The sequence below is a fragment of the Canis lupus genome, chromosome 23 (genome assembly GCF_048164855.1).
Source record: "Canis lupus baileyi chromosome 23, mCanLup2.hap1, whole genome shotgun sequence".
Classification (NCBI taxonomy): Eukaryota; Metazoa; Chordata; class Mammalia; order Carnivora; family Canidae; genus Canis; species Canis lupus.
Window position 1 is genome coordinate 21071641 of NC_132860.1, and position 102365 is coordinate 21174005.

The 102365-nt window shown below is 44.2% G+C and overlaps 1 protein-coding gene across 1 annotated transcript; it reads right to left on the reverse strand.

The window, feature by feature from the left end:
• Positions 1-20134: 20134 nt before the first annotated feature.
• On the reverse strand, positions 20135-100271 carry DNHD1 (dynein heavy chain domain 1). The gene is given in 44 exon segments (XM_072794249.1): positions 20135-20518; positions 20688-21496; positions 21654-21803; positions 21972-22063; positions 22850-23051; positions 23137-23259; positions 23467-23653; positions 23853-24809; positions 24940-25118; positions 25296-25448; positions 25670-25969; positions 30716-31187; positions 31365-31796; positions 31924-32106; positions 32362-32511; positions 36145-36247; positions 36325-36529; positions 36725-36933; positions 37125-38724; positions 45635-45923; positions 46164-46356; positions 46527-46704; positions 46916-49787; positions 49890-49987; positions 50309-50434; positions 52019-52226; positions 52747-52841; positions 53243-53435; positions 53534-53661; positions 59328-59654; positions 59657-59816; positions 60260-60417; positions 66930-67173; positions 67245-67606; positions 76151-76202; positions 76333-76470; positions 76579-76833; positions 85540-85696; positions 87771-87881; positions 87961-88164; positions 94678-94851; positions 98018-98852; positions 99126-99392; positions 99687-100271. Coding segments are annotated over 43 exon segments (14478 nt in total). The 5' UTR covers positions 99190-99392; positions 99687-100271; the 3' UTR covers positions 20135-20167.
• Positions 100272-102365: the final 2094 nt, after the last annotated feature.

Genomic DNA, 102365 nt, shown 5'->3' on the forward strand with positions numbered 1-102365 from the left:
AGGCTAGGCTGTGTCCCCCAGTGTCTTCGCATGTGCTCTTCTGTCTGCTGAATACTGACTGATAGAGTCTTATTCATCCTTCCACATAGCTTAGTTGTTCCCTGCTGCACCCCTCCCAAAGCAGAATTAACTTCTTCATCTGCTTTCTTCAAATTGCATTGTGATTGCTTTGTGCATTAGGCTGCGGTCTTTTCTTTTCTTTTTTTTTTTTTAAAGATTTTATTCATTTATTCATGAGAGAGAGAGAGAGAGAAGCAGAGACACAGGCAGAGGGAGAAGCAGTCTTCATATAGGGAGCCCGATGTGGGAATCAATCCCAGCACTCCAGGATCATGCCCTGGGCCGAAGGCAAGCACTACACCACTGAACCACCCAGGGATCCCTAGGCTGCGGTCTTTTCAACTCGTATTTATCTTCATATTCTCAGAGCTTGTCGCTGAGGTGGTGGAAAAACAGGGTCTAGTTGAATGGGACTGATGAGAGGAGGGTGTTGCAGGAATCCAGGTTCACAGTTCAAGATGTGAGCACCAAGGACAAGGGACAATGCAAGAAGTAAGCAGATGGGAGAAGTTGAGCAGGTGGGATATTGAAGGTTGGTGAGAGGAAGGAATCTGAAGTAAGTGGCTTCTTGCTTGAGCAACAGGTTGGGCTGGTGCTGTCGTTGAGAATGTTGGGTTTTAGGTACCTGTTTGATGTTCATTTGGAAGAGGGATGTAAAAATGCCAGGAGAGATCTGTGCTGGGATTTGGGAATAAGCCATCTAGAGGTGGTAATTCAAGTCATGGGAACAGAGAAGGTATCCAGAATAATATATTTAGAGAAAACAGCTCAATAAAATTCTGAGGAGCATGTAATGGATAAGGAAAAGCAAATGGACCCATCAGGGTGACGATATGAGAAGGTTGGGCAAGAAATGGAGGAGTAAAACCAAGAGAATGAGTACTTTCAATATGGAAGGAAGGGATGGGGAAGTCGTCAGCTGTCAAATGCTGTTGCAAGGTCTGTTAAATTTTAGAGTGAAGTCAGATTGCAGTAAGGTAAAAATTGCTAAATAACGTTGAGGGCTTCTTTGAATTTATATTGGTATCACTCATGACTTTATGGTTACACCAGCCAGCCCAGTGGTGTGGTTATCTCTGCCTATTCAGGAATCTAGGTGTAGCTGTGGGGAAAATAAATAGTAAAGGATCATCCAGAGCTGAAATCTTGCCATGCGATGGAAATGAAAGGAAAGCAAACAAAGGCATTTCACACCATTTAGAAGTAACATCACCATGTGGGATTGGGCAATGTTGTAGAAGTGGTAGGAGAGTGAAGACGAGGAATGGGTTGTTGCACTGGGAATCATTAAACAAGCAACCTGGACAGATGAGAACTGGTGGTCAGAAATTAGAGTGCCTGAATTCTTAGCGTTGGAAGCATAGCAGCTCCAGGCAATGGCTGAGCCTAGAGTGAAGCCACAGGGGTCAGTCCCTGAGAGGCGTGTGAGGGAGGTGCCCGTACACTGGATAATGGACTGAGGGCTCTGGTATTATGGGGAGGTCTTGTCTGACTGGATTTTGAAGTTCTACAGGATGATGATAGAAGTTGGCACAGAACAGGTGCCAACCTCTTGAGGGAGGAGGCTGATCCAGGAGATATGCAGACAAAGTGACAGGGAAGCTAGATGGCACGAATTTCAGAAGTGCAAGGGGTCTGGGCTGCCTACTAGAGAGACTGCCATTTTGGGAGCAATGTGAGGCTGATGAGTGGAGCTGGCTACTGGGATAAAACACCCTCACAGTCCTCTCCAGCTTGTCAGGATTCGCTGGGGAAATTATTATGGCAGTTGCATGGGACAGGAGCCTCCAGGAGTAAGGGGAGGCAGGCCACAAAGTCCAAGGGAGGTGTTGGAGTAGCAGGCATCTCATTGTGGGACACACTTTACCTTTGATAGGTTCCTGTTTCTGTTCTTTCACAGATGTTTATATTCCTAGATCTTGGTTAATTTTCCCCTTTTTTTTTTTTTTTTTAAATTTTCAGCAGGACAGCTAGGATCTGCCTTTCTTTTTTTTTTTTTTCTCCTTACTTACCATTTGGATTTTTCCTTTACCTGTTCTGGCTCAGTCCACCTAAATAAATATTTCTCTGGCTTGGACTCAGCTCAGGCCCACTGGTGTCTCCATCAGTTGCTCTGATTCTGAAAGCAGGACTCCTCTGAGCCTGATCTGGGGCCTCCCGGCTCCAGATAAACTCTTGGGCAAGCCGAAGTTCCTAGACCTCCGTGTTTAATGTTGAGAGCCTAGGTTGGAGAGAGAACAGTATATTTCCTTAAGAAATAACAGCATGACAGCTAAGCAAACTAGTTTGAAGAACAATTTGAGAACAGGTTGAAGGAAGGGCAAGAGTAGTAAAAGGTAAGTGGGAGGGGGTTGCTCTACTGTGCAAGGCAGTGCATTAGAATCACCTGGTGATTACCAAGCCCTCCCCCAGTTTCTGATTCAGGAGATCAGGATAGGGTTTGAGAAGTTTTATTCTGGTTGCTTTGGTTTTTCACAGTGAAGTAGGAAGCAGGGTTGAGAGAGTAGCAGAGAAGGGGTTGGAGTTTTAAGGCAAGGAGAACGTGAATATCCTCAAGAGAGTAAGACGGAATGAATAAATAAGGAAAATTGAGTATGATTGCTGGTGGTATTAATAGCATGCTTGAGGTTCAAGGTCAGAAAGAGGATGCATGGGAAGAGGCTGTGCAGGATGGCTTTGTAGAGAGCCTGCTGTTGTGAGACGGCACAGCTGGACTGTGGGGACCCACCCCCTTCACCTCAAACCTAACTGCGGACTCCACTGGGACCATTCAGGAAGCTTGAAGTATTTATTCCTACAGCTGAGGAATGATGAGGCTGGAGTCTGACTCCTGCCCTGGGAATGTAGAGGGCAAGCAGAGGCTCACTAACTGTTTCAGTGGTGGAGCTGGGGGAGTGCTGCTGCTTTTGCATAGACCTGCATTCACAGAATTGGCTGTGGCAAGTGATGCAGGTGTCACGTATCCTGTGCATCTTGCAGGAGAGAGGGAAGCATGAGGTGGTCTTGGGTCCTGTCCAGTAGGACCATTTGAGGAAGCAAGGAGACCTTAGCACAAAGAAGCTAGGAATGTGCCATGTGGGCTGAGGAGGGAGTTGCAAGAGACCACACACTAATGCTGCCTCTACCAGGGTCAAGGGGACAGCAGGGATATCCCCTTTAAGTATCTGCCAGGCCCATAGGGCACAAAACCATCCAGTCTAGCAAGAACCTTCTGTCCACTCTTACCCCCTTACTCCTATGCAGCTGGGCCCAGAGCAGTCAGCAGCTGTTAGGTAGTTTGGAGGTAAGAAGAACAAAGAGCACTCAGATTATTCTTCCCCTCCCCAGCTCAGGCTCCTGGAGACTAGACTTAAGTGGGGCAGGGCTGGGAGGGGAAGTAATTAGAGCTACAGTAAGTACAGATTATTTACTGTTACGTAGGGTTATTCTAATTGCTTGTGGTTGCTTAGGACTATTAACTAAGAATGAGCTGAAACGTCCCAGGCTTGCTGCAGTTTCTCTCCACAGCAGGGGAAGAGTGCCCCCAAATGAAAAAAGCCTGCAGGGTTAGTGAGAGACAAGAATCCGGTTGGGTTTGGATGGCAGCCTGTGCCTTGTGCTTATTCAGCGTGCTTTGAGAGGTCTCTTGCTGCTGCAGTGTTTGGTGTGCTCCAGCCTTTGTTCCTGTAACACAGCCGTATGGGAACATAGTTCCAAAGGAAACAACATGGTCTTGGCAGAGACACAGCTCAGCTCCAAACACTCAGCCATTTACATATTTGCACAAAGCCCTTTACAGCTTTTCACAGGCGGAGACCTGCAATTAGAGCTTTGTATCCACAGGTCATCCTCCTTCCCAGGTGATTTCTCAGACCAGCCACCTTGTTCTAGGATGGCCACCTGGTTCTAGGACGGTCAACCACTGTAGCAACTGCCTTACTGGTTTAACTATTTCCACTTCTACCCCCAAAGCGATTCATTTCTACACAGCCAAGTGATGTTTTTAAAATGTAAATCAGATATGTCATTTCTCTTTTTAAAATCTTTCAATGGGTTCTCAGTGCTTTGAGACAAAAGACAGACCCGTTCCCAGGCCCTCTGTGATCTTGCCCCAGGCCTCGCTCTCCCAAATGCATCTTAACACACTCCTTCTTCATGAGGCTCCAGCCACATGGGCTTTCTTGTCATTCCTTACACATCCCAACCTGTTCTGCTGGGTTTTCAGACATGCTGGTTCATCTTCCTACAATACTTTTTTTATGATGAGCTCATTTTCATCTTCCAGGTCTTCACATCAATATCCCTGTTTCTTCTGTAGAAGAAACTGGCTAGATGCTTACCAAAATGTTCATTTCAGGCAGCCCCGGTGGCTCAGCGGTTTGGCGCCGCCTTTGGCCCGAGGTGTGATCCTGGAGACCCAGGATCAAGTCCTGCGTCGGGCTCCCTGCATGGAGCCTGCTTCTCGCTTGCCTGTGTCTCTGCCTCTCTCTCTCTGTGTGTGTCTCTCATGAATAAATAAATAAAATCTTAAAAAAAAAATGTCCATCTCATGGACACACAGTTAAATTCCATTTCCCAGCTCCTATGTGAATAGGCCTCACCACTGGAAAGTAAGTAGAAATGATGTTTTACTACCAGACCAAGACAATTAAAGAGTGGATCAGCCTTCTCCACATTCTTCCACCTACTCTTGCCTTCCTCAGTAACCTTGAAGCACATGTTTTGAAGACCTAGAACATAGAGTCTGAGTCACTGCTTAGAGGAAAGCTCTTTGACCAAGAACATCCACACCGGACTTTAAACAAAAATAAACATCTATTACATTAAGTTCCTGAGCTTTAGGAAGGTTACAGAAACTAGCATTACAGGGCAGCCCGGGTGGCGCAGTGGTTTAGCGCCGCCTACAGCCCAGGGCGTGATCCTGGAGATCCGGGATCGAGTTCCACATCAGGCTCCCTGCATGGAGCCTGCTTCTCCCTCTGCCTGTGTCTCTGCCTCTCTCTCCTGCTCTGTATCTCTCATGATTAAATAAAATAAAATCTAAAAAAAAAAAAAAAGAAAAGAAAAGAAAGAAAGAAACCAGCATTATATACCTGGTTAATATATCTTTTCTGGGCATCCTGTTGACCTCACTCTAGATCACAAAACCCTTTCTGTTTCCTTCAGGGTGCTTCAAACGTAGATTTTTACCAGGTGCCAGTCAACACTCCTGCCTGTTCTATAACTTTTAATGGAGAGAAAAACAATCACATGAGGAAGTTGAAATACTCATTTTATCAGTTGTGTTTTGATTGTGATCAGAAGAAAATACTCATTGAAGAATGTCCTAAACACATTAGATTTTTTTTCTAGTGTAATTAGAAACCTGAAGGTAGGGGCTGTTCGTGTTGGTTTAGGAACTCAAGGATGTTAACCGTTAGGCTGTTTGTTATTCCTTGGTCTCTTGATTCTGATGGTCGCAAGATGATGGATGTGTTCTTGATTAAGCAGGGATGCCCTACTTAACTGTTTTTCTTTTTGGAGTCTTGCTGATTACCACAGCCCCTACCTTTTTGGCCTTACTTCAAGGGTCCTTCTGCATTGTTAATACCCTGCTGTAAATATGTTCCATTATTTTTTTTTTAAGATTTTATTTATTCATGAGAGACATAGGCAGAGGGAGAAGCAGACTCCCTGTGGGGAGCCCAATGTGGGACTCGATCCCAGGACCCCAGGATCATGCCCTGACCCGAAGGCATTTGCTCAACTGCTGAGCCACCCAGGCATCCCTCTTCCATTATTCCCTACAACATAACTGAGGCCAATCTAAAATATTAACATTTTAAATATGTTTGTCTCCCCTACCCTTTCCCATACCTCAGTGACCTGTCAGCAACCTATCAAATTCAAAGCTATTCTTCCTCCAGCTCAGTGGGATGGGGGACACATTGTTTCTTTCATTCCTTCTTTACCTTCTCTGTTACTTAGGATTGGGGTGAGGAGGGCACATTGGAGGAGAAAAAGCTAAACTCCATCAGTGTGCTCTACCAAGACATTTAAATATTGGCTCTCATGTGGGGTATTGGCTCTCTCTGGAGGCCCCATGGGGACTTGTGCACTGACTGGCTTTGCTTCTCTCTTTATGATACACAGCCTGCACTTCCCCTGGGCAGCCCTTCTGGGAGAGGTCCCAACAAACACCTCAAGACTGGTTCCCTTTTATGAAGCCCACCAGAAACCCATGCATGTTTTTGTCCCACCAAACACTGAAAGTGCAGGACAGCCAGCAGCTGATTCCTCTCCCCTTGCTTGCCCCAGCAAACCCAATGGACTTCTCCATGTGAGAAATAAGCACCAACTTGTATATCACATGACTCCAAACCCTCATAAGTAATTCAGGTTCTATTCTCCTAAGAAGCCTCTGCACCAGGCTCCACCTCAGTGGTCGTATGGAGATGGCTCTCTTACCATTCCTGAGTGTGGCAAGCCTCTAGCTAGAGAATGTAATCTGAGTGAATATAAAGCCTGTCCCTTGTGGGAACACAAAAGGACTATAAATGGTTCTGTTGGAGCCTTCCTTACTTGGTTTAGGATGGAGGGAACAGCACTGCTCCTTTGCCTTGCAAGGAGGAAAAGTTCTCTTCTTAAAAATTTCCATCAATGCATCTTTCATTTCCCCCTTCTTATATAGTAGAAAGTTGAGTTGAGAGTCTCTGGATCAGCTTTATTATCTTAGAGTAAATTCTCTTTGGATATATCCAGCATCTTTATTTAGAATGTGTCAGTACCTGTTACCTATTGTGTTCAGTTTTGGTGTATTTTCCAAAGATCTTCTACAACTGAAAAACTCATTTAACATCCTCTTTCTTTTTTTTTTTTTTTTTTTTTTTTTTTTTTTTTATCTATGATAGTCACACACACACAGAGAGAGAGAGAGGCAGAGACACAGGCAGAGGGAAAAGCAGGCTCCATGTACCGGGAGCCCGACGTGGGATTCGATCCCGGGTCTCCAGGATCGTGCCCTGGGCCAAAGGCAGGCGCCAAACCGCTGCGCCACCCAGGGATCCCTAACATCCTCTTTCTTATGTTCATATTCTTAGAGAATGTGAGCTGTTTGTGTGCATGTGCTTTTATATAGAGTGTTACTGACAATTTATTTTTACTTTGCCATCCCTCTCCCTCACTCAGCTGTGTTTTTAATATCCATTCACATATCAGGGCCCTGTCAGGAAAATGCAAACCACACTAAGTACTTAAGTGACAGCATTTAACTCAGAGAATTAATTGCATATGTTAGAAGGCTGGAAGAATAGGAAGAAGTTGCTGATGTAATTCAAAAATTAGTAACTGGAGAAATCAGAACATCCCAAGTCCTGGGAAAACAAACAGGAAGAAGTGATATAATCACCGGAAACTAGTTGCTCAGAGAATGAGCCCCTTTTGACTGGTTCTTGGAGCTCTGTAGGGGAAGCTTCTTCCTCGTACCTAGGGCTTAGACTTCTGAGCAAGGGCATGACTGCCTGTCTACTGCTAAAATCTCTATAACAAGGGAGGCAAAGGTGCTGCTAAATGCAGAAGCAGCTAGTAGCTGGAGACAGTTGCCTGCAGCTGAAGTAGTGTGACAGCAGCTGGAGAACAGGAATGAAGGGCCTTCCTGCTGTCTTTCATTTTGAGTTTCCCTTTAGGAAGTCCCATTGATAGGAAGGATCTGATGGAACCAGCTGGCAGTAGATTCTGGGAAATAGAGTTTGCAGAATCTCTGCTGCAGCAAGACAACCGGAGTGTGTGTAAGGGGGTGGGGAGTAGGGTGGAGTGGGAGGTTGTGCTGCAGAGGGAGATAGTCTGGTGGCTAGGAGCCCAAATAGGTAAATAAGGGATATCATCTGTGTAGCTACTTATACAGGTACTTTGTTGCTTCTGTCAGCCATGCAGTGTTCCAGGGTATACATCCACCATAGTAAATATATCCATTTACCTGGTTGCTTCAAATTCTTTGCCACCTGGAGAAATTAAAATCCTTGGAGCTAGGATCCTCAGTAAAAACTGTTACATCAATTAGATTCAGTCATGAGATTTGGGAGGCAAGGGTCCTCTTCCTGTGCTTGGCTGTTGCTACTGGAAAGCAGGTTTACCTAGATGTTTGGCTTTCTGCAGCTGCATTCCCACTAACACCAAGGATGAAGTAAGGATGCCTACTGTAATGGCTGGAGCTCCACATGGGATGGAGGTTCAACAGGTAAAATACCATCTACTCTGTGACACTTTGAGTTTTGCTATAACAAAGTGTGGTTAAGAAGTGAAGGTACTGGAAAGATGTCAATAAGTAATTCACAAAACTTATGAGAAGTCCAAGCAGTGAGGCTTAGAAAACACCTGGACCAAGAGAGGATGGATAGCTATAAAAACTAAGGTCACACGTCAGAGTCAGTCTCGTTAGCATGGCTGCTGGACTTTTTCTTTATTGCTGCATAGATTGATGTTAAGAATTGAGTTAAGCCTCCTACATTTATGGCCCTGTTTTAGGATTGGCCCACGAAAGCTCCCTCTTGTTCTTTGTTTCCTTTATTCCTGATTCTTGCTCTTCTGTTCATCACCCCCACAACATGTTGTTGTGTGTCCCTAGATATATATGAATCTTTGGCCACACGTATGGTTTGGGTATATATATATGTTGTGGAAGAGACTCACCAGCTGCTCCTCACACCCATTTTCTCCTTCCTGGGAAATCAGCTGGACTCTTTCCCAGCTTCCCTGACCCCTTAGTATGGCCACAGGATTGAACCTAGCCAGTTAGATGGTAGCGGTTGTATCCACAATGGCCAACTTAATGCATTTGCACACATGACCTTGAAAGCTCAGCCACTGAGCCACCCAGGTGGCTGCTTTGAACACCCGGCCAGATCTTTGTGTTCAAGAGAAGTGATGTTGGTGAAAGTCCTTGTCTCATTCTCAAGCTTGAAAAAATAGTGCTTAGTATTTCATCATTGGGTATGATATTTGCAGCAAGGCTCTGATTAATGGTCGTCAGATTAATGAGGTACCTTTCTGTTTGCTATTACTTTTATCGTGAATTGGATTTCAAATTTTGTCAAATGCTTTGAATTGAGATGATCATATATATTTTTAAGAGTTCTGTCAGTGTAGGCATGTCTGGGTGGTGCAGTCTCTTGAGCATCTGACTCTTGGTTTTGGCTCAGGTTGCGATCTCAGGGTTGTGAGATTGAGCCCTGCATCTTGAGACTCTCCCTCTCTCTCTCTCCCTTTCCTGCGCTTGTGCGTACATGCTCTCTCTCTCTCTCTCTCAAATAAAAATATTTTTTAAAAAGTTCTGTTGGGACACCTGGGTGGCTCAGTGGTTGAGCGTCTGCCTTTGACTCAGGGAGTGATCCCAGAGTTCCAAGATCAAGTCCCACATCAGGCATCCTGCATGGAGCCTGCTTCTCCGTCTGCCTGTGTTTCTGCCTCTCTCTTTCTGTGTCTCTCATGAATAAATAACATCTTGAAAAAAAAAAGTTCTGTCAGTGTAGCAAGTAATAGATTCACTTCCATATGTATAATCAACCTTGAATTTTTAGAATATAATCACTTTAGTTGATTATTATCCTTTTTCATATATTGCTGAAATCAATTTGGTAATATTTTGCATAGGACTTTTGCAGCTGTGCTCACGAATGAACATAAATATTTTCCTACAAATCTTCCTTTTCTCAACACAGTGCTTTTGAGTGCTATACCTGTTGCTATGTGTACTTTTAACTCATGTTTCTTTTTCTTCAAATGCTCTATTGGCCTCCCATCTCTCTCATAGCATAATCTAGATTTCTTACAGTGACCTAAAAGGTTCTGTATTTTCTGGATTCCAGTTATCTAACATTCACTCCTTTTACTCATGTTTTTTTCAGCTACATGGTCCATGCTATTTATTGAAAAGTCTAGGCATACCCCTGCTGCAGCTCACTGTACTTATTATTCCATCTATGTAGATTGTTATTTCCATGATATCTACATGACTCACTTATGCACTTCATTCAGGTCTCTTTTCACGTCAATTTTTGTAGTCCCCTCCTCTCTACTGCCATCCATGCTTAATTTTTCTTCAAGGAACTTATCACCTTTCCAATTGCATTTTTGTTTATATGATTATTGTGTATTTCTCCACACCAAAATATAAATTCCAAGACAACAGGGACTTGATCTATTTTATTCAATACTGTACCCCTAGGATCTAAGACTTACTTGCCTCCAATGTCTTTAGTTTTCTAGAGTTTCCATTTATTTATTTATTTGAGACAGAATAAGAAAGCATCAGCAGAGGGGAGAGGCAGAGGAAAATGTAGGTTCCCCAATGAGCAGGGAGTCTGATGTGGGGCTCCATCCCAGAACCCCAGGATCGTGACATGTGCTGAAGACTCTTAACTGATCGAGCCACCCAGAGTGCCTATTTAGAACATTGAACATATCCATTCTCCTAGTTAAGGAATTTAGATTATATAAATCTTTGTCACCACAAAAAACTAAGTAAAGAATTTTCTTATAAATGTTCTCTTAGGGCAGCCCCAGTGGTGCGGTGGTTTAGTGCCGCCCGCAGCCCAGGGCGTGATCCTGGAGACCCTGGATCGCGTCCCACGTCGGGCTCTCTGCATGGAGCCTGCTTCTACCTCTGCCTGTGTCTCTGCCTCTCATTCTCTCTGTTTCTATGAATAAATAAATAAGAAATCTTTAAAAAAATAAATAAATATAAATAAATAAATAAATAAATAAATAAATAAATAAATATTCTCTTAAAAATATATGTGAGGGTGTTGTTTCCAGATTTTAAGTCAATTTGTGAGGCCATTTATTCCCCTATAAAATATAACAAAATTAACAATAAAAATCTAACTAAAATGTAAACCAAAAGGCAATTATTTGAAGACACCTAAAAGTAAACAAAAGCAGGCAAAAACTAGAGGAGAATTTACCTTTAAAAGACTTCAACTGCAATGGATAAAAATTATGATTTTGTGGTCTTTGCCTGAAGGTCCTTCCCAGCCCCACCCTATCCACCAGTTCTAAAGGCAGAAAACCACAGCCTCACTGGCCCAGAATAGCAGAAGACATAGTTCAGGATGGTAAAGCAGCTGGAAATTTAAGAGCAGAAATCCTGGAAGTGGCATGAGGTGTGAAACCAAAATACTAACACGAACTGCCCAAATCTTTGCATGACTGCTAAAGTATACTCATGCACAGAGGAGACTCGGTGGGCCTAGCAAATAAAGCTGACAGTCCAGTGAAGAATCTGCCTTTGAATGACAGAAGTGCACTGGCTGAGATGTGCAAATTTGCTGCTTTTTTTTTTTTTTAAGATTTTATTTATTTATTTATGAGAGAGGCAGAGACATAGGCAGAGGGAGAAGCAGGCTCCATGCAGGAAGCCCGATATGGGACTCGATCCCAGGACTCCAGGATCATGCTCTGAGCCAAAGGCAGACGTTCAGCCACTGAGCCACCCAGGTGTCCCATTTTGCTGCTTTTTTGACAGTGCCTTCCTCAATTCATGTCCAGCTTAGGTGGCAACTGAAGGAAGTGTCAGGGGACGGGTTTGGTAATGGAAAGCAGCTGGAAATTTAAAAAGAAAACCCCAGAAGCAAAAGCACTGTAGAAGAGGTGAGCCCCAAAATCTGAGCCAAAATCTGCTCAGATCCTTGGCCAGTGACTAAACTCTGTAAAATGCAGAGATGCCCTGAGACCAGGCTCTTAAAAAAAAAAAAAAAAAAAAAAAGGCAAGCTGTTGCTAGAAGCTGGAAGAAATAAACAAATATCTGCTGTTGCATAACACAGGAAATAAAATATTTGCAATTTAAGCCCACCCTCACCCCAAAATGCCTGCTAGAACACCAACAACACATCTTCAGAATATGACAGAAGGAAAACTTACTACAACATATTATCCACAACAACCAGCTTTCAACCAAAATTACCAGGCATACAAATAAACAAGAAATTATAACCCTGTTATAAAAGCATGAAATTATAAACAGTAATTTATACTCAGAGTAAAAGACACTTGATAGAAATTGACTCTAGGGAGCTCAGATACTGGATTTAGCTGTCAAATACTTCAAAGTAGCTGTTATTAGTGTGTTCAAACAATGACAGGAAAATACGTATAAGAAACTAAAGGAAAGTATGGCCTCAGTAAATATACAGATGGGGAACCTTGCCAGAGACAGAAACTACGAAAAGGAACCAAATGGAAATTCTAGAACTGAAAAGTATAAATAACTAAAAGAGAGGAAGGAAAAGATAATACAAATAACTCAGTTTGAGTAACACAGAAAATAGACTGAAAGAAATGGACAGGGCCTCAGGAAATTGTGGGATGATAACAAAAGATCCAACATTGTGTCATCAAAATCCTAGAAGGAGCTAAGAAAGTACTTGATGAAAAATAGCTGAAAACTCCCCAAAAATTGGCGAGACAGAGTGAACCCCAAACAGGATAAACATGAAAAAAAAACCAGTTATCAAACATATCATAATTAAACTTCTGAAAACTAAATTTAAAAAAATCAAGATATTGCAAGTGACATCTAAAGGGGGAAAACAGTTTGAATAACAGTAGATTTCTCATTAACCATGGAAGCTATAGGGAGTAGTATATTTTTCAGGTTGAAAGAAAAGAACCATTAACTCAATATACCCAGTAAAAATATTCTTACGGAATGAAGGAGAAATATGGACATTCTCAGAGGAAGGAAAATGAGAATTTGTCACCAGCAGACCTACCCTAAAAGAATGGTTAAAAGAAGTTACTTGAACAGAAAGGAAATGATAAAAGAAGAAATCTGGGAACATCGAGAAAGATGAAAGATCATGGTAAATATGTGCCAGTTGAACTAGCTTTCCTTCTCTTGAGTTCTCTGAATTTTTTTGTAATGGTAGAAGCAAAAATTATGATGCTGTCTGGTGCTGTAATGTGGGAGAACTAATGTTCATATGTGGGAGAAATATTTAAGATAATTATAAACAGGAAAGTATAAAGGGAGGTAAAGTTTCAATACTTCACTTGAACTGGTAAAATCACAACACCAGTAGACCATGTCAAGTAACACATTTAAATTGCAATACGTACAGCAACAACTGAGAAGTTATACAAAGATACAAGCTCAAAATCCCTATAGATCGCGCAAAATGGAACTCTAAAAAGTACCCAGTGAACCCATGGAAGCCATATAAAAGAAAACAGGCAAAAAAAAACAAAAACAAAAACAGAAGCAATCTGAAAAAAAAGTGGCAACTTTACTCCGTAACATCAATAATTACGTTATATATTAATGAACTGAATACACCAATTAAACAGCAGAGATGGGCAGTGTGGTAAAAAAAAAAAAAAAAAAATGACTCAACTATACTTTGTGACAAACTCACTTTAAATATAACAGTACAGGCAAATTAAAAGAGGATGAAAACGATTTATCTTGCAAAAATTAAAGCAGGAGTGGTGATACTAATATCAAATAAGGTAGACTTCAAAGGGGAATTTGACAAAGACAGAGAGGGACATTATATATTGATAAAAGAATGCAGGGATCCCTGGGTGGCTCAGCGGTTTAGCACCAGCCTTCGGCCCAGGTGTGCTCCTGAAGTCCCAGGATCAAGTCTTGCATCGGGCTCCCTGCATGAAGCCTGCTTCTCTCTTTCTGTGACTCTCATGAATAAATAAATAAAATCTTAAAAAAAAAAATGCAGCAAGAAGACATAACAGTCTTACATGTGTATATAACAACCTTGTGCAAAATATGTGAAGTAAAACTGATGTAACAGAAAGGAGAAATAAAACCAAACCTCAATTGCAGTTGGAGACTTCAACACCCCTCTCAAACAACTAAGACAGAAAATCAACAAGTCTACAGAGCACTGGGTGTTATTCTGTATGTTGGCAAATTGAACACCAATAAAAAATAAATTTATTATAAAAAAAAAAAGGACTCAACAACATCTTCAACCAATAGGGTCTAATTGACATTTATAGAATATCCAAGGAAATTAGAATACCCAAGGAAATTATCTTCAAGTACTCATGGAACATATATGAAGAAAAGTTCTATCTTGGGCCATAAAATAAATTTTGAAAAATTTAGAAGAACTGAAATCATATAGAGTGTGTTTTCTAGCCATAACAAAGTCAAACTAGAAATCAGTAGCAGAAAAATCTCCAAACATTCAGAAGCTAAACAGTAAACTTAAAGTAGGAGGAATGAACCTACCCAGTTTCAAGACTTACTATATAACTACAATAATCAAGACTGTAGTATTGGGCAGCCCGGGTGGCTCAGCGGTTTAGCGCCGCCTTCAGCCCAGGGCGTGATCCTGGAGACCCGGGATCTAGTCCCACGTTGGGCTCCCTGCATGGAGCCTGCTTCTGTCTCTGCCTCTCTCTCTCTGTGTGTGTGTGTGTGTGTGTCTCATGAATAAATAAATAAAATCGTTTTAAAAAAAAAAAGTGTGGTATTGGTGGAAGGTGGGCTAGGTATATAAATCAGTAGAACAGAATAGAAAACTCAGAAATAGACTAACACAACTATGCCAAGCTGATTTTTGACAAAGGCGCAAAAGCAATTGGGTGTGAGAAAGCCTGAAAAACAAATGGAGCTGGAGAATTGGACATCCTTACGCAAAAAATAAACCTTGACCTAGTTTCACACCTTAGATAAAAATTAACTCAAAATAGATCATTGGCTTAAATGTAAAGTACAAGACCATAAAAGAACTTTAGAAAAGAAACACAGGAGAAAAATCTTTACTATTTATAGTGAGACAAAGTTTTAAACATGACATCAAAGCATGATCCATGAAAGAAAACTGATAAATTGGACTTCATCCAAGCTAAGAACTTTTGCTCTGAAAGATCTGATTAAGAGAATGCTTTAGACTAGGAGGCCATATTTGCAAACTACATATCTGACAAAGGATTAGTAGCTAGAATATATAAAGAACTCTCAAAATTCAGGAGTAAAAAACCTACTAGCCTTCAATCTATTAAATAAATTGAATTTGTAATTTAAGACTTCCCCTACAAAAACAAAACTAAAAATTCCAGGCCCAGATGGTTTTACTGGCAAATTCTGTCAATCATTTAAGGAAGAGAGAAATGTTAATCCAACACAAATTCTTTTAGAAAGTAGAGTAGGAGAGCACATGCCAACTCATTTTGTATGTGACCCACTAATACATAAACCTGGGAGCAGAACATAGGATATTTAATTAATTTCACCAAGTGCTGCCAGATTGCTCCCCAGAATAACTACACCAGGATAGCCATCTACCAACAGTGCATGAGAATGCTTGTTTTCCACTATATCCTCAACATTTGGTATGGAAGAGGAAAGAGAAAGCTGTAAGGAGAATAGATTCTGGGGACAAATGTCTGGATTCAAAAACTGGCTCCACCATTTTCTGATTTCATGACCTTGGCTAATTTACTGAATCTGTAAAACAATAGTAACAGTCCCTATCTTTTAGATACCAGAGCTTCTTAGGCATTAATGGGTGAAACTAGCAACTATTCTTTCTATTTCAGACATTTCCCCCTATATATCCTATTTCTGAATGAGGATTTTATTTTTTAAGATTTTATTTATTCATGAAAGACACACACACAGAGGCAGAGACACAGGCAGAGGGAGAAGCAGGCTCCATTTAGGGAGCCCTATGTGGGACTCGATCCGGGGTCTCCAGGATCAGGCCCTGGGCTGAAGGTGGTGCTAAACCACTGAGCCACCTGGGCTGCCCTGAATGAGGATTTTAAATTAGACTGAAAAGCTACAAAAGTAAATGAGTTACAGAAATCAAGGAGATTTTTGGCCTTTGGGTTATTAGTGCATACAGTAATACAGAGCAGGATCACAGATTTCCTTACGCAAATACAATTTAGCTCCTTTCTCAATTACTGTTCTGATTTTCCTCCCAAGTCTCACTCCCCCCTCCACTCCACCGGATAGTAGAGTCTAGAAATAAATTCAGTCTCTTCAGGTTTCATTTACTCTTTTTGAAATAGACGCTCAGAAAATTCTGAGCATTCTACCTTTGCTCCTCTCCAGAGTGGCCTCTGGGTATAGATGGGAGGATGTATATGGCATTTCGATATCAGAAGGAAGGGATCCCCTGGCTTAATACTGGTTCTTGGGTGTGCCCGAGCTGGAATCTTCTGGGTATGGCTGGCCCTAGGGATTCTGCCAACATTTGCTTCTAAAGCTGATGAATTGGTGGTCTTGTCTCTCTCTGCTGTCAGACCCTTGTGCCCTTCCCTGTCAACTTGGCCTCTCGGCAACCATTTGGTTCTGCAGCCTCCAGTGATTCTCTGCTGAGTAGTCCATGGAGCCAAAAGGGTCTCTGTTCAGTAGCCATACCATATAAGGGATCAAGGGACACTTCCTCCTGACTATGCCATTCTGTCCTCTTAATGCTTTGGGGACCACAGGAGGTCCATGCTGCAGAGCAGTTTCCTTTTATTTTTTTTTTTTAATTTTTATTTATTTATGATAGTCACACAGAGAGAGAGAGAGGCAGAGACATAGGCAGAGGGAGAAGCAGACTCCATGCACTGGGGGCCCGACGTGGGATTGGATCCCGGGTCTCCAGGATCGCGCCCTGGGCCAAAGGCAGGCGCTAAACCGCTGCGCCACCCAGGGATCCCAGCAGTTTCCTTTTAAAGTCTTAGTAGGGGAAAGGGGAAAAGCTGCTTTGCCCACAGTACCTCAGTTTACTGCTTCATCCCAAAGCCCCAGATGAGGTTGATATTGTCATACAGGTCCCTCTTATCTCTACTTCATTTACCCCCATCCATCAGGACTGGATGTGACTTGTTCATCCCTTTTTTTAAAAGATTTTATTTATTCATGAGAAACTCAGAGGCAGAGACACAGGCAGAATGAGAAGCAGGCCTCATGCAGGGAGCCCGACATGGGACTTGATCCCCGGACTGCAGGATCACACCCTGGGCCAAAGGCAGGCACTAAACCGCTGAGCCACCCAGGAATCCCTGTTCTCCCTTTTGTCATGTGTCTTACTTCTTTCCTTTCATTGTTTGGGACTCTGATTTCCCTGTTGGGATTTTAATTTATCTGATAGACAGTAGTGAAATTGTCTGGTCTGGAACATTTTTATGTGTCAGTCATTGTAGTTGAGCTATGGAGTCATGTGGTTCTTATCATCTCTAATTGATTAAGTTTAATAACAGCTGGACATAATTCAAGAATGAATTTTGGTCAGTTATACCTTAAAAAGGCTGAAATTACAACAATAAAAAAGAAGAAAATCCTACATAAAAGAGAAAAAGAAGGGGATCCTCGGGTGGCTCAGTGGTTTAGTGCCTGCCTTCGGCCCAGGGCGTGATCCTGGAGTCTCAAGATCAAGTCCCACATCATGCTCCCTGCATGGAGCCTGCTTCTCCCTCTGCCTGTGTCTCTGCCTCTCTCTCTCTCACTGTGTCTCTCATGAATAAATAAATAAAATCTTTAAAAAAAGAGAGAGAAAAAGAATGAATTTTGCTCCAAAAAGTGGTGTGCATGGATTTGTAGAAAATGTTCTGTTCTAGCCAGTTTTAGGTGGTTTTACTGCGGGTACCGCACTGTTCCTCCCTGCTTCCACCACTGGAGGTTAGAAAGCAGTGATGGTGTATGCGGATAGAGGGTAGAGCTCCTTTATCCAAAAGGACTTCTTTAATACTCTGCTAATCTCCTCTCCTAAAGAAACAGCCATGTCACTGATTGACCGTGGCAAAGAGAAGGAAAGGGCTTCTGAGAAAGTGGAGTTTTGCACCTCCTCTCAGCCTTCTGTTAAAGGACATCTATGCCACAGTCACTGGTGAGGGGGTGACTGAAGAGGTCATTTGCCAGCATTCAGTATACCCTGCCACTTGCGTTACCAATCTCACCACAGAGCTTACACCTGGCTGTACAGTGAAGGAAGTAGGTTATACATAGTAGGTGTTGGTGGTTCAGGGCAAGGAGAAGAGCCTGTGTAGGCCTTGAGCTCAGCTACACACGAACCCAGCACTTATCAGAGAGGTTTGTCATGGCATAGCATGCAGTTCATTTAATAACAACAACATATCAAGGCAGAACTCTTGATTCCCCTTCCCCAGCTTGTCTCTCCCTCAAATTTCCCATCTTGGTTAATGACACCATGATGACTCAGTTGTTCAAGCGTAAAATCTTGGAGTCATCTTAGATTTGTTCTCTTCCTTCGCACTTGACATGCAACCCATCAGCTAGTCCTGTTGGCTTTGCCTCCAAAATATTTCCTAAATCCATCAATTCTCCATGCCCGCTGTTAGGACCCTCATCTGAACTCCATCATCTCCCTCTAGAATTACTTCAAGGCCCCAAACAAATGTACCTTCTGTTACTCTGGATTTTCTTCCACCTGTCCACCATAGAACAGCCAGAGTGATCTTTGCAAAATGCAAATTAGATCATGTCCTCTCATACCTAATACTCTGCACTAGATTCCTCCTTTTGCTTTTAAAAATAAAATACAAGATCATTATCATGAAAAGGCTCTATGCAATCTACCCCTGTCTATACCCTTAAATCATTTTGTATCATCCTACCTCTTATTCACCATACTCTCACTACATTTTCTTTCTTTTTTATTTTTTTAAGATTTTATTTATTCATGAGAGACAGAGAAAGAGAGAGAGGCAGAGACATAGGCAGAGGGAGAGGCTGGCTCCATGCAGGAAGCCTGATGTGGGACTCGATCCCGGGTCTCCAGGATCACGCCCTGGGCTGAAGGCAGATGCCCAACTGCTGAGCCACCCAGGTGTCCCTCCCGCTACATTTTCTGTCCTGCCTCAAGAACTTTGAGCCTACTGAGGGCTCCACCCAGAAACACTCCTCCTAGATCTTCAAATAGCTCTCTTTCTAATAATATTCAGGAAGCATCACCTGACCACCTAAAAGATAGTAACTGCTCCCTTCTGGTCATGCTCTAACACATCAGCCTCTTTATTTTCTTTATAGCACATAAAATCAAATTTAACTTACCCATATGTTGACCTTTTCTTGTCTGTCTCCCTGCTCTGGAACAACGTCATCGGTGCCAGGAAAAGCACCTGGTTCAAAGGAGTGCTCAATAAATAATTGCTGAGGGGCTCAGTCAGTTTAAGTGTCTAACTCATGATTTTGGCTCAAGTCATGATCTCAGGGTGGTGAGTTTGTCAAGCCCAGTGTGGGGCTCCCACTCAGTGGGGAGTCTGCTTGAGATTCTCTCTCCCAGGTGCCTGGGTGGCTGAGTCCGTTAAGCATCTGCCTTTGGCTCAGTTCATGATCCTGGGGTCCTGGGATCCAGCCCCACATTGGACTCCATGCTCAGCGGAGAGTCTGCTTCTCCATCTCCCTCTGCCCCTTCCTCCACTTGCACGTGCACTCTCTCTCTCTCTCTCAAAAAAAAAAAAAATCTTTAAAATAATAATTGTTGAATGCACATAAAACCTTGTATCTTATTTGGCTTTTGTTTTTCATGTATATGACTCACTTGGAGAATCCATCAGAGGGGAAAGGATGACTGGTAGGGAAAGACTGAGGCATTCTTTTTTTTTTCTTAAAGATTTTTTTTATCCATTCATGATAGACAGAGAGAGAGAGAGAGAGAGAGGCAGAGACATAGGCAGAGGGAGAAGCAGGCTCCATGCAGGGAGCCCGACGCGGGACTCGATCCCGGGACCCCAGGACTGCGCCCCCGGCCAAAGGCAGGCGCTAAACCGCTGAGCCACCCAGGGATCCCCGACTGAGGCATTCTTGATATACAATTAAGGCTTTGAAAAATCATTTTCAGTTCTAATACTCTCTCTTTAAAAATATCCGTTGTGAAAAAAAATATATATGTATGTATATTTTGTGGATTTAACGCAAGTACTGAGAACACAGTAGAAAGCTGGGCACAGCTTTCAGGATCCAGTGTATTCACCATCCCCATCTGCCAAGCCCCTTGGATGCATGACCAACACCAGGCCCATCTCCCCACAGGATACAACATTCCCCTCTCGGTTGGTACACACCGGGTTTTCCCCTCAGCATGTCAGTTCTCCATGTGCAGACACCCTGCACTACTAAATCTCAGAAATCCTTCATCGAATCACCCCAACTTTATTTTGCTTGAGGGCTCACAGCAAGGGTGGGCTACACACATGGACTCTCCGTTGGTCACAAGTGGCGGGGCTGAGCTTTGTGGGCAGGGGCAGGTGCATCAGGATGTTTCTGCTGTGCAGCCTGGTGATACCTAGGGCCCCTTCCATATACACAGGACAGGAATACACAGCCAGGCCGGCTGGGGGTGCCAAGTCACTGGGGCCCCGGACCTGGGCGCTGACGCTGACGGGAGGCAGAGGGCTGGGCTGGCTGGAGGTGCTGTCCTGCAGGGCCCCTGTTAAGGGGTCCCACTCTGCGTTGCGAAGCTGGAGCCCAATCAGCAGCAGCCCCATCTCTGGAACAGTAGGATTTGGACCGTTCACCACCTGGGGGCGCCAGAAGCTGATCAGGCAAGGCTAGGACGGTGGAGGGGGATCAGAGGAGATGGGGTTCCTGAGGGGGCCAGATCACGAAGAGGCAAGATGGGGGTAACTGTAAGGTGTAATCAGGGATTTGAGGGGGCGAAGTGTAGACGGAGGGACGGCATGAAGATACCTGGAGGTGCAAAGGGCTGCTGTTCAGCTCCGGACGTTTTGCGGGGAGCTCATTGGAGCTAGACCCTTGGCAAGCAGGGACATTCGAACTAGGCGCACGCTGGTTTCGGGCGGCCGTGGCAAGGGTGGCCTCCCAGCGCAGTGACAGCAGCAGGCGGCGTGGGTGGCCAAAGGCCGATAGGTGAAAGATGCGCTCTGGTACTCTGGCGTCCACGCCCAGGTAGCGAACCAACAGCTGCCCACGGCGCGACAGCTGTCGCAGCCAGTGCCAGGGCGGCTGCGGGCCGGCAGGCGCGTGGGGACGCCACGGCGGGGGTAGGCGGCCAGTCCCGAGAGCGTGGGCCACCGCGGCACAGCGCGGGGAGGCGCAGGGGGGCGCGCCCTTCAGCTGCCGAGCCAGGCAGCCGAGGTCCCGCAGCAGCGCGCCCGCCAGCCGGCTCAGCCCCAGCACCTCGGCCTGGAGGAAGGCCTGCACCGGCAGCCGCGAGCTCAGCCCCAGCACCGCCCGCCCCGCCGCCGACTCTTTCCGGCGGGCGGTCTCCGTCAGCACAGCCTGCAGGGCCTCCAGCCGCCGCTTGGCCTGCGCTAGGCGCTGCCGCAGCCGCCTGTCCGCGCGTCGGGCGCCTCCGCGAGGCGCAGGAACCCAGGCCGGTGAAGTCCGCTGCAGCGCGCTCCAGAGAGCGTGACTCCGGCGTCGCAACAGCCAGGCCTCGGGGCCGGCGCTCAGTCCGCAGCTCTGGGGCTCCGGAGGGGTGGGCAGCAGGTGCATCTGGGCCTTGCACTCTGCCAAAGCATCCAGCTCCCCTAGCTCTGGGAGGCGGAGGGGAGGGTGACACTTGAAGCCCCCACCCACAACTGTGAATACTGCCCCCTGCTACACCTTAGTACCGGTGTTCTCATTCCTGAGGGGGGTGCTTACTCAGACTGCCCCTCCCCACCCCCACACAGTGACCTGGCTGCAACTTACCTGGGCTGGGCAACAGAGTAGACAGCAGATACTGTGGTGTGTGTGGATGAGCCCGGCTCCTGTTGCTGGGGTCCAGGCAAGCTCGTGTGAGGCTAATCAAGGCCTCCCTGTCCTTCTTGTCTCCCACAGGACCCCCATAGAAAACTGAAGCTGAGAACAAGGTCAGAGGCCCCTCAATTCTTGCTGCTCCAGTTCCCACCACCTCCCAAACCAAACCCAAAGCTGGGAATTACGTCCCTGTCCCAAGTACTCCCACTCTCACCCCTTTCAGGGCTCCCTTGGGGGCTGATGACTACATGGGGACAGGAAGGGTCTCACCAGCCAGCTCCTGCATGGCAACACTGGGATTGCTAAGGCTGGCCCACAGCTGGTCTTGAATCTGAAGGACCTGGGTCAGGGTCACTTGACTCCTGGAGGGAGGGAACAGGAAGTAGGGTTTCAGAACCTCTGTATGCTGAGGACTCTGATCTTTCTGGCCCAAGCTCCCAAGCTCCTGACTCATGAGGGCTCACTAGTCATCGCCACTTAGCACTTCAAATTCAACTTGCTTTCAATGGAAATCATCGTTTCCTTCCATATAACCACCCAGTTGTCCTAGGCGAAAACCTGGGAGCCACCCTGGACTCCTTCTTCCTCACTCCATATGTACATTCTATCCCTACTGGGACTACCCTAGTCCCTTCCACACATGCCATGGTCTTGTCCCCTGAGACTGCCAGAGCCTTCTAAAATGGCTCTGCTTGCCTCCAGCCCTGTCCCATCTAATCCATTCTCTACGTTGCAGCCAGAGTGATCTTTCCAACAAATCAGGATCACATTTCTTCTACCTAAAACCTTCCAGTGGCTTCCCACTGTCCTCTGGATAAAATCAGGCCCCTTGCCATGGTCTTAAAAGTACCTTACCTCCTCTCCCCACTCACCTCCCAGCATGTCCACCTCAGCTACACTGAAATCTCCTCCTGCTGAGTTTAGTTCCCTCTACCCAGAAAAGCTGCATCTCCACCTGATCTGCCTCTGCTTCCAAGACTCAATTCAAGGCAAGATCTCAAAGTCCTTGGAGGAGCCTTTCTTGACTTCCCCTTCCCCTCACACTTTGGTGCTGCCCAAACAAGAATTAGCCCTATTCCTCCAGGATGTGGAAAATGCTCAGTGTTTGCTGAGCAACTGACTGAGCAAGATGGTTATGGGTCCCCTACCAGCGCCCCCTGTGTGCCTGCAGCTTCATTCCGTAGAGCTGCCTGTGTAGCAGGAGGCCGTGTAAGAGGAGCAGAGGCAGGGTCCTGGTGGGGGGTTGCACAGAGAGTCCTTGCTGGGCTAGCTCCAGACTGTCAATCAAGACGTGGCCCAGCTCCAGGGACTGATCCCAGAACACAGGCATGGAGTGGTGAGTCAGCACAGCTGGAGCAGAAGGAGAGCTCTGGGTCAACAAAGCACAGTTGCCCGCCTCCCCCAATCTAAGAGCCTATAGTGTGAAGCTCCTTACCTGGTATGGAACCAACAGCCTCTGCAGATAAGATAAGCCAAAGACGGAAGTCTCTGTGGACGGTCATCACACTCCTGCTTGCCAGCTGGGCTGGAAGCAGTTCTAACTCCAGGTCCGAGACCACTAGGGGTGGGGTTAGATATGGGCCTAAGATCAATCACTGGGTAAAGGGTCAGACACCAGTTCAGGGATCAGACTTGAGACTCAGGGGTCAGGAGTGAGATACAAGGGACAGACTTGGAGTGAGGAGATCAGCCATGAGGCCTGAGAGTTCAAGCTCAGGCCCAGTACCAGACAGTCATAGAAGCCGTCTTTGGATAGCAAACGCACCCCTGGCTCCATCCAACAGCCCCAGCAAGGGCTGTAGCAGCTCCTTCGGCCAGTGAGGCATCAGATGACAGTTCTCCAGCACCAGCCAGTGCCCTTTATGCATGGCCTGGCAGAGAGTGCTGACCACTACTGAGACCGGGTCCCAGGCTTCAGAGCCCAGGGCAATCACCTCCAGATGCTTCTGCCCCTGAAGACCAACAGAGAGGTAGCAGAGAACTTAGTGTGATCCTAGGGTGACCCAGAGGACCCAACATAATGGCACAAATGACCCCAGAAAGCCCTAAGTAAGCCAGAAAGATCTATGAGAATGCTGGGGGAAGGGCACCACACCCCATCTTAGCCCACAGGGATCTGGTATCTCCGTGGCCACGAGACTAGGCTCAAACCTGCTCATGCTTGGCAGCCAGCCTCTGGAGGACAGTGAGGGGATGCAAGGTGGCTGTGGGGTGGCCAGGTGGCGGCAACAAGATCAGCATGGGCTGAGTAGCCTGGCTGTGTTCGAAGGGTATGCTGGAGGCACCCAGGTTTCCATCCAGGGGCCGCCCCAGGAGGCTGGTGGTAAAGTCGGCCAGGGCCCTTGCCAGGCACTCAGGTCGTAGCACACGCCACAGAACCAGCTTCTGGAAGAGGCTGAGTGGATCAGGCCCAGGCCCAGGCGCAGGACCCAGCACTGTGGATGACAGTGACAGGTAGGTCTTCCAGACACTGGAGTGGCTTGCCAGCGATGCACACAGCCCAGCAAATGGGGGCAGCAGCTCCAGCATCCTGCATTCATGCCAGGCTCTCAGTCCTAGCCAGGCTGGCCGTGCCACACCTGGCTTGCTGCAGCCTGTGCTAGGAGAGGCTGCCAGGCCAGGCCAAAATGCCAGCCTCTCCAGCTCTGGTGCTTTCCTTGTCACTTGCAGCAGAGCCAAAGCACCCAAGGCACCCACCAGCGGTACTTGGGTCAGGCCCAGTGCAGCCACAGCACTGCCCAGTAGCTGGCGGGTCAGCTGTTTTCTCAGATGCAGCAGATGGCTGGGCAAGTCCTCCCCCTGATGAGTCTCATGCTGCTTCATGCTGTTCAGAGCCCGCTTGGTGGCTGCCAGCCAGTTGTCTGGGCTCATACGGAAAGGTGGCAGCAGGTTCTGCAGTGGGCTAAGGGCCTTTATAATGGCCATTCCATGCCAGACCACACGGCGATAGGGTACCCACAATGCCACCTCCTGCAGTCTCATGTCTTCTAGGTCCTCTGAGTGGGCACGTAACTGACACAGCTCTGCCTGGGCCCTCACCAAGCCCCGCAGGAATTTAGCTGGTTTCTGATGATTTGGGTTCTGGAGCAGCAGCAGCAGCAGCCGCTCCTACAAACAGTCACTTGTTCAATGGTCTGACCCTTTCCCACACAGCCCTCAACCATCCACACTCATCTCTGCCCCCAAACCCGGGCCCTCCAAAGCTCAGCCGCCCACCAGGGCCAGGACCCCCAGGCACCTCAGCAGCCTCCACAGCTTCACAGCTGTCTAGGATTCTGGTCTTTAGGTCCTGCCAGCGGTTCTTGAGCTCGGGACACTCTATGCACAAGATTTCATGCAGCATCTGTTCTTCTAGGATATCCATGTTCAGGCTCAGATCCAGCACATTCAGCCCCTTCAACACTTCGTAACCTAGCACTTGGGGGTCATATGGGAGACGCTTAATGCTTTCCCCTTGGCAAAGCCAGTGGGTGGGCCGCACAGGGTGTATGGCTCCCGACCACAGTCCTGAGCCTGCTCTGGGCCAGACTGAGTGAAGCGGGAGGCCTAGTGTGTCCACAAGGCTGTGGTGGCAACTTACCAACTGGGGCTCACCTTTTCCCAAGGCACTGAGGGGGAGAGTAGTGCTCAGATAGAGACAGAAGCCAGGCTGCACCTCAGGAGCACTCAGCTTCTCCCGCCGAAGTAGCCATTGCAGTTCCTGGCAGCCTAGGCCCAGCTCCACGTTGGTCAGTAGCACGGGCAGGCCTGCAAGGGGGAGACAAGGACACCCTACCCACCATGCCAGCACTCCACCCCTCCCCCGCACAAAATCTGGCTCTGACCAGCTCCACACTGGCCATTAGGAGATTTCCTCAGGGCTCTTCCACACAGTTAGTGCCTGGCTTAAGGATGGGAGCTGAAGTCAGGCTGGTGGTGAGAGGCCACAGAAGGGGGGCATGGTGGGGACCATGGGGACCAGTTCTCACCACTGGCAGCTGCCTCCTGAAGCTGAGGACCCAACTCTGGGTCAGTGCCCGAGAGCACATGAAGGCAGGGAAGAGGCAGAGACCCAGTCTCAGAGGCTGGCCTTGACTCCTCCCTCTCTGTCTCCTCCTCCTCCTTGTGCTCTTGCTCCTGTTCCTTTTTTCCCTCTTCGTCCTCATTTGCCTTGTCCTCAGTCTTCTGCTCTTTTGCCTTGTCCTCAGCCTCATTAGACTCTTCACTACTGTCATCATCATCTTCTTCCATAGCCTCTTCTTTTTCTTGATTTCTCACAAAGCTCTCCCCTGTGGCAGGAAGATGCAGAGGAGCTCCTCTCAGAGGATGAACCAGGCTCCTAGGGAGCACTATTCACCCAAGAGCTCCATCTCATGATGGAAGGCCCACAGGAAGACATCTTAGGAAAGTGACTTAAGTGCTTTCTGACTCAATTTCCTTATCTGCAACATGGGATTGATATTAGTGGGTACCACACAGGGTTACTGTTGAGGATGACATGAAATGATATATAGAAAGCATTCCACTGGCCCTCGTAAGCACTCACCAAATGTTAGCTGTCACTATTATTTCTCTAAACCTCCAGGGAGATGTTCTAGGTATCCCTGAAATCAGCTCCATTTCTGCTTCTCAGCAGATTGGTTAGAAGAGTCTGTGTATTTCTCTTTTTGCCTAAGCTAATTCTATCATAACAAAAAGAATTGTTACTAATATGGAAATCAGTGCCTGGAAGTAGCAACTTGTAAGTGAAAGGCCATCAACTAGAATTAGCCAAGCCACAGTGGTATGGTGGACACAGATGGCTGCCTCCCCAGGCCCTTTCTCCTTTGCCTCCTGTCCTGAAGCAACTGGGAAAGGTAAACATTTTTTTAAGTATTAAGAAATTCAAGAATTTTAAGAAGTTTTTAAAAAGTATTAAGCATTGGGGCACCAATGCAGTTAAGTGTCTGCCTCCGGCTCAGGTCGTGATCCTAGGGTCCTGGGATGGAGCCCCATGTTTGGCTCCCTGCTCAGCAGGGAGTCTGCTTCTCCCTCTCCCCCTGCCCTGCCCCCTTCTTAAAGCTTAATACTTAAAAAAAAAGATTTTATATATTTATTTGACAGGGAGAGAGCATTAAGAAGTAGGCAAGTGGAGGTTCCCAGGTCCACAGTTTGGTAGATTCGTTTCCTATTGCTTAACAAATTACCACTTAGCAGCTTAAAACAACATCCACTTATAATGTCTGAGTTCAGGTGGTTAAAAGCCCAGGACAGCAGGACTGGAAGCTCTGCTCAGAGTTACACGGAGCTAATCAAGGCATCAACTGGGGCTGTAGTTTTCATCTGGGACTCGGGTCTTCTTTCAGGTTTACTGGTTTTTGACAGAACTCATTTCCATCTCACACTTTCCCAGTAGTCCACTCCATCTTCAAAGCCAGCAACAGTTCCTTGAATTCTCATGATTGAAATCTTCCTGCCTCTTCTTTCCTTCTTGTGTCTTTGAAGGGCACATGTGATCACACTGGGCCCACCCAGATAATCCAGGACATCTCTCTATCTTAAGGTCAACAGTCTAGTAATATTAATTACCTCTGCAGAGTCTTTCATGTCATGGAACATAATTACAGGAGTAGCAACAGACGACAAAGGTAATGGGGGCCAAAACTCTGCCCACTGCATTTGACTATTCAGATTTCTGGAAGATCTTTTGTTTTCCTGATAAAAGGGACAGAAATGGCTAGCAGCAACTCTGACACGATGATAGGCATAGCAGCCAATATGGCAGCAAATTACCACAAATATGGTGGCTAGAAAAACCAGAAACTTATTTCTGCAGAGTTCTGGAGGCCAGAAGTCCAAAATCAAGGTGTTGGGAAAGCTGCACTCCCTCTGATGGCTTTATGGGAGACTCCTTCCTTGGCTTCTCCAGCTTCTGGTGGTTCCAGAAGTTTCTTGGTTTGTGGCCACATAACAGCACTATCTGTCTCCATCTTCATGAGGCCTTCCCTCTGTGTACCTGTGCCTTCTCTTTTTTTCTCTTATAAGGAAAATTGTCATTGGATTTAGGGCCAACCCAGATAATCTAGGGTGACCTCATTTCAAGGCTCTTAATTATACCTATTGAACTTATTACACCTACGAACTTATTTCCAAATAAGTTCATATTAATAAGTTCTGCGGGTTAGGAGTCAACCCACTACATTCAACCAACTATAATTTGATAAGCTAGCATGCTAAGGATCGTTGAGCAGAAAGAACAATCTGGGACCTGAAGTCAACACTGAAGCCTTGTGCCTGCTTATCTCAACGTGAGATAAATAAATCCTTCTTTCTTTTCTTCTTTGTCTTTTTTAAAAATAGGCTCCACACCCAGTGTGGAGCCCAGTGTGGGGCCTGAATTCACAACCCTGAGATCCAGACCTGAGCTGAGATCAAGAGTTGACCGCTTAACTAATTGAGCCACCGAGGTGCCCCAATAAATCTTTCTTTGTTTTAAAAAAAAGATTTTATTTATTTATTCATGAGACACAAAGAAAGAAGCAGGCTCCTCACAGGGAGCCCGATATGGGACTCGATCCCAGGACTCTAGGATCACACCCTGAGCCAAAGGCAGCTAGCTGCTCATCCACTGAGTCACCCAGGTGTCCCTAAACTCTTTATTTCTTAAGCCATGGTAAGTTGGGCTTTTGTTACTGATAGTGATAGCATTCCTAACTGATACAGTGAGTTAGTGGTGGCGAGGGACAATGAGGATTTTTCTTCTCCTCACTAGACTATGTGGTAGGTAAGAAGTTGGTTTATCTCATGGGATTTGGACCATATCCACTTCAGTGGATTTAGTAGAACGCATGCTGGCTACTTCTCCACTTAGATGAGAGGAACAATCTCCAGAAAAAAAAATACTTAAAGAAAATTCCTTTCTGATTATATCAAGCAATTTCAGACACCGATTATCAGATACTCATGAATCTTACTGATTTATAAAAATGATTTTCTACATTATATTGCATGGAATAGGAAATTATTGGCTATTGGAAGAGCCTGGAAAATCAGGGAAGCCTAATTCTCCAGGTCCATCCCAAGCACTTTTCTCTTTGCATTCCTTGCTTGACAAACATAATAGTATCCCTCTCCCTTTTGATTTGGATACAGCTCCTAGTAATAGGGGTTATATTCCATTGCCGATTAGCCTAAGCTCACTACTTAGACTATTTTATTACTACAGCTCTGAGGTGAAGGCCAAGGTTTAGATAGATGACAATTACATCAAGACTCAGTGGCATTCTTAGAGCCCCCAGAACCAGTGTTAAGAGAGAAGTCAAAAAAATGGGGCTTAAATTCAAGAATGCGAATATACCAAGATTTCTGGCATTGGTTAATAGCTAATAAAATCCTTATAAATGAAATCTGAAGGGAAAAGATAAGAGATTTAAAGAAATTAGCTAGAAAACCCACCATCTGGTAACAAGTGATCAACATTTGCTTAATTTTAAGGCAAATCCTAAGCCCCCATCTCATTCCAATAGGAAGTGGATATGTAAGGCAGAACAGCTACAAATAGGGGACTCTTGCCCAATATTCCTTTTGTAGATAGCCCTGGGGACAATGACAAGGAAAATTATGCTGTTCATCAGAACCCAGGACAAAGTGGCTGTCCAAGAACTTACTCTATAGCCAATGAAGTGATGCTAATCATTTACCTTACTATCGCTGTCTGGCATTACACAGTACAAGCTTAAAGCTAATATACAAGTATGGGTTTCTCACCCTTACCCAGTTTCTACACAGGAAGTTTACTGTAGTTATCTCCATTTGATTTTGCTTCACTTTGCATAGCAGGTGAGTTACTAGGATGAGATTTAGCATGTACTCTGTCTTAGGTTATAGAATCACAAAGAGCCACATGTAGATCTGATCAAGAACATGAACATCGTTCAAAGTTTGTAGACTCAGAATTGGATGTTGCAGCTGGATGTTTCTTCAGAGTGTCTCTTACTAGAGAGGGGGTAAATTCACTCATAGTTACACATGTGATAGTTGTATAGTGGGCATTTTTGTAATGGGGTATGCCAAAATGGAGAGTTTTGCTAGCCAAGGGATGGAATGGAATAATGGATGTAGTAATATATTAGTGATACTAACATTTTTGAGGAATTATTATTTTTAGGCACTCTGTGAACCCCTTGTACAGGAATTATCTTACTTAATACAATGTTTTATGAGATGAATATAATTAAGATGGCTCATTTTATTGGCAAATAAATTTAGGCTTAGAGAGATTAAGTACTTTGCCTCATTTTGCACAGCTAGTAAAGAACAGATATTTGACCCAAAGAGTCTGATTTAAGAGGCCATGTTATATACCTTCCATTGTAGATGTCTATTATTCTCCCCAGGGAAACTCTCAACCCCTCCTTCTGGGAAATAAACACCTGTTTCCCCCTCCCCTACACGCCACACTTGCTTCCTTCCCCTAAGAAACACCTCTTTCTGACACTCTACCCAAGTGGGTCTCTGCTCCAGGCAGAGCTAACAGAAATATTTCCCCTCGGGACACCTGGGTGGCTCAGCAGTTGAGCATCTGTCTTCAGCTCAGGGTGTGATCCCGGAGTACCGGGATGGAGTCCCACATCAGGCTCCCAGCAGAGTCTGCTTCTCCCTCTGCCTGTGTCTCTGCCTCTCTCTCTCCATGTCTCTCATGAATAAATAAATAAAATCTTAAAAAAAATTTCCTCAGAATTCTTGAACTGAGGATAAATTTGGATAGTAAGGAAGGCTCTGAGTTGTAGGCCAAGTTTCTAAGAGTGCTAGGCAGACCAGGGAAGTGGAAGATCGTGGACATCTACATCAGCCATGTAGATTCAGAATCATTGCAATATAGGCCCCAAGGTGTAAATGTGACCTAATTTATTAATATCACACAGGCCAATGAAGTCTAGGATACCCTGGCCACAAAAACTTAGTGTCTTCATTAGGAAAGAGAAGACCACATGCGGCTGAGAGTGCTTGCAGTTCAGATGCCCGAGAAATATTGTGTACGTTATCTCTGGCTTTACCTCTGCACTCAGTGGGACCTGGGGCCAAGCATCTGGTCTCCTGCAGAGGTAGTGGGTTCAGCCAGATGAGGGCCTGGTTGCTGGGGTCAAGCAGCAGAGGCCAACGACAACTGGAGTAGTGGGTGCGACTCCGCAGAAGCAGGCCTGCCAAGCGGGCGGACTTCGCCTGGGGCTTCAGGTCCCGGTCCCACTGGCACTGTTCAGATCCGGAGCTCAGCAAGGACAGAAGGCTGAAGGGAGAGCGTGTGGAGAGCAGGGGGTTCTTTGGTGGCATGACAACTGATCTCTGCTTCTGCTTCAGTACCTGGGCCACATCATCTGGGTTCAGGGGCTCCTGAGAGCCCCTACACAGAGCCAGCCACTTGTCTAGTAGCTCCTGGCGCCGCAGTGGCGGGAAAGGACCCAGGTAGACGATGGCAGCCGAACACAGAAGGGCGTCTCCAGACACAGTGGCACAGTGCCCCTTCAACTTCTAGCATGGAAAGGGAGAGCAGAGAGCATGGAGGCCAGCGAGGAGGATACAGGCAGAGAGGGAGCAAGGCAGGGCATGCAAGAAAGCATGGCAGGGAGGGCCCAGGGAGGATCAGAGGGTTTGAGGACAGTGGTACAGACATGGACTCTGGAGGGAAATCCAGAAGGGGCTCCTTACCTGGAGCTCTGTAGTCCAAGAATGCATGGGTGTGAGCAGGGCAGCCTTGATGGGCCACTTGCGATACTGGTCACACTGAGCCTGACTGAGCTTCTCCATCAAATGGTTGTGTGAAGTCTGGGTATCTTCTAGCTTTTTGGCCAGATCCAAATTGTGCTCTATGATCTCCTGGGCCTGGAACTGGTAGTGGCCCAGGCGGGTCTGCTCCCGAGCCAGGGTGGCCTCTATCTGCCGCAGCAGCAAGCCCGTGGGCAGTCCTCGGCGCTGTGCCAGCCCATAGCGCAGAACAGCCCAGAGCCAGGCTGCCAGCCTGGCCGCAGGTACGCTTACTGCCCGCAGAGCTGCATCAGTCATACCTGGAGCCTTCAGAGCTTGGGTTAACTTGATCATCTCTGAGTCCGTCATCTTCTCCTTGGGGAAGAATACCAGCTCCTGGAGAAGTGTTACGAGGGGTAAGGGCAGACACAGGTGTTATGGACCTTGCCCCAACAGCCTCCCTCTGCTGAGTCTCCCCTTTTGGCCTCCACTCTCCTCTTCCATTGTGCTCCACATTCCCTACCTGATAAAAATCCTCACTGCACAAGAGCTGCTTGGCGCTGGCCCAGCCTGTTTCACAGTGGAACAGGTCACACAGTGCATCTGTCACTTGGACCACAGATTCTGGTGGTGCTCGATAGCTCCGTATCTCCTCAAAGTCAGCCACCTGCAGCTGGCTCAGAGGCCCCAGGAATGCCTTGCCCATCTAAATGAGGAGATGTGCACTCTTGAAGTGAGTTCCCAGAGTGTCTTCTTCCTTCAAGGTGTTGCCAGGAGGGATCACTTCTTCCTAGGAGTTCCCATGAGGGACAATTCCCCAAACCATCTTACTACCTATGTCCCCTCCCCCAGGAGACGCCATGACAAGTCATCCCCTTCCCTCCTCTGGGTATCATCCTGTGAAAGGTGGTCCCCACCCAAAGGGAGGAGCAGTGCAGGGCAGGCAGCAGGAAGAGCCCACCTGCTCCAGGAAAGCCTCATACTGATCCCGGAGGGCATCCCGCTGCTTGGTCAGGTTCTCAATGAGGTTCTCCTGCTGCTGACACTCTGCCAGCTGCTGCCTGAATAGCAGCTTGCCTTTGTCTAGCTGCTGCTGAAGTATTCGGAGGTTCTGTAAATAGAGATCCAGGTTATGCAGCTCCAGTTCCTGGGCCAGGTGGAAATACCCCAAAGGGAGCCCTGAGGACTTGGGGCTCCAGCATACTCCTCATTTGATAGGCAGGATGACCAAGTTGAACTCCATATATGCCCCAGATAAAGACAGCCCTGGGACTATAAGTCCCTTACTGGTCTATAAGTTACATACCTGGCAATGCAGCTCCAAGGGGATGATTGCTTCTCCTGATCTGCCACACAGGCCCAGGCAGTCTGACTCCAAGGCCTATGTGCTCAACTATTTGGTATACTCTTACTTAACCCATTAGTGGCATTTGTCACAGAAGACAGTTCCCCACCTCCTGAAGCACTGTCTTCCTTTGACTTTCCTTCTTCTTTTTTAAAGATTTTATTTATTTATTCATGAGAGACACACAAAGAGAGAGAGAGACAGAGACAGAGACAGAGACAGAGAGGCAGAGACATACGCAGAGAAGCAGGGTCCCTCCAGGGATCCCGATGCAGGACTCGATTCCAGGACCCTGGGATCATGCCCTGAGCCGAAGGCAGACACTCAACCACTGAGACACCCAGGCGCCCCTTCCCTTGACTTTCATTACCCCATGTTATCCTTTGGCTTTCTCCAACTACTGTGGCTGCTCTTTCTTCCTCTACCATCCCTTAAATATTCCTCAGCAATGTTTCAGGGCCTCCTCATCTTCTCATTCTGCACATCTACATGCTCTCCCTAATCTCATGGCTTTGATTACTGCTTGTATTTTAACAACTCTCAAATTGCTATCTCAAGTCAGATTTTTTTTCCTGAGCTCCATGTCCATATATCCATCTACTTAGTGGCAATCTCCTCTTTGATGCCTCACAGACCTCTTGGACTTCACATGTCCACAAATGAACAGTGTCTTGGCTATGCCCCATCAGATCTCTTGCAATCTTCTTCACCTCCTCACCTGTTCGTCTCAGAGAACTGTGGCAAAACACACCTAAGTTTCCCAAAGAAGAAAACCTATTATTACCATGACTCCATCCCTTCTATTCCCCTGAACCCATCCCGTCTTCAAGGCCTTTCAGTTCTACTTCCAACATGTCTGTCCTGTCTGCTCCTCTGCCTGAGCCTGTGCTCCCTCATGGCTGTCTCAACTTCTGCCTGTAAGCCCCTTCCTCCACTCCGTTCTCCATGCCCCAGCCAAATACCATCATCATCATGTTCCTGAACACTCGCCATTCTCCCAGTTGCTTTATGAGGCCTTTGTGCCCAGGAGGCCTGGACTCCACTTTCCAACCTCATTTCTCTCCTCCCCCAACACCCTACTCTCCAGCCATTCCTGACTTCTAGCTCCTCCAATGTGGCACATGTTCCCATGCTTCTGGGCCTTTGTCCGTGCTTTTACTTCAGCCTGTGACACCCTCCCCAGACCCACCCCCCTTTTATGCCAAATCTTCGCTAACCTCCAGGTATCAACTTTGGTGCACTACATTTTGTTTCCATATTTAAGGAATGTTTTTTTAGTGCTTGCCATATTCTACACATTACTCATTGTGGCACTTTGCTTTCTCCAGAAAGTCTTGATAATTCAGAGTGCCCTGGACTTTCTCTGTCGTAACATACTGTTTTGTAATTGCCTGGATGAGGCTATATGTTCCAGTAAACTAGGTACCATGAAGGCAAGTACAGTGCCTTATCTTTCTTATTAGAAGGAACTATCATTATTGAGCTCTTACTATGTTCTAACACTTTTAAATGCTGTCCATGTAAGATTTCATTTAATCCTCATCCTAATCTCTCTGGATCTTAGTCTTCTCATCTGCAAAATGAGGAAAAGGAGAGCCACCTCAGAAAGTTGTAGCAAGGATTCTATCAACCTATCTATCTCTCTAGATGTAGGCATGGACATAAATACTAATGAGTGAGTAGACAAAAAGAGTGGAGTTCAATTAATTTTTGTAGAGTACAGTAATGAATAAATGAACCAGTTGAATATGAGAGAAACGAGAGATGGATGACTCCAGAACGACTCCTGGGATTTAGCTTAACTAAGTGGGTGGTGATGCCATTTCCTGGAGTGGGGGACACTGAAAGAAGTATACACTATTATGGCTGTTGAATGAACAGCCAAGGGATCTGACACTGAATGCCTCTGACACTATAAACATCTCTTTCTCATTTTTTTCTTAAGATTTTATTTTTAAGTTATCTCTAAAACCCAACACAGGGCTTGAACTCACAACCCCAAGGTCAAGAGTCACATGCTCTTCCTACTGAGCCAGCCAAGTGCCCCTACTATGAACATCTCTTATCTAGATTTTGGGCTTTTTATGTTGTCCTTTGATATAACTGACCATGGGATCAAATAATAATAGCATTTAAAAAAAATAATAGCATCTTTAAACCAGATAAATAATTCCTGTTATTAATTATCCTGGGAAATAGTAGGACCCAAGACAAGAAACTGGAATTTGGAAAACACGGGAGAGGGCAATCCTGTCCCTCTGTGAACTTTTTTTTTTAACCTCAAGTGAGTCTTGAGGTTCCGTCTAAGCTAATGATCCTTGGTGGTGAATGGTAGGAGGGCACCATTACTATGAGAACTCTAGGGAACAGCATTTACAGAGAACACGATGACAGCCATGCATGTAGATACAATGGAAGCCATGCTTCTAGAGTTGTGCAGTACTAGGTGATAGCCCTGACAGGCTAGGCATTGGGAGCTCTATGGCCTGAAAGCCCAGCAGAAGGGAAGCATTTGTCTGTGTATGAGTTGCCCACTAGTTCAGTTCTCTGAAGTTAGCCCTGAATCTTCATCAAAGCCTTATGTAGCAGGAAGAAAAAGAAGAGCTATTTCAGAATTCCTCTTATTAAAAACAAAATGGGACTTAGATTTAGACTAAAAAAATTCTCTCTTGTTACATGAGAACTGTATTGGAGGAGCTCTAAAGAAAAGGTGGGGTAGCTGAATAATACGGTGGAGTGGGCACAGGAAGAGGTGAGAAAAAGAGAACTGGCTGCTAGGGAATGCCCTGTAGAGGAGGGTGACTAATGAAGTTCAGGACATTGAGGTCTAGTGTACCATTCCAACATCTTTCTGGTTTTGGTCTAAAATAAAAATTGCCTGACTTCCATCACCCATCCACATTTCCCCAGTGCATATGTGGGCCTTGTATAGTTGTTGCTTTTGTGGTAGGAAGAGGTACAAGGATAAAGCTGTACGGGCGAAGAGGATGACTATAAGAGGTGTGCCAATGAGCCATGATAGAGAATCCAGGAGAAAAATGGGTAAGTGTAGAGGCAACCACCAGAGTGTAATCTCTGCCCTGTCCCTGATGGGAACCTGTGGAGATCTTGGGAAGTATATTGGACTTCCCATAGTCAAAGTACATACTAAGGACAGCAGAAGCAGACACTGGGATTTCATGTGTTTAGAAGAATCAGTCTGGTCTCAGCTGTGCCACGGGGAACTTTGAGCCTAAGCTCTAAAGGAAGAGGTAGCAGGGTTTAAAGAGATTCCCTGGGGAAAGGGGTACTCTCGGGAGATAAGAACTAAGGTTCAGGCTGGTTGGCTCCCCCGAAGTCCCCCGCTGGGCTCCTGCTTTGACCCTAGTGTGCATACCTCATAATCTTCTCCCCCTTTACCTTGTGGGAGCCTTTCAGCAACTGTTCCAAGTTGAAGACAAAGTTGGTGTAGGCATTGTGCTTTTCAATCAGCATTCTCAGATTGTCCAAGGCATTCTGGATCCTGGAGATACAATGTACCTACAATGTAAGTGGGCCCAAGGAAGCAGGAGGTACAGTGCAGGAAATGGAGCCACTCACCGCTGGGCCTTGTTCTTAATTTGCAGAGTCATCTGTTGCTGCAACAGCATGAAGGTGTCCAGAAAGTCTAGGAAGGTCTTGGGGGTGACGAGTGGCAACTCAGGGCATAGGTGTCCATGGTAGCTGGCAGCCGAGAGATGGATGAGAGCCATGGCTTTGGCCACACTGGGAACTGATGCCTGGAGGTCTGGGTACTTCAAGGAGTCTGAAATGGGCATGGTTTTAGGCTGTGAACTTGTGGGAGAATGGGAAAGAAAAGGGACCCTTTTTTGATTCAGGAAGGTGGGCAGAAAAGGTGAAGGGGATCACTAGGTTCTTGGAAGAGAGAGAGAGAGACTGACCTGAATCTTCAATAAAACCTGGTTGAGAGGAGTAGTGAGAACAGGTAAAAAGAGCTCACCACCATCAACGGATAGATTATGATCACTCTCCAGGTAGTGCTGGACCACACTGATCAGGGAGTCTTGGTCCCAGGGTTCATAGCGGTCAATGCTAGCAATGGCCAATTGAAGAAGCCTCAGGAAAAGGGTGGAGGGCAGCTGTTTATGGGCCTGGTCATCTCCAATCAGGATGAACATGTGCAGGTGGTTGCAGACTTGCTGATAGAACCTGTGGGCCAAGGGTTCAGATACTGTCCTCCCTTTTTATCCCGATTTGCCCATCTAGGCCCCAGTCCCAAACCTGACCCCTTTAGCCCTGATCTTCTGAGCCCTCACAGCAGCTCTTAGATTTCATCTTGGCCTTTTGGCCAGCATAGAGCAAGAGCAGAACAGCCCCTAGCATGGCGTTCTTGGCCTCACCTCTGCAACAGCATTTCCTTCTTGATGTTCTGCTTGACACTAAGGTTCTCCCTGGGGAGATGTTCTTCAATGCTGTCCAGATCTGCCTCTGTATACTGGTCAGGGAAACTGCCTGAGGTTGCCAGGGCCAGCAGACGATGAAGGGTAGTAATATCCACACCCTTGGGTACCAGCAGGGCCACTGGCTGGCCTAACATGCCAGCATGCCAGCTGGCATCCCGTAGACACTGGAGAATGGCCTCCTCTGAGCCAGACGGCAGATGGAAGAGGCGGGCCTGATAAATGCTAGCTGCCAGAGTGATGGCAGTATGGCGCCCAGTACCCAGAGCCCTTGAGAGCAATAGGCCATGCTGCCGGGGCCTGGCCAGCACCCGGACCAGGCGGGCCACGTGCTCGGCCATGGAGTGGCATCGGGCAAGGTGGGCGCTCAGCTTCAGCTGAGCTGCTGCAGTGGACAGCTGCTCCTCCAGGCTCTCCCACTGCCGTTCCAGGTACAAGCTGGGGCTCTCAGAGTTGGATCCTAGTATCAGCTCCTGACTGAAGACTAGGTCTGAGGGCTTTTCCTGGGGGCGTAGTAGCAGCACTGGTAGCAAAAGGGGTGAGGCCAGGTCTATCTGGGATGTTTTCTGCCACCAATTCTTGTTTCTGTTTAACTGTAGTTTGTAGCCAGAAGACTTTGTGTCTTCCTCCTGGTTTATACCTTCTGTGGTCTCTCTCTTTACTGGTGCTATGGAAGGTGCTAGACCTGGATCATTGGAGGGGGAGCCCGTGGTGACCTGAAGGCCATAAGGGTCCTCCTCCTCCTCTGTCTCACTGCCGCTGTTGCTTAAGTCTTCCCACTGGGCCAACTCCCCCTCAGATTCCACTTCAGGTACCTTCTCCTCCTCCTCTTCTTCATCCTCCTCCTCATAGCCTTTGCCCCTGTTCTGGGGTGCCGGCCTGCAGCAGAAGACACTCTGAGCTACTTCTAGGAGCAGGTTGGCACAGTAGGAGCGTTCCCTAGGGCTGTCCAGCCGGTCACAAAAAGTTCTCTGTGCCTCATGCAACCAAAGACGTACCATGTTGCGCATAGCCATCATAATTGTCAGGCGGGTGCCACGCAAGCCTGACACCCGGCGCAAGTGCTCCTGATGGTTGGGACAGTCCAGAAATCCCCGGGAACCCATCCTGGTTGGTAGCAGCTGCAAGCTGCCCAGTAGTTGGCTCACAGAGTGCAGGGAGAAGCGGTAATGTGGGTGGAGGGGGGAAGGCAGAAAGCAGTTGTGCACAGCCTCCCAGGCCTCCACGGAGGCCCGGACCAGAGCTTTTGCTAGAACCCCCTCCCGTTCCACAGACGGAAAGCGCTCAAGCCAGGCCTGGATGCTAGGTGTGTGCCTGCTCAGCAGCATGGCCTGGGTCATGCTACCCAGGGCCAGCACTGTGAAGAGTCTAAACAGACGTGGGCACAGCGGGCGCTCACAGAAGCCTGGCACTGTGGCAGTGGCAAGGAAGTTGACTGTGGGCTGCAGAGTCTGCAATTCCAGGGTGTGGTGGGCATAGACCGTGCCATCTATGGCCTGGCGCAGAGTCTCCAACACTGGCTGGCAGCTCTTCTGTGGGTCTGTGGGACACGAAGACCAACAGTAAGGACACACAGGGGTGCATGTGACAGTGTTACTCTGTTCCTCCTATCCCTGCTCCACTGGCTTTACTTCTGGCACACACAGGCTTCTACATGAATTCTGTACACCTGATGTATTGGGACGTGGTCATGTCTGAGTAAATTGATCTCTTTCCCCCACACTCTCCCTAAAAGTGAGTAATTTCTTCTTTCTTCTCCCCACAAATCCCACCTCTGTGACTAATTATTTATCAACAGAAGAAGGGTTTGGAAGCTGAGATGGATGGAAACCTGATCTGACCACAATAGGGGGAAAGTGAAGTCATCATAATCAGAGGGAGGAGTTATGACATGTGTACTTCTATAAAGTCGATGTTAAGATATGACTGATATAAAATAAAATGTACACATTTTAAATGTATTAGTTCAGTGAGTTTTTTTTTTTAAGATTTTACTTATTCATGAGAGACATAGAGACAGGGAGAGGCAGAGACACAGGCAGAGGAAGAAGCAGGCTCCATGCAGGGAGCCTGATGTGGGACTCGATCCTGGGACTCCAGGATCACGCCCTGGGCTGAAGGCGGCACTAAACTGCTGAGCCACCTAGGGATCTCCAGTTCAGTGAGTTTTGACAAATGTATACACCTATGTAACTGCTCCTCTCATGATACTTAGAACATTTTCATCATCTCAGAAAGTTTCCTCGTGACCCTTTGCGGTCAATCCCCCCACTACATTGTCTCAGGAACTTCTATCTGATCTGATGTCTATCACTATCAATTACCTTTGCCTGTTTTTTTAAGTTTTTATTTTATAAAAGGATTTATTTGACAGAGAGAGAGAGACACCACAAGCAAGGGGAGGGGCAAAGGGAGAGGGAGAAGCAGACTCTCTGCTGAGCAGGGAGCCCAATGCAAGGCAGGAGTTCAACCCCAGGACCTGGGATCATGACCTGAGCCAAAGGCAGATGTTTAACAGACTGAGCCACCCAGGTGCATCTTATTTTATTTATTTTAGAGAAAAAGCATGAGCAGGGGTTGGGGCAGAGGGAGAGGGAGAATCCCAAGCCAACTCCAAGCTGAGCTGAGCCCAGAGCTAGACAGCAGGGCTTGATCCAATGACCCCAAGACCGTGACCTGAGCTAAAACTAAGAGTTGGATGCTCAACCAACTGAGTCACCCAGGTGCCCCATAGCCTGTTCTAGAGCTTCACATAAAGGGCATTATATAGTATGTAGTTTACCACGTCTAGCTTCTCTTACTTGGCATGATTTTGAGATTCACCCATGTTTTGTGTGCATCAGTGTGTTTCATTTTATTGGAGTGATATTCCATTATAAAAATACCACAATTTGTAGATCCACTGACATACTGATGGGAATTTAGGTTGTTTCCAGGTTTTGACTATGCAGAATAATACTGTTCAACATATGCTATTGGCCACTCACAAATCTTTCTTTTGTGAAGTATCAATTCTTTTATCCATTTTTAAAAATGGAGTTTATTATTGAGTTAAGAGCTTTTTAATGCAATCTGGGTATAAGTCCTTTGTCAGATAGATATGTGTATCATATTTCTGTCTGTGGCTTATTTTTTCATTTCCTTAACAGTGTCTTTTGAAGGGCATAGGTTTTTAATTTTCCTAAAATCCAATTTTTGTGTCCTAAGAAATCATTGCTTTTAACTAAGGTCACACGGATTTTTCTGTAACATTTGTTGTTAAGTTTTATAATTTTAGATTTTACATTTAGGCCTTTAATTGATTTATAATTAATTTTTGTGTATATCATGGGGTAGAATTCAAGGTTCCCTTTTTTTCCCCATAGATAGGTAGTTGTTTCAACACCATTCACTGAAAGGACTATCCTTTCCCCCATTGAATTATCTTGACACAACTGTTGAAAACCAATTGACTATATATCATCATATATCATATATCAGGTTCTCTTTTCCATTAGTCTGTCTATATCTATGTCCTTATACCAATACCCCACTCTCTTGATTACTATAGCTGTATAATAAGCCTTTAAAATAACTACTGTAAGCCCTTCCACGTTGTTCTTCTTTTTCAAAGTTGTCTTGGCTCTTCTAGGCCTTTTGTGTTTCCATAAGTCTCATAATGAGTTTATCAATCCTGTCATTTTCTACAAAATAAACAAAAACCAACCTGCTCAGGTTTAGATTGACATTGCATTGAATCTATACATCAGTTGGGGAGAGTAAGCACCTTAATGATATTGACTCCTCTGATCCATGAACATGGTATATCTCTCCATTAATTTGAGTCTCCTTTATCTTAGCAAAATTTAGTAATTTTCAGTGTATATCTCTAATAAGTTTATTCCTAAATATTCTAAGCTTTCAGATGATATCTTAAACTGTATTTTAAAATTGTGTTACTAGGGAATGCCTGGGTGGCTCAGCAGTTGAGCATCCGCCTGTGACTCTGGAGATGATCCTGGGTCCTGGGATTGAGTCCCACATCAGGCTCTCTCCCTAAGTCTCTGCCTCTCTCCCTATGTGCCTCTCATGAATAAATAAATAAAATCTTTAAAAAATAAAAATAAAATGTTGTTACTAGGTTATAGAAATACTAATGATTTCATAGATTGACTTTGCATCCTATGACCCTGCTAAATTATTTTTTAAAGATTTTATTTATTTGAGAAAGAGAGAGAGCACATGAGGTGGGGAAGGGGCAGAGTGAGAGGGAGAAATAGACTCCCCACTGAGCAGCGAGCCCAATGCAGGGCTCAATTCCAGGACCCCAGGATCATGACCTGAGCCGAAAGCAGATGCTTAACTGACTGAGCTACCCAGATACCCTGACCCTGCTAAATTAAATTCACTTTTAGCAGTTTTGTAGGGTTGTTTTTTGTTATTGTTGTTACCTTAGGATTCTCTATGTAGAAAATCATTTGTACGCCAGTAGAGACAGTATTACTTTGTCTTTTCCAATTTTAAAGGCTTTTATTTCTTTTTCTTATTGCACTGATGTGGGTCTCTGCTGCAATATTGAATAGAAGCAGTGAAAGTGGACATTGTTGCCTTGTGACTGATCTTTGAAAATGTGTGATATTTCACCAATTAAGTAAGTAGCTGTAGGTTTATTAATTAATTAATTTATTTATTTATTTATTTTTTAGCTGTAGGTTTTAATAGATGTTCTTCATCAAACTGAAAGCTCCCTTCTATTCCTAGTTTGTTGAACGTTACCATGAATAGTGTTGAATTTTATCAAGTGCTTTCTCTTATCTACTTAGATGATCCTACACTTTTCCTCATTTATTCTGTTAATGTCATGAATTATAGTGATTTTTGAATGTTGAGTCAACTTTGCATTCTGGGGATATACTGCTTAAGCTACAGTCCACAGATTTTGATAACATTTTGTTTTCATTATTATTAAGCTCAAAATATTTTTAAATTTATCATGTAGTTTCTGGAATGGTTGAGTTATTTAGAAGTGTATTTTACTTTATTTTTTAGAGTGAGTGAGAGTGGGTGTAGGGCACAAAGGGAGAGGGAGAGAGAAAATCTTACGCGGTCTCCATGCCCAGCACAAAGCCTAATGAGGGCTCAATCTCAGGACCCTGAGATCATGACCTGAAATCAAGAGTTGGACGCTTAACTAAGGCATCCAGGCACCTCTAGAAGTGTGTTGATTTCAAAGAATTTGGGAATTTTCTAGGTTTATTGTCGTTGAGTTTTATTGTTGTCAGAGAAAATATTCTATAAATTTTAACCCTTTGCAATTTCTTGAGACTATTTTATAGCCCAGCATATCATCAGTCTTGGAGAATGTTCCATGTACACCTGAAAAGAAAGTGCATTTTGTAGTTGGTGACTATGATGTTCTGTAACAGTTGATAGTAGTATGTAGATCTATAGCCTTATTTCCTCTCTCCTATCAATTATTGAGAGGAATGTTCAATCTCCTACTATGATTTTTGGTCTTGCTATTTCTAATTTCTATCCATTTTTTTCTTTATATAGTTTTAAGTTGTTTCAGGTACATACACATTTAGGACTTTTGCAGGTTTTTTCAATTAAATCTTTTAATTAGGAGATGTCCAGTTCTCTATCTCTGGTAATACCCTTTGTCTTGAAGGACTTTTTGGAGTGCTTAGGACTTTCCATTTAATGTCATTATTCATATGGTTGGTTTAAAACTCATCATTCTGGGCACCTGGTTTGGCTGTCAGAAATGTCTGCCTTTGGCTTAGTCATGATCTCAGAGTCATGGGATGGAGCCTCAAATCAGGCTCCCTGCTCATTGGGGAGTTTGCTTCTCTCTCTGCCCCTCCCCCCACTTGTGCATGCTCTCTCTCTCAAATTAGCTCAAAAATCTTAAAAAAAAAATAAAGTCCATCATATTGCCGGGTTGTTTTGTTTTGTTTTGTTTTTAGATTTTATTTATTTATTCATGAGAGACACAGAGAGGCAGAGACGTAGGCAGAGGGAGAAGCAGTCTCCATGCAGGGAGCCTGATGTGGGACTCAATCTCGGGACTCCAGGATCACACCCTGAGCTGAAAGCAAACGCTCAACCGCTGAGCCACCCAGGTGTCCCCACATCATGTTGCCATTTGTCTTCTAATCGTCTTTTATTTTTAATTCCTCTATTGTTCATTTTCTGATTCCTTTTATATAACAAGTATTTTTACATTTAAAATATATTTTTAAAATTATACTTTAATATTATTTAGTGATTTTTCTAGGATTAGAATATGCCTCCTCAATATATTGATAATTATAAGTAATATTGTGCCACTTCACACTTAATACCTGACCTTTCCCACTTCCTATTTCACATTTCATGAGTGTAAGAACCTTATAATAGTATAATTTTTACTCACTGCTCCCCAAGGGTGGATCTGCCCTATTCTCTCTCCTTTTCTTTTGGAACTCCTGGTGTGTGTGTGTGTGTGTGTGTGTGTGTGTGTCTATGAAGCTCTATTCATATTCAGTATATTTCTGTTCTTCAGGATTCACTGACTCTTTTGTTATCTTCAATCTATTAAACCATGCAGTGAATTTTTCATTTCAGTTATTACATTTTCCAGTTCTAAAATTTCTGTTTAGTTATTTTTAATAGTTTTCATTTCTTTGCAGAGATTACTATGTGTTTATTCATTAAGATCATATTTTTCTTTAAGTAGCTTAGTACTTTTATAATTAGCTGTAATAGCTGCTGTAAATATTTGCTAGATTCTACTTCTAAAACATTTCAAAGTCAGTTTTTATTTGACTGTTTTCTCTAGATAGTGGGTCACAGTTTTTTGTTTTGTTGTATGTTTATTAATTTTTAATTTTATACTAGATGTTTTGGTGGCTGTCACCCTGGGATATCTTTTACACTGCCAGCTGTGTAACACTGCCATTTCACAACACTGCTTACAATGTTTGCAACCTTCCTGTTGAAATCTCTTCTCAGCTGCTATTCACAGATCTGAATTCACCCTTTCTATTTTCCACTGACAATCTGATTATTTGTGCAAATTCACTGAAAGGCCCAAATCATATAGTTGTAGAAAATTACATGTTTTGGTGCTAAGCAGACCTAAATTTTAATCTTGGTTCTGACACTTTACTGACTAAAGTGTCTTGGACAAGTTATAAAATATTTCATTTCTTCATCTCTGAAATGATCATAACAAATCTCCATCTTACTAGGCTTTTATGAACACTAAAGATGACCTAGATAAAGCATGTAGAACATAGTCCTCAATTAATTGTACCTACTATTATTAAGTACGTATATCCTGATTCAAGTTTTCTACATCCCATAAAAGACTTGTGTTTAACTGGACAATCCAGCTAATGCTTTAATCCACTGACTTCCTTGACTCCATTATCCTGTACCTATACTTCATTTCTGCCCATTCCCATGGCCATATTCAAACCTGTCATTATCTAGAAGCCCACCACTTGAGAAACTTTAAACTTCAATATCCCAAACTTTTATCACAACTTCTCCTTTCCTTTCTAATTTTTGCTTCTACAAACTCTTACTGAGCACTTACTTCCTGTTGAGTCAATCAAAATGAATAAGACAAATCTCTCTTCTCATGAAGCTCAGAGTATCATGGAAAGGATCAACAAATATATAATAGTAGAACCATGGTTGTCACAGATTTTTGTACAGAACACAAGATGAGTATCTAACCTAAGGCTCAGGTTTTCTGGAGAAGATACTAAGATTATTTGTAAAGAACAAAGACTTTGCCAGATTAGACAGAGAGGACAGCAATCCCAGAAGCTAGAGAGAGCTTGACTTACTGAATGCCTGTACATAGTTGAGTTCAGTTAGAGTACAGAGTGTAAGAGCCTAGAGAAGAAAGCCTCACTGCAAGGAACCTTGCAAGAGAATTCACTGATGTTCCAGTTAATGACTGTCTGAACCAGGGAAGATGGAATGGAAATAAGTGGAAAGATTTGAGAGAGATTTGGAATGCCAAATTGAGAGACATGGTGAAAGGACTTTGGTAAGAAATGGGGAGATGTCAACAAGATTTCTGGCTTAAGTGACTGGATAGATGGTTGTACTAGTGACTCAGAGGACAGGAGCAGGGTTTAGGGGTAAGATGATGAGTTCACAGTTGAATCTGAAGTGCCAATGGGACAACAAGGTAGAGATATACAGTAAGGAGTTGGATAAGCAGGTCTAGTGCTTAGAAGAAAAGCTTGACCTGGGGATAAAGATTTAGCAGTCAAAGCACAGAGATGGTGGATAAGGCCATGAGAGGAGTAGGATTGTTCAGGAGCATATGTACAATAAAAAGATATTAAGAATGGGATGCTGAGATTTGGTCTGTAGGTGTCTAATTGGGAGTCAGTAAATATTGCTTGAGATTTTACAGTCTCAAGAGATCACAATGACTCTGTCTTTCCCTCTATTCAGCTCCTTACCAGAAGCGGCCAGGTGCAGATCCTCCAGCAGGAAGAGGAGGGAGCCTTTAGAATCTGGGTGCTGCCCAGGCCGTGGGGCAGCTTGTGGTTGGCCCTGGACCCCTTGACTCAGCAGCAGGCGAAGGTGGAGGGGAGTGAAGGCAGAGTGGATGGGGCTGCACGTGTAAGAATGGTGTGGCTCCACTAGCATCTCCACAAAGGTGGACTTCCCTGTTGCTGCCTCTCCAGCCAGCATCACTGGATGTCCCTCTGACAGAAGCAGGTCCACCACATATAAGAGCCGTTCAGTCTGTAGGACAGGAGCAGGGCTTACTGGGGCAGTGCCAGTTTAGGACAGTAATCTAGCTGAAAGCAAAGTCTAGGGGTTTTGTTTTAGAGCTGCACTTGCAGAGCGCTTCACATATTCTTGTGATTGTGAAAACATATCAAAGAACGGGAGCAGGTGGGCCTCAGGTGGGCCTAGAACATGGATTTCCCCAGGATACCTCCTTGAGCCCTGACCCCATCTGCTGCCCCGCTGTCTTCACACCTGTGGAGAAGGGCTAAACGTGCCCAGAGTTCCCCTGATGCGGCTGCCCAGGTAATGGCCAGTGAAGGGGACCAGAGTCCCAGTCTCAGGGCATACATGTAGATCAAACACCAAGGCTGAAGATGGTGGCTCAGGGTAGTCGGAGAGGCAACTAATAGAATCTCTCAAGAAGGTATCAAAGAGGGGCCAGAGCCTGTTCAGATGGACGTACAGGCAAAAATGTCAGACAGTTACAACAGTTCCATTTGTGACGCACTCACACAATTCCATCCTCCCCCGACAGTGATGTCACCTGGCTTTTAACTTCTATGTGCCAGTCCATCTCAGCCCTCCTGTATCACCCACCCCCACCCCCGCAGATACCTGGAGGGAAGGTGGGCTCCAAAGCCCCAGATCAATGCAAAAAGAAAGCTGCTGACAGCCAGCAAGTGCTCCTTGCGCTGATTAGGTACATCATCACTGTCAACCTGAGGCAGGTTCAGAGAGCTGCTTTTGGAGGACTTGCAGCTTTGGGCCATAGGATCGCTAAAGCTGAGGTCCTCTGCAAAGGTCACGATGGTCAGAATAGGAGCCGAGGTAGGAAAAAGTGGGATGGGGGTGAGGGAAGACATAGAGACTGGCTCTGTCACTGTCAACTTTCGATCCCCAGGCCCAAGTCCACCAAAGAAGCCATGCTGTAGGTGCTGGCTATATGCCAGCTGTCTTTAAAGCCCCTTCTCTCCAAACCATCCCTTATTTTCCCTTCCCTTCACCTGAGATATGTGCCTTCTCCTTCTCATCTATGCGCAGGTGGGGGTCAAGAAGACAACGTAAGACACGGGCCAGGCTGGTGACTTCAGCCACGCCTGGGCAAATGGCCTGCTGCCCATGTACCTGCAGCAGGGAGCTGGCACCCTGGTGGGTGAGGAATCCGAATGTTGCTGGCACCAGCACTTCAGCAAGGTGGTTGAGCTCAGTGACTGTCTGGAGCTGCAGGTGGTACTCATGGGGCAGGGCTGCCATCAGGACACTAAGCATATCCTTCCAAGTCTGCTCCCCACCACACCAGACTAGGGCACACTGGCCCACCACTGCGGGAGACATGCCTGTTACATCTCCCACCTCCATCAGGAGAAAAGTACCTGGGGGTCGTGCTATCTGTTGACCATTGGGGAGGCTGAGCTGGGGGACTTCGCCCAGGAGGCAAGTGATGGAGTCCATCCAAGCGGCACTGGCAACCCCGTCACATATTATCCAGTGCTGGATCCCACCTGATTCCTGTGGTGGCTCCTTTGGGCCCACAGTCTGACATGGACTGGCTGTCCGAAGCAGCCTAGGGAAGATGCCATGGTGCCAGCAGGGACCTTCTAGCCATCCCAGGAATTCCTGGGGGCTGAGGACATTGGGATACAGGTGTGAGATCTCCACAGGCTGGCAGCCCTGGGTTGAGGTGTCCTCCCTGGCTGCCAGCCGATTCTGGATCTTAAATAAGCTGTGCCAACAAGTGGTCTTGCCACTGCCTGCAGGGCCCAGGAGCAAAACCCCCAGAGCTTGGCCCAGAGCCTGTCTCAGCTGCTCCAAGGATCCCAAAATTTCAGGGCTGGGATGGAGGCCTATCTGCTGCAGTTCCTCCAGCAGCAGTGGCTTCTTCAGTGTATGTGCTACAGGCTCCGCCAGCACCTGTCTGGCATTAGGGAAGAGCCCACAGAGCAACTCTTGGAGGTTGTGCAGATGGGTACCCTTGAGGATGCTGAACAGTGGTGAACGTAGCAGAGCTCGCAGTAGGGCAGCTTCCTCAATCACAGCTAGGGACTTGGACTCGTCCTTGGTTGCATTTAAATCCTGTATCATGTCTTCTAGTACCTGCTTGAGCAGCGGCAGGCGGCAAGGCAGAGGTGCAGCCACCAGCTCACGCTCTAGGGAGAAGAATTTAGATAGGCGGGAAGCCATGCGGGAGGCATCCCGCATCCCTGCACCCAGTAGGGTCAGCTCTGCCACTTGTTGCAGGTCAGGCAGTGTCAATGCCACAGGCCGCAGTAGCAAGTGCAGGTTGGCAGGCACAGCAGGGCTCAGGGAACGCAGCGTCAGGAGAGAACCATAGCCAAGGCGTATATATACATGATGTTTCTCAAATAAGCCACTGCCGAGGACCTGGGGTTGCGTGGGGTCGACAGTGCTGGTGCTTCTGGAGGCTTCCTGATACAGTGGAGCATAGAGGTGTTGCAGTTCAGCTAGGCGCTGGCCCAGGGCAGAGAGCAAGCCAAGGGGCAGGCGTTGAGCTGCTTCCAACAGCAGCCAGGCACCACCCTGCAAGGCACCATTCAGGTAGTTGCTCAGACATTGGGCCTCTATCTGAGGCAGGCAAGGCATCGTCACCAGCTGGCGCCCCAGGGCCTGTGCCAGGCTCTTCACCATGGCTGCCTTGCCCACTCCATCAGGACCCAGTAGAGTTCCACAGGCTACCTCCTCCAAGGCTAATAACAGTACCAGGGCTGGCCGCTCGGGCAGCAGGCTGGGCAGAGACCCTAGTCTGGGACCGAGGTACTCATAATTGTACAGGAAGGACTGGCCTAGCACGTCTATCCAACATGCAGCTGGCGATGGAGAAGTCTCAGTAGATGCAATAGTCTTGAGACTCTGCAGAGGGCTCTGGGGGATGGCGTCAGGTGAACCCAGGTGGTATTTGAGTTGGCGAGCCCAGTGGAAATCTCTCAGATCACTGACCTGGTGCTCCTGCAGCAGCTGTGCTATATCTCGGTGAGTCACTGCCATGACCAGCAGGGCACTGAGCAGGCTGGTCTGGCGGACAGAAGGCAGGGACTGCTCACCCTGGGAGGCCCTCTGGGCCCGTATAAAATGTACCAGTGCCTCAAGCTTGCACACATGCATGGGGACCATGGCCAGGGTCCTCCCCTCAAGCAGAGCCTCCTCCATCTCCGCCCACCATACCACTTCCTCTGCCACCAGCACACACTGCCATGGGAAGGCCTGGACTAGGTCGAGCCAGTGGTGGACATATAGCTGTGGGGGCAGCTGGCCTTTCTGGGGCAGCTGCTTGAAGGTCTCATCTAGGGATGGGCCCAGAGCAAGACGGGATGCCACACAGTCCTGCAACATGTGCACCAGTGCCGAACGCAGGCAATTCTCCAGAAAGGCCAGCCATTTGGGGAGATCTGGATGCAGAGGAATGGACACCGGCAGCTTCACCTCCTCCCCACCTGCCCCAAGCACTGCCACTGCCTCCATCTGAGTGGATGTGTTTGGGCTTGACTCTCGGTCACCTGTGTTTCTATCGGTTGGGCTGGACTTGAAGCTCACAGCATGCACATGAGGAAAGCAGCGTCGTACCCACAGCTGGGCCTCACACGACTCCAGTGGGGAAGCCAGCAGTGCCACCAGCTCACTATCACTAAGGAAGAAGAGGCGGGGGAAATGAGTACACACCCGATAGAGCACGCTCTTCAGAGCCATAATGATGCCCTCCAGCTCCACTGAGCCTGCTTGCAGCAGTTGTTGCAGCTGCTGGCCTTGGAAATGAGGGCTCCGTTTGACACTCGGCACTATAAGTGACAGAACCAAGGGGTCACCTACAGAGATCAACATCAGGGTCCGATACTGATCATCCATGGCCTTGAACCGGGAGTTCTGCGGTGAGAGAGGGGATAAGAGTAAAGTCAGCTCTCCCTCCTTACCCCGAGCCCCATTATGCAGTAGCCCTTGTCCACCTGCCTCACCCTTCTTCCCTACCAGGTCAGGATTAGGAAACTCAATCTTCATCTCGTGCAGAACTTTATTCAGAAAAATCCACTTCTGCTGAAAAATCACCCACACCTTCAGCAGAGCACCTGTATGAGCAGCCAGAGGAACACTGGAGGGAGACTGGGGTTCTAGCTTCTAAAAAGGAGTCCAGCTGGGCCTGACCTCTCAGGGTGCCCACCCCCCCCAAAAAAAATACTCAGTAGGACCCAGGGACCTTGTTTGGAAAACAGCAAACTTTCACCGTGAATAAACTTTCGCCTGGTCATCTGAGCCCAGGAAGTGGCTCTGAAGGAGATCTTCACTCTGTTCTGATCTTCCCCTACCCAACCCCCACCTCTCACCCCAAACCTCCAGGCCATTCCACCTCAGGTCCCATCCATTCCCCCAGCTTAGAGGCCTATACTCACTCAAGCTATGCATGATGGTCACCCACTCCAAAGCTATTTTGTTTAAGTCTCCTGACTTTTGGATGGCCAGGATCTTGAACAACATCTGAAGACTTTCCTGGATAGAATCCTGCAGGCTGCTGTAATCTAAGGAAGTGGATTCCTGAGCTAGTAGTCAGACGGGGCAAGGGCAGGGGTTACTATTACCCAAATTACACTGAAACTCACAGTTCCCAGGTATTCTCTAGAAGACCCAAACATAGTTTTTTCTGCTAGTTGAAAAATATGCTCACCTAGAATCAGAGTGTGTTTACAAGCCTATTCAGTAAGTTATAATTGTAATTACACAATTTAATCTAATGTTAACCACTGAAATATGTTGCTAGTTCTTTTAAAAAATATTTTAAAATATTTTATTTATTTGAAACAGAGAGAGAGAGTGAGCATGAGCAGAGGAGAGGGGCAGAGGGAGAGGGAGAAGCAGAATGCCCACTGAGCAGGGAAGCCGATGATGCAGGGCTTGATCCCAGGACCCTGAGATCACAATCTGAGCTGAAAGCAGATGCTTAGGCAACTGAGCCACCCAGGCACCTCAAGAGTTGCTGATTCTATGGAAACAATGGAAAGCCTTCAGTAAAGGTGAGTGATAAAAACATGGTATTAAATTAGGTATAAGCCGGCCAATTTTAAAAAATGGGAAATTATAATAAAATCTAGAAAAATTCTGGACTCCAGCAACATCACAAGTGTCTTCATCACTGCTCGACTTTATAGAAACTGAAAGCGGAAACAGTAGACATTGCATTAATGCAAGAAAAGCAGCGAGGAACTTGTATTAGTTGCCTGCAAATCAAAGTAAAGCTCTTGTCTTTAGGCTAAAAGGTTAGTAAATAAATGTATGTTTGTATGTTTTAAGCTAAAGTAAAAAAAATATATATATATATATATATATATATATCATATTTTATGATCTCCCTATTAACTAACTTTGAATTTGCCAGTCGGGTTTCAAGTGAGTTGGGTGAGAGAATTTCTCCTCTACTGGCAATTCCCTAACTGTACCATCTCAAGTGGCTGGGCTTGTGCTGTTCCCTCTGCCTGGAATGCCCTCCTCTCCCTGTAAGTTTGGCAAACTCCTTTGGGAGTTTGGGAGTCAACATGAGGACTTTGCCTATGGGAAGGGAAGATTCCTCTTGACTCTCCTTGGTCCTTTGAAGGTGGTCCTCTTCCTGAGATTCTACTGCCTTTAGTAGATTCTCCATCATGCACTCATCTCTATTCCATTGTCCTCTCTCACTGGACTGGGGACTTTTGCCTGTGGACCTCAGCATTTCCTGCGTTTGGCTCAGAGAAGGCAGGGAAACTTGATATAGGAATGACAGAAGAGTGAATGAGTGGGGCAAAAAGATCACATCAGGATGCAATCTAGAGGAAAGAGCACTAGAAAATGGAAAGACGTGACCATGAGGTACTGCTCAGTACACCCAGAAAGGGGAGGACCTTTGCTGAAGAGGCCAGGTGTTGGGCAGGAGGGAGGGAGCAGGGAGCTCCCTAGATCAAGACTTAAAAGAAGCTCCATGGAAGACACTGTCTCAGGACAGACTGAGGTCTCCTGCTGCCCGATAAGGATGGGCAGCTAGCTGGAGAAGCTCCACAGAGCTTGGTGGACATGGTGGATGAATTTGGCCCCTGGCAGTGGGCTATCCCTGGGCCCCAACGGCTGGCTCTCACCTGAGAGGACGAAGGTGCCGCTGTCCTGGCTCACCACCTCCCACTGGGGGCTGCGGACCTCGTGCTTCTTGGAGTGCTCCGATGCTGGGGGCTCATAGGGCACGTGCAGGATGAAGTTGATCAGTCGCAGCTGGCGTGTCTCCCAGCCCTGCTGCAGCTGCCGGAGGATTTCTTGGGCATGGACTCTTTCATTTTCACACTGCCAGATCTGGAACAGCTGGGTCTCAGGAACCAGCCCTGGCTGATAATGGCTCAGGGGCTAGTCTTGAAGCTGGGACTCAAAGGCCAAGGCTCAGGGTAGTGGAAGTGTCAGAGATGGAGAGCAGGCCCGCTTGGCTTCAGGCAGGTCAGCAGCAGCATACTTTGACCTAAAGCTGCTGCCTTGAAACTCACTCTTTTGCAAGGTTTGAGCTAAGGAGACACTACCTTAACCAGTTCAAGTTGGAACAGGGCAGGTGTTCAGGGAACATCTGCTATCCTGTGTGCCCACAACTTTGGGGCTGCCACTCAGTTCTTTCTGGGGGTGGGGCACACACTCAGTCAGCGTCTGAAACCACCCATCAGATTGCCCACACCCTCCAAACAGGACAGCAAACTCAACCTCCCACGTTCCCACCCATAACCCAGTATCCTCGGTCCCCTGTCACAAGGGGCTGCTGGGACTTAACTGGATCTATTAGAGCTTAGCAAATAGGTCCTGGGCTTTGACCAATTCCTTAGGGCCCCACCTGATTGATTCGATCTGCAAATTCCAGCAGCGGACAACTGAGCAGCTGGCCCAGTGTTAGGAGTTCCATGTTGTGGAGACTGCCTAGCCCTAGGGCTGGAGGTAAAGGGGAGAAGTCAGAGCAACACCCAGTGTATGGCAGAGTACAGTCTATATCCCAGAGTCCCAGATCTGCAGCCCTGAGCCCAGCCCAGCCCAGCCCAGCTCCTAGATAGCAGATCTGAAAGTACAACATAGAGCTAAGAATCCAGAACGTAGGGTCCAGAGCACAACACAGAGACCAGAGCAAAGACTCTAGCCTTAGTCTAGTCCAAGTCAGCAGAGAGGACCCACATGATGGTGCAGGAGACTAGAAATGTTAGTCCCTGTGGGGGTAAGACAAGGAGGAATCCAGGGAGGACAGGTGTTGCCTCCAGCAGCAGCAGGGAATCCAGGTGCTACACTGTTCTAATCCCCAAGTCCTTCCCTTCCCCTCCCTGACTCTACCCAAAACACACCTTGAAGAAGGGCTTGAAAGTTCTGGAGTTGGAGGCTGCCGAGCTTGGTCAGTAATGGCAGGTAGCTGCGAAACTCCTCCAGCATGCGCATGCAGTGCTGCAGAACTGGGCTGTGCAGTCCCAGGGTTGTACTCATCCGGGCTGCCTCTGTCAGCCAGCCATCGGTCTTCTCCTGGGCCATAGTCATGCTGAACTGTAGGGAGAAAGGCTCACTGTCAGCTGGAGACCCTTCCCCACCTATCCCCACAGACTCCACCCTCAGGCAGGAACTCCAAGGAAGGGCATCAGCACCTTGGCAAAAGCCATGCACTTCCATTCGCTGATGTTTTCCGAGATGACTCGGTACAGGTGCCAGATGCGCTGCTGCTGCACAATCGGACGGGTCCCACAGACTGGCAAGGGCACAGGACTCTCGTCCCCTGTGGGATAGGGTTGGTTGAGGCCTGGGCTGTGTGTGGAGAAGGGGCATGATGGGGAGTGGTCAGTCAAGAGCTCCTAATGGCCAAAATGAAGGTCTTGAAAATGCCAGGGGTGGGGTAGCCAAAATTGTTCAGTCCAATGTAGGTGGGGACCATCCAAATACAGGTTTTCCAAGGAAAGACTATCTGGGAAAATGTGATGGCAGCAAAAGAGAAGGGTTCTTCTTCTGTTAGCCTCCATCTCACTGACTCCGCTCCAGCCACACCAGGCTCTCTCCAGTTTCTCGGTGCACCAGGCATGCTCCCTCCTGCTGAGGGCCTCTGACTTGCAGTTCATTATTTCTGGAACACTCTTCCTCAGAGAATCATATACTTCATTCCCTCACCAAATTCAAGTCCTTCTGCTTGAGGCCTGTGTAGCCCAAGCCTTTACAAACTATCTACCCTCTCTGGCATTTTCTTTCTTTCTTTTTTTTTTTTTTATTGGTGTTCAATTTACCAACATACAGAATAATCCCCAGTGCCCGTCACCCATTCACTCCCATCCCCTGCCCTCCTCCCCTTCTACCACCCCTAGTTCGTTTCCCAGAGTTAGCAGTCTTTACGTTCTGTCTCCCTTTCTGATATTTCCCACACATTTCTTCTCCCTTCCCTTATATTCCCTTTCACTATTATTTATATTCCCCAAATGAATGAGAACATATAATGTTTGTCCTTCTCCGACTGACTTACTTCACTCAGCATAATACCCTCCAGTTCCATCCACGTTGAAGCAAATGGTGGGTATTTGTCATTTCTAATAGCTGAGTAATATTCCATTGTCAACACCTCTCACCTGCTCTATTCTTTTTTTCTATGCCACCTGTCACTTTCTAAAATACTCCATAATTTGGTTGTATTTTACATTTACTATTTGTTGTCTTTCTCTTCCAGCTACAATGTGAGGGCAGGTGATTTGTTATCTGCCCATTGATATACTGCAAGCCCAGTGCACAGTATAGGCACTCAACAAATATGTTAGACAGATGAATAAGTCCAGTGAGAGGCATATGAAAATGATTTGTCCCATAGAGGACCATAAAGGATAAATGGTGACACTTTCCTATTTTGTGTATTTCTTGTCATTATTCCCTCCCTTCATCTCATAAGCTGCTGCATTAATTCTTGACCAATAATTTATATTCAGTTGTGAGACAGGTGTCAAAGGTAATTTGCAGTTAATAATTATAGTACTGAGGAGGCACCTAGGTGGCTCAGTTGGTTGGGTGTCCAACTCTTGGTTTTGGCTCAGGTCATGATTTCATCAGTAGTGAGATGGAGCTCTGTGTCAGCTCCGCACTCAGTGGGGAGTCTGCTTGGGGAATTTCTCCCTCTGCTCCCACCCCACCCCCACACAGGTACATGCTCTCCCTCTCAAATAAATCTTTTAAAATAATCATAATTATGATAGTACTGAGGTTTGTAACTTAAGAGACATCAGACAAGATTCAAGGATATTGCAGTAAAATTGTCATTCTCATTCATTTGAATTCTAATATACTTTCTTGAGAGAAAAAATGATAAAATAACACCCAAATGCTGGGAATTATGCATCTTACATGTGTAAGCATCATCCATTGTGGAGATCAGAATACTGAGAGGCTTAGAATCACTATCAGGCTATCAGAGCTCTCATCTGACCAAAAAAAAAAAAAAAGAAAGATAGTAATTTTAAACTCTTCCAATCTTCCTTTGTCTAAACTCAAATAATCTTTGATAGCAGTTGTCTCAACATCAAATACTGGACAAGTGAAGAACTTCCTTTGTAAGAAAGAACAGGCACTATTATCTCCAGACACATGAGAAAGACAGTCTTGAGGATTAATAGCAAATATCCTCTGACAGACATTTGCTGTGGTATCTACACAGTAAATTCCACTGCATTTTAAAACTTTTTATTTGGAAGTGATTTCAATTTTTTTTTTTTTTTGAGAGAGAGACCATGGGAGTGGAGAGGACGAGGGGAGTGGCAGAGGGAGAGAATCTTAAGTAAATTCCACACTGAATGCAGAACCTGACAAAGAGATCAGTCTCACAACCCTGAGATCATGATTCGAGCCAAAAATCAAGAGTCCAACACTTAACTGACTGAGCCACCCAGACACTACGTGATTTCAAATTTTTTTAAGTTGCAAGCAAAAACAGTAAAAAGAATATCTACATACCATTTCTTCAGATTCACCTTTTGCTAACATTTTGCCCATTCTCTTTATCATTTGTGTTTACATGCTCTGTGTGTGTATGGGCATATGTGTACACAAACACATAATTCTTTTCTGAACTATTTAAAGGTAAATTACATATTTCATGGCCCTGTTTATCCCCAAACACTCAGATGTGTATTTACTAAGAACAGGGATATATATTACATTGATATACTTTAATACAGTCCTTTCCAATGTTATCAGTTGACCTAATAATGTCCTATATAGCATTTTTTCCCCTCAAGTATAGTGTCCGTCCAAGATCAAGTACCACATTCACTTGTCATGTCTCTTTAACGTCTTTCATCTAGAACAATCTTCACATCCTTTATATTTTCTAATAGATATTTTTTAAGTATATCGACCCCCTTCTCCTTTTTTTGTTAGCAGAAAGTTCATAATGTTGAACTTTCCTGATTTTCTTCACAACTGAAGTTATACATTCTCAGCTAGACTACTGAATAAGTATTGTGTCTTCTGGGTACCATGTCTTGGAGGAACATGATTTCCATCTCTCCCTCATTGGTGATGTTAACCTTTGATCACCTGGTCAAAATGTTGCCCAATTTCTCCACTAAATAATTGCTAGTTTTTTTTCTCCTCCCTTCCAACTAATAAGTAGTCTCTGTAGGAAATCTCTAAGAATGTGCAAATGTTCTACTCCTCATCAAATCTGCCCTCAGATTTGACATCCACTGATGATCCTTACCTGATTCAATATTTACCAGAATGTTTACAAAATGATGATTTTTCCCTCCAGATTTTCTCCTTCCCCATTTACCAGCTGACTCCTGCCATTCTACTCTAAGTGCAAGTCCTCATTTCTCCCTCATTGATTTATGTATTTATTTATTATTAGCATGGATAATACATTCATATATTCCTATTTTTCCAATAGTTTACTTTGTACTTTGGTGCTCAAACTGTCCCAGATTTGGCCAGTTGACATCCTTCCGTGTCTTTGTGACATGCTCCCATCACTTATTAAAGGAATTTATTACTCTCTTACTTTCTGGATTAAAAAAATATCCTAGGCTTATCTTATATCTATCCTGTGGTAGCCCTGGAATCATCCACTCTCTGAGGAGCCCTAGTAAGCAATTATCTTAGCAACTAAGATCTACTCAGGTTTATTTTTTTTTCTACTCAGGTTTATATACACATATACACACATTCATGTACATATACACATGCATATAAGCATGCATACACAAACAATATGTGTGCATGGGACGCCTAGGTGACTCAGTGGTTTAGTGTCTGCCTTCCGGCTCAGGACACGATCCTGGAGTCCTGGGATTGAGTCCCACATCAGGCTCCCATAGGAAGCCTGCTTCTCTCTCTGCCTCTGTCTCTGTGTCTTTCACGAATAAATAAATAAAATCTTAAATACATACATGTGCACATTTTTAAATGCAATGGAAATTACAGAGTAGAAGTTTATAAGACCAGCTCATGATTTTTCTCCAGAATTCAGAATAAAGGAATGAATAATGATGAAGATTAAAGAAATGGAGAAGAGATCCAGAAAATCCAACATATAAGTATGAATTCTGGAAGGAAACCACAGAAAATATAATAAGAACCATTATCAAATAACTGATAAACAGATTACCTAGCCAGGAAAAAAATTAGATTGGTATCATATTTACCCATAGTGCCAACTATCAGAAGGCAATGATGCAGTTTGGAGAAAAAATTTTGTGACTCCAGAATGCAATATTTAGCCAAGCTGTGATATAAGGACCTTATAAAGTCATTCTAGGCATAAAGAGCTTAAAATTTTTAACACCTAAAACTTCCTTCTTAGAAAAAATACTCAAAAGAAATATTACAGCTACTTAAGAATGAAAATAATGAAAAGATGTGATATTTCTAAAAATAGTAATGTGACAACATGGATGGACTTAGAGGGTATTATGCCAAGTGAAATAAGTTAGATAAAGACAAATACCATATTTCACTTATATATGGACTCTAAAAAACCAAAACCAATGAATAATCAAACAAAAAGCAGAAATAGACCCATAAATATAGAGAACAAACTGAGAGTTGCCAGAAGGGAGGGGGTAAGGGGCTGGGCAAAATGGGTGACAGAGAGTGGAAGATTCAGCTCTAGTTATGGAATGAAGAAGTCACGGGGATGAAAGGGACAGCATAGGGGTATAAACAATGGTACTGTAATAGAATTGTATGGTGACAGATGGTAGCTACACTTGTGGTCATCACAGCATAATGTACAGAATCACTTCTCAAATCATTATATTGTACCCCTGAAACTACTGTAACATTGGTTGTCAACTATACTTCAATTAAAACAAAAATGGTAGTGGGTAAACAAAACCAGTAAACCTTAGATGTCAAAATAGTTGTTAGCTTTGTTATCAAACTAAGCAAAGGTCAAAGGTTTGAGTAAAATAAAACATACATAATGGAAAATAATGAGTAGTATTAATAACCTAGCTCTAAGATCCTGGATTCTTTTAACAAAAACTGAGAGTTTGGTGAAGAGCCAGGGATGGAAGAAGGAACTAACAGCAGTCCTGTGGGGTTTCCTGGGCCTGGCATCACAAGGCCTGAGCCCCCACTCTGCTTTTTCACCAACATCCCCAGTCCCTAGAGGAAAGTTCAAGGTCTGGGGTCTATGTCAATTAGAGTATGGGACCAGGGGATACTCTCCATACTTGGCCAAAGAAGATGCCCTTTGCTTGAGGATGGTTCAGGGTGTCCTCTACTTTACATTTGGCCTAATGGCCCTGGGGCTGGGGATGCCCACAGGCAGAGTTGATAATAGTTGGTAGTTGGCCAAGAGGCAACTCAGAAGCAATGTGACCTTCCAGGGGATAAAAGTAACTGATCAAAGTGACTTCACCTAAGAAAAGAAACTCAAGCCCACGAAGTTCTTTATGTGCAGAAGGGAACTAGTCTAGGGAATCATTGTGCAGAGGGCTAAGACCAATAGTTCTGTCCTGGTCTCTTCCTATGGGCGAGAATCTCAGCAGCTGCCCCTCTACACCACATTGGCTGGAAACAGTGGCTATGGCTTATTAAGACCCTTTTTTCTAGACCCTGCCAGCTAATACAGAACTGGGCTGAATAGGCTAAGAACTACAGTGAGGGCACATTTACATTTCTCTTGCTCAGGCTTCTAGCCCTCTAACCCCATCACATTCTAATGGAATGTTCACTTATTTGCCTCCCCTACCAGACTGTAAGCACCCTGATCCCCTGCCCTATGTACAACCCTCGACAAAGCCAATGTATGAAGACTTTGTCCTGCAACTTTCATTTATAAGTGAGACTAAATAAAATGAAGCTATGTGATTCCCAAGACTTTCCTAGGGACTCTCAGGACACAGGACCCTTATCTCAGTTGGAGGGTCTATCACAGAGTGGTGGAGACAGGGCAGGGATCCTCAGTACCAGTGAAGGTGGCATAGGCATGGTGCAGCTCACTGAGGTGGCTGGCTGTGTTCTGGAACTGACGCTCCAGGGAGATGAGCTGGCGCTCAGTGCTCCTCTGCTCTTGTGTTGGGTCCATGAAGGGGCCAGATAGGGCCTTGTCAATCAGGCCTTCCAGCTCCACCAATGCTGCTGCTATCAGCTGCTGCAGCTTGGGCACAATAGCATATCGCTTGCTGAGCAGGAACTCTGAGGCCTGGCTTTTCTCGAATTGAAATGCCTCCCACACATCCAGGAGCTGTGGGGCAAGCAGAGTGCAGTCAAGAAGCGAGCATCGGGGAGGAGGGTGGGAGGCATGGGTGACTTCAGGAATTGCCTTCTCACCGAGATGTCCAGGGCCTCATTCTCATCACTAAAGAGGCTAAAGTGGTTGCGGATGACTTCGTGGAGTGACTGTATGTATTCCATGCGCTCCTCCAGCATGTTGTACTGCTCGTTGGCTTCGTTTAACTGCAGGGGCTACAGCATGAGACCAGGACCCCCACAACCCTGCACACCAGTTTGGGCTTATCCCTGAGGGCACTCCTGCCTTCTAGAGGCTCCAGACCCTAGCAGCCTCCTTTTACCCAACTGGGATCAGGGGCACAATGGGATCAGATCCCATCTGACCCAGGTCTCTGTCAAGACAGCACAGCTCTTCCCAACCAAATCATTACTCTGTTGACAGGGCAATAGATCTCTTGCTGACCATCACAGAGAGCAGAACCACGTCTCTCATTATGCCAGGGCTTCTGCCTGACTTGAGGAAACTGACGGCCATGAGAACAGGGTGAGGGTTAGTAAGGGCAGATCACATACATGAGTATCGGGGCCCACTGGGAGCTCACCAGAGACCTGAAGAAAGTGTGCTGAGCAGGTGAGCAAGATGGAAAAGGAAGATACGAGGAGCCTACCTTTTGGGAGCACCGTGCAATGGCATCAATGTCTGAATTGATGCCCTGGAAGACCTCCGTGAAATCCCTGAGCTCTGTTATTAGTTGCTGACTGCGGGTCCGGCACTCATTCTGCACATGTGTAAGAATGTCCCTCCTGATGCTATCCAGCTTGGATTCTGAAGAAAAGAGAGAGTTAGGTCTTTGGGGTTTATTGAAAGGGAAGGGGTGCTGGGGAAGTGCTGTGGGTCCAGAGTGGGGAAGGGGGAAAGGGAAGTCAGACCATGAACTCATTCCCTCACTCAGTGAGCACTTACTGGACCCCTGCCTAGTGTCCGGTCAGGGCTGCTATTCACTGGTGCTGTCCACAGCTCTCCACACCTACTAAAGGCTGTGCTGGGCACCAGGAGATCAGGGTGAGTGGGTGAGACAGGAAGTGTTCCCACCCTCAGAAGTTGACAGTGTGGTGGCAGAGACAGACAAATGAACAATCACAAACCGTGTGATAAAGGCTCTGTGAGGGCTCAGGAGCCCTCAGCCTGACATAGTGAAAGGAGAGGAGGCCTGAGGAGGCTGGGAAAGGCCTCCTCTGGGAGGAAACAATGGAGTTGAGTGTGTGAAGTAGGTAATGCTCCAAAGAGCAAAGGCACATCAAGCAGATGAAATAGCACACCTTGCAAAGGCATGGGAATGACATGTTCATGAATGGCAGAATGCCCTATTGGGATCAAAGTTTTCTGTTTCAGGAGTCTTAGTGGCTCTACTCTGAGAGAAGAGATACCAAAGACAATGTGTAATCTGCCTTTTTTGTTTTTAAGGGTTAACAGAAAGAAGCTGTCAGGTGCATATGGGGCTAGAAGGTTATCTTGGAGGCTGCCTTTGGTGATACGAACATCTCCACTATTTCTAAGGGCCGGAATAACACCAAATCACTGACACCACTAAGATATTATTGATTATAAGAAGTACCACACCTGGGCAGCCCCAGTGGCGCAGTGGTTTAGCGCCACCTGCAGCCCAGGGTGTGATCCTGGAGACCTGGGATCGAGTCCCATGTCAGGCTCCCTGCATGGAGCCTACTTCTCTCTCTGCCTGTGTCTCTGCCTCTCTCTCTCTCTCTCGCTCTGTATTTCTCATGAGTAAATAAAATAAAAATAAAATCTTAAAAAAAAGATTAAAAAAAAGAAGCACCACACCAAAAGAAAAAAGCAATGCCATCTAAACTCTAGCATGCCATCAATTATAACACACCTTTTAAGTTCAGAGATGTTAAAATATGCAAAGAACAGCAAAATACAATATAGAAATATGATATGCAGGGGTGCCTGCTTGACCCAATCAGTTAAGTGTCCAATTCTTGATCTCAGCTCAGGTCTCAGGTCTTGATCTCAGGATCATGAGTACAAGCCCTGCGTCCAGCATAGAGCTTACTTACAAAAAAAGAAAAAAAAAGTAGTATGATATGGAGTATAGCATGAAATACAGTATAGTATGTTTGCTTACTGCATTCCATATAGAATGTCAACTACTAAAAAAAAAAAAAAAAAAGAATGTCAACTCCTTTGCCTGTATTAACCCTTTTAATACAGAGTTCCAGAACTGTTCTCACAAAAACCCTTCGAGGTAGATAATATTTTTGGCCATGTTTTTTATAGATAAGCAAACTGAGCCTCAGGGAGGTTCAACAATATTATCAATATCAAATAGTGGCAACAAAAGTCCAGGACCAGTTGGCTTCACAGGCAAATTCTACCAAGCATTTAAAGAAGAGTCAATACCGATTCTTCTTGGGGATCCCTGGATGGCTCAGTGGTTTAGTGCCTGCCTTCAGCCTGGGGTGTGATCCTGGAGGCCCGGGATCGAGTCCCACATCAGGTTCCCTGCTTCTCTCTTTGCCTATGTCTCTGCCTCTCTCTCTCTCTCTGTGCCTCTCATGAATAAATAAATAAAGTCTTTAAAAAAATACCTATTCTTCTCAAACTATTCCAAGAAATAGAAAAGGAAGGAAAACTTTTAAATTCATTCTACATGTTTCTTCAACAAATAGTATTGGGAAAACTAGACAGCCACATGCAAAAGAATGAAACTGGGCTACTTTTTTATACCATACCCACAAATAGATTCAAAATGGATTAAAGACCTAAATGTGAGAACTAAAACCATAAAAATCCTAGAAGAGAACTCAGGCAGTATAACCTCTTTGACATTGGCCATAGCAACTTCTTTCTAAAAATGTCTCCTGAGGCAAGAGAAACAAAAACAAAAATGAACTATTGGGACTTCATCAAAATAAAAAGCTTCTGCACAGTAAAGGATACAATAAGCAAAACTAAAAGGCAACCTACAGAATGGAAGAAGATATCTGCATGTGATATATCTGATAAAGGATTAGTATCGGAAATATATAAAGAGCTTATAAAACTCAACACTCCAAAAATGAATAATCCAATTAAGAAATGGGCAGATGGGGCCTGTGTCTCTGCCTCTCTCTCTCTCTCTTTCTCTCTGTGTGTGTGTGTCTCTCATGAATAAATAAATAAAACTCTTAAAAAGAAAAAAAAGTTCAGATGGGGATCCCTGGGTGGCTCAGCGGTTTGGCACCTGCCTTTGGCCCAGGGCGTGACCCCGGGATCCCGGGATCGAGTCCCGCATCGGGCTTCCTGCATGGAGCCTGCTTCGCCCTCTGCCGGTGTCTCTGCCTCTTTCTCTCTCTGTCTCTCATGAATAAATAAATAAAATCTTTTAAAAAAAGGAAATGGGCAGATGACAGGAATACTTTTCCAAATAAGACATATAGATAGCACATGAAAAGATGCTCAATATCACTCATCATCAGCGAAACTGTAATAACATATCACCTCACACATGTCAGAATGGTTAAAATTAATAACATTAAAAACAACAAGTCTTGGGACACCTGGATGGCTCAAGTGGTTGAGCATCTGCCTTTAGCTTAGATTGTGATCCTGGGGTCCTGAGATTGAGTCCCACATCGGGCTCTCTGAGGGGAGCCTGCTTCTCCCTCTGCCTATGTCTCTGACTCTCTCTCTCTGTGTTTCTCATGAATAAATAAATAAAATATTTAAAAAAAAAAAAAGAAACAAGTCTTGGCAAGGATGTGGAAAAAGAGGAACCTCTTGCATCGTTGGTGGGAATACAGACTGTACAGCCTCTGGAAAACAATATGGAATTTCTCAAAAAGTTAAAAATAGAACTACCCTATGATCCAGCAATTGCACTACTAGGTATTTACCCACAGAATACAAAAAATACTAATTCAAAGGGATACATGCACCCAAATGTTTATAGCAGAATTATCTACAATAGCCAAATTATGGAAGCAACCCAAGTATCCACTGACTGATGAATGGACAAAGAAGCTGTAGTATATATACACAATGGAATATTATTCAGCCATAAAAAGAATTAAATCTTGTCATTTGCAAAACTGATGGAGCTAGAGAGTATTATGCTAAGCAAAATAAGTCAGACAGAGACAGACAAATACTATATGCTTTCACTCATATGTAGAATTTAAGAAACAAAACAACTGAGCAAAGGGGAAAAAAGACAGAGAGAGGCAAACCAAGAAACAGGCTCTTAACTATAGAGAGCAAACTGATGGTTACCAGAGGGAGGTGGGTGGGGGGTGGGGGATGGGTGAAACAGGTGATGGGGATGAAAGAGCACAGTTGTAGTGATGAACACCGGGTGATGTATGTAAGTGATGAATCACTATATTGTATACCTGAAACTAATAGTACACTGTATGTTAACTAACTGGGATTTAAATAATAGCTTAAAAAAGTGGGGCTCCTGGGTGGCTCAGTAGGTTAAGCATCTGCCTTTGGCTCAGGTCATGATCTCAAAGTCCTGGGATCAAGCCCCACACTGGGCTCCCCAATTGCTGGAGTGTCTGCTTCTCCTTCTCCCTCTGTCTCCTCTCCTCTGCTCATGCTCTGTCTCTGTCTCTCTCAAATAAATAAATAAAATCTTTTAAAAAAAATCACACTGTGGCAGAGCAAAGATCCAAACTCAGACAGCCTGGTTCCACGGATTATGGAAATACACTGGGCATGACCCTCTGGAGCCTTGAAGGAAATAACCAATGGGACTCAATACCAAGAGCTGAGACTGAGAAAACCGAGAGAGAGGGAGCCCCTAGAGGGGCACCTGAGGTTGAGTAGAACACAAGGAAGAGAACTTACCCTTTCCAAACTAGCCCTGTGGCCTATCACGGTAGCTAGGCTATTGCTATCACCAGCAGTGTCAGGGCAGGTGACGGCAGAGAGGAGCTCAACAGCGACATCGTATGGTATAAGTCAGCACTAGATCGAAAATACCAGGGCTGCTGGGGGGCAGAAATTGGAGATGGATGGAAAAGCAGATTTGAGTGGTATTTAGGAAGCAGAAGGAAGGAAGGAATTTGGTGACAGGTGGGATGTGGTGGAGTAAGGAAGAGGGAAGACTAAAGGATGAACACTAACTCACAAAAGTGAATAATTATGTCATTCACAGTTAAGGAAGTCCAGGCAGAAGAGGAACAGCGTTGGAGGATAAGCAGACAAGATTAGATCACAAGAAGGATGAGGTTGGCAGAGGGGAATAAGGTTAAGTGAAAAAATGAAGCACCTACTGCATGCCTGTTTCAATGCTAGAAACATTGCAAATAACACCTCATTTACTCTTCCTTGTCATAATCCTGTGAGTGACGACATTATTATCTCCATGTTACAAACAAATGAACGGAAGCTCAGTGATCTGAGGTCACATAAACCAGTGAAAAGCAGACCCAGGATTCTGAACCCCATCTTGCTCTCTCTCCATCTGTTCTTCTTGAAGAGGCCAGTTGATCTTGGACTTAAGGACCAAGAATCTAACAAACTAGAAAGAACAGAGACTTCCTAAATAACACTGGAGCAAAGCCTGCCCAAAACAGGGTCAGAAGCCAAGTAGGCCAGTCATAGGCCCTCTCTATTCCTGCCATGCCAGCCCGAACCCCCTGTACATTTAGGTGGGGTGGAGGGAAGTATGGGGAATTTCTTCGGCCCAAACGATGTATAATTAGGCATGTGCTTTCATCTGCTGAAGAGCAAAGACAAGGAGGGCAAGGCAGGCAAGCATTTTCAAGCAAGCTCTTTCGGGGCCACCCAAGGCCACCCACCTTCATAAGGAAAGTAAGCATGGGCCATGGGTTTGATAGCATCTACTCTTTGCAGGAAGCCAACACTATTGGTCATTGCGAGCTAGGTGAGAAAACAAATCAATATTTTCTAGAAGAACAAATCAATGGCCTCCCAATCTACCCTACTGTGAGACTTTCTAAGTCCAGCTTCTAGGCAGAGACACTTTACTAGTAAGCAATGAGACACTTTACTAGTAGCCTGAGACAGCCTTCCTTTGGGAAGGAAGGAAAAAAACAAAGGAATGAAACTAGGTCTTAAACCAGATTTCTCAGAAACACAGGGAGACCAACAACTGGGCCCTAGCCTAGCATGGGTACATAGAGACAAGAGGGAAACTGAGATGGGTTGAAGAGGAAACAGATGGCACAGTGGGCTTGAGCTCCACTTTCCATGTGGAAGTTTGGGAAGATACCACTTTTCAGAGTGTCTGTGTGTTAATGCATTGTGGCAAAAAGAGGACCAAATACAATGCTGCTCCCAAGTCCTCCACAATTCCCAAATGGGAGGGGATACAGAAGACAAGGAGAGTTAATAACCAGTGGGCCTGATGAGTTCCTATGTAGAGGAGTGATGGGTTCCTATGTAGGTTCCTGAAGCAGAAGCTATGGGGCCGGCCAGCCTAAGATGAAGACTAGGTGAAGGGTTCACTAAAATCACAAGGATCTGCAAAGCCATCAGGAGCCAATGCAGGGCAAAGTCACCAAAGCAGACACTCTGGGCTCCTACTAGCCAAGAGAACACACATAGTTACACCAGCTTAGGCCACAGCCGCACCAGAAGCAGCAATGTTAAAAGGAGGCCAGAGACCAGGCAGGATGTACTACATCTCAGCGACGGTTGACAGAAGCCAGCAAAGAAAAGTCTACAGTCCAGCAGCTCTCTCCAATGCCAGATGCCACCTTGCAGGGGAAGAGGAGCAGAGCGCACTTGAGAATAAAAACAACCTAGATCTGTAGAATGAATTTTTTTTTTTAGAATGAATTTTGAATTGACCAAATACCCAAAATAGCCTGAATTCACTTTCAATTGGAATACATTCTTCCGTCATCTGCAGAAGTTGGGACTACAGAGTAGGACAATAACAGTTAAAGAGAATAACTTTTTATACGTGCAGATTATAGTGTCAATTCTGACTGCTCCATGTGGAGAGGGGCACTCTTGATTCCCAAGAATATCTGCAAAGAAACTGAGCACACTAGCCTAAGGAGTAGGTTAAGATTTTTCTTAGTCATATTTGGTTTGAACTACTTCCATGACAAAAAAATAGAAGGTGTCAGGTGACAGAAATGTAACTCCTAAAAAGTATGGGGAATGAGCAGAGCCTATCTTCTGTAATAATCATACCTTTAATTGCAAAGGGAAGGGCCTGAGACCTGGCTTTTTGGAGGTTCTATAGGTCCAATGAGGGGCCTTCACCAAAAGTCCTTGGAGAACATTCCAAGCCCAAGGAGGGCCATGTGGATAAGATAAGGAAGGTGGAAGGAAAGAAGATAAAAAGCACTCACCCATCTCTAACTGTACATGATGGCAGCTCAGCAGCATCAATCTGCCTTTTGTGACTAACTTGTTAGGTATATTGGAGACACGGGTCTGCCAAACGTTCAGGCAGCTCACCAGCATTACGTAGTTCTTGATAGGACAACCTCTCATGGACTCCAGCTTCTGAGGCCCCCAGGCTTGCAGGAACTCGTGAATGCCTGTCATCCAGTGATGTTCCCTGCAGAATTCCTTCACCTCCCGCAGCATGCCCTAGGCACAGACAAGGTGCTTAGGGCAGAGGTGGGTGCCTATCACTGCCCTCCTTAAACCTCTGTTCTCACCTCCAGCAAGGTCTGTTGCATAGTCAGTGCCTGCTGGATTCGGGGACTGTTGTCCAGGTCCTCTTGCAGCTGCTTAAAGTTGAAGGGCAAGAACTGGCCCCCCAGCTGGTACCCACGGACCTCCAAGGCTTGAGTAACTGTGTGAGACTTCCAGGGCCACACCAATCCTATATTTGGGCCACAGAAGATGTGCACAGCCTCGCTGGGCTGGCCCTGAAGTTTGGGCATCACGAATTCTGTGTTCCCTTCTTCTTCTTCTCCTTCTCCTTCTCCTTCTCCTTCTCCTTCTCCTTCTCCTTCTCCTTCTCCTTCTCCTTCTCCTTCTTCTTCTTCCTCTTCCTCTTCCTCTTCCTCTTCTTTTTCTAGTGGGGCACATGCCATAATCGTCCATGAGTACCCTGCAGGGCCTCCACACAACCTCTCTCTCTATGTGAGTGTATACATTACACACACACATATAAACACATACACACACACATGCACACACACTCCTTGCTCCTGAGTTTACACATACATCCATATCACAAACACAGACCCACTGAGGGAATTTATTATTTAGGGTTCAAGTTCAGAAAACAGAATTTACTTTAGTTAGTATAAGCAGTAAGGGAATTATTATAGAATATTAAATGGTTTGCAAATAGTTGGAAGAACTGAAAAACAAAAATACTCTAGGCTGAGCATCTATGGCTCTGTGCTGCCTGGCAATTGGGATGTCACTGCCACACTACCAGCTACAAAAGCATACTACCTCTGCTATGATCTCCTCCAGCAGAATGGTTGGCATATATGCTGTCTCTTTCCCATTCTTACCTTAGTTCTGAATTGAAGTCTCATTCAGATCTAAATCACAAACAACACTTAGCTGCAAGGAGGTCTGGGAAATGTAGTTCATAGAACTCTAGCCTCTGCAGAACAGAGGAGATAACAAAGATGGTGCGCATGGCAGTCCTCAGTATCTGCCTCAAGGAATATCTTTGAGGCTGGCTTCCCCCTTTAACTCCTTAGAAACTGGTTAATTGCCAATTTCACTATTTGTGTTAAAACTTTGTGCAAAATGGGGGAAAAGCATCGAAATGTTCAGAAATTAGATGCACAGTACCAACACCTAAAAATAAAGTGCTCCCCCACCAAGGCTCAGTCCTCAGATCTCATCTCTTCTCCATCTGTATTTACTTTCTAGTAGAACTCATCCAGTTTCGTGTTTTTAAATACCATCTATTTGCTCTCAAATTTATATTTGGTTTGCATCTCTCCCTGAATTCCAATCTCATTTAAACAACTGCCTATTCCATATCTCTACTTGGATGTCTAACATGCACCTCAAAAAGAGCTCTGATTTCTCCCTTACCCCAAACTGCTCCTCCTACAGTCTTCCAACTTCAGCAAATGCAAACTGAATCTTTCCAGTTGTTCCAGTCAAAAACTTGAGTTATCTTTGACTCTTACCCCCCACACACAACACAAAATCCATCGAGTCTATATTCAAAACATATCCAGAATCCAACCACCTCTCATCACCTCCACCATCACCTACCCCTTGCTCTACTCCAAGCTATCAGCAGATCTCGCTGCATTGCTGCAATATGCTTCTGACTTGTCTCCCTGCTTTGGGCTCTTGCCTCCAAAGCTTTATAGTCTCTGCCCCACATAACATCAAGAATGATCCTTTAAAAATAATGCCAGAGGGGCACCCAGGAGGCGCAGCGGTTGAGCGTCTGCCTTCAGCCCAGGGCCTGATCCTGGAGACCCTGGATCGAGTCCCGTGTCAGGCTCCCTGCATGGAGCCTGCTTCTCCCTCTGCCTATGTCTCTGCCTCTCTCTCTCTCTCTTCGTTTGACAGAGGTCTCATGAATAAATAAATAAAATCTTTAAAAAAAAGATAAAAAATAAAATAAAATAAAATAAAATAAAATAAAATAAAATAAATAATGCCAGAAGAGATTCTGGAAACACAAGAGACTCCTAACACTGGGAAACGAACAAGGGGTGGTGGAAAGGGAGGTGTGGGGTGGTTGGGGTGACTGGGTGCGGGCACTGAGGGGGGCACATGATGGGATGAGCACTGGGTGTTAGGCTATATGTTAGCAAATTGAACTCCAATAAAAGAAATAAAAAAAAAGAGAGAGAGATTCTGGAGAAATGGTGGAAGTGACAGTGTCGTTTTGAAATCTTTCCCAAGTTCCTATGTAAAACGACATAAAAGTGACAATTAGACAGTAAAATCCCAGACCCAACAACATTTTAGTGAAAATGGAAGCAGGAGATCTTTACAAATCCCAAAACACAAGTAAGTGGGGACAAAGCACCTACACACTCAAGACTTACATGGCATCGCTGTTTGTAGGGAAGGAAGCAGAGGGGAGCAATGAGACAACTGACAGAACTAAGACTAGGAAAACAGTTTGTATTGGAATACTCCATGGGCATTTCCTGGAAGGCAGAAGGCCAGTCTGAGAACAGAAGGTAAGAGTGGAGGGAATGTGTCCACTCCAAGAGCTGGTGAGGTAAAGTCTATAGGAGCTGAAGCAGTCTATGCCCGAAACTCCTGAAACCAACTGGCCAGGGCTCCCTTCTGGGACAGAGCTTGACGCTAAGAAAAAACTGCTGGGGGTGAAATTACAACTGAGCAGAATGGAAGCAAGAGAGAAAAAGAAGAGTTCAGACAAAAGTGGGAGAGCAAAACAGGAACCAGGAAATCTGAAAGCTGGCCACTGGGTGCCTGGGTGGCTCAGTTGGTAAAGTGTCTGCCTTTGGCTTGGGTCATGATCTCAGGGTCCTGGGATCAAGTCCCTGCATCGGGCTTCCTGCTTAGAGGGGAGTCTGCATCTCCTTCTCCCTCTGCTGTTCTCTCTCTCTTTCTCCCTCAAATAAGTAAGTAAATAAATAAATAAATAAATAAATAAATAAATAAATAAATAAATAAAATCTTTAAAAAGAAAGAAAGCTGGCCACTAGTTTTTGAACACTACCGAAAAACAATTAAAAAGGAGGGGCAGCCCAGGTGGTTCAGTGGTTTAGCACCGCCTTCAGCCCAGGGCGTGATCCTGGACTCCTGGGATGGGATCAAGTCCCACGTCAGGCTCCCTGCATGGAGCCTGCTTCTCCCTCTGCCTGTGTCTCTGCCTCTCTCTCTCTCTCTGTCTCTCATGAATAAACAAATCTTAAAAAAAAAAAAAAACAATTGAAAAGGAATCTGAGAGGTTAGAAAGTCATTTTGAACCTCACCTCCTTCTAAAAGTATAGAAAAGTTTTAAAAAGTTCAAACTTTTTATTTTAGAAAAGTTTAGAAAAGCTCACGTGTTTTCCAAAGGTGAGAAACAGAAAAGTACCAACATCAAACCCATAGGAAATCTTTGTAAGGAAAAAGAATAAGGACAGAATAACACCGTTAGGGACAATGAGATCATGTCAAGAAACAAGATCAAAACAAGCCCACTGCAAAACAAGGTAAAAGACACTAGAAAAATTATGGAAGTCATGAAAGTAGAACACATTAGAAAATTAGAAAAATTCAGAAATCTTTTGATAGAATTCAGGGAGGAATTAGAAATAAAAGAAAAAAATCATTTCAGAATGAAACGTAACTAAAAAGGAATTTAAGAGCAAATAAATTTAACAGTTAATGCCTTAATAGAAATAAAAGGCAAAAAAGTAAAACTATTAAATAAAAAGGAAAAAGGGATTTTTTTTAAACTTTCAAGATAAAGGGATGAATATTTGGTATAGATGGTAAGGATGTATACATATAATAGGAATCCCTGAAGAAAAATCCAAGACAAGAGATCAATACTAAAAAACTTCAATTAAAGAAAACTTTCCTGCAATAAAAGACATAAAACTACATTTTGAGGAGTGCCTGGGTAGCACAGTCAGTTAAGCAGCTGACTCTTGATTTCAGCTCAGGTCATGATCTTGGAGTCCTGGGATGGAGCCCTGCATTTGGCTCTGAGCTCAGCGGGGAGCCTGCTTGAGATTCTCTCCCTCTGTCCCTCCCCCTACTCATGTGCAAGCTCTCTCTCTCAAACAATCTTTAAAAGACAAAAACTACATTTTGAGACAGCATACTTGAGAATACTGCTCACAGTGTTCAATAACAAGACATAGTCTACTCAAATTACTGAATTTAAGAAAAAAAGAAAAAAAAATGTTTCAGTCATCCAGGAAAAAAGGGAAATAAAATTTTGCTTCCACAAGCCCTTCCTAAAGAATCTAAATAGAGAATGAGCTTCAGACAAAATTGCTGAGAGACTGATCAACATAAAGACTGCTGGTTAGCTTAAATATATTGTTATTTGTAGAACTATAATTAAATAAGGTTTTTTTAATATAAATTTTTAGAAGGGAAAGAATATAGTGTGAAATGATGCTGTAAAGAATGCTGGTAATTCTCTTGCTTGCCAGGTTTTGAGAATGGAAGAAGGCACCAGGGAAGGCGTATTGCTGACTACTCAATAGCTATTCCCTTCTCCCTTCTTCTCAGTGGTAGAGCCCATCTTCTGTGAGAAACTAGAAATGTTTGCCATTTGATTTCCAAGCCCTTCTTGCTTCTGGAGGTAGCCACATGACCTAGATTTCTACAATGAGATGTAAAAGTGAGTCTGCTGGGAGAGTTTCTGGAAGATTTCCTTTCCTGATAAAATGTAAGAGTCAGGCAAGGAGAGCGCTCCCTCCAATGTTCCTCCCCTTTTCCTTGATCTTGCTTAAGAATTGGATGCTTGGAGCCAGAGCCTGTCTTACAAGTATGAGGCAATAAGCCTTGGGATGAAAAAAAACTTTCTATTCAGCGCCCCCTACCATATACATACCTCTAAGAGAATCTGCCCTTACCTACAGCTAAACCCAGAAAGGATTTGGGGAAGTATGTAAGGAGCCTGGTACTTGATGACATTTTTGAGCCACTGAATAAACCCTGGGAGCGTCTATCTGGAAACTTCTTGTTATGGGAGATAATTGTTTTGTTGTTGTTGTTGTTGTTAGGCTACTCTTAGGTCTTCTTACTTCCAGCTGAAAGCATTCTCAGTGACTCAGAATTCAAATACACAAGCAAGGTCAAAAGACTACGAAAGAGTAATAAGGCCTTGATGACAGACACTTCCTGAGCCTTAAATCAGCTAACCCTAAATCCATCTGCATCCATGTGTTCCTTAGTTATGAGAGTCAGTCAGTTCCCACTTTTGCTTGCTAGTTCTGAGTTAGAAATGTTATCCAAAGCCAACTTGCACACTTAGGCTTATATGTTTATAGCCAATACAAGCATAACTGAAGATTAGAGCCTCCTCCACCACACATGACCTTCTAAGAGGATCTGCTTTTACCTATGGCTAAAACCAATTAATCTGTACCATCCCCCATTCCCCTTGCCAGAGCTTATGGATATGTGGTTCTCTCTAGAGGACAGGCTGAATCAATCATACTCCTCATCTCAAAAATTTGAAATAAGTCAGTCACATATATAGGAAAACTTAACTAAAAGATCACATAGAGTCAAGGATGGAGTTGGTACCATAGAGAGTCATTTGGAAGCAAGTTATAAGGGAGCAGAAAGATCAAAGGAAACAGAGATAGCTAGTTTTAGGGAATTCCCTAATTCACTAGTTTAGTGAATTAGGGAAACTGGGAAGCAACAGAGAGAGAAGTAGAGATAAAAGGATAGGCAGCAATTTGAGACGCAAGGCTCCTGACTTTCTAGTTTCCATTTCAGTGAAGCGTGGTGCTGCTACATCTTTGCTGCCTTTGAATTTGGTAACTTTCTGGTTTGTGAGCTCCTAAACACAAGATGAGGTTGAAGAACTGTGATTCAAGGTGCCAAGACCTACAGGAACACTCAAGCAATATGGTGCAGTACAGTCGATTTATGTGTGATTCTGAGCAATGGAAAGAAAACCTGGTATATGTATTTTTTAACCTGGTATATTTTTAATGCAACTTGGTGACTGTAATATCCCAACAAAGCAAAACAGAAATCGCTAATTAACTTCATAGCCAACGTAAGAGTAAAGTAAAGCTTGCTTATGATAAGAAGTTTGGTATCAACTAAATCAAAGAAACATAAAAGTCAACTGGAGCTGCATTTTTTAAAAGATTTATTTATCTATTTATTCATGAGAAACAGAGAGAGAGAGAGAGAGAGAGAGAGGCAGAGACACAGGCAGAGGGAGAAGCAGGCTCCATGCAGGGAGCCCGATGCAGGACTTGATCCCGGGTCTCCAGGATAACATCCTGGGCTGAAGGCAGGCGCTAAACCACTGAGCCACCCAGGCGTCCCTGGAGCTGCATTTTTAAGTACTGACCTAACTGTGAAAAACCAAATAATATAGACCTTTACTGTAGGTTTCCTTGAATGGGTTGCTCAGACATTTTACCTAGAGTAGCAAAGTTTCTTGTCAGACATATTTATACAACTTTTCATCTCTTGAGAATTTCTTATTCACAGGATGGCAAGAAAAAGTCTTTCTTCTCCTTCATCTATGAATCCGCTCACTGTTATACTGGTTACCTCTATTCTTCCTCTTGTTGGTCATACTGCTCATACCTCACACTGCCAAAACACCCTCCCTGCCACATGCAGCCCCCTGGCAAAAAAAAAAAAATAGTAATGACAGTTTCCTTCTCTGCATTATATCTCTCAGATAACTTCAACACCATCTCAACCAAAATATACACAAAAGAGTTTATGGGGCAATCCTTTGTTCCTTCTCAATGTAACACAAATATCAAAAAGATACACTGATCTTGGTAAAGTTAATGTAAGACCTTTAAATTCCTGAACTTGACGCCTGCCAGATGAGAAAAATCATTATCTGATTGTGATTTCCCAGTTTTAAACTGCAGAAAATCCCTGATAAGATTGTAAGGCCATCAGGTAACAATACTGATCATCTCTTTTTGGGTACAAAATGTTCTAGTACTAAGACCGTTCTCTGGAAAATGTTGGAGAATGCAGCCTAAGACTGCAGAATATGCTGCAACTGTTTTGTTAGTAATAGATTGGGTCTTCTTCTAGGGACCAAAATCTAGTCAGTGTGTAAGTTTCTACTGTAAGGGGCTGATTTCTCATATTTTTGTGTATATATAAAGGCACTGAAATTGTTTTGTAATTTGGTTAAAATGCCATACAAATTTTGCCTCATATAGGATTTCTCAGATAGATGTACATTTCGTAAAAATTATTAGTTGTGTTTTAACTGCTAGATATTTGCTTTTATTAAATACTATACCGTTTTCATTAAAAAGAAAAAACTTGGGGATCCCTGGGTGGCGCAGCGGTTTAGCGCCTGCCTTTGGCCCAGGGCGCGATCCGGGAGACCCTGGATCGAATCCCACATCGGGCTCCCGATGCATGGAGCCTGCTTCTCCCTCTGCCTGTGTCTCTGCCTCTCTCTCTCTCTCTCTGTGACTATCATAAATAAATAAAAATTAAAAAATAAATAAATAAATAAAAAACTTATGAAAAACGTTAAATCAGAACTTTGGTTCTGGTTCTTCCATGAACCATTACTCTGATTTTCTGTGCTAATCTTTTTTTTCCCTTCAAATTTTGATATTGAAAAAACTCAAATATGTAGAAAAGTTTAAAAGTATTACAAACTCCTTTATCCATCCACTTTGATTCAATAATTATTGACATTTTGCCACATTACTTTGTTTTTCCTTCTCTCTATCCCCTAAAACATTTGAAAATAAGATTACAAGCATCAGGACATTTTACCTCAAATACATCAGTCATGGTGCTCTTTTAAAAGTAGAAGGGACAACCCAAGACACTGCAGGTAAACATTTTTTACTTTCATTAGAATTTAGAATAAAAGTTTTAAGGTTTTTGTTTATTTTGCCGATCAAAAGAAAATACTACAGCATACCAAGATATAAATTAGTATAAAATTAGAGAATAATGTGAAATATCTCATTCGTCTCGTCTTTAATACTAGTAACAATAAGAAGTTACTATCTGTTGCATGTATCACTATGTGCTGAGCACTATGCTTGACAATTTACCTCTTTTAATCCTGCAAGTTAAGTGACTTTGTTATTCCCATTTTACAGGTTAGCAAACTAATGTGTTTGGTTCCAGAGCCCTTTCTCTTTCCATTGTACCATGTAAAACAAATATCAGTAGTCTGTATTAATTAACATAGATCCATGTGAGAAAATAATGTGCCCCAACTGGTGTATTCTGTAAAAGACATGGGCTCCTTTCAATGAACCTTTTTCTCCCTTGTCATCTATTTCCTAAAATTGACTTCATGTCTTTTAATCATCTTAATGAAAACGCTAGTTGAATCAAGGGGCAGGGGGAGTACCTACATGTCAGATGTGACTGAATACATGTAATGATTTTGTTTATAACTGAGTTAGTATTCCAAATAAAGGAAATGTGAAGATGTATTTCCTTCCTGATGGTTAACAAGTTTGAGGACTGATAACCAGTAATAACTGGTAACCATAATGGCTCAATAATATTAATGGATTATCCTATATGAAATGAAAAAGAGTTGTATGAAATAAAGCAAATATCAAATGAGCAGAGTTCTTCAACCAAGTACAAAATTAACTTAGAAATCAAATTTAACAGGAACAAAATGCCATTACATTAGAGAAAAGCCTCACAGAGCCTGGATGAACCAGAGGAAGGACAATGCACTCACTCACATTCTTTCATACACCTCTCATTCCACTCAGTTGCATGCATACACATACACACAGACACATGCATGAGTGAGCAAAGACACATACCCACACTTCTAACCCCTGCCCCCAATACCTGTGTGTACTACCCAGGTTACAGCTGTTCCATCTATACCCAAGGCTTGACTTGATGGCCCATGCCATTGGCACTCTGCACATGCCCTTCCCCCTCCTTCCACTCTTCCTACCCCCCTGCCTAAGTCTCCTTACTTAAATACCTTCAGAATACAAGGAGTCCCAGGGGGTCTTCAGGTCTGTAGACTGCATTACCTTCAGGGCAAGGTATGTAGAGGAGGCAGAAATGGAAACCAGTGAGGGTTCAGACCAGATTGAGAATGTCTAATTACACAGATAGGAACTGGGAATTCCTACATCTAGCCCCCTGCCCAATCCAGAATACCTTCAGGACAGAGGCCTTGACAGATTGCAGGCCCCCAGTTAGAATCTGGATCATATTTTCAATACATGGCTCATGGGACAGCTGGCCACAATTGTCAAAGACCAGCTGGGCTGAGAGAAAAGGTTTCTGCCTTGGGGCCTGTAAAGAATGGTCAGGAGAGGTCGTGGGGCTACATGTCAGTATCTGCTGCCGGCCACCTGGCCTTGACTGCCTGCCCACCTCCACACATGCCACCCACCACCTCACTTGTAGGATGTTGGCCACAAAGGAGGTTATCTCCTCCTCTATGATAGACACAAGGCTCTGGCAAATCATGTAGTCTACTAGGCGGGCCAAATGTCCCAGCCGCAGCAACCAGGACTCTGCCTGCTTCAGCTTCTGCTCCAGCTGCTGGCACTGTACCCTCTGAAGATATACGGAGCGCTGGTCTGTCCTGATCCTCTTGCAGTTTTTCACTCGCTCCTGTAGGCCCTGTTGCATGTGATACGTATCCTCGTGAACCTGTCGGAACAGAGAATGGACAACTAACTGAAGGGGGATGGAGAACAAACTGGCCACCCACTGGCCTGTGTAAAACTCTCAGATCTCAGAGCCTGAAAACTAGTACCTAGATATACACGTGGAGGGATGTTTTTTAGATCAGCCCCTGAAATCTTTTAGTGCCTAGAGAAGATGTAAAATGGAGAACACACATTGAGAGGCTACACTGCTAATTTGATAAGCTAGGCCTGTGTATCAAAAGCCCCCAGGGTAGAACTCAAATAGAAAATTTATGCATGTGTCAACGGAGAGGTTCACAATGCAGAAATCACACAGAGAAAGAGAAGGATTGGCTAAGTAAGGCCCAGCAATAATTCCAGGACATGGATTCCAATCAGTAGGCCTGGGAGGCATGGCCTGCTGACTAGCATAATACTCCTTATGTGACAGTGGAAGCTGTCTCGGCACTGACACTTTCTATCAGGGGTGGGGAATGTGGGATAAAAGTCTAAGAGCCTCTTTGTGGGTCCTTCTCATATCTGGGAGGCTTCTGAGCCTACATGGGCTGCTAAGAGTTGCCACCTCTCTGGACTTGTCCTGTTGAAGAACAGAGAGGAGGGTACCTGGGCGGCTCAGGGGTTGAGCGTCTGCCTTTGGCTCTGGTCATGAACCCAGGGTCCTGAGATTGAGTCCCATACTGAGCTCCCCACAAGGAGCCTGCGTCTCCCTTTGCCTGTGTCTCTGCCTCTCTCTCTGTGTCTCTCATGAATAAATAAATAAAATCTTAAAAAGAAGAAGAAGAAGAAGAACAACAACAACAACAACAGAGGGGAGACACCAGGAAGATATGGTTGGCCAGATGGACCTACTGTCCCTGATGCTCTCCTGTCCTTTCTGATGTTTGGTAGAGCCTGTGATTAGAACTGGGGCACGTGGATTATATTCTACTCATTCTGAGTTCAAATCCTAGTCTTCTGAAATCCAGACATAAGGCACTTGAGGACTACACTATACATCATGCACAAACTTGCCCTCTGACTTGCTTCCATGCTCTAGAAATACCCTCCATACTCAGTGCTTCCCACTTCATAGCCCTTAGTCCAGTGCATCACCACTATCTGCTTACTCATGTGACTCTTCCACTACACTGTAAATTCTTTGAGGAAGAGGCCTCTGGCACATGTTCTTTCATTTCTCTTTGCTTAACACAGTGTCTGGTACAGGTAGTTCCACAGCAACTGTTTATAAAAAGAATGTATCACTCACACTGAAAGGGCTTATGAGTGCCAGTTAGGATAAAACCATACAAACAACAACAATAATTGACGGATATAATCAGTATACATTTTTAAAACCTCAGCACGAAGGGGCAATATCTTCAAAGTTCTGAGGAAATTTTTTAAACCTGGAATTCTGTATCTAGCCACAGTATATTATAGAAGTTTTGGAGATGAATAAAGACATTTTAAGATATACAAAGACTCCAAAAATTTAGCATACACAGATTCTCTCTGTAAAAAACAAACAAAACAAACAAACAAACAAAAAAACACATCAACAGTGTATTTCTGAGAAAGGAAAATGAATATCAGAAGTACAAGAAGCTTTGATGAGCAAAGACATTTGTAAAACATATTTTCAAGTCTAAATGAGTAGGCCGGGAAACAAGAATGTTCACAACAATTCAGAATTAAATTCTAGGAAATCTTAACATAAGCATACTAGGAGAGGTGGAGGCTAAGGAAAGGAAGAGAGGTGAGAAAGGAAGCCAGAAGAGTGGTAAGGTTCTTATTTTGCTTGGGAGAAAGACATGGACGAAAATCTACACTTGACATTCATTCACTCAAAACACTCACTGAGGGATCCCTGGGTGGCGCAGCAGTTTAGCGCCTGCCTTTGGCCCAGGGCGCGATCCTGGAGACCCGGGATCGAATCCCACATCGGGCTCCCGGTGCATGGAGCCTGCTTCTCCCTCTGCCTGTGTCTCTGCCTCTCTCTCTCTCTCTCTCTGTGACTACCATAAATAAATAAAAATTTAAAAAAAAATTAAAAAAAAAAAAACACTCACTGAGCTCCTACTATATGGCATAACTTGTAATGAGCACTAGAGGTAGAGCAGTGAATGAAACAAATAAAAATCCCTATACTTTTGGAGGTGGGGGTGGGGTGGGAGAAATACAATAAACTTAATAAATAAGTAATGTATATTGTATGTAAAAAGATGATAAGGGCTATAGGGAAAAAAAACACAGAGTAGGGAAAAGAGATCAGGTATGTTGGTCATAGTGGGCGTTTACAATTAAGAGTTTTTAGAAAAAGAGATGAAAAAAACGTTGTTATAAAAATGTAAGTGGAGCAAGGTCACCTGGGTTACTCAGGGGTTGAGCGTCTGCCTTTGGCTCAGGTCATGATCCCCGGGTTCTGGGATCCAGTCCCACATCAGGATCCCCACAGGGAGCCTGCTTCTCTGCCTATGTTTCTGCCTCTCTCTGTGTCTGTCTCATGAGTAAATAAATAAGATCTTTAAAAAAAATGTAAGTGGAACAGCTACACCTGTTGGGCAGGTGTATAAACATCGTACATATGCATTAGTTTAAATATCTTATATATGCAGTATAGTTTAAGCAAGTAAAAGATTTATTGATTTATTTAATGCAATAAGAAATCCGTGGATGGCATATTGGCCCAACAGTATCAATCAGAACAAAGCTCTTTTTATGGTCCTTCTCCTCCATCTTTTTAAATATGACTTTTGTCCTTTTGTGGTGTGAGTTTCATAGCTTCTCTAACACCAGAAATTTCATCCAAGGGTCAGGCAATAAGACAAAAGTAAATGCCCAAAAAGACATTCCAATTAGATATCTGCCTCTTTTTAAAAGTTTTCACGGTGACTTTCACTTATGTTTCATTGCCCAGAACTGAGTTACATGGCTTCCTCCAGCTTCCAGTCTACAAAAAGAAACAAAGTCAAGATTCTAAAACTAAGGAGAATCAATAGGCATTGAGGGGTTCCTGGGTGACCATGAGAGAAATGAAACGTCTAACATTGAAACAATTAGATGACAACAAAAACATAAGCAATCCAACAAACGACAAGAAACATAAGGAAGAATTAACCAGAAATCATAGAAAGTAGAAAACACCAAAATAAGATGGGGAAAAATAGGGCAGCCCGGGTAGCTCAGCAGTTTAGCGCCACCTCTAACCAAAGGCCTGATCCTGGAGGCCAAGGGCCTGATCCTGGAGGCCCAGAATCGAGTTCCACATCAGGCTCCCTGCATGGAGCCTGCTTCTCCCTCTGCCTGTGTCTCTGCCTCTCTCTGCGTGTCTCTCATGAATAAATAAATAAAATCTTAAAAAAAAAAAAAGATGGGAAAAACAAGTCAAGCCTATCAGTAATCATAATAAATGAGATAAACCTATTGCAAGACATAGACTCTCAGACTAAATGTTTTCCAACTATTTTTAAAAGATCCACATAAAATAACAAAGGTTGAAACAAAGAGATGTAGCAAAAACTTGATACTGCTAACATCAAACAAAAGAGAACTCTACTAGAAAAGAAATAACAAGAATGAAGACCTTTTCATAACAATAAAGTCACCAAAAAATATCTTTATGAACCTGCATGCACAATAACATGATTTTGAAATACATGTTGCAAAGCGAAAGAATATCAAGGAGTAATTAACAAATCTATAGTTACAGGAGGGCATTTTAACATGTATTTCTCTGAAACTGAAAGATAAAGTAGATAAGAAAAGTTATTGTGGCTGTAGAATATTTGCATAAAAGGATGAATGAACTTGATCTAATATAATTTTCTTAGACTAGGTTCCCCAGATCAGGAATTTAGGAAAATGTGGTTTATTGGAGGAATGATCTTCAGGAAACAAACATCTAAGGGAGAGAGGGAAGCAAAACAGAAAAGGGGAAATTGCCCAGAAAAAGGCTAAGGCTTTTCTTGGTCTGATGTGGTGAGAGAAGCAGCTTTGGAATGAAGACCTTATTGAAGAGCTGTCCCACTAAGAGACAAGGAACTAAAAAGCAGGCAGAGAAATTGTAACGTATGAAACAGGCTAAGGAGGAATGACCACTAAATGCAATGATTCTAAATCCTGAAGCAAGAAAAAAAAATAGTAATAAAGGACATTCTTGGAATAATTTGCAGATTTTTAACAAGGACTGTGGGTTAGATAACAAAATTGTATCAAAGTGAAATTTCCTATTTTTTGAGCATTAGACTAGAGTTATGGGAAAAAAAAATGTCCTTGCTCTTCAGAGAAACACACTAGCATATTTAAGGGTAGAGGAACTCAGTATCTCCAACCTAAAACTCTCAAATGGTTCAGGAAAACAATGTATTCATTCAGAGAGAAAGAAAAAGCATAAATGATAAATGAGACAAACTATCTAGGTAAAAAGTAGATGAGAGTTTATTATACTATCCTTGCAACTCTCCTAATATATTTGAATTTACATCGAAATAAAAAGTTATATAGGAGAGAAAGAAAATGGGTTTATCCCAATAATACAGAGGTTGTCTAACACTGACAGTTCACCATATTAGACTAAAGGAGAATAATTCTCATCATTTAAATAGAAGCAGAAAAACAATCACTGGACAAATTTCAAGATCTATTCATGATAAAACCTCTTAGCACACAAAAAATTGATGGAAACATCCTTAAAAATTGATAAAGGTTATCCACCAAATGCTCACATTTTATATCATTATTTATTTAATGTTTCAAATCTATTTTAGTTATTTAGTAATGCTACAATTTAATGGGCAGCAGCATGCTTTTATTGAGCACAGAGTACAAGCCTGCTTCTGTAACAATTCAGTTACCAGTTGGGATGATGACCCATCCTCCCTTCCCCTATATCACCCCCCCTTTCTGGGGTGACTGCCAACAGGGACAAGTTCCACTCCATTCCACACAGCAGCATAGGAAGTGGCTCTACATTCTACCTTTGCTCGTCTTTTCATTCTTTCTATGGTGCTTTTTAAAAAGTTAATTTTAATATAGACAAATATCTTGACTCTTTTATGGTTTACATTTTTATATTTTGTTTAAGAAGCCCTGAGATAATAAAAATGTTACATTGTCTTCTTAAGGCTTTTTAAAAAAATATTTTATTTATTTATTTATTTATGAGAGAGAGAGAGAGAATGAGATTGAGAGAGAGAGAGAGAGGCAGAGACACAGGCAGAGGGAGAAGCAGGCTCCATGCAGGGAGCCTGATGTGGGACTCGATCCCGGGACTCCAGGATCACGCCCCGGGCTGAAGGCAGGTGCCAAACTGCTGAGCCACCCAGGGATCCCTGAAGGCTTTCTGGATTTTCTTTTCACGCTTATGTCTTTTATCCATCATGAATCAATTTTTGTGTATGGTGTAGCAACTATTAGAAACAATAATATATTTTTTAAACACTTTATTTATTTATTTATGATAGACGAGAGAGAGAGAAAGAGAGAGAGAGGAGAAACACAGGAGGAGGGAGAAGCAGGCTCCATGCCGGGAGCCCGACGTGAGACTTGATCCCAGGACTCCAGGATTGCGCCCTGGGCCAAAGGCAGGCACCAAACCACTGAGCCACCCAGAGATCCCAGAAACAATAATATTTTAAAACATTTATAATAGCAACAAAAAATATCAAATATCTAGTAATAAATTTAATGAGATATGTTCAAGACCTCTACAGGAAATCTATAAAACCTTAGTAGAAGAAACTAAAGAAATCAAAATAAATGAAGAAATCCGTGTTTATGACTTGGAAATCAAAATATTATTAAGATATCAATTCTCCTTCAAATTGACCTACAAATTTAAAGCAAAGTAATAGGGGCACCAAGGTGGCTCAGTGGGTGAAGCAGCTGCCTTCGGCTCAAGTCATGATCCCAGGGTCCCAAGATAGAGCCCCATTCGGGCTTCCTGTTTATCAGCGAGCCTGCTTCTCCCTCTGCCCACCACTCCCTCTACTTGTGTGTGTGTGTTCTGTCAAATAAATAAATAAAATCTTAAAAAAAAAAAGCAAGGCAATAAAAAAATCCCAGCAAAATTATTTTGTGGAAATTAATAAGCCGATTCTAAACTTAATATGGAAATTTAAAGAACCTAGCATAGCCAGGGAAATCTTGTGTAATAAAAAGTAATAGGACTTATAATACCAGATATCAAGACATACCATAAAGCTACAATAATTAAGATGATGTGACACTGACAAAAAGACATCTGCAACAATGTGGATGGAACTAGAGGGAATTATGCTAAGCGAAATAAGTCAGAGAAAGACAAGTACCATATGATTCCAATCATGTGGAATTTAAGAAACAAAAAGAGATCATAGGAGAAGGGAAGGAAAAATGAAATAAGATGAAAAGAGAGAGGGAGGTAAACCATAAGAGTCTCTTAACTCTAGAAAATAAACAGAGTTGCTGGAGGAGAGATGGGTGGGGGGATGGGGTAACTGGGTGATGGACATTAGGGAGGGCATGTGATGTAATGAGTACTGTGTGCTATATGCAACTGATGAATCACTAAATTTTACCCCTGAAATTATTAATAAGTGTATGTTAACTAAATTGAATTTAAATTGAAATAATTTTTAAAAAGACAGATAAAAAAAAGACAGATAAATAGATTAATGGGACAGAAGAGAGTCTAGAAACAGATCCACACATATAGTCTTTTATTTAAGAAGACACTATTGTAATTAAGTGAGTAAAGGATAGTTTTTTCAATAAATGGGAAAAATAAAACTTGATTCTTACCTCACACCATACATAAAAATTAATTTGAAATGTACCAAAAACCTAATGTGAAAGAAAAGATAATAAAAGTTCTAGAAGAAAACAGGAAAATATCTACATGACTTTGGAGTGGGCAAAGATTCCTTAAACCAGGACTCAAAAGCACCACTCAGAAAAGATTGATAAAATGAACTTCAAATAAATTAAGAACTGTTAATCAAAAGATAACATTAAAGTAGGAAAAGAGCAGGCCACAGACTGGGAGAAAATATCTATAATACATATATTTGATATGGGACTCATCTAGAATATATTAAGAACTCCTACATATTAATAGGAAAAAAGATAACCCAATTAAAAATGAGCAAGAGAATTAAGACACTTCACAGAAGTGGGTACCAAAACAACCAATATACATGAAAAGACGCTTAACAACCTTGGTGATCATAGAAATACAAATTAAAACTACTGTGAGATACCACTGTATGACAGTATGGCTAAAATCAAAACCCCTGGCAATACCAAATGTTTATGAGAACATAGGGCAACTGGAAATCTCCTACATTGGTGAATATAAACCTGGTAAAACCATTCTAGAAAACTGTCTGGTACGGCAAAACATATATATTATTCCAGAAATTTTACTCCTGGAATACATACTCCAAACTAATGGATGCTTATGTCCATCAAGACATGTCCAAGAATGTTCTTATCAGCATTACCCATGATGGCAAAAACTGGAACAAACTCCAATGTCCATCAATAGAAGAATAAATTGTGGTACATTCATAGAGGGAAATATTACATAGTATACAAAAAAGTGAACCACTGTTACCTAGAAGATTATGGATAAATCCCACTAACAAAATGTTGACTGGGAAAAAAAAGCCAGACATGCTGATTTCATTTATATGTAACTCAAAATCAGACTAAATGAATCTATGGTGACAGAAATGAGAGTAGTGGTTACCTTTGTGGGGTTATTGACAGGAGAAGTACCAGGGAGCTTGCTGAGGTGCTGGAAATATTCTATATCTTTATCTGGGTGGTGGTTACATGGATATATATATATATATACAAATATTTCAACAAACTGAACACTTAAAATTTGTTTTCCTTAGTGCATGTAAATTATACCTTAATTAACAAAAACTACTGACCATTACAAAAATTATAGTTTTGTGACATTAAAACAAAGGTGGGATTTAGGAACCAGGAGATAGAGAAAGGCCATGGAACAGTTCACCCCCATATTCTGTCCCCTTGAGCTTAGTGCAATGGGAGGTCAGCCTTTTATTGTCTGGAGGCTAAAAGCCATCTTCCTGTATCAATCTACAGGGGGCCTTCTTTCCATTATTTCCCATGTTCACAAAATCTGGGTGGGCCCCTTCTCTCAGAACTAGACTAACTGCAGGTGGGGATCAACCAGAGAACTGTGAAAATATCCAGGCCCACCTGGCAGACAACAAACTATAGTGATGAAAACAAACACACACCAGGACCTCCAGGAACCCTAAGCGGGGGGCATGTCCCAGAAATGCAAAGTAGGCATAATTAGGAAGGACATATCACTGGGTGCTTCTAACAGCCACTAACAGCCACAGTGGCCTGCCAAAGGTTCAAGATAGGTTCAAAGATAAGCCCAGCAGCACAAAAGATCCAGATTTCAACTTTCAAATTCCCTAATGCCCCTGGCACAAACAACTGAAGAAAAATTATTGTTATGTTCCCTCCCTTCCTGCTCAAGGCCATGACCAACCCTTAGGGAAAAGGTTGAGTCCAAGCCTCTGCCCATCTATATAACTGATCCATCCACTCCGCTGTCCTGCTGGACAGGACAATGGCTCTGAGCCAAATGCAATATCCAGGCCACACATGGGATCCCAGGAGAAGCTTAAGCCAAGACGACGCTGGAATTCTGACAAGCTTACCTTGGAGAAAAGGTTCACAGTAAGTTGGAGCCTCTTACCAGTTGAAAGATGGATGTGCAGAGGTGCAGGCAGCGATGGAGCAGCCGCAGAGCCTTGTGGTTCTCCTTGGCTAGAGCCCGCTGTAGGTCCAGCAGCTTGTAGCTTCGATTGGGCTCTTGGGGAAGCCACGGTACAGAGCGCAGCTCCTGCAGAAGCCTGGGATCAAGGGCTAAGCTGGTCAGAGCCAGCATCTCATCCCTCTTACCTTTTTTTTTTTTTTTTTTTTAAGATTTTATTTATTTATTCATGAGAGACACAGAGAAAGGCAGAGACATAGGCAGAGGGAGAAGCAGGCTCCCTGCAAGGAGCCTGATGCAGACCTTGATCCCAGGACTCTGGGACCATAACCTGAGCTAAAGGCAGATGCTCAACCACTGAGCCACCCAGCTGCCCCCTTCAGCCCTCTTTCCTTGAACACCTTTGACCTCTTTCCAGCCTAGCCCACTTTAGAATAAGCAAAAGTTTAGAAAGATTATAATATTCCTAGTGACCTACAATAACAGCTTCCTTCCTCTTGATTGTTCTTTGGAAGAATTCAAGCTGAGGAAGTTGCTGGCTAGGGAATTCTTTGGGAAAGGTCTGGGATTTGTGCAAATGTTTGTACTAAGTGACCTTTCTGCTAGGAGAGGGTCAAATAGATCCCAAGGTCTGACTTAGAAGGAGAAACCACAGAGGCTTCTTCCTTAGAATAGAGGAAGCTAAGGGCCCTAAAAGTCTAGATGGACAGATGAGTTTTAGGATCAAAGGTGATGAACCTCCAACTTATCTAACATGGACTGAGCATCCCTGAGAAAAATCTGCCTCTGTTATCTACTCTCCCCACCCTCCCCCAAAACTGCACATCTCTAAAAATACCTCAAGCCAAAAGGCACCCAATAAGCAGAGGATGATCATAATGGGTGTCATTTTATTTAGAACCTATTTAGAGGCATTGGAGAAATCTTCATCCCTAGTTTTCATATCAGGAAATGAGGCTCAGAGAATAAAGTCCCTTGCTAGTATTCAAGATTTAAATTCAGATCTGTCCAGCCTCCAAGCCATCATGCTTTTAAGTATACCATGATAATTAGGCTAGACTAGAGGATTCCTAGAGTAAAGGTTGCAAACTGGTAGCCCATGGGTCAAATTCAGACTGAACATGCTTTCATATATTCCACTAAGAGTTGTCCAGCACACTGTTTTAATAAAAATCTGAGTTAATTAGGTAAAATTAAGACACTTTAAAACAAAATGTGGATTTCCAGGAAATCCTAAAAAAGATAAGGTGGCTGGCATGCTATACCCATATTCTCAGAGGCAACAGTGAACTGGAACTGAGTAGTGATTGTCCTATTTAGATGTAGTCTCCAGATTGCATTCCCCACACCCCCTAATGTCTTGCACCTAATACACTGCCTTTCTTCCAAAGCCTTTGTTTGGGCCCTGTAGATGTTTGAATTTACAACTTCTCTCACAGAAAATAATTAGAAGTGGCTAAGAAGTACAGGAAAAAGAAAAAAGTACTGAAAATAGGAATCACTAAGTCCCCCCCACTCCAAAAAAGAAAGAAAGAAAGAAAGAAAGAAGAAAGAAAGAAAGAAAGAAAGAAAGAAAGAAAGAAAGAAAGAAAGAAAGAAAGAAAGAAAGAAAGAAAGAAAAAGGGGATCCCTGGGTGGCGCAGCGGTTTGGCGCCTGCCTTTGGCCCAGGGCGCGATCCTGGAGACCCGGGATCGAATCCCACATCGGGCTCCCGGTGCATGGAGCCTGCTTCTCCCTCTGCCTGTGTCTCTGCCTCCCTCTCTCTCTCTGTGTGACTATCATAAATAAATAAAAATTAAAAAAAAAAAGAAAAAGAAAAAGAAAGAAAGAATCCAAGAGAGAAGAGAGTATGGAAAAAGCAAAGAATTTGAATTCAAACACCTGAGTTATATCCCCAGATGCAATACTTAATAATTGTATGATCTGGGGCAAGTTGATGTAGGAATACATAATTATATGAAGATATGCTTAGAATACATTATTCAGAAAAAAACTGGTTACTTAACAATATGTCAAGTATGACTAAATTTGTATATGTGATAGAAAAAAAGACTAACAAAATGTTTGTCTTGGTTATTTATATGTGGTCAGATTAAAGATTTTGTCCCTTTGTGTGTTTTTGTATTTTCCAAAATTTCTACAAGAACCATGTTACTACTTTTTGTAAAAATAATTTCAAAACATTTATTGACATTGTGTTTGCAGACCTTACCTGCTAATATGCAGAAGCCCAGCTCCAAAGTGGGGCACAGCCAAGAGCAGATGCTTCTCTAGGAAAGTTCGGCACCGCTGCAGTCCCTGTAACTTCACACTCCTCTTCCAACTACAAATCAGAGGGCAGTGATAACATGCTCTTGCTCCCTGCAACACTGGTCCCCAAATCCCAGACCATCATCACCTACCGAGCCAAGGCCTTGTATAAGAGGCAATATTTGAAGAATGGAATGAACTGGAGCTGCTGCCAGAGGACGGAGTGGCGGTGCCAGGTACCCAGCGTTATTGTCTCACTGCCCTCCACAGGATGTATGTGCAGGATCCCAAAGGGAGAGAAGATGTAGTGCTCAGGGTTCACCTTCTTTGGTGGCACCACGACCAGGTTATAGGGCCTTTTAAAAAGAGCTCTGATCAGCAGGAGCCCTGGGAACTTGTGCAGGCTTCAGGAAGGGACAAAAGAAGGTTGGAGATGGAAAACATGGAAGCAGAAATGAAGGCAGAGGAAGGTTGGAAGAGGGGAAACAGTAGAATGATGTTCAAACTAAAAAGAGGAAACAAATATTATTAAGAATAAATGGAAGCCAAGGGCACCTGGGTGGCAGAGTCGGTTAAGTGCCCGATTCTTGGTTTTGGCTCAGGTCCTGATCTCTGGGTTGAGATGGAGTCCAGCATCGAGCCTCAGCATGGGCTCTTTTCTCAATGTGGAGACCACTCGAGTTTCACTTTCCCTTTCCCTCTACCCCTCCCCTTGCTCATTCACTCATGTGCATGCCTGATCTCTTTCTTTCTCTCTCAAATAAATAAATAATTCTTTAAAAAAGAAGAAGAAGAAGAAGAAATGGAAGCCAAAGATAGAGAAGAAAAAAATAAAAAGGCACCTAGCCAGTTCTAAGGAGTTCATATCTCCAGATCCAGATACTTTACATCCCATCAAATCTAAGATTCCATTAATTGTAAGCTCCAGCATTTAAAAAAAAATTAAACAATAAAATTTAAAATGCTGCCAATGTGATACTTCATGAATTTGTATGATGCATCACAACTTCAGAGATGTTAAAATGTGAAAAAAAAGTACATCCTAGAAATGATAAAACACGTATATCTCTAGGTACTGAAATAACACAGAGAGATCTTTAGGGGGTGCTGTTTGGAGTAACTGAGGAACTGGGGAAAAGCAGGGGGCAACTAGAAGACTAGACACACGCAAATTAAGAGGAAAACTGTACCCTAGAGCACTGGACAAGTACCTCCAGAGTCATCTTAAAATCCTACTAAGTTCTCTTACTTCAGTGCAATGCATCTACATCCCAGACTAAATGCCATTTATATGGAATTACACAATAGTTGTATCTAGTTGCAGGAGACTAGTTAGCATAATGCTATGTTTGGGCACATTCAGTAGAGCATTTATAAGTTTTTATTTTACAGTTTTATTTTCATAACTTGGAACCAATAATATTTTTAAGCATTAAATATATTTTAGAATCCTTTAAAAGCTATTATGTCCCAGGTCCTACACCTATAATGTCTAAGAGATAAAATGGCCCTCTTCTATCTCTTCTCTCAATTTTCTAGAATATATTATTAAGCAAATGACTTAAGAGAACTTAGAGAGGTGCTTGGGTGGCTCAGTCAGTTAAGAATCCAATTCTTGATTTCAGCTCAGGTCATGATCTCAAGAATTGTGTGACCAAGCCCTATGTCAGGCTCTCAGCTTAGCAGAGAGTCTGCTTGAGGATCCTCTCTCTCTCCCTCTTCCTCTATGCCTCCCCTGGCTCACACTCTCTCATGTACCCTCTCTCTCTCCCAAAATAAATAAATAAAATCTATTAAAAAAAAAAAAAAAAAGCATTTAGGGCTCCTGGCTCAGTCGGTTAAGTGTCTGCCTTTTTTTTTTTTAAGATTTTATTTATTTATCCATGAGAGACACACACATGAGAGAGAGAGAGAGAGAGAGAGAGGCAGAGACACAGGCAGAGGGAGAAGCAGGCTCCATTCAGGGAGCCCAATGTGGGACTCAATCCCAGGTCTCCAGGACCACGCCCTGGGCTGAAGGCAGATGCTAAACTGCTGAGCCACCCAGGGATCCCAAGCGTCTGCCTTCTGCTCAGATCATGATCCTAGGGTCCTGGGATGAGTCCTGCATTGGGCTTCCTGATCAGCCGGGAGTCTGCTTCTCCTTCTCCTGCTCCCCCTACCTCATGCTTGCTCATTCTCTCTCATAAAAATAAATAAAATCTTTAAAACAAGCAAAAAAAAAAAAAAAAAAAAAGAGCATTTAGATAGATTTCAGAATGAACTCACTAAATCAAGTTATATAAAAACTTTGTTTCTTTTCTGACAAAGTGACTTGATTTTCCCAAGTATTCTTTCTCCCAAACTATTTCTTCTTAAACAAAGAGTAGTTATAACTTCGCCTAAGGTAGTTAAGGGAAAAATATAGGATTTAAAGCAAAATCTATCTGATTGAAGCCACCCCTTTTAACCACTGGGCTGCTTAGCTTCCCATAGAATAGCCTCCTATCCTAACTGATCCCGGGCTCTCCCAAGGAGTCATTCCTTCCCCTATGACCTTCTTAATGAATGCTTCTCTTTCTTTTTTCCTTTCTTTAAAAGTTCCTTCTCCTTCCCCCTTTTTAATGCCTTCATGGAGTTTAGTTAAACCATTGATCATGTTTCCCTTCTGTCCAAGTACTGTGATTGGAGATGAGGACATAGAAATAACTACTTCATAATTTTTGCTCTCAAAGGGCTTGGATCAGAGTATTAAATGATGCTAGATAGAGAGTATTTAGCTACTTCCAAAACATCTCAAACTCTATGCCTTAATGAAACATAGCAAGTTCTATACTGAACTCATAATTTACTGCCTCTAAATCTGTTCCTACTCTGGATAATTGATTCATTCATTCATTCAACAAACATTGAGTCTCTACACCAAACTGTTCTACACCCTTGGGATACATTGTTAAACAAAACAAAACAAACATCTCTGCCATGATAGAGCTTTCATTATACTAAAGAAGAAAAATGATAAATGCAATAAATGAGAGGGGAAGAAAAGCACAGGAAAAGGAGATTGGCAGTGCCAGGGGAGGACAAAGGGTGAAGAAGTGACAATTGAGCAAAGGCTCTAAGGAAGTGAAGGAATAAATTCCTTTCTGAGTATGAATCAACACTTAGGACAAAAACCCATATAACACTGTAACTTAAATATTAGAATTTTAAAAATTCTAGGATAAGTGCAAGAAAAATTTGATAAATTCAAACCATTGAAAAAAAAAACCTGTTACATGACAAATAAACAAAATGAAACAATAAATGCCAGAGTTCTACTTTTATTGATGGTGCACTAGAAATTTGGAAGTAACACTCTTACTTGAGGACAACTAGAAAAAGGCAAAATAAGTGGATAATATAGGAAAATAATCTGTATGAACACATCAGAGAACTAAAAGTTAAATGCCCCAGGCTCTGCGTTGGGACCCTGGCCACATTATAGGTTGAAGCAGAAAACATGTCCCTCCTGGGTGTGTGCCCCAAACCACCGCCTCCTGATCCTTTGGCTGTCTGCACCTGTCCAAAAGCTCAGCTCCTCTTCTCAGTGTTTTAGGAACAGATAGTAAGACTGACACACAATTGCTGATACTGGAATTGACATGCATCTCTGTTTGGGGAAAGGCACCACCAAATGCTAAGCTCACTTCAGTCAGTTCCCTTCTTTGGCAGATGTTGATCCTATAATTATTCACTGCCTTTTTAGTTCTCTTGATTATGGCTTCTTGTCTCTCTATGTGCCTAATTATTTTTGTTTGTGCTGCTTCTCTGAGCTGATAGTCTAAAGTTCTAAGATTCTAATTTTCTTTGTGTAAGCTCTCTGCCACAGTCAGTAATTGTCCCATCCCACACTGCCACCATTACTACCATTCCTGCCAGTCAATCAAGTGTGGTGGCCACTGGGTATCAGTAGGTAGTTCATCACATTCAGCCACAAATTAATCGTTATCTCGGGCAGCCCCAGTGGCTCGGCTGTTTAGCACCGCCTTCGGCCCAGGGCCTGATCCTGGGGACCCAGGATCAAGTCCTGCATCAGGCTCCCTGCGTGGGGCCTGCTTCTCCCTCTGCCGGGGTCTCTACCTCTCTGTCTCTGTGTCTCTCATAAATAAATAAAAAATATATTTAAAAAATTAATCGTTATGTCAGTATGTGTCATGGATTACTAGTATCCTATATCCCATCAGCAGAGAGCTCAGTACTGTTCAAAGCCAATGACATTACCAAATCAATATCAGAATCCCATATTTGAGGCTCAATTTCTTTCATGATACCAGTAAGGGTCCAGTCAGGAAAACAGAAACCAAACTGGGCATTTCAACAAAGTGAATTTAATAGAGAGTATATATATATATATATATATATATATATTTTTAAGATGTCAAAGAAATGAAAAACCAGAAGGGAACACTAAGACAGCACACATACAATAATGGATGCCAGTCCCAGAACTAAAGAAACAAAGGGAAGGTAACTGGATTCTCAGAAGTTCTGAGCCTGGAGAAAGGGCTTGTAGAGTGTGGACCTGGACTTTTTAAGAGACACAGCTAGGCTGCTACTTAGTTTGGAGGAAGGGCCTTGTAGTCAAGATGCAGAACTCTGATGGGAAGGTGCCACCCAGCTCAGAATCATGAAGAAGCTAATTCAGAAGGTGCCTGCAGCCGCCAAGGTAAAGGACCAATGCTGACAGAGGAAGAAAGGGAAAGAGAAATGTCCTTCTTTTATCGTGCTGCCCAGTCTCCTTCTAGCACCCCCTACTAATCAAATCTAATAGGAGGTCAGACCAAAAAGTCTCAGCCCCAATACCATGCAGAGAGAGGAGAGTTAGAGCCAAAAGACAATTGATTAATAACTAGCACAATGCTCTCAGTGAAAATGTGTTAATTAATTGATCAGTAAATGCATGGATGATATGGATCATTAGTGCTACATTAATAAATGCTCAGGAGAAAGAGAGCAGTGTATGCAGGAAATAAAGCTTTCTGGGAGGATATATGACATACTGCTTAAGACCGTGGACTTTTCAACAAAACTAAAAGACAACCTACAGAATGAGAGAAGATATTTGCAAATGACCTATCAGATAAAGGGCTAGTTTCCAAGATCTATAAAGAACTTATTAAACTCAACACCAAAGAAACAAACAATCCAATCATGAAATGGGCAAAAGACATGAAGAGAAATCTCACAGAGGAAGACATAGACATGGCCAACATGCACATGAGAAAATGCTCCGCATCACTTGCCATCAGGGAAATACAAATCAAAACCACAATGAGATACCACCTCACACCAGTGAGAATGGGGAAAATTAACAAGGCAGGAAACAACAAATGTTGGAGAGGATGCGGAGAAAGGGGAACCCTCCTGCACTGTTGGTGGGAATGTGAACTGGTGCAGCCACTCTGGAAAACTGTGTGGAGGTTCCTCAAAGAGTTAAAAATAGATCTGCCCTATGACCCAGCAATTGCACTAATGGGGATTTACCCCAAAGATACAGATGCAATGAAACGCCAGGACACCTGCACCCCGATGTTTCTAGCAGCAATGTCCACAATAGCCAAACTGTGGAAGGAGCCTTGGTGTCCATCAAAAGATGAATGGATAAAGAAGATGTGGTTTATGTATACAATGGAATATTACTCAGCCATTAGAAATGACAAATACCCACCATTTGCTTCAATGTGGATGGAACTGGAGGGTATTATGCTGAGTGAAATAAGTCAGTTGGAGAAGGACAAACAGTATATGGTCTCATGCATCTGGGGAATATAAATAATAGTGAAAGGGAATGAGGGGAAGGGAGAAGAAATGGGTAGGAAATATCATAAAGGGAGACAGAACATAAAGACTCCTAACTCTGGGAAACGAACTAGGGGTGGTGGAAGGGGAGGAGGGCGGGGGTGGGGGTGACTGGGTGGCAGGCACTGAGAGGGGCACTTGATGGGATGAGCACTGGGTGTTATTCTGTATGTTGGCAAATTGAACACCAATAAAAAATAAATTTATTATTAAAAAAAAACAAGACCATGGACTTTTGGGTTAAGATAGTCCTAGGTTTGCCTGTTTCTACCACTTACTATGTGACAAGTTATTTAACCTCTTGATGCATCAGGGTACTCATCTCATGCATGGAAATAATAATAGCATCTACCTGGTAGGTGAAGGTTAAACAATACATCATGTATTTATTAGCACAATGCCTGGAAAAACTTACTTAATGGTAATTATTATTATTATTATTCCTGGGAAGAGATGGGACTTGAATAGGGCTTTTTAAAATATGTAAATTTTAGAACTAACAGAAGAAAATTAATGCCTCCTGAGTCATATGGAAGGAGACTTGTTTTTATAGTCCCAGAGATAAAACTAGGACCAGTAGATAGAAGTTAAAAGAAAGCAGATTTTGGTTCAGTCTAAGGAATGAGATACCTTGGCAACCTCAAAGCTTCCCCTCACTGTAAAGATTCAAACACCTGACTCCTGCATTGGAGTTGGAAGAGAGCACCATTAAACTCCCTTCGGAGGCTATGACCAAATGTTTCTATCATTTTAGGACAGAATAAAGAAGACAGAGCCAAAAGTAGAAGAGGATGACTAAGACCAAAGACTGTGAAGGCAAAGGGGAGCAAAGCAGAGGTGCAGAATGGAAAGGAGGAGGCTGAGAAGGGAAGAAAGAAGGAAACTGGAAGACAGAGAAGCAGCCAGAGAGGAATTCGTATGGAGAGGAGGACATTGCTTCCTCTCAGGTTGATTAGGATGGGAGTCTGTGCAGATAAATGTGTGGGAAGAGAGCACAGGCAGAAACCAGGGAGTGGCCAGAGAAGAAAGGGTCTGACATAGGCTCTTACCTAAAGTACCGGCTGGGAGCTACATTGAGATAGAGGAAGTGGATCTTCTTCAGGTATCTCTCAGTCTTCAGAATGGTCATCACCTGGCTACCCAGGAGGGAAGTCTGAAGTGAGAAGACAGTGCTTCTCTTCTGGAAGGTCTTCTTCCCAGGAACTTCTGGATCAAGCTGAGACCTGTACAATAAAAAATCAGGAGAAAAGAGACCAAGTTGCCACTGTTAGTGGTGAAAAGAGGAGCTAGATCAGGTACCTAAGAGGATATGATGTGGTATTCTCAGAGCCTGTCTACCATCTATACCCAAAGGTATTCACATACTGAGCAAATATAGTCAAACAGCTACATTCACACAGACCTATATATGAGCAACCCTTCCCTTTCTGATAAGTGAATAATCATTCTGGATTTATTGTAATAACTATGAAGTCAGTATTACTTAATACTGAGTAAAAGTAATGGGAATACTTTGTTTTCCCAACTCCTTACCTTCCAAGCCCACAGTTCTGGATTTCTCCTCAGTGGCAACCTTCCTAACCTTCTAGATCTATCTTTGCCCCTATTATGCCTGCTTTCCAATTCTGCATGATCCCCATGCTTGTGACTCTTGCTCTTCCCTCATTACCACCTAACTTCTAGTTTCACATCTTTTCCTTTCTAGCTAGAATCCAATGATGCATCCTTTGACCCTTTCAAGCCTGCACCAGTACTCTCGATCTTCTCACCTTTCCACAATACCAGCCAACAAAACTGGTATGAAAATTAATTATCCAAGAAACCAAAAACCAATCACCTGGACTAATAATTTTGGTTGGAGTGACCTCAGAGCACAAAACAAACAAACAAAAAATCTGAATAATTAAACTTAGAATTAACTAGTCAAGTATACCAATGTCACTAATTGACTCAAACTTAGAGCAACAGAACAAGTAACCCCGGGGATAACAGTGTAATCCTATTTTAAAATTCATATCAACGATAGGGTTTGTACCTTTGATGTTAGATCAGGATATTTTAATGGTATAATAGCTACTAAAGCTTCATTTCCTCAACAATTAAAGTGCTACATGGTCTAAATTGGCTCAGAAGACTGAGGAACCAGAAATATCAGCGCCTCTATGGATTCCTGGTATCTAATCTCAACTATGGGCTTACTCTGCTCTGATGTCTTCATATGAGTCCTCAGGCAGCTTTCTCTTTCAGACTCCTCGGCTGCTATTCCAGGCTTCTACCTACCCTCATGCCCAGCCCTGCCAGGCCTCTTTCTATCCCCTTCTCTGCCTCCTTCTCTGCACAGAGAAAACTGAGGCTCTTGGCCATGAACTAACTTCCTTCAATTCAGCTGCCTTCCCACACATTTATCTGCACAGACTCCCATCCTAATCCCATCCTAATCAACCTGAGAGGAAGCAATGTCCTTTATTCTCTCCAAGACTTATTCCTCCATTTGTGCTATGGATCTCTGATCACCTCTTCATGATGTATTTTCAATCTCTTCCTTTTCTTACTATTAGCTTATATTTACTCATTCACTGTACAAATATTGATTGAACACCCACTTCTCAAGCACTGCCTGAAGGGCTATGAACATCTCTCCATTTTTTTTTAAGAGTCCTATCCAGACACCACTATTATCCTATTATCTCTCTCCCTTTCAAGCCAAGCTTCATGAAAGAATAATAATATGTGATTTCTATTTCCTCATCTCTCATTTGCTCCTGAATACACTAAAATCTGGCTTCTGCCTCAAAAAACTCCCCTGAAATAAATCACTCTCATCAACTTCTTGTTACTAAAACAAATGAACATTTTTCAGATTTGTCTTACTTGCCTCAGTAGCATTTAATACTACTGACTGCTTCTTTTTCCTTGAAACTTTCCTCTATTTCACCTTATAACCTGCATAATATTTTGTTAACAACTCCAATCTAAACTCAAACCCTTCTGATGTGCTTTCCCCTACCTGTACACACACACACACACACACACACACACATATACACATGCATGCACCCAGAGGAGTAGCCAGGGGAAAGGCAGTGTTCTCTGTTTTATAGCACTTATTACAATTTGTAATTATATTTTACTGGTACCAACTTAATATCTGTTCCCCTAACTAAACTGTAAAACCCCCAAAGAAAGAGATTGAGTCTGTCTTGTTCAATTCTGTATCTCCAGCATCTTGCGGTTCCTGAAATATACTGGGGATCCAATAATACTTATTGAATGAACAGATGCCTAGGAGAACAGGCCTGGAGAACTTTGTGCAAATTAAGCCACATTAGCTGGGCCTCAGAGGCTTATCACCAAGTCCAAAGAGAAGGCTTAGAACTTAACCCCTCTCAACATCTCAGCCCATTATCATTTTAGTTACATTCTCCCAGGAAAGGAATCATACTCAGAGCACATGGCAGGTCTTTTTAAAGAGTCTGCTGATAGTATTGAAGAGATAAATTGTTCCATCAGGGCCTCAGGAGCCTATCTATCTGTCTACCATTATGGCTCCAAGTCTTTAGGAAAACTTTGACCCATCCATAAACTTAAAGCAAAAACTGAGGAAGCCAACCTAGTTTAAAGGTAAAGCTACCATTCTTCCCAGACAATGAGTGTCCTAGACAAGCTGGAAAGCACTTAGACAATCAGGCCAGAGGATGGGGGGAAATTCTCATGCTAGAGTTTAGAACTCTCAGAAGAGGAGGTCTCTGCAGGCATTCAAAATTCTGAAAGGAGTGACAAGAGCCAGACTGGGGGAAACAATCAGAATTCAAGGGGCCAGGATACCTACACTAGCACAGGAGGAAGACTCTGGAAGGGTCAGAATGAAAGTCCCATTTGGCAGTGTTGCCAACTCTAATCTGCTTTGGGGCTGGCTTACCTCACATAGACATGAGTGGGAAGGCCCTTAGATCACCACTCACCTAAAGGCACCCTGAGAGAAGGACCTGTACCCAAAAGCCAGCACCCAACATTAGGTAGGCCCAGAGACAAGGCTCAGTGTTTATGAATAAGTAAGAGAAAGAACTCAGGAAGCTTCTAGCACCATCTGAGAAAGAATGACACTCTGGAAACTCAAGCTGTTTTCTGAAGCTTGGCTTCCTTATTGCTGACTTTTGATTTTCACAAATTTCTGCATTGCCCAATGAGGATGAACACTAAGACCACTTGGTTTATTAGCAGACAAAAAGGAAGAGAGAAGCAGCTTCAACCAGCATGGCTTGTGGTCAGGCTAATGCTTAAAATCAACAGGGAGCTGAGCTGGTTCTGGACATCCAAGTCCTAGAAACACCCATACACTGACTTCTTTTTCTCCTCTGCTTAAAGCCCCAGTCTGGGCCCCTCACTTACTTAGTCTCTTTTCTTCCAACAGGTTCCTCCGCTGTGTTGTCAGTGCCTTGGCTTTCATACTGTACAGGGATGTCTGTTGCCAGTGCCAAGGGCAGAAGGCTTAGGCCATCTACCCACCAGGTCTCTGTCAGGGCCACCTGAGCACCAACAATACCCAGGCTGTGCTGTAGCTCAGGCAGTGTCAATGGTCGCAGCCATGTAGCCAATTCCTCCCCTACTTGCTGCCCACCCCACCGGGCCTGTACAAAAGGGCAGGCTGGGTGTGGGGGCCCATGATGGAACTTCTGCTTCTGGGGACAGCACTCAATATGAGAGGCACTTTCTAACAAAGAGGTATCTGGGGGAAAGGCCTGCTCTATGGCATCTAGCAGGTCTAGCTGGAGCTGGGATTGGACCCAGGGGGCCCAGTGGGACAACTGTTCCAGGAAGGGCAGCAAATCAAGGTGACCAACAAGTAATGCACGATATGGAGGCAGTAGACGCAACACTGCATGCAGGTAGTGCCAAGCTGCAGGACTGCCATCCTTCAGCACAGCTGAGAACAGATTTTGGAGCTCAGCTACCAGGAGCTCCAGCACTGTGGGCTGCTGTGACTGGGTCACTGCCTTTAAGAACTGCCTCTGTTTCCTCTGACCGTCCCAGGGCTGCTTTTCTTCGTCTGGAACATAGATGGAATGCTGGGATTCAAGGTCTTCAGATAATGCCTCTTCAGGAGATGAACCTCTCTTTGGCTCTGAGGCCAAGAGGAGCTGGGCATTCAACTGCTGTCGAACTGACCTTGCCCACTGCTCAGGCTCTGATTGCCAGTTCCAGGCTCCTGGCTGCTGGGTCTCACCTGCTTGGCCCAGCCCAGGAGAGGAGTAAGAGAAGGGGCCTTAGGCTCTGGACCAGGGATGGTCAGGGTTTAAGGGGTTAGGGGGAAGGAGAAAGGGGGAGGGAGTGACTTAGGACGGGAAAATGGATGGAGCTGCAGGCAGAGCCAGAACAGCAGAAGACAACTCTCCCTACAGCTTCCCCAAAGACTGGCAAGAAGCAGGCCCAGGGCAGAGGTGGCAGCCCACTTTGCGCAAGAGTTCCTTCCCGCCACCCAGGATACAATCCCTCTCACCTGGCCTAAGGGGAACAGTAGGCAATGGAAGGGAAGAGAGACTGAGGTGCTGGTGAGGTTTCATCCCAATTGCCTGTTGGAGAAATTGGTGAACCGGGACTTGGGTCCCCAGCAGAGGCTCACTCTACTCACAGCTGCCCACACAGAGACTGGCATTCATAGGAGTGATCACTTGCAGAGACAAAGTGACAAGCACCCAGAAAGGGCTCACTCAAACAACCTTGTAACAGCAGGGAACCATCACTGGGAGTGGAGCCTGGCAATGGCCTGAAGGGGAGAAACAGGTCGTCACTCAGAGGCAACAAAGCCCTGTCCCATCTGCCCATGGGCTGTGGGGGGCTGTTGAGGACTACTTGGTGGAGATGAGGTTGGGGGGAGTGCCCAGAGGAAAAAGTGGCAAAGGACAAACAAAACTGGGAGGAGGAGGAGGTAGGGTAGGAGGAACGGGAGGAGGAGAGGGGGAAGCGGGGGCATGGGAGTGTGGGAGGAGAGGATCTTCTGGCGGCGGTGGCAAGGGTGGTCTCCAGGCAAAGAGACGCGGATTGCAAGCTGTGGACTCACCCGCAGCTCCATCATCCCTTTACGGCTGTTAGAACGGTTAGACGTCCGGTCTGGTCCGGAAAGGCCCGAGCCTCTACCCACGAACAGCAGAATGCGGCTGGGACACCCGAGGAGCCGGAAAGGGGAGGGGTCGGCATCCTTGTTGGCCGGGGTCACACACAGGCGGGGCGAGGGGCTAGGGCGGAGGCAGGGAAGGGCGGCGGCGCGGCCAAACCCGCTGGCTGCCCACTCAACTTGGGCATAGGCGATCAGCCTGGCTGGGTATGAAAACGAATGACACGGTTGATTTGGGGAAGTAACAATCCTGAGGGCATCGTGGGAAGGTATAATCCATGTGCCTATCTATTCATTGAGCGCCTACACTAGCACCAGGTACCAACAAGCTAAGTCTTTGGGACCCTACCCAAACGCCATCCACATATCCACCAACCCCACCTCACTGTCCCCCTCAAGAAAACCCACAATAAGACAAAATCCTTGATCATGGGAAGCCAAAATCGGGGGTGGGAAGGTCTGAATGATGAAACAAGGAAAAGAAAGAGAAAGGGAGGAAGGGAGAAAGGGAGGGAGGGAGGTAAAGAAAAAGGGAAAAAAAAATCAGTGTATGATAGGGTTTTACCTCTGTATTGCAATCCAGCCTTGTTTTTTTTTTTTTTTTTTTTTTTTTTAAGATTTTATTTACTTATTCATGAGAGACAGAGACAGGCAGAGGGAAAAGGAGGTTCCATGCAGGGAGCCCAATGTGGGACTGGAACCCAATGTGGGACTCGATCCCGGGACTCCAGGACTATGACCTGGTCTGAAGGCAGGCGCTAAGCCACTGAGCCACCCCGGGATCCCCATGCAATTCAGATTTGTATATCCATCTGCCTGGTTATTGGCTCTACTTGGATATCTGATAAATATCTCAAACTTAAAATCTTAAAATATCCAAACCAGCCTCCTAATTACCACCCCTCTCCCCAGGGCAAATGAAATCTGCTTCTTTTACTGCATCCCCCAAAATGACAAGTCTATTTTTCTAGTTACTGGGGTCAAACCTTGGAGTCATCTTAGATTTCTCTCTCCCTCTCTTCCTTCCCACTTCACCCTATATCCCATGTTGAATCCTTTAGCAAATTCTGTTGGCTTATAGCTTCAAAATCTATGTGGAATCCAACTATTTCTCATCACCTTTGCCTGTCACTGTCACTTCTCACCTGGATTATTCCATAGCCTTCTAACTGAACTCCTTCCTTCCACCCTTGCCCCTCCTATCTGCTCTTTTCAGAGCAGCCAGTGACCCTTTTCAAATATAGGCAGCTCTTGTCACTCCTCTGCTCAAAACTCACTAATGCCTTACATCTCATTCCCTCATATAAAAGCCAAAGTTGGACACATACAAGTTTTCTGTGCTTGTGTAACAAATTACCATAAACAAAGCAGCTTAAAAACAAACACCAATTTATCACAGTTCTGTAGATCGATGTCCAGCATGGCTTGTTTGGGTTCTCTGCTCAGGGTATCATAAACTTGAAATCAAGGTGTTGGCTGGGTTGAATTCTTATTGGGAGACCCTGGAGAAGAGTCCTCTTCCAAGATTATTCTTGATGGCAGGATTGGAGTCATTGCAGTTGTAGGACTAGGTCCTGGTTTCTTTCCTGGCCATCAACTGGGCGCCATGTTCAGGTCCTAGAAGCCACCCACCTTCCTGGCCATATGGCACATTCATCCTCAGGCCATCAACAGTGCCTCAAAACCTTCTCAAGCTTGGAATATATTTTTTTTAGATTTGATTTATTTATTTGAAAGAGAGATCATGAGAGAGCACAAGTGGGAAGGAGAGGGAGAGGCAGGCTCTCCAGGAAGAGGGAGCCTAATATGGGACTCAATCCCAGGACACTGGGATCATGACCTGAGCTGAAGGCAGATACTTAACTGACTGAGCCACCCACCCAGGTGCCCCTCAAGCTTGGACTCTTTCTGCAACCAGCCAGAGAAATCTCTCTGCTTTTAAGTTCATGTGGTTAGGTCAGACCAACCCAGGTAATATCCCTTTCTTTGAGTGATCTGTGAATATTAAGGACAAGATACCAACCAGTAAGACTAGGAATGAAAAACTTCTAAATCATTGGCAAACGGTCAAAAGTTAAATGCAGAATCATTTCTGTCTCTTCTGATATAAAGCCGTTCTCTTCCTCCCAGACTGAGCTGGGAGGAAACTGAAAGATGTTCATTCAATAAATATTTACCAAGCACATATTATGTGCTGCCACTGTGATAAGGATACAACAGTGAGCAATTCAGCCATGAACTGTGACCTCATGAGGAACTATCAACTGTTAGAACTGCTACCTGCCACAAACATGAGGAATTATGGGATCTGGAGTCTGAGAAGTTATTTGAGGAAAGAGCATTCACACTAAGTACTCATGAAGAATGCGTTAGAAGTTAAGTAGGCAAAGTGAGGGGAAAGCACCGCAAGCCAGGAAATGGTGCGAAGGCCCTGAGAATGAATAGTACGTGACAGAAGAACTTTGGAGGCAATGTGCTTAGAGCAGAGAGGGAGGGAGCAAGTGAGGTGTGGTGCAATTCAGTACAACAAACAGTACTGAGAGTCTCGTGTTTGATAATCAATGATGAGATAAAGCTGAGGTGGGCAGGGGCCAGATCATGCAGGGTCTCAAAGATCATGTGTAG